The following is a 121,247-nucleotide window of genomic DNA, read 5'->3' on the forward strand; positions in this document are numbered from 1 at the left end:
TACTTTCGTTTCCAGCGTCCTAACTTCGGGTGATATCGGCGTTATTTTGACTCGAACGCGTAGATCAGAGTCAACGTTATACTAGATTTGTCATGACATGACGTTGCTTTCTAGAGCAATTATTATATGGTGGTTTTGGGACGTTAAACCGCATTAACCAGTATAATTAATTGCTTATACCATTCGCTCCAAAAATGTCTCATTTGAATCATGCGCTAATAAACGTGTGCTAATAAACGTGTGCTAATAATACGTGTGGTAATAAACGCGTGAACGTCACATCCGAAGGCTTGATGCCATAAGTTCATACAATTTATTTAGGTTTCATTGGCAGCAACAGAGCATTTAAAATATGTTAAAACATGAGCTAATTCATGATTGTCTGTTTCGACGTACACCAATAACAAGGACGAAACTTGGAAAAAAAGGAGAGCTATGGTCAAGGACTTCCACACTTATTACTTTGTCTCTCTTTTTGTGTGTGTGTGTGTGTGCGTGAGTCTATTACGTCCTTGCTTTTGATGCGCGCTGCCATAAGCACTTAAAAAATTATCGATGAAGAGTTCCAGGTAGCGTGATTCTTTGAAGAGAGAGAGAGAGATAAAGATGCAAGGAAAGGCAGGGAGGTTAACCAGACGCTCATCCGGTTTGCTACCCTGCACTGGGTAAGGGAAGACGCGTAAAAAAATGCGCGTACGAACAAAACCACCGGCGAGTGCCCACGTTGCGGTTGCAACGAGGTGGTTGTTGCTTTGCGAGCATCGAAGCGGCCGTTCATTTTCGAAGAAGACAGCTCGTGGTCACGGAAGCTCCGATTGAGCGCGTGGTATAGAAAAGAAATGCTTTATTTTGCGAGCCTTTCTTGTTCCACTCACATTTGCGTAAGAGATGCATTTTTAATAGATTGCCTATACCGAATGCCTCGGGTGCTACATGATACGTCGATACGTACTGCGTTCTTGTGACCTATCAAAAAACATAGTTGTGATTATGTTTCTATGCAGTGCGGAGATTAAAAATTCTTGAACACGGAGTTGGTCCTACCGATGTTCCTGGTTCAATAATTTTTCATCACCTCATGCTTTCATCTTGCCCTCAGCTTCTGCTTTTTAAGGACATGCAACGTGGAGCTCAACATATTTGCACGTTCTGAAAAAAAAACAACAACAAACATCTATAGTAAACATACGCTTCGTAAGAATCATAGCTACAGAAAGACACGACAGTCCAGGTAGGATTGGGCGGAAACATTGCGCAGGAATGGGTTGCACGGAAAAATTGGGCGGGAGCATTCCGCATAAGCATTCACATGTTTTTTGCCCATAATTTGTTCGAGAGTTGCCTCAGGGATCGGAAGCATTGCAAGCTTTTTGCACTTCACCTGGCTCTAAACAACCCCCGTGAACGGCCCATCTGTGACCAAGCCGCTATGTTATATGAGGTCATTTTTTTGGCGTCACGTTTGAACGACGTCAGAGGGACGCGATGATGAAGTCACTTATGGTTGGGTGATCTGTGACGTCACGATGAAGTAATGTGCTGACGTCGTCAAGCCATCATGATTATTTTGCACCGCTCCTGTTAATAGCAACCGCCTTAATAAGGTAGTTTATGAATAGGGGCCCCAAACGTTTTGGGGCCCCTAAGATGTACTGATGGGGCCACTGCGCATGCACGAGACCTTAACAGCGTACGGGCTTTACGTTGGTGGCACTATTTCTCGAATTTAGCGGGAGCCTCATAGCCTGGCCCAAACGATTCGCGTCCCACAAACATGATGGCACCCACTTAAGCGATGACTCCAGGCCAAGACCAGAATGACCTAGAATAGTGGGAGTGTCGCAAGCGCCACCGGCCCCATTCCAAAACTGTTCAATAGTTCCTGCTTGACCCAAAGCGAGCACACGCAAAGGGCTTCGGGGACCCAAAGGTATTCGAAAACTCCCTAATAGCGTGCTTAACAGCGCGAACGACAGGAGGGGATAGAAGAGACGAGGCATAGCGCTGACATTCTTTCTTTTATCCCTCCCTGTCATTTGCGCTGTTAAACACTTTTTATTATGGTATACTAACACGCCCAATCCTAATGTCCCTAATAGCACTGTAGCATTTTGAGCGTTTTTGTATACCACACTGAAGTGTTATAGCGCACGGATGGAGAAAGACGTGACTCATTCGCGCCAGCTTGCAACAGTGTTTATTGCGGAAACAGGTAACCGCTAATACAGGCAAATTGATCGATAGGTTGGCAGGTTACTGTATTTCCAAACCACTAATCGCCATTCCCTCTTAGGAGTTAACCTACCTCAGCAAGGATAGCTGAGTTAGCAGAGTACTTCTAATGATGATGGCTGAAAAGCGATGTTGGCTATACTGTGCGGTTCCCTGTTTCAGCAATAAACGTCGTTGCAAGTTGGCCTCCGTATGTGTCCCATCCTTCTCGGTCTGCGTGTTTTCGTTTGCTCTAAAACTAGATAAATAGCACCGTTGTCCATAGAGTTTCTCAAAATTAACTAGAGGGCACTCTGGCGCTGCGATCGTTCAGCGACCATGGGAATGATGGGTAGTACTACTAGTACACACATTTGCCTAGTCTTCGTACTTGCGGGCGGCGAATCGTACTTGCGGCTTCATTTATTGCTGTGTTTCAATTTTGTTTTGAAAGAAAGATTCAACCCTTTAAACTTCGTGACCCAATTTGGAAAGGTAATTAAAAATAATAGGGTGGTGAAGCGCAATCGCTGAACATTTGCCGATTTTTGTTTCATGAGAAAACTGCTTCAAGCCACACGAACACACACGGAGCCAAAAGCAGGCCACAAGTACGAATATTAGACAAATGTGTGTACTACCCATCATTCCCATGCTCGCTGAAGCGCCGTGTGTCGCAGCTCCCATAGACACTAGCGCCAGAGTTCCCTCTAGTAAGTACTGTGGGAAACTCTATGCCGTTGTCGGCTTTTTTTCCTTATATGGATACGCCCCAGACGACGCGGCAGCAGGTGCTGACGCCAAGCGGACTAACGTTGTACCGCGGACGGCGCGCTCGCTCTCCGCATTGGCTGGCGTCGACATTGAGTTTCGTGTAGTGTTAGCGTGGCTTTAGTGGGGAAAAAAGCGGCGAGGACAGGGAGGCGGAAACCCGGAGAGTGACTTTCCTCCTCGGCGCAGCATGCGGTCAATGCTCGAGAGAACTCCGAGACCCGGATCCGGTCAATGATCGCGTCTGGACTCGTTAAGCAGTGAGCCCGATTGGCTTCATATGGGCGTGGCTCGCTTACTCCATGGAGCTTACTCGATAGCACTCTCTCGGTTAATCTTTGATAATGGGCCTAATTTCTGAACGAATGCTTTCTGAACAAATAGTCTCTGTTGTATACGTATAACAATACACTTTAGGAGGACAAGCGCTAACTCGCCAAATCTTTCATCATCATCATCATCATCATCATCATCATCATCATCATCATCATCATCATCATCATCACCACCACCACCACCACCACCACCACCACCACCACCACCATCATCATATCTATCTATCTATCTATCTATCTATCTATCTATCTATCTATCTATCTATCTATCTATCTATCTATCTATCTATCTATCTATCTATCTATCTATCTATCTATCTATCTATCTATCTATTTGTCTGTCTGTCTGTCTGTCTGTCTGTCTGTCTGTCTGTCTCTCTATCTATCTATCTATCTATCTATCTATCTATCTATCTATCTATCTATCTATCTATCTATCTATCTATCTATCTATCTATCTATCTATCTATCTATCTATTTGTCTGTCTATTTGTCTGTCTGTCTGTCTGTCTGTCTATCTATCTATCTATCTATCTATCTATCTATCTATCTATCTATCTATCTATCTATCTATCTATCTATCTATCTATCTATCTATCTATCTATCTATCTGTCTGTCTGTCTGTCTGTCTGTCTGTCTGTCTGTCTGTCTGTCTGTCTGTCTGTCTGTCTATCTATCTATCTATCTATCTATCTATCTATCTATCTATCTATCTATCTATCTATCTATCTATCTATCTATCTATCTATCTATCTATCTATCTATCTATCTATCTATCTATCTATCTATCTATCTATCTATCTATCTATCTATCTGACTACGCTTACTGCAGGACAAAGGCCTCTCCCATGATGAGCGAATCAACCCGATCTTGCGCTTTCTGCTGCCACGTTATACCTGCGAACGTTTTAATCACATCGGCCCGCCTAACTCTCTGTCTCCCCTTCGTGCGTATGCCTTCTCTGGGGATCCAGTCGGTTACCCTTAATGACCATGGTTATCCTGTCTACGCGTCCCAGGCCCATCTTCATCGTGAAGGAAAAAAAAAAAGGACATCGCCCCTATACAGATAAGAACATCGAATATAAAGCTTCCTTTTTCTTGTTGCGCAATGTCACAGAAGTATCACTGACACAATGTATTCCTTTCATTCTGATATGATACGTTTACGAAGTTCTGCAATGACCCTATAAGTACATGCGAGTTGCATGCAAGTTCCGTAAGTTCATGTCATAACTCGGTACTGTGCGTTCTATTTCCTGTACCAAATTCGGGATCAGCAAAGCACCCTTAAGGGTGCGAACTGGTTTACAGTGTCGAACTGCAAATTGTCAGCAAAGCGTCATATCTTTCGCGGCAAATTAGTGATGATTCCGTACAGTTAGGAGGGAGAAAATATGAAAAAAAAATTGGGGGAAGGAAAAAGAAACTGAGATTAGACAGGCTTTAACATTATTTCTTTTTAAGTGTAAGGTGCCACGGCGACTGAGGGCACAGGTAACCTCATATAAAGAATGGGCATTTATCCAACGCTGGTCAACGCTAACTAACAATGTCTCGTGTTGGCGAGTGCTGGTGCATTAAGCGAGCACACAAAGCGATCGAAGTGACTATATACCTCTTGGTTTGGTTCATATTTTCCCCCAGGATAGTGTTCACTGATCTCTCCTTCGCGCCGGGGAGGGGGGAGGGGCACCATCTTGATCTGAAGAGAGGGTGAGTCAGATAACTTTATTTTGTTCACAATAGGCCCGAGTTAACTCGACGTCACCTGGCTAGGCCCACTCGGAAACGGTCAGTTCTGACTGCCCTCGCGCGGGCCCCCTGGACGGCCAGGATTTGGGAGGTCAGGCGTTAACTAGTTTGACAAAACTTTATTTATTTGTCCTTGATGGGGTTAAGGGAGGTGGGGGCGAGAAGAATAGCCCCACCTGAGGTGGCAGCCAGACCTCGGGTCTTGGAAGCGTCTTTGGCCAGCCGGGCCGGGAAGGCACTCCATAGTAATTACGTGCTCTATCTGTTCTCTTCAGCACTACTAAGGCTACGGGGTGTAAGAAAGCAACACGCTTGCATAGCAGAAGGTCGACTCAGATACAAGTGCCTTAACATAGACAGGGTCATCATCATCATCACGATAATGTCGTTAGCTCGTGGCCACCGTCGCTCGCGCTCGTCAAGAAGCAGCCAGCAGCTCTCGGCGTTCCACGTCTCCTTTGGAAAGGTAAGGTCATTTCGGTCGGCAGTGCAGCGAGGCGATGTCCGGGTGCATCCCTAAATCCTCGTTGACTCCTTAAGTGCGAATCGTTCACATATAGACAAATTCCACCGGACTTACGTCACGAAAATGCCGTGGCGCTGTCTTGGTAAACCAAAGACGCTCTGCCTACGGCAGTTTCTGCTGGATTTTCCAATGGTGCATGTGGTGTTCTCAGTCAAGCACTGACGAAAAAAAAAAAAAAAACGGCATGCCGATAAACTGCGTCGCGGTTGGATGTGAGCCGCGTCTCCCAACTTAGTTTTGTTTGTTGGCGCACATCGCAGCCCTCAGCGCTTATGGCGGGAGTTACGTGCGGGTCTACGATAATTTTACCCATGATTTTACCTATGATTTTACATCAGCCTACCTGCGTTTACAACCATGGATTGGGTCTATAGTCCGTGTCTAGAGGCGTCGCTATGACGAAAGTGAAACGAACTTGAGCTGGACGTGTAAATAAATAAAAAAAAAACTGACCGCGTACCTGCGCGCTTCGGTGCTAATGTAGGTCACTCTGCTAATGTTGTCGAAATACTGTAAGTCTTCTGCCGGCCTTCTCTCGTGCACAGCGTTGCAATTTCAGCGCAGCTTAAGAAACACTATAGGGTCTTTAGAATTACGTGTCTTTGTATTTTCTAGTAATGGAACACACCGCGTAATTCTTAAGTATTGATATTGTGCCTCAAATACGCTCGTAATATTTGCGTTTTTGATCGACTATGTTCACAACTATGAACGCAGCCACCACTAAAGATGGCTGGGCGTTCAGCAAGTGCTTAAAAGTTTGGCCGGGTAGCTGAATCGTTTTGTCTGACAGACAAGCAGTGGGAATGACAGGTAGACGGACCAAAATTTTCACGTTTGAGTGCCCCAAGAAAGACCATTGTCTTTAAAAGGCGTCACACTGCAGCAGTGCCTCATAGCGTGGCGCTTTGGCGCGTTGATTCTTGAAAACTCGCCCGGGCATCAATCTTGGGCCAGTTGACCCGTGCTTGGTTACATGCAGCCAGAGCGCTGTTATGTAAACTATAAGAGTATAGGCTCTGTGCTGGTGCGCGAACGATGGGACCGTCAAGGGCGTGTCGACAGTCCGTTGTGCGCAGCTTGTGGATCCTGCGAAATGCTTGGACACCTCATGGAGCACTGTCCCTCATTTGCTATACGCAGCGGGCTTTGCTGATTAAGGAATATGAATTCCTGGGACTTAATGTGCACGATCTCGGACGATTGCTTCATTCCGAGAGGTCCCGCTTCCCGACGCGACCAGGCCCTTACTTTTATGAACCGAATAATCCTGGCCACCCGTTTATAGACGTTTTTTATTCCTAGTTTGCTTATGCTTCTCTAAGTCTCCTTCATATTCTTCATTACTTTCCTCTCTTCTTTCCTCTTTCTCGCCTATCTTCCTTTTGCTCTGTCTGTTCCCTCCTCTTGAAAGAGTAAGCTCGCGCCGTGCCCCACCCCCCTCTCAGGTGGCCGTTGCCAGCTTGCTCTCTCCCTCTCTTCGCTGTCTCCTTGTGTAGCTGTGTATGCAAATCGAATAAATAAATGAGGCGAAAAGGGAGGTGCGAGCACCGTGTCTTTTCCTCTAAGTCGTGCTCCATTTGACACGTCCTGCTAGGCGTGATTTCGAGTCGTGATGCGTCCGATACCAGCGAGCGTGATCGAGTCTGTAGGGGCTCCCGATGTTGCGAATCCGTGGGAAATGTTAAACAGTTGCTTGAAACTGTTCTGAATCTGGAACAGTTGATGAAACTGTTCAGTCGACGTGTGCTTGGAAGAAAATGAGACCGACAGGATCGCAGCGGGAGCGTGAATGAGTTGATTGATTGATTGATTGATTGATTGATATGTGCGATTTAACGTCCCAAAGCCAACATACGATTATGAGAGACGCCGTAGTGGAGGCCTCCGGAAATTTCGACCACCTGGGGTTCTTTAACTCAAAGAGCGTGCGCCCAAATCTGAGCCCACGGGCCTACAACATTGCCGCCTCCATCAGAAATGCAGCCGCCGCAGCCGGGATTCGATCCCGCGACCTGCGGGTCATCAGGCGAATACCTTAGCCACTAGACCACCGCGGCGGGGCGCGTGAATAAGTTGGCGTGTCCGTTGGCAATGGTGCACGTTCCGACTGCGCCAATCGCGCCATTTCGCTGCAATCCCATATCGCTGCGCCTTGCTGCGCACAATCGAGGACAGCTTGCGCAACTGCTCCGGAGTTCACTAGTTCACCTGTTCGCACGCCATCGGACCATTTATGGCCTAAAATGTTCTTGGTCTGGCAACAAACTAGCTACTCTATGTATAATGGCGCCGATGCCCTTTTCATAAACGCCTCCCTGGGCGCCGCCATAGCCCTCCTTGGGCTGTGCAAATTGGCGCGTCCCTTCGAAAATGCACTGGCAACGCTGTGCCCTTAGCCTTTGTACTCCCGCGCACAGCCCATCATGGCGGTGTCTTTTTCCTTCCTGTGAAAAGGTGTATACTTCTCCATTCCAGTGATGCGCTTTTGCTTTTTTTTTGTCAATATATCCAGGTGAACTAATGTATCTTCACCACGTGTGTCTGCGTGGTTGAAAGTTTAGCATGCTCTCGACATCCTTTCTTATTTGTTATAGGGAATTGGCCAAAGCACTTAGAAAAGTGTTTTTTTTTTTTACGTTCGCGACTCGGTTCTCGCCCGTAACAGCCACAGTGGCCTATCGGGAACCCATCCGCACTGCGCGCTGTAAACGATGTATTACGCCAATGAAGATTCGGCCGCGGCAAAAGTTTCTTTCATGTTTAGCAAAAAAAAAAAAAAAAACGTAGACGGCTCCTAATCGCACCGCACGACATCTTTCGGTATGCTTGTCGCAAAGCTAAGCTAAATGCTTACACGAATATTTCGTCTGGCATGCATGCTCCTCGTGCGTGTCCGAGCGATCAATGTGTGTCTTGATTGCGGAACTGACGTAACACTGTGACACGCCAATGCGCACAGAAACTGAGCCTCGCAGTCGGTCGCAAATGAATAAGGGCTCACACATCCTAAACTCACGGTTAAAACAAGTGTTGTCGTCAATCGGCTGACATGCTGATTCCCTCCCACTTGCTAAACTACGCTTGCGAGCGTGCTCAGTGGGGACCACCGTTCGCAAATCGCACATTGACGGACATTGACAAGCGCTGCCGCCACAATTTCTCGCTGTTCACGGCCTATACCTGCATGAGTTTCGCGTGCAGTGGATTTGTTGAATTCAGAGTGAAATGCGAAACTGGAAATTGATAATGTGCAAGCAACCGGATGTCATCGCATTGGTCCTCAGCGCTTGCTGAACTATTAAATGCCCTTCCCGTGTCCCTATATATCATAGGGCCCCTGTCAATTTTACGACTCATTCAAAGGGGGGCTGATTGTGAGGGTGTGGGGGAGTTGGCCATGCACCCCTCCCGTCCTTCCTAAAAAAATAACAAGTGTAAGTAGAAACGAGAATGACTTGGTGGTCCATAGTTGGTAACGCATGGGGAAAGGCTACATCACTCATATGGACGGTGACGACGGAACAGATGAACCTAACCTAACCTGCGGGTCAGCAGCCAAGTGCCTTAGCCAATAGACCACCGCGGTGGTGAGCGTCTGCGTAACCTAACCTAACCTAACCTAACCTAACCTAACCTAACCTAACTTGCGGGTCAGCAGCCAAGTGACTTAGCCAATAGACTATTGTGGTGGTGAGCGTCTGGGTAACCTAACCTAACCTGACCTGCGGGTCAGCAGCCAAGTGCCTTAGCCAATATACCACCGTGGTGGCGAGCGTCTGGGTGGGTCCTCCCCGGACTTCTTAAGTTTTATTAGACTGCAGTAACGAGTAAATGACAACACATTAGGTGACCGCAGAAACAAAATACTCATAGTATTGTTTATCCGATCGTCCGACACTCCGAGGAAAATTCCTTCATGCGGTATACTCGGTGAGTGTAAGAGGAGACCAGCTTTGCCCATGTCGTTCTCATTTCCTTTCGCCCCCTTCGCTCGGCACTGTGCGACACAGCGTTCCAATATGTTGGTGAAACGGGGCTCGATTTCACACCATCCCACAATCGATCGTACCCCGCGTCGTCAAGTGCGTCGGAAGAGGTCCAGTCGAATCATACCAAACAAAATATACCGCCTCGCGCAGCACATAGGCAGCCGTCGTCCGGACGCCAGTCGGGAGATCGTTTGCTCGAACCAGTTTTTTTTTTTTTCAGGAACTCAGAATTTCATTAATTCTCCTCCCACCGTCCGGGACAGTTTCCTAGTGAAACTGCTTTCTCGCAGTCCTTTTCCAGTGCTCCAGTTTTGTAGAAGCCCTAGAAAAGTATATTTGTGCGAATGAACGTTGAGTATACTCTTTTTTTATTTGGGAATTATTACAGTACAATTTATTCTGCTAAATTGCACTTTCATTTATTGTATACCCGCCATGGTAACCTACTGGTTATAGTTCTCGACCGCTGACCCAAAGGTCGCAGGATCGAGTCCGGGCCACGGCAGCAGCATTTTCGATAGAGGCGAAAATGCTTTGAGGCACGTGTACTTGAATTTAGACGCACCTTAAATAACCACAGATGGTCGAAATTTTCGTTGCTTTCCACTTCGGCGTCCCTCATAATTAAATGCTGGTTTAACGACGTCAAACCTCGACAATTAACAGTATTTCATTTATCGTAAAGCTCCTCCTACTTGCCCAGAACTGTTGGCCTGCGATTTGCTGAAATAAAGTAAAACACTAAAGGGATTATAACACAGCGTTGTCCCCTTTTTTGTTCATCTGACTGTCAACATGCATATGGCTCGTTTTAGTTATGCAATTGCTCTCACCTTTCAGCCAACATGCAGCACGATCCCCAAGGTAGGTGACAAAGCAGGTCGCATGAACCAAGTTGCATGCTTCCTGCAAAGAGATAACAATGACGCGGCGACCGTTCGGTTGCCATGGACATTAGGGGTACATTACGTGCATATATATCTAAGTGCTTGTCCGGAAGGGTGCGGTAATATTCGAAAAATTTTGGAACCACGAATCGAATAACCTGTCGTTCGATTTTAAGCCCGCACCGAATAGTGCGTATTCAAAATGCTGGATCTTTTTATAATAATCAGCAACGACAAAAACTCGTTGAAAAAAAAACGGAACGCTGGAAGAGCGAGTGCTAATTTATGTTCTCATAGTCAAAATACCCAGATAAATGCATTCAGTCCATGTATCTACACAACTATCGACGTTGTAGTGATCACTTGACGAAGACGTTCTTGCTTGGAACTCCAGTGCCGCCGAAGCTGCCGTGCAATTAGTACGCTATCTCCACAATGAGATTAGTGATGACGTAAGCTCATGAAAATGGCTTACTATTTATGTATCAGTTTTATTTAAAAGCTGTTGACTAAGTACTGTTGTCGTCACTGCTCTACTTCAGCCTGCAGCAACAAAATTTTTCGAAGACTGTATAGTTGTTAATGTGTGCAAGCTTCCTTCAGTTTCATTAATTGTGGTATGCTTTTCTCGTTTTATGGGGTCGGTAAACAGTAGTCGTAATGTGTATTTGCTGAAGCTTGTGAATAAATATTTCAAATAAGATATCGTCCAATTCTTTGGATCTTTAGATATTGTTACTTTACCAGTCTGGGGCTGTTTTTAACATGGCTGCTTTGCTATTAAAAAAAGTAATCGAACAGTGTTATATTTTTATTCTTATTCGATTCGAAGTCATCACTAATCTATTCGTGTTCGATTCGCACTATTACAGGCTTTTTTGCGGCGTCACCCGAACTTTCAGATCAACCAGTGTTTGCTTTGCAGGGCGAGGTGATAAGGTTCAGTGCATGTGCTTAATTAATGATTGTGACACGCGTCGTTCAACAGCGATAAAAATGTTGAAAATCAAGAATTTTAGAAGTCGCAAAGCTATTCGGAGTGATGCGGTTGCACCGAACGGCTTTCATCTTAAAAAAAAAAAAAATGAACGCCAACTGGAGCAACGGGGGCAGTCTGTATACCAATCCACGGCTGTGGTTTTTATTAATGTTTTAGTGGTAGCGGAGATATTCATAGGAGAGGGCAGGGACCTCCAATAAGGTAGGGGGGAAGCTAAATTCAACCCTCTTATCACTTTCTTTTGAGTCCTAACGAAAAGGAGGTCCGCAATGAATGTAAAAATGAAAAATGAAGCGATGGCATGTTTCTTACAAAGACCGGGATCAGTTCTCGGCTTCCCGGAATTAAGGTATAAAGTAAACAGTTCTTTGAATGCAAAATTAGAGGGAAAATGCCCTTTGGTATGGTCGCTGGAAAACTTGCGTAGCCATAACCCCTCGCGCATTAAAAAAAAATGACATGAAAGGATGTCCCCCAACTCCGTAAAAATACGGCTTGGAACTGGCGTCCCCCCTTCTCGATTATTTAGGCGAGAGAGTACCCCTCCCCTCTTCCCCTCGTACGCAAGCCTATGCAGATATTACGAGTTCGGGACCAAGTTTTCAGATTAGCACGTACTCTAGGAGGCAATGAATTGAATCGCTGCGGGGAACTTCATCGCGCGCTGTTCTATAGGAACCGAAGTTAGCACCGAGGCAGAGTACGTTATGATTACGTTATACAATGCGTGCCTCCTCGAATGATCTCGCTGAAAGCACGTCAACTGGGTCACCCTGTAGGCGATCACTGTGGTGCTGTTTGGTATGTCCCTTTGCGAAGCAGCCAAATGACATCGAATGACGAGGTGCTATCTGCTATTATGGCAAAAAACTGATTGTTCTCAAAGTGAGAAAAGAAAAGAAAACCGTATGTCTTATGAGAGTTGTTGCTGCCTTCCTATATCGTACTGTCATTTCTTTACAACACACACACACACACACACACACACACACACACACACACACACACACACACACACACACACACACACACACACACGCACACGCACACGCACACGCGCACACACACACACACACACACACACACACACACACACACACACACACACACGTACGTACGTACACGTACATACATACATACATACATACATACATACATACATACATACATACATACATACATACATATATATATATATATATATATATATATATATATATATATATATATATATATATATATATATGAGATATAACAGACAGTAATGCCAAGGAATGTACAGGGGAAGTTATTAACATTAATGGAATGTAAATAAGAAGAAAGAAAAGTGGATGAAGGTCGTAGGTTCGATTCCTGCTTACAGTTGGTAATTTTTTCATCCACTTTTCTTTCTTCTTATTTACATTCCATTAATGTTAATAACTTCCCCTGTACATTCCTTGGCATTACTGTCTGTTATATCTCATTATTATTGTGTTAAAACACGGAAAAACGAGCCCTTAGGTATACACTTCTTTCCCTTATATATATATATATATATATATATATATATATATATATATATATATATGGGATATGGCACAACGGGAGCGTTGTCAACAAGGATAAATATATTTCATCCCTTCATCAGGGGATGAGTTATATATATATATATATATATATATATATATATATATATATATATATATATATATATATATATATATATATATATAACTCATCCCCTGATGAAGGGATGAAATATATTTATCCTTGTTGACAACGCTCCCGTTGTGCCATATCCCATATATATATATATATATATATATATATATATATATATATATATATATATATAGGCATGGTGGTTGAGTGGCCGTAGCTTTGCATATAGTCAAGTAGATCCTCCGTGAGCGGTCACAATGTGGTTTACTTCGACGTTTCGGTCTAGAGTCTGGCCTTCATCAGGATTGATGAATGCCAGACTCTAGGCCTTCATCAATCCGAAGAAGGCCTAGAATATATAACGACCCCCCCCCCCTTCCACCCTTCCAAGAATATATAACGACCCCCCCCCCTCCCAAGAGTTATGTGCCTCTTTATAGAGACGTTCACCTGCCTAGTCAGGACTCTAAAAAATAGTATTAGGACTGCTTGCTTCTTTCTTGGAGTGCACCATGATTAAACTAATTCATTTACGACGACTTCTCATGCTTTCAGGCTCACCTTACTATCCGGACCAACACCATTACGGGCCTCAGGGTGAGCGAAGCATTTCGTCTTGTTTGTTATTATTATTATATTTATTTTCGTAGTATATATGTGCATGTGTTGTTCGGAAACCACCAGGAGATGACGTCACTAATTACCCCGTTAAAACTAACACGCCAAAGATGACAAGGCACCTTTGACAAAGATAGGTCCTCCTATCGAAACGCCAGCCAGCCTGTCGGAGGCACTTCCGCTGTTCACGCTGATTATCCCATTACGTGTTTCCATCTGTCGGCTCCCATCTTGATTTTGGATTTCTAGAAACTTTGTATACGTGTTCGTTTCTTGTAACCCCTCCCGCAATCTCTCAAACCTGAGACAGCAGTATCTGTAAATAAATATGTCAAGTCTGTGGCTTCATCAGAGCACTGTGCGATTTTCGTTTTTACCGCTTGGTAACTACGTATAGGCCCTAGCAGGTCCCGACGAAATCCATGACGTCATGGCGAGTGGTGCGGGAACTTCAAGATGATGTCACCACCTGCACTTTCTATTCGCGTGTTCCCGCGCGTACGAAGCGTATTCACGTAGCAAGCGTGTTTACTTTTCGTACCGTGAAAAAGCAATTTACTAAAACGAGCAAAATGTTTTTTTTTATGGGCGAAGCTCCTTAGGGCGTGGGCTGTGCGTCCCCTGTAGCCTGTATGTAGCCACCTATAGTTTAGTTCTTGCAGTGTTCACTAGATGGCGGTACCGTCCCCTGTATGTAGTTACCTCTAGTTTAGTTCTTGCAGTGTTCACTAGATGGCGGTACCGTCTCCTGTATGTAGCCACCTCTCGTTTAGTTCTTGTAGTGTTTACTAGATGGTGGTACTTGTAGCTGATGATGAAAAGATGCAAGATGTTATAAACTAGAAAGCGGTACTTGTAGTTGATGAAAGACGCGAGATCTTATAAAATAGGAATCATGTCACATATGGCGCGTGTCATTGGTTGAAGGCAATCGTTCGATTTAGTGCGGTGACGTACGCTAGGGGGAGCGTTGTAATAAAATCCGTTCGCTGTTGGCGCGCGCTTGGAGTCGCCGTTTCTCACGTCTTTACATGATGATCGACTGAGCGAATTACACGGAAGATTCACAGTTTACCGATGAATCCCTCCGGAGCTTCGCCCATTCATCATCATTCACCCCGTGAATATGCCGTAATTTTTTTTTTACTCTTTATTGTCCCTTTAAGGTTGTCCTCTTAAATATGTTTTTTTTTTAAGGCGGTCGTTTTGAAATCGGAGTTTAGTGACCCCCAGCGGTCCACGAGACCCACCTTTGAAAAAAAAAAAAAAAGAAAAATAAGAAAGAGGGAGGCGTCTTTAGTGTCCCGAAACAGCAACCCCGTCTGATTTTCGATACGCTTCACTGTACAAAATTCTTGCGTTTAAAGAGGAGTTGACTTATGTTTCCCGGTCTAGATGCCTTTGTCTTGAAGCTTTTGGCACAGTTTTCTTGCTACCTATACCCACGAGCAAGATTTTTCCAGGCTCGCACATGTGAAGAACAAATATAGCAGCGAAAGGCTGACTGTGGCTGCAGAACCCACAACACTTCGACAAGCCGTTGAGATCGGATAGGCGGTTCCCTTTGTTTGACCACGTTTTTCAGGTAGAAATTACAGGCAAATATTCTACGATTCATGTTGTGTTGGATTATTATGATCCCTCCCCCCTTTTCTACCACTGCAAGGAGTCCCCGATCACTTCCATCGATCTACAAGGGGTACCCTGCACCATGGCTTAGAAGCACTGCTCTAAGGAAGCCTTGACACTTGACAATTCTTTTCTTCGTTTCTTGATCAATTTTGACGAAACTTTGTTAGTTTATGTATATTTGCGGGCTAATCTTGAATATGCAATTATTGTTCTAGTTTCATGTGTAAGCTTTAAAATACAAAATAATCCATGTGCCCTTTGAAAGCAAGTTCTTTTCTAAACTAGGAGAGTTAGAGTGAATGGACATATCACAATAATTTTCATTAGTGCAGCAAAAATAGTTGTTCAGTATTCATTAGAATAAAAAAGTAATGTTATGTTGAAGATTTTGTGATTTGAATTCCCGCTTGAAAATGTCTCACTCGTCAATGTTGAACGTACACTATAAGCTTTGTTCCAATGATTTAGAACACCTATTTTTGTTGTGCTGCACACAGTTCTGATTGCAGATAATGTTGTTATTTTGTAAATCTCACAGTTTAGAAAAGATAATGCTTCCGAATAGGCAAATGAAATATTCTGTATTTTGGAAACTACACATTACACAATAATATTTGTACAATTGAAATCAGCACACAAATAAACAGAAACTTGCCAGCTTTCATCGAACTCAATTAAAAAGTAAAATAGTATTTAAGTGCAGTTTTCTACTCAGCGCATTTCATTTCGATGAAGAGGTGAGGAGGTGCCAAATACTGTCATATCGCGTGTTAGCATTAGAGTGAAATCTGTTCATTGCACGAGCTGCATTGAAGTGGTTATTTAGTAAGCTATTACACGGTGCTATACATACATACTTCTAAATCACGAGCATTGCATTGTTCGCTTGTCTCGTACATTATTAACGCTGTGAATTAAGATGTCGCTGTACCAAATAGCTCGGACCTAGCCTCTGATTCAGTGTCGCTCTGAACTCGACAAGTGAAACTGCGAGAATAACTTCTTTCATTTCCCTAAAGGTTACGGAGCCCATGGCTATGAAGCGATGGCGGGCCAGAGTAAGTGGAAGCATTTAGAATTTTGCCAAGCGTCAAACAGCTTCAACGCTCTCTATCAGTCTACCAATATAGTGGGCAGTGGGCAGTGCTTTTCCCTAGTTAAGCTTTTTACAAGTTAACATTGACGACGCAGTGCATTGCAAAATAGCAAACTACTTATATACGAACCTTTGACTGACTTCTGTGTTGCTGCAAATGAAGGTTCCGCCTCCAAGCAATGCTTCATAGAAAAACTACGCCTGGAACGTCGCTCTCTTTTCAATTGGGAGCCTCCTGCTAGTACGCAATCTTGGAGGTCATGTCTCATGCCTTGTGTTGCGATCAGCCACCATGTGAGACCGCTCGCCTCCGTACCGCTCAGTCACGTGACATAACCATACCGCTTTGTCACGTGACATCACGGCTGCTCGGAGGCAACTGTGAGAGCATTGCTGTGTTCGCAGGGGGCGGCAGTCGGAGACGCTCGCCTTCGTGCCGAACGAGGAGGGTTAAATCAGAGGGTAGAGTAGCGCGTTTGCGGCTCACGTTCCAGGCATAATTCTTTTAGGAGGCATTGCATGGGCAACCTCCTGCCAGCGAGCAATCTCGGAGGCCATCCCTCTTGTCGCGTGTTACGACCGGACGCTGGGGGTAGAGCGCTCGGATTCGTACACGTGACATAATATTGACAGCTGCTCGGTGGCAACTGTCTGATAATTGCACGTTTACAAGGGACGCTCATCAGAGGCGCTCTCCGCCGTACCGAAGGGGGAGGGTAAAATCATAGGTTGGGAGAGTGCGTTTGCAACTCACGCTACATTCATAATTTTATAGGTGCCGTTGCTCCAACACACCTAGTACACTTTTTTGAAACAGGCGTATGACATGGTCGCATAAATGTTTGCGGTTTTCAGCGATTCATAGTCGATTGTCTGTTGAGCCTGCACGTACAGTACTCACAGGTTCAAATGGGACGCCAATTTTTTTTTAGCCTCAAAACTGGCATGCGCGATTGCTCGAGATAACATCTCATGTCGCTTCAAGTCTGGTCACTTAAGGTAATCTTCACTCTGATCTACGCGTTTGAGTTGAAATTACGCCATTATTATTTGTACTAGAGATAATGGAAACGAAAGTGTGAGTGTTACTTAGCCCTAAGCTGTCCCTTTTTTTTTAGATACGTGAGTGTGTTTAAAAAGTTATACCATCTCCCCGAAAGGGACCATGGTGTGATGCGGAGCATCGCAGTTGTGCAGCGCGAGCAGTTGAATTTTAATAATAACAATAATACCTTATTCTGGCATGTGTACACAACAGTTACATGCCACCTAGATGAGGCAAAAGGGAACAGACGGTACTGTTTCCTGACTAGGCCTACATCCCGGCTCGTAAACAAAAAGAAAAAAGGAGTGAGACATATACTCGTGTAAACAGTTTCATGAACAAAAAACAAAAAAAAAAAACAAAAAACAAGGACAGTGGTGAGGAAAGCGAAAAACATCCAGTACAGCATAATTCATCAGCATCACTGTAGAGAAGTCATGGAATTTCAACAATTTCGCTATAGAAGTACGAAAACCTAAAAACACCATTTCATGTTGATATGTCCATCAGAATAAAGTTGTGAACAAATTTAATGAATGAGGAGGTGCAATAGTATCCATCATAATTCAGAATTCAAGTGGAGCTAACAATGTGCGTAGCTTAACAATTGAAATGCAGTGAAGTACAACCTGGTGAACAAAAGTATGCATCGCAAGTGGCAAAACATATTGCAGCAAGCACTTCATCCTGGATCGAAGGGTAATCTTACTTTCTTTTTAAAATGATATACAGATTTGCTTATCTGTGATAATTCTACTACAGAAGGAAAACTGTTACATATATCTACTATTTGATGGTCAAGTGTTTGGGTACCATAATTTGTTCTAGATCGTGCTGAAACAAGTGACGTCCTTCGTAACTTATATTCAATGTGACGAGTGAGGTACATATTGCTGAATGAAGCAAAATCTTGTTTTATACGATTATAAATAAGAACCATCACTTTAAGTTTGTAGCATTCAGTGAAACACAATACACGAAAACAGAAAATAAATTGCTATGTCTATGTCTATCTGGACCTTTAGTTATTAGCTGCAATGCTTTTTGTTGCATGGTAATTAATTTTTGTGCATTGGTCCTATTTCATGTGCCCCAAACTAAGTTGCAGTATGTGAGGTGCGAATGAACGAGAGAAAAGAAACTCAATCAAGAAACCCGCTAGCTGACTCTGCCTGCGTCGGCTTTGCGAGACGCCGCGAGGAGGAATGCCTAGAGAAGAGAGGGGAGCGAGCGTAGGTTAGCCGGCGCTCCCTGCGTCGGCGTGGGGGAGCGTAGGAGAGGAGAAGAGACGCGCATGCGCAATGGGGGAGCGAGCGCGAGCAGGTGGTAGGAGAGGAGTGGTCAGAATAACGCGCATCTTGGGAGAGAGGGAAAGAGGAGAGTCGCACATGCGTAGTGCGAGTGCGGACGCCGGACGCGTGACGTACTCACGAGCAAAAGATCTCCAAGTGTTCAGCGATTTAGAGTACTCGGTACTCAGAAAACCGTCCCAGTCAGAAATTAATTGAATCACAGGAACTGCGAAACGACCATTGCGCGTTTAGAGAACGTGGTGAACGATATTTTTCCGTGGTCAGCTGTGGCTGAAGTCGACATATTTCACCTCTCATCACCTCGGAACTGAAGTTGAACGATTTGCAGGCAGCTGAAACTGAGGCAGAAAGACGACTGCTTCGGTCTTTCCAGCATATGGCGTCACACGCGTTATGGCAAAATAACAGTTGCTGGCAATGGGTGGTGTTTACAGCCAACTGCTTCTATCACTTGTTTTGCCCTAAAATGATTTTTAACGGTCCACTGATCACATAGGTCGTCAGCTACGCCTGTGTAATGTACAGAGTCAGTGTCACACACGGTCCTGTGGGCGCTGTTCTGATCACACCAGATCTTGGGCCCGCTGTTCTAACCTCTCTTCTTCGAGCTCCTCCTCCTTGCTTTAGTTGCCCTCGTGCTAGCCGAGCCAGAGCCCTAGTGCCACTCTTAGTCGTTACACTGTTTAGGCATAATAGACCCTCTACCTCTAGTTTTCGCTGAAAACGACAAATAGTTGGGTATAGCAGTGTCACGGCAATTTTAATTGTACCTTCTTGACATCATTGGCTTTGAGCCTGAAATGTTTGCGCTCTCATCCATGTAACAAGCGTGTCGATAGTGCACTGCGTACAATAATCTCGCTACAAGGTTGTTTGGTTTTTTTTTATTATTGCAGAGCCGCATGGGACCACAGATTACGACCAGTCGTGTGAGTGTCCTGTTTTCGCAAAAATCTTGAACCAGTATGAAAAGTGTGCTTTCTTTTCCGGGCCCAGCAGCCTGATCGCTTCGTGTGGACTTTTCGCGGAAGTGTCAACATTGACCGTCTCTGTTCGTTTCTTCGTTTGCAGCAACGCAGTACGGTACCTACCAGGACCTCTACGGAAGCCCGTGTAAGACTTTGGCGCATGCATGCACTCATTTAAGTATAGACAGTATACCCTCGCGCTTGCAGCTACAAAATGCGAAGCGTATTGGTTACCGAACCAAAGGCCCTTCGAACGTTTTGATCTGCGCATCTGTCTATCTAGCCGCCTACGTATGGGTGCTCTCGTGGTGGCCTCCGTAACTTGGCAAAACGCCCGACTTTTCGTGCATAGCGTTGCATTGTCAGCTTAGCGTAATAAACGCTACGCTCCTTAGAATGACTTATGTACGACTTTTATAGTATAATGAAACTCGCTGCAGTATATTGACGTGCTTATCTTTTGCCTCATATATGCGCCACATTCGTTTTTTTTTAAATTTATCCTAGGCACAAGTATGAACGCAGAAGACCTGAGCGATATTGGTGGGCGCTGTAGATGTGCTTGGATTTTAGGAATTATAAATGCAAACGGAATAATAGGCAAAGAGACAGGTCGTTTCGGGTGGCGAACGGACAAGTTGACAGACACAGACCAAAATTTTTGCGTCGAAGTATCGCAGGAAAGACTGTCGTCTTTAATAAACGAAAAGACTCTAATGAGATAGATCGTGTGTAATAAACGAAAATACTCTACTGAGATAGTCATGTCGCTGAAACGTCAATTGTGGTTGCAGTGCTTGCTATATTTTTTTAAAGTTGGTAACAAAAATTACCTATCGACTATTACACGCAGGTCATGTCGGATTAACATCGATTTTAGTTCCACTGTTTCCTCCGCTTTTTTTAACAGTCTAACAAACATTGCATATGTATTTTCATGACCCAACAAGTTATATTCAAGCGTTGCTTGGCTTCGGAGCAATACACTAACTAACGGTACATACGATGTTTACAACATAGCACGCTCTTCGGTTTGGTGCACGCTACGTGCGATGTTGCAACGCGATATGTGAATGGCACACGTAGCGTGCGACTCGGGTCGACAAAACTGACGTGTGCGCGACAACTTCAGTGCTCACATTACGTCGAAACATACGTTACCCTGTGAACGTCAGTGTATAGTCGGCGGGCCCCGTAAGTGCACGATGTGCACACAAGTCAACTGATAAAAAAAAAGTTAACGCTACAAGCTAACTACGGATAGTAAAGTCTCGGCACATTTTTTTAGAACACTGCATTTAGTAACGACGCTGTTGCTGCACTTACCTTTACTAGCAGCAATTACTGACAGTCACTATACTAGCTGCTTCTAACCATAGTCAGTAAAATAAAGGTTGTTAAAATATTAGGTAGTAATTCTTACTAAAAGGTTAATTTTACCGCATAAATGCTATTAACGGTGAAATTACCAAGGTCAATATCACTTCACTAATTTGGGATTACTGTAGTGCGCGGATTGTTTTAAAAAAAGTGTTTAACTATTTAGAGTACGTGGTACACTATTATGGTGGGAGGGGAAATCTACCAATACTGGTGTCACTGGAAAGCCTCTGCAGTAGCGGCTCAAGCGCTATTACATAGAGGGCAAGTGACAGTGGATCCCCCCTCCCCTGTCGCACTCCATGGCAAACGCCGAACGGCTCTTATACGCGAACCTGTATCACGACAGCAGAGCTAGGCCTAAAACATAGAGCCTTAATCATTTTGATAAACTGGGCACTGAGACCCGGACACGGCAATAGAGAGTCAAGATAGACACATACAGAACAATTACTTCGGTTGGGGACACGCCAGGAATATGAGTAGCACTACCTTCAGGGAACACATCTGGTGGTAGTGAATGCCTTTGTTTCAGGCCGAATAATTGAAGATATTGACCGATAGTTTTATACCCTACCGCCTGATTATGTGTAGTTGGGCACGTATAACAATACCTTTAAATCAACCATTGCGGGAGAAAAGACAATGTCGCGTCTATTTCCCATAAACATGCCCCCGCAGGGCATTATATACAGCGCCCGACGCAAGGTACTAAGTGGGTTTTTTTGTTGTTTTTTGTTGATACATGGACATTTTCTTTGCCTGTTCCCGCTCATAAGTGATACGTTGAGATAATTCTGCCACTCTAATGAGATAATTCTACTCATATCTTCGCACACTATGTATTAACTGCCGTTGTAGAATAAGTACTTGGACTTTCTCGCTGTATTGCGTGCTGAACGGTTGAGCCCCCGCGATCTCCGACTACAGCACAGCTCTGGCCGACTGGGCTCCCCCTACGCAATCTCCTGACGCCGACAAGAACTCTCGTCGAATGGTGCCCCGTCCTCGGACTCCTGCGACCGCGTCCATCTTTCCTGTCTCCTCTTTACTTCCGTCGTTCGCTGTCCCTGCGCCTCGTTCTCTCCTTCCTCTATTTACCTTTTAATCCTATCCTTTAATCCCTCCTTACCCCGATCCCTCGTGGGCTACTATTGAGGTGTCGCACTCTGATGCAGACAGTTACAGGGCTCACTTTTCTCTTCTTTTAAAGACCATATTCTTTCTTGGGGACCTTCGACGAAAAAATTTTGGTCTGTCTGTCTGCACATTTGTCTGTTTGTCCACCCTTAACGATGCCTCAAACGGCACCAAACGGCCAACCCCATCCGCAGCGCCCAGCAATATTGCTCAAGATTTAGCCTTCATAGTTGTGCGATTGTCAATTAAAAAGCAATTATTGCGCATATCTGAGGCGCCATAACAAGACGCCTATGTTTCGTATGGCTGCTTTTATACTAGAGAAGGCACACACGAGTGATTTTAAAGACCGTAGTGTTTATCACGCTGCGCTGACAGTGCAACGCGATGCTCAAAAAAGTAAGTGCTTCCAACGCTTTGCTAAGACGACACGGTGGCGGCACCTGCCCGTCGCTCTGCGTTCTACACCTTATCACCTCCGAGACTGGCGCGCATCTTTCTCCGCGTGCGCGCACGCCTTCGTTTTCGAAGATACCTGCCAGATGGCGCTCGTGTCTAACGTGCCTCGATGTGCTCGTTCGCCTTCGCTACACGCTCGAGGCAATCTAACGCAGCGCCTCCACAATACCATTCACCGATTTTCTTGCGCAGAACATCAAATAAACGTTTCGTTCACTCGTTCCAGATGCAAGACTATCGTCTTTCGAGGACATTTGCAGTGTAACATACAGATTCGGGCCAGTTTCTTCGTTTAAGAATCACATAAGAAAGAAGTACTTAATGGCCAGTAGAAAAAGCTAGTATAACCGCAGTGGGTGCTAGCTCATCTCTTGCATTTACTAAATTTGCATGAACTCTTAACTGGTAAACTAATAGGGGAAGACTACTGTTGATTGCAGTTACTGTAGTCGGTTACATCCTAAGAATATATTCGCGCTCCGCCACCAGTACTATAGAGCGCCGGTCATTCGCCTGTGCAACTGAACAATGATTGGCGATTTCCGTTCGAACCATAGCAATTGTTTCGCTGATAATGCAAATGCAAGCATATTATCAATTAAAAGTTCGTCGTTTCTTGTCGACATGTTACGTTCGGCTGAGCAGTGAAGTCGGAATTTTTAATAAAGTTTGTCAAGAAGTCAAATGTTTTGACCGAAAACTATCAAAGTGAGCACTTGCCTGTACAACCAAGTCATTTATGCTTGAAATACGTGAAAGGTTCTGACGTCACGTAAATAAGCGATTGCATTAGTGGGACATTTGTGAAAATTTTGTGTGGGTGGGACTGTGACTGCTGTGGGCGGTGCTCACGTTTATTCTTACGCTGTAACCGACTATGGGATGCAGCTAGTAAAGAGGTTACGAAAGGTTAGCAAGTTATATAGTAACAGCTTTCGCTTGCATTATTTGCTTGCTGGTACTACCTTTGTAAAAGCTATTCTTTTCAAGTGCACTCTAATTACAGAGACACGTCTATCCAGCAGGTATAGTACGAGTATCGAAGTAAGAAAAAAAAGACCGTAGACGGGTACTCAGTGGCTACTTAGCATGAAGGATATTACCACGACGTGTAGGACTCAGGATGTGACAGATTAGTTGCGCAAAACAAAGTGGCAGAAAAAAGGTTTTAAGATGTGAAAAGGCATATTACAACAAAAGAATTTCTAAGCAAATAACATGTTTATGACACATGTCCATGTATAAGGGCACTAGATATAGTAACTACATATTTTTGAGATTGTTAATGAAAATGTTAATAAAATATCAAGAACGACAAAGAACACGAACCGATCAGACCCTTTTTGTGTACGGGAGCTAGTTGTTTATTTTATAGTTCCAGCGCTGATGTCGTTATGATGTACCAGCGCATGTTTTATTTAAAATTAACGCTTCTGTTTGTTATTTTCAGCTGCCTTTACACACCCCCGCGTTATGGGTGAGTGCAATGGAGGTTTAATTGTGAATTAATGTTAACTGTTAATGTAAAGCAGGCTTCCGCAACACTATAAATAATGCTGCAAGATAAATGCGCATTGCCGTTTATCATACCCACATATACCTACAGCCGCTGATGGCCATTTTGTTGGGGGGTTCAATTTATGCAAACACTTATTCCTGGCACCTGCAATATTCCCTTGTGTCGTGTTTCTACTGCGGATCCCGTATACTATTGCCACGGGACTTGTTTACATTTCAAAGTGGCCCGGCAGTAATTTTTCAAGTAACCGTCGAATGGCCTCATTAAAGGAGTTGATTGCCTCGCGAATCGGCTGCCTCGAAAATTCTCAGGGTCCGTCTAGCACGAGCGGAGTTACATAGGGTGGCGATTTGTTTTTGTAGCATGATATAACTCGGCATTACGCCTTGTCGTGTCGAATGTGCTTTTTTTTTTGTCCTTGACCTTATCCTGCGCTACCATACATCAATTTCTGTAACGTAGTTACAGAAATTAGTGGCACGCTGTGATTGATTTGTCGCGTCCCGACGAGTGCTCTGCAAGGTGAACATGTGTGAATGGCACGGAGCAAATAAATTACGTCACTCAAGCTTAATGGCCTTTCGTACTTTTTCTATTCGAACGCGTGGCTGACACTTGGGTGGGATCTCCAAAAAGCGTGGGCACATGACGGCTGCGCTAACTAAGCGGCGTGCTATGCTTGAAGGGGGCCCTACATCACTTTTTTAATGTGCTCAGGAAACGCTGCCGATCGGTAGTGGAGGCTTTCGAGACCACGCGAGCCAAATGTTATACCACACAGGACGTGGCCTGAAATTCGCAATAAATTCTTAGTCAGCTAAAATTGCTTTCCATTCTTCAAACCAGTGACGGAACAAGCTAAAAGTCACTCGTCGCATCCGTTGTATCCGTCATATGCTGATTTTAGGGTGCCTCGACGTTCGTCTTGCCCCGCCGCTGTGGTCTAGTGGCTAAGGTACTCGGCTGCTGACCCGCAGGTCGCGGGATCGAATCCCGGCTGCGGCGGCTGCATTTCTGATGGAGGCGGAAATGTTGTAAGCCCGTGCGCTCTGATTTGGGCGCACGTTAAAGAATCCCAGGTGGTCGAAATTTCCGTAGACCTCCGCTACGGCGTCTCCCGTAATTATATGGTGGTTTTGGGACGTTAAACCCCACATGTCATCGTCATCAACGTTCGCCTTGCGCGCGCGTCGAGGCACTCTAGCCGATTTGAGCATAGCGCGCCCGGTCGTTACAGGAACCGCCGCGCGAGGCCGCCACTTGTCCACGTGTGCGCGCGCAATTGCAATGAAAATGACGATAGTTAGAGCGCGATGACAAAACGACGACACAGCGACAAGAAGGACACAAAAGACTCTGTGTCGTCGTTTTGTTCTCGCGCTGTAACTATCGTCATGCCATACTAACTAGCCCAAGCTGCCACACTTCTAAAACGCAATGAAAAGCTGTGCATTCGAGGGGTTTGGGGTTGGAGGGGCGGGGGGCGGGAAAAGTGCTCACGGTTACGATGCGCGCATCACGTTCTTTTCTCATCCGCACTATCCCCCCCCCCCCCCCCCCTGCTTAGCTTCCAGTGTTTTCGTTGGGGAGAGAAGAGAAAGAGTGCAGATGTAGCGTGCGTCAACTCCGCTCGTACTGAACAGATTCTAAAAAAAAAAAAAAAAGATTTGCGGTGGTGAATTATTGAGGCAATAAGCTCATGCAGTGAATCCATTCCATGGCTTCTTGAAAAAGGGTTGCAGGGCCCCTTCAAATTGGCTAGTGGCCGTGAATTTTTGTTATAGGTTGGCCATTTATTTCGGTGTATGACATCATTTTTGTAGAAAGAAGAGGAAACGCGTTTTAGCCTCCTTTGAAAATTAATCGTAAATTGCAAGCCACGTGCTATACGCTTTATTGTTCGGCTCTCGTGTTCCAAAGAGTCTCGCGCATTGATTAGCAGCTTTTTTCTGAGCACGCTAATAAAGTGTTGCAGGGTACCTTCAAACCACAAATTATATGGTTGGGTTCACGTTATTTCAAGTTAGTTCGCTCGGGGTCGCCGTCCGCGTCCGCGCGCTTTAAATAAGGCAACCTTGGCGGCTGCTTTCTCTGATGCTTTTTGATGAGGAGCTGAAACGTATATTTAGAAATTTTCGCGCGTTTTACCTCGGTTGGTTATGTTTGTTTTAATCTGCTATGTTTGACCCCGAACAGATGGGATTCCGTCGAACTCCTGACTTTAGAGTCACTGTAGATGATTTATAAGGGAAGCTACTGGAGGAGCTGCGGAAGGAGCTTTTTCAACTGTGATCGAGTTTCGTGTCTCCGCAATTCGGAATTGAGCGTTGTTCGTTTTCCGTTTGCACGAGTTGCGACCGAGAGTTTGTACGTGTGCTACATATCGTGCACTTTTTTTTTTTCTCTTTGCGTCGCAGGGAGCACCTCGATGTCGGGAGGTTAGTACACTGCGCGAACTGTGAGTGACGCCACACTTTGTGTACCGCACTCTCTGTAAGCAGTGCATACCATTTTTGGGAATAGGAGCCTTAACCCTTTGACATGCTATGTACCGAATCGTTTGCACTTTTTGCTATTTGTATCAACTGGGGATTAACAATTGATCAAGAAATATCGAGCGTTGCATGAATTGAATCTACTGCATAATATAAACTCTTCTTCATTTAACGTCATTTTGCAATGTACTGCTCGTATATATGCCTGCAACTTTTTCCTTCTAATTCATGCTTTGCGAGTTTTAATAACAGTCTATGAGTTAAGACAATCAAAGTGTTTCGTAAAAGCTACGTGGATACCCAAAGACAAGTGCAGATTTTCGAAGGTGTTGAAGATTAACTAGAATGCGGTTTGAAACTGGACAAAGTGACCCACATACTTTTGTTTACAGAGTCTTCAGTTTAAGTTGTATCGGTGTAATTTCTGCTCGAATGAGTTGTTCAGAGTGGACATAATCCTTAGAGATCAGATTCATCGTGACATAACGTCTTTACGTCCAGGAATCGCTCAGAACTGTGGTTGTACTTAGAAAATTGATGCCTCGCTCTAATCCCTGAGTATACATTACGTACAACCAACAGGCAGGACTGATAGTTGGGCTAGCTGGTGATACATTATGGGCAGTAACAGCGCACAGACCCACGGGACGAAGAGAGTAGACACAAACTAGCCCAACTTTCACAGCGCTTGTGTCTTTTCTCTTTGTCCCGTGAGTTTGGGCGCTGTTACTAATAACCAACAGGCTTATGGCTCTGCCTGACATTGCACAAGTATCACTAATTCGCCAATATCACTAGTTGGCTCGGGTAGTCATTTTTTTTTTTTTGGAAGGCGAAAATTGGGCGGATTCACTAGACGCGAACAAACGAGGTGCGGCGTCGAGTTGCATATCCCGGCGTGTGGATGACACGGCACGTTTTGCTGTTGCTCTAGAGAGTCCATCCATTCTGTAAGGGCTGGAGTTCGCTTCCGGCAGAATCGTTAACTGTCTAATTTGGTATTTTACTGATAATATTTGTTGCAATATATGAATGGGACTTTTCCGAGTCCCAACAGACTTTCTATTGTATATGAGAGGGATCAGAACTGGTGGCCTTTGGCCTCCGAGATCTCGCGACACGCGCTAGTAGGCAATCTCGGAGACCAGCGTTGCCGCTTTTTTTGAGGGGGGGGGGGGTAGGGACAGATGTCCCCTCGTTTGCCCCTTTTGTCGCGTTTGGGCCAACAAAAATCGTGACGCGTGCTTCATCGACGCCGGTGCGCATGCGCAGGCTACGCACGCCGAAAACGCCCAATACGAACTCTGTGGCCGAACATAGCGCAGACTACAGGGCCAAGAACGTACAGGACACAACACTCTGTCCTGTGTGTTTTTCATACTACTGTCTGCGCTGTTCTGCCACATTCATCGTGAACTATAACGTAGCCCAACCAAGAAACCTCGTTAATTACAGACTTCAGATTGAATCTTTGACTTCGACATTATACCATAGCTGCCCTGCATGACCCTTGGTAATTTTATTTTCAGCAATTTTTTTTTTGTGTAGTGCACCGCCTTCGGGTTTGTGATCAATTTTTATGTGCGAGTGTTGTATTTTCTGGTGAAGGAAAAATAAGCCAATGGCTGTAAATGTAGACAGGGCATTGGACCGTAGTGCCAATTGTCTCACGTCTTACGTCGTTGTCTTACGTCGTTAATACAGTTCTCTTAGACTACTCGGTTGTCTTAAGTTACGCGTTGTTACGTTGGAGGTAGCTATGCTGAATCGGAGTACACTGCTTTGTGAAGAAAAAGCTGTAATCACATATGGTGACAGTTTGTTGTTTAGGCTACATGTACGGCGCAGCCGCATAAAAACATTTCGCATTTCTGTACTCTAAGTGAAGGTTTTCTCAAAAGCGTGCTTCATCATGCCATACGTTATCGCGTTTCTAATACTCGCCGCACTCATCAACTCGCCGCACTCAACTCGCCGCACTCATCAACTCGCCGCACTCATCAGCTCGCTGCACTCAACTCGCCGCACTCATTAATAATATGGCCACCTTTTACGATCTATACACACAGACTGGCAGTATAGACAACGCGCCTAGCAATTGTCTGCTGGGCTTTCTTGCGAAGTGTGTCGCTTGAAATATTCTAAGGTTGGTTTGTACCGAAAATTTCAGCTACCCAACCGTCAACGTATTCAACACCTGGTGGAGAGACGACTATAGGTACAGTATGCTGCTAACATTCGCAAGTGCTTGACCTAACACTGACTCTAGGGTAGGTTGTACGTGGCTGTGCTAATGTGATCTGTAGCTTGGGCATTTCCTAACCATGCCTTAGATGTGCGCCTTTATGACCGCACTGCAGTCGTGAATACACAAGATATTAACGTCGCTACTTGGGATGCTACTAACAAAAGTTAATGGAATAAAACAAAAACGCCTACCAAGGTAAACTGCTATTTTTTTTAAAAGCCGTTTCGGCTCTTAATACGAAAGCTTTGTTCACAATGAGTCTTGTGAACGAGGCTCCCATGCAAGGAGCCGAAACGTATTTATTTATTTTATTTATTTACAGTATACTGCGGTCACAAAGGACCTTGCAGGTGGATAATATACAGTTTCAAATTTACAATCACAAATGGAGCCGTAAGGCACACAAGCTCACAGAAAAGGGAAACAAAGCAAGCTTACGGCATATGTAGAAGTATTACGAGCACAGCCTGTCAGGATAAAAAAATAATACAGTTATAAGGAGAGTGACGCACACTATAAGAAGTGTAAAAGTAAACAAGAAAGAACTCTTCCCGGAATACGTCGGGTGCGTAAATTATGAAGTGACACTGCATCATCTTCAGAAATTTTTACGCATTTTACCTCGGTCGTTGTACTTGTTTTATTCTGCTATGTTTGACCCCGAACAGATGGGGTTTCGTCGAACTCCTGACTAAGGGAGTCACTGTAGATTATTTATAAGTGAGCTACTAAAGGATCTGCTGAAGGAGCTTTGCAAAAGAGTTATCATAGATGGCTCATAAATGAGCTATACCTAAACGAGTTATTGTAGCTGGTTCATAATGAAACTACTGAATGATTTACGTGGAGTAGTTACCGTAGATCATAAAGGAGATACCTAAAGAAGTTATCGTTAATGGTTCACAAAGGAACCGAAAAAGAAGCTACCTAAAGGAGCTACTGAAGATGCTTCAAAAGGCCCCGCCGTGGTGGTCTAGTGGCTAAGATTCTCGGCTGCTGACCCGCAGGTCGCGGGATCGAATCCCGGCTGCGGCGGCTGCATTCCCGACGGAGGCGGAAACGCTGTAGGCCCGTGTGCTCAGATTTGGGTGCACGTTAAAGAACCCCAGGTGGTCGAAATTTCCGGAGTCTTCCACTACGGCGTCTCTCATAATCATATGGTGGTTTTGGGACGTTAAACCCCACATATCATCAATCAGATGCTTCAAAAGAAAGCGACCAAACGGTGTCTGTAGATGGTTCGTAAAGGAGCCGCCTAGAAAAGTTACCGCTAGATGGCTCAACAAACGCCAGGCCTGCGCGGAACGCACAACTTAGTCACGGCGAAAGCTGGAAGAGCGTCCATTTTAGCGTGGCCTCCGAGATGGCGGGCGCACGGCGCCCACAATCTCGGATGCCATGCTTCTAGTGACCGTTCGAAACTCTCTTGGTACAACTAATACTAGTACACGTGTACGGTATCCACTTCGACGTAAATCATGATTTTCGTGAAGTAGGGAAGCATCCACTGGTTCATCTTTCTGAGGATACGAAAGGCGCGCTCTACACATCATCCATAATGCATTTTGTGCACTTTATGGATGCTGCATCGAAACGAAGAATTGTAGTGTACCGAACTCTGTGGTGGGTACGGAGCTTTTAGCCACACGCGCTGCGCAATTAGCATTGTGTGATGACAGGCTGTTATTAAATAGACTTGATGACTTCAGGTAGTTCGAGAAGGATTGTTGGTCAACTGCCAGCTCGTAATAAGAACACGTGCTGCGAAATACTATAACAAGCAAAGAAAAAAAGTTTTTGCATCGTGGTCACGCACGGCGCTGATTAACACTTCCAGGTTTGAATGCACAAATATGCCCGATCAAGTAGACGGTAGGACGACCGTCGCCGTAGCATGGTAATATAGCATAAGAGGCGTAATTTAAAGGTCGCGGTTTCGGTCTCCGCTGGCGACAAGTTGTCCTTGTGTTTAGTTTACATTTATTTTACATTTGTATCATAGTTAACTACATATAACACCACTTTCTTCTGACGACCGTCAGTTTTTATTAGTGTTGTGTGCGAGAAGGGTTGTAGTAGCGCTATCGTGGTCGGCTGTTTTTTTTTTTTTGCGTGATGCGTCGTACCGTTGTCGATGTAATTGCGTATACCCTGATCGATTTATAAGGACACTTGAAATAGTGCGGGGCTATCATTATTCAGCCGTATCGTTTTTCGTGCATGTGTAGATAATTCTTCTGTAAAAACAAACGAAAAAAAGCAATTGTTTACTGATTCTTTGTCTATTGTTTATCTCAGGGAAAGGAGCTGTCGGTAAGAAACTTGTTACTCTAAATTTCTATCACAATTTATGTTTGTGTTGGTGCTGCCTCTGCACTTTTAATTTACTGTTTCTTATATTTTCCTAGTGTTTTCGCCTCTAGAAAGTATGTCATAATTCAGAGGTAATACAAGACTGCTATCATCTACTCGGGTCAGATGAATGTCCTTCCGGTATTGCCATGGAACGACGTGGGATAGTTGTGTTCAGCAAGAATAACGTTGGTGCTTTTGCATCGACTGTGTCGTGGATATAATAGAAGGTTGGACTGAAAGTGATCGTAATCATATTACTGAATATGAAGCGGATTTACTTTAATGGGCTTCAATGTTTTTATTGCTGCCATCAGTGATTTACTAAGGGAAAGCGACAGTGAAAGTAAAACGGATCTAATTACGTTTGCAATAATAATAATAATAATAATAATAATAATAATAATAATAATAATAATAATAATAATAATAATAATAATAATAATAATAATAATAATAATAATAATAATAATAATAATAATAATAATAATAATAATAATAATAATGATAATAATGATAATATATTTAACATGCCCAGGAACAACGTTAAGGTTTTTGTGCAGGTGCACGCAAAAATAAAACAATAAAAATAAATAATACAATGCAGACAGTCTTCAGAAAAAAAAAGTACATAAAAAAGCGAAAACACACACTCAAAAAGAAATCAGCGCAAGATGAGTAGAATAAAAAGACAGGTTTAAACGATATCAACGTTTTCAAACTTGCATCTTTTTTTAGACAAGAGCTAGAAAGTTCTGTGAGCTCCGATATATGCAACTAAATTACGAATATAACAACCTTCACGAGCGCTGTAACCGTTTCACTTAAACTTGCTTTAAATAAAGTTTTCTAAGTAGTGCAGGTATTTTGGTCCATGTTCACGATATACTGTGCTTCACAATTGCTTCAACCTTACGACTTGACCGTTACTGGTGCATCATACGAAGTTCGAAAGAAAATTATGCTCTTAATAAATATATTTAGCTTTGTATTATTTGGCAATACAATGACATTTATTTTGCACAAAATTTGTGTGGTGAGAAAATGCAGCCCTTTTGCATCTGCTAAGTGGGGCGGGATTTATCGTTGATATTTCCCCGTGAAGACATTTGTAACTGGCACAATGCCGTGTTTTTTTTTTTCGCGAGCAATTGTCGATGATTTTGCGATAAGAGAAAGATGGAGAATAAATATCTTTTCGTTTTAATTTCAGGCCCTCAGGTACCGCACGTAGTTGTCGGTAAGCTGCACATTCGCACTTCGTGAATTGTTCCGGAAGCCTTCCTTATTAGCTCGGCATTCTTAGCTGTTTTAGCTGCGGCATGCATTTGCGTTAGTGAATTCTGTTGACCTTCTGGCGGAATCAATACATCCTTTCTTATCCGTTATTGTGAGAAACAATGTACATACAATAACTTGCGATATCAAAATTGTGCGACCGACAGTTGACGCAAGCTGAAGAGTCCTTGGCCGGAGACATTCAAGTCTACAAATCATTTCTGAGGCCAGAGAGAACAAGCGATCGTGATATTGCTTTTGACAGGTTCGTTGGGTGTAAGTTCAAGGTTTTTTTCAGCAAGCAAGGCCAATGAAATTTCACTCACACACTCACTCACTCACAACACACGCACACAAACTCGCTCACACACTCACTTACACGCTCATTCACTCATAACACACACTCTCTCACTCACTCGCTCACTCACTCAAAACCCACACACACACACACACACACACACGCACTACACACACGCACGCACTACACACACACTCACTCACTCACTCACAACAAACGCACACACACTCGCTCACACACTCACACGCTCATTCACTCATAACACACACTCTCTCACTCACTCGCTCACTCACTCAAAACACACACACACGCACACACACACGCACTACACACACACACGCACGCACGCACGCACTACACACACACTCACTCACAACAAACGCACACACACTCGCTCACACACTCACACGCTCATTCACTCATAACACTCACTCACTCACTCAAAACATACACACACACGCGCGCACGCACACACACACACTCACAACACACGCACTCACACACTTACTCACTCACAACACACACACATATACACACTTGCTCACACATTCACTCACACGCTCATTCACTCACAACACACACTCACTCACTCTGAACACACACTCACACTCACTCACACATTCACTTGCAACACACACACACACACTCACTCACTCACAACAAACGCACACACACTCGCTCACACACTCACACGCTCATTCACTCATAACACTCACTCACTCACTCACTCACTCAAAACATACACACACACGCGCGCACGCACACACACACTCACAACACACGCACTCACACACTTACTCACTCCCAACACACACACATATACACACTTGCTCACACATTCACTCACACGCTCATTCACTCACAACACACACTCACTCACTCTGAACACACACTCACACTCACTCACACATTCACTTGCAACACACACACACACTCACTCACTCACAACAAACGCACACACACTCGCTCACACACTCACACGCTCATTCACTCATAACACTCACTCACTCACTCACTCAAAACATACACACACACGCGCGCACGCACACACACACTCACAACACACGCACTCACACACTTACTCACTCCCAACACACACACATATACACACTTGCTCACACATTCACTCACACGCTCATTCACTCACAACACACACTCACTCACTCTGAACACACACTCACACTCACTCACACATTCACTTACAACACACACACAAACACGCACTCACTCACTCACAACACACACACACGCAAACACACTCACTCACAACACACACACTCACTCACAACACACGCACACACACACGGAGAAGAGAGAGTGCGAAGAAGGAAGACAATCGGGCACATTTGGTGTTGCTGGTTCGCATTACTTCGTACGAGTGAGGCTCGATTTCCGGGTGCCGAGATGCAGTTATATGCACGTTATTTCGACTTGAAGCGTAATTTGAAGGTGGCAGTCCTTAGACAGCGAGCATCAAAAAAGAGCGAAAGCTGTCGTATAACTTACCAGCGCTGCGCGACTGTGAGGATGGGCGCCGGTCTTTGATGCGCGATCTTGTTATAGTGTCTGTATATAGGTTTCATAGCGCGTTTGACCACCCTTCTTGCCGCTTAGCAGTCGAGAGTAATACAGCTAAAACATCAAAACCTGGACACCATCGATGAGTGATGAATGCTCTTTTCAGCGCCACCAGCTTGTGGCGGGTAAGCACGCACTATTTCATATATACATATATATATAGTTGGTGTTTTTTCTTTTCTTCGAAATGTATTACGCACCACAGCAAAGCATGACTGACGAGAGTCCTTTGATGCTACTACAGGATTGTAAAGAGGGCTAGTAGTGGTACAACTGAGTTACACCGATTCGAAGGATTGATGTATTGAAACGTTCTTGTGGGTGTATACAGCCAATACTTTTGCGCGAATAGCCTGATGTTCCCATTCTCCGATCCAGATGATTGAGCGTCGATGTTTGTTCCGATGCCATCCATGTATAAGTTTGTGACGAAAGTATAATCCAATAATAATTGTGGTTTAGCGTCCCAAAACCACCGTATGACTATGAGGGACGCCGTAGTGAAGTGCTCTCAAAATTTAGTCCACCTGTAGTTCTTTTACGTGTGCCTAAATCTAAGCACACTGCAGGCCTAAAAAAAATGTTTGCCTCCATCAAAAATGCGAACTTCGGGTCGGCCGGCAGCCGACTGCTTTAGCCACTAGGCCACCGTGGCGGGTCACGTGACGAAGCGCGGGCGATGGTTTATGCTCGCAGTGCGAAGCTGTGCTGCACCGTCCTGCTGGTCGGCTCCGCGGTCCTGCTCGTCGCCATCATTAGTCTCATCGCGGCTAAGATATTCAGTGAGTATTTCCCGACTTTCATCGATTGTCACGAGCTGTGTGCGCCTATATACTCGAAGTCGGTGGATTGAATGACGACTGTCTAGATTGACAGGATGTAAGAATGGTCTTGTTGGTAGTGACACATCGTGAAAACGTGTGGCGCACGAAAAAGCCCCTTCGTCCGTTTTTTTTTTTTATACCACCACTTTTTCGTATGCCACACGTTCGCGGATGTCTAATTGAAATTAAGATTGTTTTATACAGCTCGACACATTTGTTGTGATAATGTTGTGAAGACATTTACACGATGTTGCTGCTCAATGCTGGTCTTTTATAACTGGGTTTCTTAAGTACTTTGGTCTCGGTGAACACTGCCGAGCCCCATTTACTACCAAAAAACTTCTCCCGCCCCCCCCCCCCCCCCCCCTCATCTCCCGTACGCTTTCTTGCAAGGATATTTCATTCGGTTCAAACTACATTCACATGCAGTAAGTTCTAAAGCAAGTGCACATATATAAAAATATTCACTTACGAGCAACTAAATTCACTTCTCTTGTACCGACAAATCGGCGTAAGTTATGGAGGCTCGTTAGATCACTCGCAGCTTACCTGTAAGCCATCTAAGTGACTTGGCGAGTTCGGAACCAAGAAAAATTTATCACTGGCTCGAGAAACCCCGAGGAGACGCCTGCGGAGCCCCTGGGTTCCGTGGTGCCCACTTAAAAAAAACAGCAATAATGACCACTAACACACAATGATGCCAAGAGAAGTATACGGGATCTTCTTAGGAGTAATTGTAATGTAAATGTGAAGAAAGAAAAATGCACGAAAAGATTCGAAGGTCGCAGGGTTCGGATACTTTCGGTGACATGTTATCTTTTCGTCCATTTTTTTTCTTCACATTTACATTACAATTACTCCTAAGAACATCCCCTATACTTCTCTTGGCATCATTGTTAGTTATCGTTAATAATGTGTCTAATAAAGAAATTGAACCCTTCAATTTACACTTGCAAAACATAATATAACAATAAGCAATATTACCAGTTACTTAGTCAAAAGTAACTAGCACTATGCCACCTTAATTAGTGCATGCTAACGAGTACTGCTAGCATTGCATATGGAGTGACGTGGCGCAGTGATGCGCTGTGAAGGCTCATTCGGACGGGTGCATGCAACTGGTCGCAATGTCAAGCTCACAAATGGCCACACGGCGACTGCAGTAGCTAAAGTGTACCAATGAGATGCTTGGAGAGAAGACGTCTGCTTATATTATGATGCTGGTGGCTTGAGATTGCTGGAAATTTACGACGTTATACCAGCGCGAGGACGTCAAGACAGGCAAAAGTGTGACACACCACGCTGCTTTACATGTTGTGGCGCCTGTTTCACGCATTTATGTAAATGGGGACGCACATGTAGAAGAAACGAGAGAAAAAAGAAGAAGGCGTTGATACAGCACATAAGTCATACGCGACTGCTATCGCCACAAAAATTACCCATCCATAAAGATCCTGTCACGCGCTGTCCAAAAAGTTGATTCCTCACTTTTCACAAGTGAGGAAACAAATAAATGTAAGAGCTCGTTGAACTTATTGTATTTGTTCACGCTATTGAGCTTATATTAGTCATTCAATATTGAGTCTATAGTATTCATTCACGCTATCGCTAAGTGAAAACTAACTGTTAGCGCGTACGCAGTTATGAGGAATGACAAAATATGACGTTTCATGAATATATAAACTTCTAGCGCCACGTGCTTTCATTGAGATTGGTGGTTGAATTTTAATAATAATTTCTTTTGTGCTCTCTCTATAGTTCTCAAGAAGGCAGAGGCTGGTAAGTTCAGGAGGTACTAGATATCTCGACGGGTTGTTCTCAAATCGTTCATAATAGCTCACTTACTTTCGCCACGTTGCCGCGTTGCGCGCTGGGCGTAAAGAGATGACCCAATTGAGCAGTCTGACAAGCCCCACTGTCTCACAGAACGAAGTACTACCCTTAAAAAAGTACAGTACCGTCCGCTGTTGAAGGGAACAATCGAATGCACGCCATCAATATCGATGGCCCTCTCACTGCACGCAAGTGGATGTGGAAATGATCTCCACGCAGGTCACTAGTCTGTCAAAAGAAACAAGAACTATCACCCACCAGTCGTCTGATGAATATCTAAACCACTTATGCTATCGTAAGACAGTCAAATCCAAACTTGCTGCGCACATGCGTGTTCCCTTTAGCAGTGTAGATGCCTGTACACAAAGACAGTCAATGCAGTCATACGCGTGCGCAAGGTTTTCTTTCAGGGGGGCGAAGGTTCGTCGCAGTGCACCCCCTCCCTATTAGGTCTACGAATGGCGCTGACTTTCCGCCCCCCCCCCCCCTCAAGTCGCGCCAACCTCCCCTTAATGTAAACGTATGGTGCTTACTTGCCTCCTTTCTTAAGTGACAAGGGGGGCTGCTTTCACCCCTGCCCCCCTTCCTTGCGCTTGCCTAAGTACGCAGTGTTTAAACCTACCTTTAAACTATATATGGCTGTCTCAATCCGCTTTTGTCGGGGCAGCATGCTCGGAAATGGAACTTCAAGATTTAAAAAGATAAACAAATAGTAGGGAGCTTCAATAGTATAGATAACGATGACGTAGTCGGGCCCAGTGCGCTTTTTTTTTTCAACTGCTATCCTCGCTTCGGTTCTCGGCGCATACCTCAACCGGGCCCCAAGGAAAAGAAAGACTGTTCAAACTATCCTAGAACGCCTATTGCATGTACAGTTGTTAAAATGCTCACAATTGTTCCTTTTTGCGAGTGAGCGAAATGTCTTATACTAACACGTGAACTTACGTAGCTGCTCACTTTATTTATGCTGTAGTTGCTGCTGGTGTTTACGATAATTAGGTATGTCCGAGTGCTTTTAATGGGGTGGGCCTTGAAACCGCCTCAACCGTTGTCCAATTCACTTGTGTAGATGACTGGCGCAATTCTACGCTTCTGTCACGCAACATTATACCTTGGGGAGGCTCTTCGATTTACGTGTAATTCGCGGAATGCTTTAGCTGCTATTCTAGTACGGCGCAGTGTTCGCGTCTGCCAGCGACAACGGGAAGTTGGCGATGCAGGTTCGCTTTGTATACCACGGTGTAAGAATAAGTTCGTTATACGTTAACTGACGTGAAAACCGAGCATTCCATACTCCCACTGGCGCCGTGTCTCCTTGACGCATGCGCAGAACATGTGTAAAACCAAAGCGCTGAAACAGCTGCGCTCATAATTGGCGTTATGTAGTATCGTAGACGTCGGTGATGTTCTTTTATTTGTGTTTTATTTGTGATGTGTTTTATTTGTCGCGAATTCTCGCTCCCAGACACCGCCAATTCGTTCAACGACGCGTGGCACGAGCATTTCCGATGAACGAGCTCTTTAAAAAGACCGCCAGTTTGTCTTACAGTCCTGACTTGACCTAAAACTATATCTAGTTCACTATACTAACACCAGGAGCAAACGTAAGCGAATAGCGCGCATAGGCGGCAGACGAAAATGAGGTGCAAGACGTTTGAATGTCTGCATTGTACAGTGCGACCGATGCGTTGCGTATACACGCTTCTGGCCCATTTTCCTGGTAAAATGCCCGTTTGACGCTTCGCAAGTGCGGGATGCTTCCTGCGTGCTTGCGTGTCCGCGCGTGCGTATCTACACAGGGTTGCCAACCGTAGGGCACGTTCGAAAATTTTTCGGCCAGATTAGAGCAGTATATAGGGCGGTGACGTAAAATAATTTGAAAGTTTACCTTGTCACTAGTCAGTGAAAAAGGTACTGCCCTACGTTGGCCGAAAAATGTCTGGCAGCCCTTGTGTAGTCACACACACATGACATTAACACTGAAACGCACTTTCATGAACCGAGATTGTTTTCGAGTGTTTCATTGAGAGTGCGTGCGCTGCCGCAGCGAAGGGCGCAGCAGCTAGTACTACGCCTGCGACTACGACGGTGGAATTACCTTTGCGAAAGCCGCTGCTGTTTTGTACGGTCGGCTACAACTTCGAGGAGGCCGAGGACTTGAAGAAGAAGATGCCCTGCGACTACCTGATCTACTCGGACATAATCGCCAGCAACAGGACGTTCGTGCCCCTCTACGGTGACCGTAGCTGGAACGCCTTCAAGATCGTGAGTGAATTATAATGGCTTGCCTCGTCTTGGAGAATGCGTGACTTTTTGCGACCGGAGAAGCGAGGACCGGCGCGTCACTCGTTTGCCTTAACTTGACGCATTGGCGGTTCTAGAAACGAAGCGACCACGCTTTTAATCGGTGACCGCATTGGTTTCTTGATGCAGCCTGTTCGGTCTTGAAGAACCTGTGACGCCAAATTTGGATACACGAGATGCTTGCGTTGTTTGAGAGCATTCGGCACGAGGGGCGATTCTGACCGATTATTAGTGACGAGCGTTGCCTATATTTTGATGTGCTTTTAAATTAAGCGTGAGGGCTCATTCGAGCAGTCAGGTCCAATCGAGATTTTCTGGCGGTTTGACGTAGACAGGGGCGTGTCGTGCAACCTCACGCGGGAGCCCCTGTCGAGCAAGTACTCTCGTCGTCAGAGAACCCCGATTGACTCCCGGCGAGGACTGTCATTCGTCACCCCTCGCTCTGTTTTCGCACTGCTCTCAAGGCGGTTTGGGCTGCTTATGCCAGGCATTGTTTTCTATTTTTTTCTGAAGGAGACATGCTCAAAGCACTTGCATATCGTTTCATTCTCCACCATCCACGGGTGCCCCTATTAGTAACAAGACGCAAAGCTACAAATTACTGTAAAACAGTCGCAAAGGACACCTTCACTTTCAAGGGTCATTTAAAGATGTATCAATGAAATTTCAAGACATCGTAAACGGGGCATTTGTCGTTTTCTTGGTATTTCCTGTGTGGTCCTGCGTGTGTGATGTATAGCTGTGCGTGTATATCATCATCATTGTCATCACCAGCCTGACACCGCTTAACGCAAGGCAAAGGCCTCTGCCACGTTCTGCCAGTCAACCCGGACCTGTGCTTGCTATCTTCATGTTTTAGCCGCAAAGTTTCTTAATCTCATGTGCCCAGCAAACATTTGCCGCCGCTCATGCTTTTAGACGAGAAGCAGCTTAGGGTAGAGCTCAATTTGATGTGCAGAGGGCTCCCGGTCTATTTCATCTCCTACGCTCGCCCTCTCTCCACTCGCAACGCGGAAGCAGGGAGCGTCTGCTAACCTACGCTCACTCCCCCTCTCTTTCTCCCAGGCAATCCTCCGCGCCGTGTTCACACTTCCATTTTGCGCATGCGCGTCATCATGGGAAACTCTATGGCCACCCCATGTATATAGGCACTAGATGGTAGTGGCGGCGGTGGCAGACGCCATGGGTGGGGCCATGGGTTGGGCAAAGGGCAGGCGTGAGAGAGAGATTGTGCAGGTGGAACAGATTTATATAGTCAATGGATGGTGGTGGCAGCGGCGGCAGACGTCATGGGTAGGGCCATGGGTAGGGCAAAGGGCAGGCGTGAGAGAGAGATTGTGCAGGTGGAACAGATTTATATAGTCAATGGATGGTGGTGGCAGCGGCGGCAGACGTCATGGGTAGGGCAAAAAGCAGGCGTGAGAGAGAGATTGAGGAGGCGGGACAGCTTAAGATATATAGGCTTTATATGGTGCTGGTGCCGGCGGCGGCAGACGTCATGGGTAGGGCCATGGGTAGGGCGAAGGCCAGGCGTGAGAGAGAGAGATTGTGGAGGCGGAACAGATTGATTGCCACAGAAGCTGACTTTGAAGGAAATAAACTACCTTTAATGCCGTCAAGCCTACAAACTGATTAAACATACAAACGTAATGTTATCATAGATTGTCAACGCGTTTTTCGCCCAAATATTTTTTTTTTGGTTGAGTGACAATGTGGTGTGACTGCGCCTGCGCAGATGTTTCCATGGTGAGACGCTTTCCGAAATAAATTCAGTTGCATGTTGAGCGCGTTTCTTTAAGTAATCTTCTTTTCCCTCCAAGGCTTCGCTCTTTTATTATTATTCTTATACTGTTATTCTCGACTTCTAATTTTTCTCATTTTGTGTTGCTCTCTTTCAGTCTGTGCGTGTTCTCTCTATTCGATTCTCTATTCGATCTTAAGACTGTCTGTATTGTATTGTTTGTTTATATTGTTTTATTCTTGCATGCACCTACAGAAATACCTTTTGGTTGTTCGTAGTTAAATGAATCAATGATTGACTGACTGATTGATTGATAGGTTCTCGGAGGAGCGTCGTCAAGCCTGACCGGTGGCGTCAGCTTTAGTCTGTCGGAGGGCATCGGGGCCGACAGCACCATCGACATAATCAACACGCAGCAGTCGGAGCTGCAAGCGTTCATCAGGCTGCGCATGATTGCCATGGGAACGTTCGACTTCGAACCCACCGCCGGCGTCCCCATTTCTTCGCTGAAAATGTTTTTCAGGGTGAGCCCTCTCTGTACTTTTTTTTTCTCAGCACTTTTCGGTGTTGTATGCGATCGGTCTCCTGGTACTCGATGCCATTCTAACCATCACCTGCACGATTCTCAACTTTCAAACGGGCTTAGTATGAGTAGAGGATAAGCAAATTATTTGCCCACCGGAAACGGTCTACATGACGAGAACACATCTTTCTGCTCACTGAAAATTCTTAAATGAAGTTCAAAAGCGAGCAGAAGGTGTTTGAAATCAAGGGGCGTTGCAACATTTTTTAAAGTATGTAATCGTGGAATGACGTCATTAAAAAAGCTAATACCCTCACGAATCGGCTGCCACAAAAAACAAAAACAAAAAAAAAACAAAGACATAACCGAAGAGTATCCGTGACACTATTTGGAGAGTTTTGATTTGCCACGTACAAGGCTCTTTTTATGGAGACACAGTCACCCTCTTGGTAGGTCAAAGTTGGTGTGCTCTAAGAGAGTCCCCTGACACTCTTAGGAAGTTTGAAAGGACTCCTGTGTGAAGGGTCAGGCGACCCTCTTACGTGGGTCAAGCGGCATCCACCGAAGCGTCAAGTGACTTCACAGCTATTTTAAGCTGTACTCAGTGGACTTAGGCTCTACTTTCGTGCGACAACTGTTGGAAATAGTGAAGCATTCATTTTAATAAATACGAATAATACTTGCGGTTGTGCCGAGCCACTGCGAAAAAAAATGGTAGTTCAATTTTGGTATTACTTTATTAAAACTCCTCAAAACGACACACCATTCCAGCAGAGTATACAAAAAAAAGCGCGGTCTGTGATTGCCAATAAAACGGGTGAGGTATTCCCGATTTACATGCTTGTATGAGTTTATTCAAAATGTGTGATTGCGATGTACACACAGTCTCATATCGGCTAAAACGAACTGCAGGTAGCTTCTTCGTGTTTTCGTATTCATTTCTTATGATTATGAATCAAAAAGTGGTGAAGGCTGGATGAGTCAGACTTGTGACTTGCTATGTTGTCGCCTCTGTTGAGCGTGAACAGCCTTCAAAACTATAATCTGAAAACAAGAACAAGATATCATGATTGGAAAACAGACGATAGTTATAGCGCGAGAACAAAACGACGACGCAGAGACAAGAAGGACACGAAAGACACGATAGTTATAGCGCGAGTACAAAACAACGACACAGAGACAAGAAGGACACGAAAGACACTTCTTGTGTCTGTGTCGTCGTTTTGTCCTTGCGCTATAACTATCGTCATGCCATACCAACTAGCCCAAGCTGTCACACTTCTATGGAAAACAGAGTCGTAGAAAAAGTCTGCAAAACCTACACAATAACTGATCCACTCAAACGTCATGAAAGCTCACAACAAAACGACGAATGTAAACAAACATGGTATTAAAAGCATGTTTTCTCTTTTTTTTTTTTGCCGCTATCGTGTAAAACAATTTTCAAACAGCACATCGCATGTCGCACGCCACGTTCCCACTCCTTCACATTTCAGAGTAGTGGAGCTACCATAAGTTGCTCTTTTTTTTTTTCTATCGGCAGTTCCTCAACAAGATGCTGCCAAGAAGTCCCAATTCGATGGTCTTTCTTGGCGTCTTTCTCGCCACCAACATCATGGCCGACGCTTTCATCGCTGACGTCTCAAATATCCCGTGAGCTCTTCAAACTATTCCTTTTCACTCGCCGTCCTCTCGAGCAAGCGTCGAATGATTTTGCCAAGAGATTTTGACGATTATATTTCTAGCATAACGTGAGTTATGTTAGTGCCCTGTAACGTCCATAAAGGAGGCTTCCTTCTCTACCACAGTTTTTCGTAAAGGCACAGGCATCTTCGCTGCACCTCGATTAATCGCATACCTCCACTTCCTGTTACGATCTCGTTTAAGAACCCTTTACTGATGTCACCTGCAGGGCATAAGCGATCCCTAGTCAAGACGTTCCTTTCTTTTCTTTTTGTATTAACTCCATTCTGAGCCCGCATTTGTTAGTATCGCAATCACTCTAATGAGTGCTTTGTTCATATCTTTGGGCACTCTATACTCGCAGTAGACTCGAGATGCTTTTTTTTCAAGTTTTGTATGAAGTTGATTATGAGGACGTGTTTGCTGTATCGACACCACTCTAACTGCAGCTGTGTTTACATTTTTGTGCACTCCACACATAATTCTGCCTAATCCTGGAACCCGTGTAGAACAATACATACCATTGCGTTTTGTGCTAATTATGCTTGCTGGTGTGTTTCTTCTGCCTTGCTGCCAGGGTGGCTTGACCAAGTCAAGTAATCAGCCAGCCTTTAGTGGGGTTCCCTAAGGCAATCTTGTATCGATTTCTCCTTAAACAAGTTAAATATACTAAACTGAACCAAGACCCGCACTCGCCTCTAAATCAACTCTGCGTTCCACTTTCCCGATGGCTTTTCGCGCTTAATTATATATTATAGAGTGCCCAAAAAATTCATGAATCTCAGGGGCACTCGTGCTTTCAAACGTAATTTATGGCTCTTTTTATTCGTCATGTTGTCAGGAAATGTGGGTGTGGCTGTATGTTGCATCTTCGTTTTTTTTTTCGAAAATTTTTTTGGTTGGTTTGTGTATTTATTTTTCGAGAGCTGAAGGGCATACGAAAATTTTCGCATGTATAAAATAGTGACGTTTACGTAACTGGAACTATATCGAATCAGTAGCTTAGGCGCGTGTAGTTTTGAGGGAAGAAAAGCACTTTCATAAGCGCCAATTTTCATAGAACGAGAAACCGAAAAATACATAATAAAATTACTTTCGGTTGGCTGTACGCTCACAATATTACTTTCACTTCTGCAGTACGTTATTTGGCACATCTGTACAAAATTTCAATGCTCTCTCTTAAGAATGTCTCGACCAAAAAATACATACGTAAAAAACAGGCAAGCAAAAAGAGCAAGCGAAGACAAAAATACAGTTTAAAGCTAATTTCGAGGGTCAGTGCAATCAGCGCCTACCTTTAAAATGTCTCGCGATTCTCACAGCGGTAGCTTTCACTGCTGCAGACAAATTTCGAAACTCATTTTCAAAGTTTCGCGCCACCTTGATCTAAAGAGGCGCTGTTGTCTTTGTGGGAATGCGGATTAGCGGCCATCCGACTATACTGCGTAATTGCAGCGAGATATCCACCCTCATCGTGGAGACGCACATCACGCTCAGGCAGGCGCATCTCGGCGACCACACGGATTGCCACGCCTACCCTATCAGCGCCGTCGGCACCAAGAACCTCGCCAACAACTCTGTGCCACGGCTGGTGAGTACACCGCTGCGTCAGTTTAGCGTGCGATGTCGGGCCGGTTGGTACACAGCTGAACGTTTAAGGCGCAAGAAAGGTCAAAGCCATGCAAGGACACCTGAGGAAGAGCCTCGGTGTAGTGGTTGCACGTTGCAATAACGGGTTGCGTGTCAATACGTCATATTGGTGGGAAACAACGCCTTCAGGTGCCTTTAATTGTAAGAAAAGTAGGTTGTTTTTTTTTTCTCGATGAAAATGACAGTGTGCGCAATGTGCATGCTTTTTTGGTGATCATGATAATATTTCATTCAGCCTCCACTTGTAGTTTTTGTTTCTTCTTTTCGTTCTAACTGCGCGGGTGTATAATGCAAGGTTTGGCGAATAAACTTTTGTTGGAAGTCAGCGCTGTTGTATGTATCCTTCTCTGCCCGGTCTTTCGCCTTTCACGCTGTTTCCCTCCAACATGCGCAAACCTATATAAAAAAAGTATCATACACGAAAAATATTTACCAGAGATATGAGAGGCAGAGGTTATAGCAACCATACCGTTAGCAACAGTAATTTACAAGTTAAAAGTGCAGTGTTATCGAGGTAAACGCAAACGGCCTTTTTTTTTTCAAATTTGTAGTCCGCCTAAGCAGTTCATATTCTGCATTTGTGCTTCTATACTGTCGATTGACGCCCATGCCGTTCAACTTGAGTGTGGAACCTGGGTCACATACTCAAAACAAACCTTGGCCCTTTTCGTGGCGAATAGTTGCCGGAATGCGGATGCAAAGAGACGCTGATGGTGTCTCTGTGAGCGTCGGCTGTTTGAGAGAAAGAGAGGTATAAGAAAGAAAGCCAACTTCCGCGGATAGCGCGCAAAAGAACAGGGAACAGTACTCATGTCCCTGCTTGTTACGGGACACTTCAATGAAATTGAAACCAGCTTGACACATTGCAAATCGGTTCTGCGGAATCCCACTAGGTGGTGGAAGGGTCAAGAAAGGGATAGAGTTACTGTGCTACCTAAATTTAGCTTAGGCAGTAACTTTGATTTGATTGATTGATATGTGAGGTTTAACGTCCCAAAACCACCATATGATTATGAGAGACGCCGTAGTGTAGGGCTCCGGAAATTTCGACCACCTGGGGTTCTTTGACGTGCACCCAAATCTGGGCACACGGGTCTACAACATTTCCGCCTCCATCGGAAATGCAGCCGCCGCAGCCGGGATTTGATCCCGCGACCTGCGGGTCAGCAGCCGAGTACCTTAGCCACTAGACCACCGCGGCGGGGCAGGCAGTGACTCTGGAAAAGGAGACTGAGAACCACTCGTTTGTGGCACGAAGCCGCAAATCTGAACGAATTTTGTCCTGGTACGGCGATTGAATCTGAGACCAGCGCCTTTCCGAGAAAGTCGCTATAGACAGATTCCACCGGACTTACGTCACGAAAATGTGGTGGCGCTGTCTTGGTAGACAAAAAAAAAAAAACGCTCTGCCTACCGCAGTCTCTGCTGGGTTTTCAATGGTGCATGTGGTGTACTCAGTCAAGCAACGAGAGAGAAAAAAAAAAAGGTGGTATGCCGACAAGCTGCGTCGCGGTTGGATGTGAGTCGCCTCTCCCAACTTATTTTTGTTTGTTGGTGCGCATCGCAGCCTTCAGCGCTTATGGCTTTCGCAACGCTTATGGCGTCTCACAACGTCGTTAAGTTGGCGCACATCGCAGCCCCCAGCGCTTATGGCGGAAGGTACATGCGGACGTCGCTATAATTTTACACATAATGTCGACGTCGGCCCACCTGTGTTTACCAACAGGCAATCAGCCTGGAGCAGCCACCCGCTACCTTCTTACGTTTGGAAGCGCCGTGTTTGAAGGAAGCGGTTCATAGGCTGCCTGCAGCAGAGTATGCGTTTGCGGCATCACTCGGCTCCGGAAGTATGCATGGTGGTCTATGGTGTGCTCGACTGCTCACCCTGACCCGAAAGTGGCGGGGTCGAATCATCTCGGCTGCGACAGCTGCGTTTTCGAGATCCGTGTGCTCAGATTTAGGAGCACGTTTAAGAACACCATGACGGACTACAATTTCCGGAGCTTTCCACTACGGCGTCCCTCACAATCATATCGTGGTTTTGGGGAAGTTTAACTCCGACAAAATCTTGCAGGTCCCTGATAAATTCACATAAAGGCCGACTCTGTCGATTTTTTTTAACATGTCAAGGTTATGGTGTTTCTATGTTCCTGAGACACTCTTGTCACGAGCCCAATTGCTGAAATGCTCAGGAAACTTGAAAATAATTCCTAATAACCAAAAATGTGCAAAACCGAAACCCAACCGAGCGCCCTGCCTACGTATGACGTACTATTTGGTAGAGCCGCAGGCCGTATACTGGTTCCGCCGGCGCGGAGTAGGAAAACTGTGAAAGCCAGTCCAGCGAAGCACCGACCAAACACCACAGAGGAAGGAAGAAAGCATTCGCGTGCTACACCCGTGCCAAACACCGCCGCCTTGTGGAAAGCACAATAAACGCTGTAGTGGCCAAAGTAGCGATGCCATCGGCTGCGTCACTTCCGTTGACATCAAACATGACGTCACACACAGTGTTGCCAATAATTTTGGCAAGTGAGGTGAGCTTTTCGAGGCAATCTTTAAAATTTCATTTGCAAACGATCAGTGCATCGCTCAAACCTGGGATTTGGCATAAAGGACGCAAATGTGCAAAGGAACATACCCAGCGAATTTCATTGAGATTCGTTGGCATCGAAAAATTGCCGGAGTTGGCCTTTAAGGCCACTCGAAGGCGAAAGTGGCGTTCTCTTTCATACCGGTCTGCATTCATCCTCCCCATTCTTCCCCCGAAAACTTTTTGCGCCGAAAGCCTGTTTCATGTGTGGGGGACTGAGCGACACAGTAGGATGCCGGCGGCAGGATGCTTGCCGCTCAGTGTTGGCCGCTCTACCGAGTCGGAGCGAGTTTCATGCTAGCGTGCGCTCCCGCTTTTCGACTCCGCCCCTTTCGTCACGTTCCCTTTCCCGCCACTGCTCCCCCATTGGCCAGGCGCCCTTCCACGAGCGGATTTTATCAACTCCGGTCATCGCAGCGACATTAGTTATATAGTCGCTGCGATGATCGAGTTATATTAGCGATATCTTCCCCATGATATCGCTTATATAACTGATAAAAATATGTTTCGTACAACTAATAATCTTCTCTAAATGTTTATGAGTATATATATATATGTTTGTATATATGTAGTACATATGTGTGTATATATAAGATTATTATTGTTAGTATACGTTTTTCCTTATCGAATTGTTGTCATTTATGCCTACTTTATTTCACTTACGTATCTGCTGTGAGTTTTTTTTTCCTTGCTGTCTTACATTGCTTCCGTTATGTATATCTCCACTCCCCTGTGTAATGCCCTCGGGCCCGGAGGGTACAATAAATAAATAAATAAATAAATAAATAAATAAATAAATAAATAAATAGTAGACGTTCTACAAACGGTTTTGGGCTCGTGCGACAGCTGCGCCACTCTGCTCTTGGGGCAAAATCGATCGCGTGTGAAACAGGCGGTTTTCCTCTGCGTCCAGGACCGGTGGTATTGGGAGATTTGTGCTCTTCACCTGCATTGGCATTGCCTCCGTGATCAGCCCACTTAAGGCCAAGGGTGATGTAGTCATGTGACGTCATAATGATTTTCGTAGTTACGTCACAAAATGTGGTATCTCACTTCGTCAAGTGATGATTTTTTTTGCGTTACTCGTGTTGACGTCACCAACCCGCGACATTGACAGTTAATATTCGCGTGGAGGCTTTCCGGTGAATAAATATTGTTAATATTGTCGCGCGGTCGTGACGTTACGAAGGCAACAGTGGGTGTGTCAAAGAAGGAACTATTTGGGCCTTTAGGCGTTAAAAAATATTTGTCAACAATTTCACAATCAACTAAAAAAAGACGAATAAATTTGTATAGTCGCATTTAGCTTGATTATTTTGATAGCTGATACATTTCGTTAATTGGTCGAAATTGTGGCAGGTAAACGGAAGGTCAGGATACAGAAATACACAATGGCAATGACAGCAGAGAATAAGACACCAGCCGTTGATCAAGCGGTGATGCGCGTCGGCATTTATACATGTGCCGTCGAACATTGCAGCGTTGGCGGCCACGGTGTTCTGAAAGAACCTAACTCCCGTAGTCTAAAACGTCCCTTCATGGATGGATTGGATGGATTGATGTGGCTGTATCCTTTAGATCGGGCGGCGGCTAACGCCGCCTAGCCGTAAAACTTAGTGAACCAACAACTAGATTTTTCTTTTTTTTTTCGACTGGTACTTTGCAGTCAATGGTTTAATTTTTCACTCGTGCCTTGACTTTAGCCACCAATCAGATGACCTCCTTGTAGTTAATTCTACCTGCTTAAAGGGTAGAAAGCCGACGAGAGCGCCATCTCTCGGCACGGCAGGCCACTGCATATCGGCGATAATATGCTGCCATGCAGTCAATGGTTTAATTTTTCACTCGTGCCTTGACTTTAGTCACCAATCAGATAACCTCCTTGTAGTTAATTCTACCTGCCTAAAGGGTAGAACGCCGACGAGAGCGCCATCTCTCGGCACGGCAGGCCACTGCATATCGGCGATAATATGCTGCCATGCAGTCAATGGTTTCATTTTTCACTCGTGCCTTGACTTTAGTCACCAATCAGATAACCTCCTTAATGGTGTAGGCCCGTGTGCTCAGATTTGGGTGCACGTTAAAGAACCCCAGGTGGTCGAAATTTCCGGAGCCCTCCACTACGGCGTCTCTCATAATCATATGGTGGTTTTGGGACGTTAAACCCCACATATCAATCAATCAGATAACCTCCTTGTAGTTAATTCTACCTGCTTAAAGGGTAGAACGCCGACGAGAGCGCCATCTTTCGGCACGGCAGGCCACTGCATATCGGCGATAATATGCTGCCATGCAGTCAATGGTTTAATTTTTCACTCGTGCCTTGACTTTAGTCACCAATCAGATAACCTCCTTGTAGTTAATTCTACCTGCTCAAAGGGTAGAACACCGATGAGAGCGCCATCTCTCGGCACGGCAGGCCACTGCATATCGGCGATAATATGCTGCCATGCAGTCAATGGTTTCATTTTTCACTCGTGCCTTGACTTTAGTCACCAATCAGATAACCTCCTTGTAGTTAATTCTACCTGCTCAAAGGGTAGAACACCGATGAGAGCGCCATCTCTCGGCACGGCAGGCCACTGCATATCGGCGATAATATGCTGCCATGCAGTCAATGGTTTAATTTTTCACTCGTGCCTTGACTTTAGTCACTAATCAGATAACCTCCTTGTAGTTAATTCTACCTGCTTAAAGGGTAGAACGCCGACGAGAGCGCCATCTTTCGGCACGGCAGGCCACTGCATATCGGCGATAATATGCTGCCATGCAGTTATTGGTTTAATTTTTCACTCGTGCCTTGACTTTAGTCAGCAATCAGATAACCTCCTTGTAGTTAATTCTACCTGCTTAAAGGGTAGAACGCCGACGAGAGCGCCATCTCTCGGCACGGCAGGCCACTGCATATCGGCGATAATCTGCTGCCATTCTTGGGTAGCGCAGCGTAATTTTCAGCCGAGTAGCGGTGCAGTGCTCAACTCTGTCGAGTGAAGGTGTGAATACGGGGGTTAGTTTATCGCGACGGTTCTCAGTCAGTCGGCGCTGTTTACGCAAGGCAGCACTGGGACGTGTAATGGGGCGATACCGAAACGCAGGAGGTCGCCGAGCACGCGGTCAACTTGAGCCGCAGCCGAGGCGACCTGTTTCGCATGGTGTTCTCCTCGACCATGGGCGTGATGGTATACAAGCAGATGCCGACGAAGCCCATCTCGCGCTTCCGCGAACAGTGCGCGACGTGGAACATGGGCGACTACGACGTCACCTGCGACCCCGACGTGACTAAGCAGCTCGACGAGAGCGACATGGCCTCGTACGCCATCGTCAACAACGGCCAATACTTGTTCTCATTCGAAGACGAGAAGTCGCTCAAAAGGAAGGTGGGTGTTAACTTTGCTGGAAGGTGCAACCTATACTTGTTTACAAGCTAAAATTAAACGAGGCTCCGCTCACAGTGGTCGACGAACCTTTTATTTTTAATATGTGTAGCCAAAGAGAGAGAGAGAGTGAGAGAGAGAGAGAGGGGGAAAGCATTTACTGAGTGAAGCTTGTGAGTGAAGGTGGGAGGGTCCCTTATTCCAGGAACCCTCTGGCTTAGACAGCCCGCCGAGCTCGAGTTACGAGCTGACGCTGCTCGATCAGGTCCGGCTGGGAGATCGCAGCCTCCCACGCTTCACTGAGGAGGACTTGGTCCGCATCTGGTGCTGCTGCTTGTTGTAGTCTTGGGACGCTTACTTTGCACTGCAGTAGGAGGTGCGCCTAAGTGTCTGCCACATTGCAGTGAGGGCAGATGTAGCTGTGCAACGTTGGCCTCATATGGTGCAATAGTGCGCCGTGGGTGAACTTGTTTGCTTTGAAGACGCGTGTAGTCAGTGACTTCGTCTCTTGTGAGTTTTGGATGTGGCGGAGGGTATGACCTGCGTTCGAGCCGCTAATGTTGCAGCAATGCATGATACGTTAGTGGTACGAGTTCTCTTGCCTCTGATTCTGTTGTTGAATGGGAGGTACTTCGGATTTCGTAGCCGAAAAAAAGGAAAAAAAAACAACAGTTCTTCCGCGGACATGGTGGAACGACCTTTTTTCAGAGCTGAAGGACAGGCAGTCCGCCTACACCCACAGCTTGCATTCTTACGTTGTAACCTACTGCAGGTTGTTTTGATAAGTAAATAAATGCAAAATTTGGTGTACATATCATTACCGGCTATGCACATGTAGTACGAAAGAAAGTGTTTCCCTGGACTGCGCGTGACCTCTCTGTGCTTGTTCCAGCTGGAGCGGTACCTGCCTGCCACCTCGGACGGTTGGTGCCTGTTCGACGTCCACCGGGACGTCTACTGGACGTGTGGCGTATACATTCCGCCGAATCTCCTGCCCGATCAACCCATTGATATTTCGGCTTCGCCCCAGCCCATGCAGCGCGCCGAGACAGTGAAGAAGCTCATGGGCACCATAAAGCGAGGACATTGATGATGGAGATAATAAGAAATGTTGTTACGTTAAGCGAGAAAAAAATAATCTGTTTTACAGCGAGGCTTTTAGCGAAGGAGTCTATTTGAAAAGAAATGAAGTAGCGCAGCTTTGGGGAGACGTACATGCGAAAAACAAAAGAGGAACACACGCTGGTAGGTGACACGTTTAATGACACAACCAGTCTCAATATTCCCATGAATATATAAGAACAGCGCAACTTGAAAGTAGTTACAGTGTAACTACACAAGCGAAGAAACATGGTTAGAAAAGACTCTTTTCTATCCTTCTTTATTTGTTTAGTTACTAACTACTTTTAAGTTGCGCTGTTATATTCAGTTAGAGCCAAGCGCGGATGCGTCAGACAAAAAGACACGCACGTCTAATCAAAAGGCGGAGAATGACATCTAGTAACCACATTTTTAGAAATTGTGGATACCGTGACGACTCCTCACGTGACGAAGGCCATGGCAGGCCAGAAGACGACTGGTCGTATAAGAAATCGCTTTTTTTGTAGTGAAAATGAAGGTACACTAATGCATTAGTTCGGACCATATTTTATAATTGGATATATTCAATCACTTCTCGCTCGTATAGCGTGCTTCCCTTGCAAATAATAGGCGTACCTTTCGGGTCAGGTGAACAACTGCACGCCCAGCATTCAGCAGCCAGATTTGCCCCTGCACATAAGCATGCACATCAAGGGTGCAGGGAAGGTGGGGGGGGGGGGGGGGAAGAGGGGCATAGTCTGCCCCATACATTGACACAATAGGGAGGGGGGTACTGCGAAGAACCTTCGTCCCTCCTGACGTAACAGGCGCTTCACGTTTTTTTTTTCAGGCGGAAATGAAGAGTTTGTTCACCTGATCGCTTGATCACGTAAAATTGGTCCGCATGATGTCGCGCCACCTCGCGTCGACAGGAAACTTTATATGTTTTCAGACCTCGGTGAAACTAAACGTAGCTTGTATTAAGCGTAGAAGAAACCACGTCTGCGCCTTACAGCGAGCTAATGACCATACCGGAGAGTCTTCAAGCCTTTTGCTTATCGGCCATCTTGTTTGGCCATAAAGATAGCTGTATCGGTTTTCTATTCTTTAATTGGTCTATCTTAGCGGCTACGTCACAATTGAAATCACTCTTAGCATGCCCGTTGGTCAGTTAGCTGCCTATTTAGCTATTTTCCGTCAGTATTGAAACACAGACTAAGAAGAGCATACGTCCATATTCTTAAAATATTTTGTAGTAGTTACCGGTACTTGCTTGTGGAGCGTAAATCTGGAAGACCATCATTCATAGCATCCTAAGAGGCGGCGCCAATTAATATAACACCGCGGGGTGCAGAAAAATGATCAGTCACAAAATAGATAGAAGACAACCGCGCGAGGCGGAGGCAGAAAGATAGATGGGCGGATGAGAGTGAGAAGTTTGCATGTATAGTATAACGTGGCAGCAACAACTGCAGGACTAGTTTGATTGTTGAAACACGGGAGAGGCTTTTGCCATGATGATGACGATGATGAATACACCACAGCGGGGTGCATTCGGGCTGATAAATATGATCATAGCACAGTATCGAACAAAAAAAATCAAAGACCGCTTGTGCCCGTCTGATAATTCTTGCCCGAAGACGCGATGGCAAGCCCCGTATGGAAACCTGCATACTTTTCTTGAAAAGTTGTCCGTTCTATTTATATTTGATCGTAACATCGAGCTGATATAGCCGATGTTACGCCGATGATATAGCCGATATAACCTTCTGCGACTGTCCTTGAGTTGCAGCTTTAGTATCGGCGCCGGGGTCTCTGATTGGTCTGCATCAAGTTTTGAGAAGCACACAAGTGGCACAACTCAGTCTGAATGCAGATAACGTTGCATTTTTTTGTAGACTTCCTAAAGTATTTATTTATATATTTATTTAAAATACCTTACAGGCCCACTGAAGGGCATTGAGTAAGGGGGCATCAGTATACAAACAAAATAACAAAAAGGGAGAAAAGCAGACGAACAAAAATATATAAAAAGATTACAAAAATCAAGGTGCAACAGCGTTATACAATATATGAGTGCAACGAAATCAGGTTATCACGAAAAGTTTTACGGTTAGAAATGGATGCAACATGATCCGGAAGATCGTTCCAATATGCAATGCTCGCTGCATTGTTACTTAAAATAAATATGATTCGCCTTTAGGTGTGGAGCACTTTGGTGGCCCGGGCTTTCGCATGCTGTCGTCATCGCTTGGCGCAGTGCATGCATGAACCACATTGTATTATTCGTGTCAAAGAGAAGTAATTTCCGAACACTTTGATGACGATATTAAAGCAAGTCTCCCTCATCCTTTTATTCTTCGAGTGCCTTGTTCATGAGATTAACGCAAACAAATAGCATAGCCAAATGTAGCACATGGAGTGCTCGCTCATGAGATAGAGAAGTCTTTTCGTATGGGCGTAGACAAGGGAGAGGGGTGGGAGGTTGTGATATGACAACCCTCCCCCTCTCCGCAAGTTTTCAATTTTTTCTCGCGTATATATACACGCACACATACAGAAACGCGGTTTGGTTGATTCCTCTGCCTTTCGAGAAAAATTCCTGGCTACGCTCCTGTCGGGGGATGCCGCCAGGGGGCCAGAGGGTGCGGACGCGTTTCACGTCGGTTCCGCGGATGTTTTATGTTTGTGGCAGAAATTCAGATCTTCGATCAACGGCATTCTACTCAGCAGTTTCTGGAAGGTCAGCGAATCCTGCCTATATCAAGTTTTTCGGAGGTGAGCCGCTTTTCTGGACACTGTAGCTCATTTATTGCGGTGCCACACTGGCACACGAACTAAGCCTAACGCAGCACCGGTAGACGCCGTCGCTCGCGCTGCAGACGCGGCCGGCGTCTATGCCGAACCCAGCGAGCAGTGCGACGCCCCTTTGCTACTCGCTTAACGGCTTTATCCTCGACTGCAATGGAAGTTGTTCACGTAGACGGTGAAGAAATATCGCCGACAGATGTCCGCAAGGAGAATGGCTGGCTCGAGGTTCGGGCCAAATACAAGGAACGCAAGGCGCGCGTCGCGGGCACTGACCCTGCTGCGCAGACCGCTGACGCGCTCAACGATGATGAAGCGTTTGTCAAAAGAGCAGCCAGAAACGTGCGACGACTCAGCATGGCGACCAAAAAACCGAATCTGCCGGTGGACGACATCAAGGTCATCGTACGCCCTAGAGATGGCTTCAGCACCAGGACACATCGTGCTGCTCGGATCGGCGACAGCATACGTGCCGCTGCCGGACTGAACCAAGAGGAAACCAGAGGCGATATCTTTCGCGTAAACGAAAGACAGAATATTGTAGTAGTGAGCACTCCATCGGAAGAGAGAGCCAGAAGATATTGTGAAATCTCCAAGCTAACCATGGGAGACAAAGATTACGCAGCGAGGGCATATGCAGCCGCGCCGGAAAATACAACCAAGGGCATCATCCGTGGGATTCCCGACGAAGATTCTCCTGAGGATATTGAGAGACACCTCGTCAACGAGCACAACCCTTCGTTATTGCACGCGAAGAGGATGGGAAGCACGGCACACGCTATCGTCGTATTCGAAGGAAGTGTAGTGCCGCGCTACATATACTACAACGGAACGGAGCACCGTTGCGTGCTCTACAAGAAACAGTACGAGACGTGCTACGCTTGCGGCCAACTTGGACATCGATCCGACGTTTGCCCCAACCCAGAGAGTAGAAGATGCAGAGGCTGTGGCTGTGATGATCCACCGCAAGACCACTGCTGTGAGCCCAGATGTCGACTTTGCGGCAAGGACCACCCTACCGGAGACAGGAAATGCCAAGCCAAGTACAGAACTCCTTACATAGTGAAGAAACGCCAGTGGGAAAGAAGGCAACGTGAGGAGGACGCAGACAAGAGCTATAGGGTGTACGGCGAAAGTGGACACGCCTGTTCGGCGCTGCGTGGGGAGAGACGAGGCCGATCCGCCTCGCGTTCTCGCTCCCGCTCCCGGTCCCGGTCTCACTCCCGCTCTCGGTCGAGGAACGCCGAGCGCCAACGAGCCAAGGACAGACCTAAGTCCCAGGGCACGTCTCCCGCCAGTACCGACACTACAGCGACGCGAGCTGCCGGACCCGGTGGTAACGACAGTCTACCCAAAGCCTCCAAGGTGAGCTGGGCGGCAGCCGCCTCCGGCGAGCGTGCGCGGTCTGGCACTGCCTTTTCTAACAGTGAAGGTCAACACGACATGATCATGCAAATTCAAAAACGACTCGAGCAATTGGAGAGAGATAACATTAGATACAAAAACGTAATTGAGGAACTCAGGGAGGAAAATGCTAGTCTAAAAAATGAGGTAGCTAAAAAGGGCGGAACGATCCGATTGCAGGACAATCCAGGGGAGGTACTATCTAAGGATGAAACGGTGCCGACCCCCTCGAAACGCAGGGCAGTTGAAGTGGACCCGGCGCAAGCCGAAATTCAAACACATAAAACAGAGGAAAGGGATAGGAAACGGCACGATGTCGAAGACGACATAAGCATAGTCAGGAAAGAAATAGAGGATGAAAAGAACACGCGTAAAGCAGAAATGGAACGAATGCTTAGCCAGCTTACAGGCGCGATGCAGCAGATAACAACTACAATGCAGCAAATACAGCAACAACTCGCCACCCTGCAGATGAGGGTTGAAAACAACGAGCGAAGGTTACCAGCTAGCAGCTGCGGGCCCCTCAAACAGACTGGGAAACCGTACCACAGACCAGTGGACACAGAGACTAGGGAGAACACTGGCAAATATTAAATTTTACTATCATCATGGCTACTCACAATACTAAAAATTACGTAATTTGGCAATGGAATTGTAGAGGATACGCTAGAAAGCGGGGACATCTTCAACAGTACCTGATTAACAAGGAGAAGCCAGATGTGATACTTCTACAGGAAACTAACGTTAAAGCTAAGTTATCCGGTTACAGGTCATTTCAGGATAGCGCTCCTCGGGACAAACCGGCCGTCGCGACGCTAGTCAAACGTAACCTAACCGTAACGCAGCATGAGATAAAGGTAAACGCGATACCGCACCTGTTGGTGGAGATAGTACCTCCAAAGAATCGAGACAATAGTCTTTTCATTCTTAATGTGTATAGTAGCCCTCGACTTAAGCACCGCTTCCGCGCGCTACTCAAGAAGGCGGCCGGCATCGCGGGGACCCGAGCGCTCCTCGTAGCGGGAGACTTTAACGCTCATCATTCCGCATGGGGCTACAAATACGAAAACCTGAAAGGCAAAAACCTATGGGAGGATGCTCTACTGGAGGGTCTCACTCTCATTACCGACCCCTCCGCGCCTACGCGACAAGGAAATAGTGTTTGTGCTGATACGTCACCAGATCTCGCGTTCGTTAAAAACATAACAAACGTATGCTGGACGAATACACAGGAGGATTTGGGCAGTGATCACACTATTGTAGAAATTCGTGCCAATGCGGGGCCGTGCAAAAAGAAAAGCAAGCTACTAAAACTTGTAGAGTGGGACAAGTTTAGGCAAAACAGGGAAAATAGGATTGACTCCTCGGAAAATATCGAAGATATAGAAAAGTGGACATCAATGCTGAGGCAAGATGTCGCGGCAGCAACGCATGAGGTCCCTCCTGAAGCAAACCTCCAGGTCCTAGATAGTAAGCTTCTGCATATGTGGGAGGCTAAACGTAGCCTACAAGCCCGGTGGAAAGTACAACGACACAATAGGACTTTACGTAGGCGAATAGCTAAACTGAATAGAGACATCGAGGAATACGCTTTACAGCTTTGCAAGTCACAGTGGGAAGAGACGTGTAATAGCATGGATAGTCGGGTAGGGTTCACCAAGGCGTGGAATCTCCTCAGGTTCCTGCTGGATCCAGAGGAGACTAAAACAGCATATAGGCAAAATGTCAACAAGATAATCAACGTCTACAAAGGCACCCACGCAGAACTCTTGCATGAACTCAGGATGAGATACACTAATCCGACTAGACCCGTGCTCCACTCTGAATACAAAGGCACTGCGAACGAGTGCTTGGACAGACCCTTCAGCATTGCTGAAGTACGCGCGGTGCTGCACAGGCTCAACACGAAATCATCGCCCGGACCAGACGGGGTTACGAACAAAACGCTTCGGAATCTAGATGACACATCGATAGAGCACCTCACGGTTTTCCTTAACGAATGCTGGGAAAAGGGACGTATTCCCCGACAGTGGAAAACCGCCCGCATCGTTATGATACCCAAACCAGGAAAGCGCATACAGCTGGAAAATCTAAGGCCGATATCGCTGACGTCCTGCGTTGGTAAGGTCATGGAGCACGTGGTCCTCGCGAGACTAACAAACTTTCTCGAGGACCACGATCTGATTCCTCACACCATGCTGGGCTTCAGGAAGAGCCTCTCCACGCAGGACGCCATGCTACAACTCAAGCACCAGGTAATAGACAGCATGACCACTTCTACCAAAGCAATCTTAGGCCTAGATTTAAAGAAGGCGTTTGATAATGTCAAGCACTCGACTATACTTACCCGAATAATAGAACTAGGACTCGGTAAAAGGACGTACGACTACGTCCGTGATCTTCTAACGGACAGGACAGCGAGGATCACATTGGGAGAATTAGAGTCAGGAGAGATAGAGATGGGCAGCGCCGGCACTCCTCAGGGTTCGGTGATTTCGCCCTTGCTCTTTAACCTCGCACTCATAGGGTTACCAGCTAAATTAGAAGAGATTGACGGGCTCTCCCACAGTCTGTACGCAGACGACATTACTCTGTGGGTAACTCGGGGATGTGACGGCCAAATAGAACAGACGCTACAGCGAGCCATCGATACGGTTCAAAGATTCCTAGAGGACACGGGCCTCACCTGCTCGGCTGAGAAATCGGAGCTACTGGTTTACAGACCTACGCGCAGAGGTCGAAAGCCCAAATACAGCGAACAAAGCGCAAATCACGCAGAGGAAGCGATACAGCTAACGACCTCGGAAGGCCACGTCATTCCCAAAGTAGACGTTATACGCGTGTTAGGCTTGTATATTGCAGCCAATGGCCACAATGGCGAAACTGTTCGCAGGTTGGAACACGCGGTAAATCAGACAATCCGACTTCTAAAACGAATTACGAACCGACATAGTGGTATGAAAGAAGGGAACACTATTAGACTTGTGCAAGCCTTTGTCCTCAGTAGAATCACGTACGTTGCCTCTTACTTGAATTGGCACGTCGCCGAGAAGATAAAATTAGATTGCTTAATCAGGAAAGTGTATAAGCAAGCTTTATGCTTACCCATGAACACAAGCACAGTGAAATTATTAGAACTAGGCTTGCACAACACGCTTGACGAATTAATAGAAGCGCACAACGTAGCACAGTATGAACGACTTTCTAAGACTAAAACGGGCAGGTACATCCTCGAAAAACTGGGAATCCACTATCACACGCAGCAAGGCGAAAAAGCCGACATCACCGTGATGGTGAGGGAAAAGATAGTGATTCCGCCGTTGCCCAAAAATATGCACCCGGAACATCACACCGGCCGAAGAAACCAGAGAGCGCAGGACTTGCAGAGAAAATTCGGAAATTGCAAGGAAGCGGTATTCGTGGACGCGGCCAGATACGCGCGAAGGTGTGGTTACGTGGCCGCGGTGGTCGACGGTAAAGGGACATGCATGACGAGCGTTACGGTGCAAACGCCACTGACCGAGACGGCCGAGGAGGTGGCCATAGCACTCGCGGTGGCGACCACTGAGGCCGAAGTAGTAATTAGTGACTCGCAAGCAGCGATACGCAACTATGCGAACGGTCGTGTCTCCCGAGAGGCGCTGCGAATCCTAATGACTAACGAAGACAAAATTCGGGAAAAAAATGACACTTTCGTCATATGGACCCCCGCACACACACAAACCCCGCTGGCCGGCAACGAGGCGGCGCACGCGGCGGCTCGAGCACTAACGAACCGAGCCGTTGCGAACGCCGACGCCGCCTCGGACGAAGTTCCACGCGGGGGGGAGTGGGAGTGGGGGGACCGCATGACTAGTTACCACGAAATAACGCAGCACTATAAGCTAGAAAGGCGAAAGTACCCTCCGCCACACAACAGGTTAAATAAAAAACAGGCAGTTGCGTGGCGACAACTGCAAACATATACTTATCCGAATCCAGTTCTCTTTAGTCTCTGTTACCCTGATCTGTATTTAACAGAAAAATGCAAGGTTTGCGATGAAAGGGCGACACTTTCACATATACTATGGGAATGCTCGAGTTTAGATGAAAGCAACGATGAAAACCACGAAGAGGCAGTTTCGGACCGCAGGACACGCTGGGAGGGGGCTCTGCTCAGCTCCTCATTCGAACAACAACTGTGGGCCGTCCAGCGAGCCGAGGAAGCCGCCCGAGCCCAAGGGCTCGTGGCCGACGCCTAGGCCCGCCCCAAATCAACTTCGCTGGACTTCATAAATAAAGTTATTCTTCTTCTTCTACGCTCCTGTCTTCTTCTCGTTCCTCGAGCGTCCTAATGATGATAGTAAGTGCGGACATTACTACTAAGGCTGGAGATACGCGAGAACACAAACCACGTGTCAAAGCTGAAAGCAGAAGCAAGCGACAAATAGAAAGAGAAAAAAAGAAAAAATCGAAAAAAAGAAAAAGAAACTTAGAAAAAGCTGGAAAAGCGAACAACTAATGAAGAGAGGAGGAAAGAAAGAGAAAAACAAAGTGAAAAAAGGCTGCCCAGCGCTTAGCACTTCAAATGATGATGAACCAACTAGCGCTCACGGGAATAAACGAGAGAAGTATCGGGAAAGTTCACCTTCTACTCGGCCAATCACCTCCATTGGGTATGTCCAGAGGAAAATAACCACAGCTCCACACTTCATTCAGGCCTGACACAACTAGGGCGAAGCTACCTTATTTCCCTCGATAAATTTTCATTTTTCGCATATCTTGATTTAAGTTACATATACTTGTTGTATAGTCTTTCGTTAAGGTAAGCCACTTTTCGGCAAATTTTATTTTTCGAGTCATGTAGCTGTTTGTGAAACGTTTTTCGGTGCTAGGTGGTTCGTGACTATTACAAAAAAAAAAAAGGTTGTATAGTGGGAAATAAAAAAAAACACAGAGGTACACTGTACTGGCGCTAATTTCCAACCGTTGTTTAGTGAATTGATGCATTGAAGAAATGTCTCTGCTTGCATTGTAGTCTGTTGCACATGCGCACCTCAACCAACTACGTGGCGGGGCTACGCTGTGGTTGGTCTGTTTGTCGGAATTATATTCTGATTACTCCTACTCTTCATTCCGATTACTGTGACAGTCTTCTTTGTTCTCCGATCTCTGCTGTACTTGTGCTGCGTGTACAGTTTTGTACATTTTTTTCTTGCGTAAACAATAATTAGGAAGTAGCGCCGGTCTCGTGTACCTGTCTGTCTTTGTGTTATTCTGTGCGCTACATCTTTTTGGCTTCAAAGCTCTCTGCTTCGTTCTTTTACACTGTTCTATCACTTGATGTGACTGCCTACTCTTTCGTATCGCTTTCTGGCAGCGTCACTTTTTGTTGTATTTGCTTATCTAATCCTAATCGTAGCCGAGTAACTTCTTTCCATTTCGCGGCAGTGGGTACGCACCACGAGTATGGTTTATCGCCATCAACGCAACGTTCCGACTGTCCCGATCGGCTCCCTGCCCAAGTACAGATAAGAACCGCTGCTCGTCCTTGCTTGCGTCCGGGAATTCGCTAGATGCGAATTAGCTAGCGCGTCTCTCACGAGCTTCCACAAACGCTCATGAGCTTGACCAGGAGCGCCCGCCACCCTGTCTTAAGGACGCCTTACGTCGGCACCCTTGCAGGTGCGATGACAGAGCACAGCCTCCCAGCCGCCACCTTCCTTCTGTCATGGCTCGCTGCAGTGTCTGCGCGCCGCAACGATCTTCCGCCATATCCTGCGGATGTCGTGCACAAGCCGGATCCCACGTGTGAGTCGTCGAACGAGTTAGGCCTAGTGCACAATAGTTCTTTGGCGGGCTACGAGTTAGGCCTAGTGCACAATAGTTCTTAGGCGGGCTACTTGGTTCGTGAACTTTATGGGGAACACAGCGTGGATTGAGCACATACAGGACACAGCGCTGTGGTCGGCGGTCGCACAACTGCACGTGCATGCAAGCAAAGGCATCGCGTTATTTTTCCCCTCCACGCATTCATTGGCATGTGCAGGGTTCCCATTCAGGGGGGTGGGCCGTAGGTTCTTCACAGCGCCTCTCTCCATCTTTTGCCAATGTATGGGGTTGACTTAGGGCTTGGGCTCCCCCCCCCCCCCCCTGTGGCCAAGTGTGTGTGTGCTCACCCCCCCCCCCTCCTCGTGTGCACGCCTATAAGCAGATCTACGAAACCTTAGGGTACGAATGATGCGCGAAAGAATTACTAAAGAGGAGAGGGTTCCTCAACGTTTTTTTTTCCCCTGAAGAGCTGCTGCATGTGGACCAGCACCTCAAACACGTCATTCTCACACCAAGAATGAGGCTTTTTTAACGCCTCATGCTCAATTGATTGAAATGTGGGCGCGACGAAGCAGCGTTGGGAGTTTGAACGCCGCTATTCATGTAGCTTGCCCATGCACTTTGATACATGGTACGTATAACGCGCACTCATAAGCTAAGTGCATAGAAAGGTAGTGATTGGCTGCGACAACAGTTGATCGGTTGCGCGCTTATCCGTTTCGAAGCTTTCTGTTTTTTATTGAGCCTTTGTAGTGGCTCAATGAGCTGTGGTGCTGCGCAAATATTCTTGAGCACAAGAACACGGGGTAATGCAGCTAAGTATGAACATCTCTAAAGCAATCCAATCCGCACGCACGAAGTGAGGGTAAATAGGCTTATAATGCTCAGCGAACCATCATAGTCGCCAAATGTGTTCGGATATTCGCGAAAGGCTGTCACATCTGTAAATGATATGTTGACGAAAAAAATTATTGTCCCGCCGTGGTGGTCTAGTGGCTAATGTACTCGGCTGCTGATCGGCAAATCGTGGGATCGAATCCCGGCTGCGGCGGCTGCATTTCCGATGGAGGCGGAAATGTTGTAGGCCCCTTGTGCTCAGAATTGGGTGCACGTGAAGGAATCCCAGGTGGTCGAAACTACCGGAGCCCTCCACTACGGCGTCTCTCATAATCATATAGTGGTTTTGGGATGTTAAACCCCACATATCATTCAATCAATCAATCAAGCATTCTTTATAGTTCTTGAAGTTTACTGTTCGTGTTGTCGGCGGCTGCTTCAGACTGCCTGACGCCAGTGAACCTGCCGTTCTACAAGAGCCTTCGTATGTACGAGTTCGAGACGTCCGAGGACAAAAGTGAACCTCGAGTGATGAGCCTCATCTACGGGTACAGCCGCTTCGTCGCCTCCATTTTCGTGCCCGCCAGGATTCCCAGGGGTGAGCAACGCGTTTTGCGAACTGGGATGTGTGAACGAGAGGCTTAGAGGTTCCACGTCACAAAATTTTGAATCATAGTTCGTGTTATCTGGTTGAAAAAAAACATTGCGAAAAAAGCATGAATGTACTAAAGAGGGTTGACATGGACACGACAGCAGTGCTTGTCCTTGCCAGCTCTCTTTTCGTGAATTCGGGTTTTTTCTCGCGTTTTTGAAATTTTTTTTTATCCATGAACTACCATCTCACCCCATCACTCACGTTTATCGGTTATTTCGGGGTTGTCTTTGTGCATTCACCAATAATCAGGTGAAATTTTAGCGTGGTATGTTGAGCAATTAATTCATAATTCAATGCTTTTATAAGCACGTGAGCCACCTGAAATCCGGGTTGTTCTGGCGCGCTCGCGAGCCGTGACATAACAAGCAGCTAGCTGTGCGAGCTTCTGAATTCCGGTGAACCATATTGTTCCGCGGCCAGGGGCCAGTGAGTAAGTGAGATATTATTGCGATAGCAATTATATGTGCAATCTCGGCTGGATTTCCGCCGTCGTCGGCGTCCGCCGTCATTCACGGTATGTGTGTACGTATATATATATATATATATATATATATATATATATATATATATATATATATATATATATATATATATATATATATATATATATATATATTGTCACGTACCAAGAGCCGTAGAGAAGGGACAGGAACAGCGGGGCAGAAAGACACGAGCGTGTATCTTCTAAACGAGGCGCTAACCACACTTCTTCTTCGTTCTCCTTGCTCTTTTCGGCTCGCTAGGGCTTGCCGGCTCACAACTCTAGGTGGCATTATTCCCCCTCCCATTAGAGCATCGACCCGATGCTCATACACAAGGGGACAGCAGGGTCGGTAAGGGGAAAAAAAAAGAGAAACGGTAGCTATAGTGCACAGGGCATATGCAGGTGCAAAAAAAAAAAAAATGTCTGAGGTTGGTCATAGGAAAAAAAAAAACATTAACAGAGTTCACAGTTCGTTCGAGACCGAACGGGCAATGTAAAAAAAAACGAAAATGTTTGCTGCCCGGGCATAATAAGACGAGTATCACCGCGTAATATAAGGTTTTAGGCGGACGACATGCACAATCTCTGTTCGTGGTGAGTGGCGCTGTGTCGTTGTCGAGCCTCCGTCTGGAATAACTTCATAGTTGACCTCGTTCAACCGCCGTAATACTTTGTAGGGTCCGAAGTACTTGCTCAGCAGTTTTTCGCTCAGACCTCGCCGTCTAACAGGAGTCCAAACCCACACTTGGTCGCCAGGTTGGTAGGAGACTTGTCGGTGGTGGATATTGTACCTTCGGGCGTCTTCACATTGCTGCGATCTTATGTGCACGCGAGCTAATTGACGTGCTTCCTCTGCACGCTGAATGTAATCGTCGACATCGGGAGTTAGTAGCTCGTGCTGGTCGATGTCACAAGGAATCATAGCGTCTAGCATGGTTTGCACGTCTCTACCGTAAACGAGGCGGAAGGGTGCGAACCTTGTCGTTTCCTGGGTTGCGGTGTTGTACGCAAACGTTACGTATGGCAGGATTTCGTCCCACGTTTTATGCTGCACATCCACGTACATAGAAATCATGTCCGCCAGCGTTTTGTTCAGCCTTTCTGTTAAGCCGTTACTCTGGGGGTGGTATGCGGTTGTCTTGCGGTGGTTCGTGTAACTGAGCTTGAAGATGTCGTCCAACAGTTTTGCCGTAAACGCTGTCCCTCGGTCAGTGATGATGAATGACGGGGCACCGTGACGAAGCACAATGTGTTGCATGAAAAACTGGGCGACTTCAGATGCTGTACCGCGTGGCAATGGCTTCGTTTCAGCGTAACGCGTCAAGTAATCAGTTGCGACGATGATCCACTTGTTTCCGGAGTGAGACAAAGGAAACGGTCCAAGAAGGTCCATCCCAACTTGGTCAAACGGCGTACGCGGTGGATCGATGGGTTGTAAGAGGCCTGCAGGCTTCACAGGTGGTGACTTGCGACGCTGACATTCGCGGCATCCTTTCACGTAGCGTTTGACACAAGCTGCGAGTTTTGGCCAGAAATATAGCTTTCGAACCCGGTCGAGTGTCCGTGAGTATCCCAGGTGGCCGGATGTCGGCTCATCGTGGCAGGCTAATAGGATGTCATCACGAAGGTCATGAGGGACGACTAGAAGATAAGATCTGCTGCCAACACCAGTGTTTTTCTTGTATAATATGTCGTGTCGTAAGCAAAATGACGGCAACGTACGGGAAAGGGGACGAGGAACAGACGCGGTGCTGCCTTCTAAATGATCGATGATGGGTCTCAACTCGGGGTCCGCTCGTTGCTTACTGAGGAGGTCCGCCCCACTGAGAGTCCCCAGGAAGGTGCTGTCGTCTTCTACAGCTGTATGGTCGGACTCCAGAGGTGCTCGTGATAGCGTGTCGGCGTCTTCATGCTTTCTACCCGACTTGTATACAATGGTGATATCGAACTCCTGAAGTCGCAGACTCCATCGTGCTAATCGCCCAGAGGGGTCTCGGAGGTTAGCCAACCAACATAAAGCGTGGTGATCACTCACAACTTTGAATGGGCGCCCATATAGATAAGGCCTGAACTTTGTAATCGCCCATATTACCGCGAGACATTCCTTCTCTGACGTTGAATAGTTGGTTTCGGCACGTGATAGAGTGCGGCTCGCGTAGGCAATCACACGTTCAATCCCATCTTGTGTTTGCAGCAGGATAGCTCCGAGACCAATGTTGCTTGCGTCAGTGCGCACCTCTGTGTCAGCGTCCTCATCGAAATGACCGAGTACAGGAGGGGAAGACAATCGATGTTGCAGTTCCGCAAAGGCAGTCGCTTGTTCGTCAGTCCACTGAAATGTGGTGTCGTCACGCGTAAGTCTGATGAGCGGCTCCGCAACCTTAGAGAAGTTTTCAATAAAGCGGCGATAGTAGGCGCAGAGCCCCAGAAATCGCCGAAGACTTTTTTTGTCTGTCGGAGCTGGAAAAGAGGCTACAGCGGCAGTCTTCTCGGGATCGGGCCGAACGCCTGCAGCGCTCACAACGTGACCCAGGAACTTCAGTTCATTGTAGCCGAAATGGCACTTCTCTGGCTTGAGGGTAAGGTCAGCGGATCGTATTGCTTCAAAAACACTCCGAAGGCGATGAAGGTGCTCGTCAAACGTTTTTGAAAAGACAACGACATCATCTAGGTAGACGAGGCAACTTGTCCACTTGAGGTCAGTCAGAACGGTATCCATCATTCGTTGGAATGTGGCCGGAGCGGAACAGAGGCCGAATGGGAGCACTCGGAACTCATACAGGCCGTCAGGAGTTACAAAAGCCGTTTTTTCGCGGTCACGTTCATCGACTTCAATTTGCCAATAACCACTTTTGAGGTCGATTGAGGAAAAGTACTTTGCTCGCCTCAGCCTGTCAAGAGAATCGTCCACTCGAGGCAACGGGTACACGTCTTTCTTTGTGACGTTATTCAGCTTCCTATAATCGACACAAAAGCGAAGTGTACCATCCTTCTTCTTTACAAGGACCACTGGCGATGACCAAGGGCTACTTGATGGCTGTATTACACCGTCTTGAAGCATTTCCTTCACTTGCTTTTGAATTGCGCGTCGTTCGGTTGGTGAAACGCGGTAAGGCTGTTGCCGTATAGGGTGCGCGTCGCCATAAGTGATAATACGGTGTTTGGTAATCGATGTTTGGCGGATTCTCGATGAACGTGCAAAACAGGCGTGGAATTCTATCAACAGGTCGTTAAGCCTTCGTTTGTTTTCGTCAGAAAGCGCTGGATTTATGTCGACGCCCCGGAGAGGTGCTTCGGTATTATCGGTTGCCTCGGAAGCAAAACACTCAGTCACATTAGTTACTGGGTAGGCATATGCGATGACAGTACCAGGAAAAAGGTGTCGGTGCTCGTAGCTGAAGTTCGTAACAAGTACCTCGCAATGGCCATCCTGAAGGTCTACTAGGCTTCGTGCTACGCAGACACTTTGGGAAAAGAGCAGGGATCGATTGCTCTCCGCCACCATTTCACCGTGTGCTGATTTGTTACCAGCAACTTGAACCATAACACTTGAGCGCGGTGGTATTGTCACAGCATCGTCAATTACCCGCAGACATACTCGATCATGGTCGGGATTATGCTCTGGTGTGGCGCTTTTTGTTGAGAACGTGACGAGGCGTTGTCGAATGTCGATGATAGCACCATGCTCCCTCAGGAAGTCCATGCCAATGATCAGGTCTCGAGAACACTGACGGAGAACGCTCAAGCTGATAACAAAGGTTGAACCACGAATCTGTATTCGTGCTGCGCAAACGCCGAGTGGCATGACGATGTGCCCGCCAGCAGTACGAATTGGCTTGAGGTTCCAAGGCATCGTCACTTTCTTTAGAAGAGCAGCCTGTTTTTCACTTATTATAGAAAAATCCGCACCCGTGTCAACTAAAGCAGTGACTTTGCGACCGTCGAGCAGCACTGGAATATCTAATGAAACCTTTTCGGAACCAGCTGGTGTCGTCGTCGTCGGGGAATCGTCAGTTCGCGGAAGCGTCGGTAGGAGGCCTTGAGCTTGTCCAGTATGAGCGGCCTCGCCCCCGAAGGTCGCTGTGGTTAGTTTTCCCGGCGCGGACTGGGGGACCGACCCTGCGCCACGCTCGAATAGGTGCGGCGATTAGGAGAAAATCGCCGCGGCGACGGGGAGCGTGACTGGTGCAAGGATGACGAAGTTCCGCGCTGTTGAGCCACATAGTCTTCAATATCAGGGGGCCGCTGACCGAACCTGGGGGGTGGTGAGTTCGTCGAAAATCCGCGTAGTCCAAGTTGCCGGTAAGAACAGTGCCGGTAAAGATGCCCAGCTTCGCCACAGTGGAAGCAGAGAGGACGTCGATCAGGCGCACGCCAGACGTCTGATTTCCGCGGGATCTGGCGAGGTGCGCTGTAATATGGCGCCGCTTGGACCGTCTGCAGCATGGCTGGGGCCACGGTGGGATGTGGGATTGCGGGTGTTACAGGTTGCCGCAAAGCTTGAGCATACGACATGCGGGGGAAGTCACCGGGTGGTTGATAATCCCGCATGCAAGATGGTTCTCTTAAAGCATGCTGGACTTCATCTCGGACAACGCTGGAGAACGAAGAGGTAGGGGGCTGCGAGGGCACTGACAGCTTCTGGATTTCTTCGCGGATGACTGAACGTATGAGCTCTCGGAAAAAATCCATTTGGCCACCGAAAGCTCCAAAGTAGTCCGTAGTTGAAGCATTGACGTGCCGCTCGTATGACGGGGCCCGGTGCCTAAGGGTGCTTTCGATGGTGACAGCTTCCGTGAGAAATTCTGACACAGTCTTGGGTGGACTGCGTACAAGCCCACCGAAAAGTTGCTCTTTCACCCCGCGCATGAGGTACCGTACCTTCTTTTCTTCTGGCATGCCGGGGTCAGCTCGGTGGAAGAGGCGCGTCATTTCCTCGACATACATCGCAACCCCTTCATTTGGTAGTTGTATGCGGGACTGCAGATCACGCTCAGCTCTCTCCCGACGGTCAGGGCTTGCATATGTCGCAAGAAGTCGGCGTTTGAAGTCTTCCCATGATGTAAGAATACCTGCCCGGTTCTCGTACCAGACACGTGCGCCGTCCAAAAGACTGAAATAGACGTGCCGCAGTTTGTCTGCGTCGTCCCACTGGTTGTGCACGGCAACGAACTCGTAATGAACAAGCCAATCTTCCACATCCTCAAGTGCAGTGCCATGAAAAGGATTTGGCGTTCGCGGTGTCAGTAAGGTGCAATGGAGCGGCGTTGTGCCGTTCGTACCGGTTGGGTTGGTGTCGGCATGGCTGGTCGGAGCTGCCATGTTGTTTGCGAGCAGTCCAAACTCAGGGGATAGCCCTCGGATCCTTCTGCTGGCGCGGTGCACAGGAGTGACCACCGGTACGACGCTTGTGTTCTTGCTATGTGGAGGGGTACGGTGCATAGATTACCCCGCACCTCCACCAGTTTGTCACGTACCAAGAGCCGTAGAGAAGGGACAGGAACAGCGGGGCAGAAAGACACGAGCGTGTATCTTCTAAACGAGGCGCTAACCACACTTCTTCTTCGTTCTCCTTGCTCTTTTCGGCTCGCTAGGGCTTGCCGGCTCACAACTCTAGGTGGCAATATATATATATATATATATATATATATATATATATATATATATATATATATATGAAATCGCAAGTAAAAAAATTAATCCAGAAAAAGACTCCGGCGCGCCTAATCGAACGTCCGACCGCTTTCTTGTGAGTGCGAGGTGTTAGCCACTGAGCCACGAAGGAGAACCTCCTTCAACGTGAAAGGCAAGCTGTTTATAACCACCACTTACCGCCGGCAATGGCCAACTCGTGTGAACTATCGTGTTTTCAGCATTACCAGCGAGATGGCGCAATGAGCGCGCGTCGCCACATCGTCACGACGTGGTGGCGCGCGCTCTAATCTTCCACGCGTACTTTGCCTCGTAGCGAGGGGGAGGGGGAGGGAGTGGATGCTCACGCGTGCGCGTGCTTATCTCGCTGTGGGGAGAATCGTACGCCTTGGGTTTACATCGGAACGATTCTGTTGTAGTTACCGGGCGCACAAAGGTCACTGCAATCGTTGCACAGCCTCCGTTTTCGAAAAGAGCGCGCTTTTAGAGACTCAGCGAAGTAACAACTGAGACGCTTAATCGCGTTCATGTGTACCTGTGAGTTCGTTCCGTGCGTCATTTGTGCGTGAGAAACGCGGGGCACGTTTCGATCTGCTTGCCATTCCTCGCGTGACCTTCCAATTTGTTGCTATCGCATTCATTGCTTCGCCTTTGCGGCTAAGCTGTGACTTTTTTTTAGCTTTCTATGGCTTGACACTGAAATCGAACGATTCGCAGCGGCTTACACTGTGGTAGAATACGGCGTCTCCGTTTCTTGCTTCCACAGGCGTGTGCAGGGCTCCCATTTAGGGGGGTGGGGGCGAAGAAGTGCGCGTCCCTGTCTCTATTATGTAAATGTATGGGGCTGACCCCTCCCCCTCCACGAGTTGCAGTGCCCCCTCACTATTGTGTCAACATGTGGCACTGACTTTGAGCCCGCAGGGTTCGATTTTATAATGTCAGTTGCCATGATAAAGTTACTTGCAAGGTGAGCGCTGTTAATTTCAGTTCTATGCACTGTCCTTTCATTGGTGTGCTTATTCGACGAAGTTTTTCCACCCGTCATGCTAGAAATGTAACGCCAATCAGCCCACTGGTTCACGCTTTACAGGCATTGCAAAGTTTTAACTTCACAGTCGTCTAACGTTGACAAGTGGCATTGACACTTGCAGCCGAAATTGACCGAGTCCCGACGAAGCCCGTTTGATATAGTTTTAGACTGCACTGCGACCATTTGTTGAGCAACATCCTAGGCGCTATTGAACAGCGCTTCATCTTATCTAGTGCAACCTCTAAGGATTAACTTTCTAATCAAATTGTTACTCTCTTTCAGTTTTACTTTCGGAAAAGTTCATCGAAAACCCGAAGCCTTATCTCGTCGAGAACGTTCTTTCGGTAAGCTTTTATCGGTAAAGTTGAGAACTTGTGTGATCAAGTGTGTTTAGTGATCTTTAACGGTATTTGGAAGCTGAAAGAATGAAAGAACGTACCTTTTGGCAACGCTAAGGAGAGCTCACACTTTTAATAAGGTCCCGTCTAAAGTTTCAAGTACAGCCAGGAAATCGTCCATTTTTCGCCTAGTTTCCTGCATACATAGCCAGCATTTAACCAAGAACTGTTAAAGAGCGTAGTCGAAAGGTCTCGCGAGGCACGCAGTCAAATGCATGGACATCGTTAGTGGATTCCTCTTCCTGTGCCCTTTACGTGGTTATCTCCAGAATCCACCCACCTTTGACCGTCGGTCGGCAAAAAATTTTGCAGTCAGTCAGACTCACGGAATATATTTGGCGCTTTGGACTCACTCAAACTCAGACTAATCAAAAGTTTCCCAAAGCGGGCTAACTCAGACTTGCACTCATGGCTCCATCCGATTCCGACTGAGTCGACCCGTCAGTCCATAAGCATATACTGCAGCTTTATCGGCAACGGTGTCAATGCTCTTTTATCACTAATATCTCACATAACCGGTGCTCTACTTGGCGACATTTGATGTCGTACCTTCAAACACGAGTTATAAGTAGCTGCAATCCAGTGAGGACTTCCTTATCAAAAGATGTTCTTTTTTTTTTTAATGAAGAACTTTCCGTGAAATAGTTTGCTGGAAGGATGTCACCCCCCCCCCACCCCCTCGTTCATCCCGCTATTCAATAAATATTGAGCGGGCTCACGAAAGATTGTTTGTTTAAATAAGCAGATGTGAGCTTAAATGTCAGCCGACATGAAGCTGAAGTTGAGTAGATGAGACCACAGGTCGGCAAAATATGGTATTACTTAGGCTCATTCTACAAAGATATTTCGCGCTTAGAGATTATTCGGACGAACATTTCCTGAAATTTTCTATATCTCACTCGGACTGAGACTCACGAAAATTCGGACTTGGAATCGGGGCTCTGAGTCGGAGTGAGTCGACTAATTAGTTTCAGTTTTATTGAGCATTTTCTTCACAGAGTTTCGAAAAAGAAAACGCAAGGATATTAGAGCAAAAAGCTGCTATGTTAGCAGCTTGACGAGGCTCCTACCCCTTTCCACTTGGCTTGACTAAAATTAGTAAGCTTGCCGTTCTTCGCAAGGCGAGCGTTAATTATGGATGACGCCGAGTGATTTAGTTTTGGTACTATTCTGCGTCGTCTGCGCCGGATATATACGGCACGTTTTTACTTATTAGACATTAGAGCTTTCCCCGTAATAATATACTTGTAACTAACATTTCTTGCAACATGGCTGTCATGATTAGTCTGTGATTACACACACCATATTTGAGTGTGACAGGACGACCAAAATTGAAAGATTTTCGCAAGCATGGTATAGTGGCAGTGCGTGTAAGGCGAAAGTTTCCGATATCAGTGTCTTCGACAAAATCAAAGAAGCATCAGTGCGTGAAATGGTGGATGCGCATTGCTTGAGGAACAAAAAAAAAAATCTTTGTCGGTGATACGCAAGTGTTTTTGTTTGGCAGTGAATGTCTAGTTATTCGATGCTGTTGAATCCAGCTTCAGTTTATACGAAACTCCCCCCCCCCCCCTACCTATCTGTTCTGACGTGATGCTCAATAGTTTTCTCCTCGTGATTGCCAAAGTTGTGATTTAAACAGCACGCAGTGTTTTTCTGTGAACAATGCTAGTTGCTTGTCAACGGATAGTCACCTTGTCGTGCAATCATGCATGTTATCTCTTTACTGGTTATCTCTTTACCCGAAACGAATGTGCTGTCTTTCTTACTCGTTACGGTGCGAAGCCGATTGAGGAGTAATCCAAGGAGTGCATGCAAGACGTTATTTGCCGTTTGCACTGAGCTACAATAATAAAGAGCAGAAATTTTGACACAAAATGGACGGAAAGACAACTGGTGTGCGTACCACAGCCTTGGCTTAAGCCATGCGGTGTTTAGCCAGTTGCATAAATGTAAGCATTTCAAATGATATCTGTCAGGTCGGGATGAATATAATAAAGGGACACTGAAGAGCAACACGATATTTTGCGTATTAGTAAAGTATGCAATTCCACAATTCTGAAAACGACACTCTTACACGGCGCTTATATAGTAAGCAAGAAAACGTGCGAAAAGAAATGCAGGTGGTGATGCCACCTCCCGCATCAAACACCGTTAGGTAGGAAATTTCGAAGGCGTCTATTGGGGCCTACGTTACTTTCAATCGATAAAGTTAAAGTACCTAGTAATCTGTGGGTGCCACATACTTAGCATAGAGTTTCAGGAAATTTCATCAATGCCACGAAAATTCCGACGATACATTTTGAAATTTCCTACGCCACGCGTGGAGATTTTGACGCGAAATTTAAAAATGAAACTTCAACCTTTATGTTCTCAGCTAATAGTAAACATGATAGTTAAACATACGACAATAAAGTTCTTAGAGTGCACTTTGTCAATTCAAATGAAGTCATTGTTCCTCTTAAGCGTCCCTCTAAGAAGCTGAAATGTCTGCAGCTATAGGGTTTCCTATAAATACGCTACGGGGAACTCTGGTGTTACTGTCAATAGGAGCTGCAACGCACGGCGTCTCAACAAGCATGGAAGTTATAAGTGGTAGTAGTACACCAATTTATCTAATCTTTGTACTTTCGGCTCCGTCTGTCTTCGTGTGGCTTGGAGCTGCTTTGTCTCGAGACGACAACTAGCGAATGTTCAGCAATTGCACTTCACCTGCTTGACCATTCAGGCTCACCTATTCAAACCGCGTCTCGAAGTTCAGAATGGTCCGTACGTTTATTCGCAAAAAAAAACAACAACAACAATGAACAAATCCGCAAGTGTGGTTGAAGCGTGCAAGCACGAAGAGTGGGCAAATGGCGTACTATGCCCATAATTCCCATGGTCACTTAACGAACGCTGCGCCGGAGTCCTGTCTGGATAATTTTAGGAAAATCCATGGCTCCAGTCGCAGTTTGAAAAGAGTCCAACGTTTTGGGACCTATTAGCAACCTTCCTATTGCGGTGGTCGTTCGCAGTGATGCAAGTGCTGCTCCAATTGCCCCGAACTGCTCCAAAAGAGAAATGCTGCTCCATATGCTGCTCCAAAGTGCAATAATTGCCAGTAACTGCTCCGAACTTGCTCCGAAAGGATGTTGGAAAACTAAAAAGAATGAAGTTAAACCATGGGACCATACCGTGAGTCTAAGCGAAACCAAAAGAAAGCTGTATACACTATCATCCTAGTATGCTACTCAGTGGCGTTGGTACAGAGAAATCGCAAAGGGTGGCACATATTAGGCCATGGTGTGCAATTTTTTTTTAATATGGGCTGTATTTTTATTCGTATAGCAATTAAAATATGCTTTCAAATAAAGTTAAAAAAACGAGCATGGGGTCCGAGCTCGAGCGATTGCATTGTTTTATTCAGTTTCTTTTTTTCACCTTCTTTTATTTTCATAATTCACACAGCTGAGGGGAATTTACACAGGTACGCAGTAAAAGATAAAAAAGCCTTTTAAAAAGTTGATTGCGCTATATTGATCTGTTAACTCAATTGTATCACGTGGTGAATCTAAATCTCAAGAGGGGGCACTTGCAAGGGTCGTCCTCCCCAACTTGAGCAGAAGGGAAGTCCGGACTTTCTTGACTCCCTCCCCCCTCTCATGATTTACGCCAACTAGACTGTTTATATACTAGCATACAGCATGTTTAATAATAAATATACATATTTATTAGACGCTTAAGTGATGTTTTAGACTTCGGAAGTCATTAGGAACATGCAACTGCTCCGAAAACACCAACAGCAACTCTAAGCTATAGAATTCTTTTTCTGCTCCGAAGTCACTTAAGGGTGCTCCAAAGCATCATTTTTATGCTCCAGAATCTCCTCCCAAAATCGAAATGTCGCTTCCATCACTTCGCTCGTTACTGTGTATGTTTTGGGGACAACGTGAATAAGTGTTGGCCAATGCCCTTTGTATACCGTGGCTTGAAGCGATTCTTTTGGGCGTTCATTGCGAGTATATTCGCTATAGCCCAGTATGCTTTGCTCGTACCAGCTGTTCGTCGATTTTCCCGCTCTCACGTTGCTGGTCGTGGCGTGCGTCGTGCTGGCGGTGGTCGTGCCCGTGCGCGGGTTCTGGACGGTCTGCTGCCGTCACCCGGACGTCGCCCAATGCGAGGGGCACGACGAGGAATGGGAGCGAGTCGCCTGCACTGCCGGACTCGTCTGCTGCTGCATCCTCATGCTGTTGGTGGCCTCGACATCTCTAGTCGCGATAAGTTCATAAGTTGTCCGTACACTGAGTAATGTGCACGCCTATACACGATGAGGAATAGGTGTGGACGAGTGTGCCCGTGCATGAGGAGGACTGACAGCGGATGGTATCGTCAATTAGAGCGGCGGAAGGAGTGGCAAGTGGCCGAGGGCGGCAAGAGGTCAGGTGGAGCGACAAAACTAAGACTTGAAGGCATAAAAAGAAATCCCGCAATATCCTCGAAGTGAATGATGATGAGTAGGCGAAGCTCCGGAGGTAGATCTGGTAAACCGTGATTCTTCCTCACATTTTCTCCACTGGATCATCACGTAAAGACGTGACAGACGCGGGGGTTGGTATATAATAATAATAATAATAATAATAATAATAATAATAATAATAATAATAATAATAATAATAATAATAATAATAATAATAATAATAACGATGATGATGATGATGATGATAACATATTAATAATGATAGTAATGTTTATTTTTCATCAATAGTTTGATGAAGGACAGCTGCAGGCAAAAGCTGCTCTCCAAAAGAGGCAGCTTGACAAAGGCCCATAGCCACGTTTTAGCACGACAGCAGTGGCAAACAATCGGCAATGTGAAGTCAACAACAATAACAACAACACCAAATAGACCAAATACACCAAATATACACCTTAAATTCGTCAAAGTATATGGTAGTTAGACGCGGCTTTTGTTGATCCATAATTTATTCACGCGACAGCAACTGGAGAGTGGCGGTAACGGACGCAAATTCACGCACACAGCCCACACGTGCCACGAGTGGGGACGAAAAAAATGCAGGTTCGATGATCCCTTCACCGTAACCAAGCTAGTCGTGACCTTCGCTCGCAACGAAGCAGAGAAAGCGCAGCGAGCGAAACTGCGAAACTAGAGAGAGCACGCGGGGTGTGCAGCGAGTGCCGCACAGCCACGTAGTGTAGCGGCTGGCCACAACGGACAAGCCTCGATCTCAAGGAGCTGCGCCCGTAAAAGCGATTAGGTCATCACAGGATAGAGTTTTTTCGAGATCATTGGGAGATATTGTGAAGTGAAACTTGTCTGGTCTAAGAATAATGCACTTTCTTTCTCTATACATGCGGGCAACTGCTTACCGGTAGTGCTGTCCCGCCAACCCTGATCGCAGGATCTTCGCGTCGTTCACGATCGTAGCGCTCGTGCACGTGCCCATGGGCGTCAATAACATCGTGCCCCAGTCGCACCGCATCATCAGGGACATCATGCTCTTCTTCGACAAGACAAAACACGTAAGCACTGGTCCAATATTATCGAGAAATAGATTGCGTCAGAAATGAATTATCATAGCGTACCCCGCTGATGCATCATTTTCTTAATTTTCTGTTGCATGCATTCGGGTGCGTCTCACAAAGAAACGAGCCCCTAGAACAAGGGTCCGAAGCTCTTCTTAGGCAGCGGGCCGCAGTCGCAGAATTTTAGTCCCACAAAAGTCGGGGCAGGGAAAAATGTAAGAGTGGGGGCAGGAGGGAGTGGATATTCGAATACATTGTCACCAAACGCTACCATTGAAAAGAACTATTTTCTTCAATCGCACATACGTTATTACTGAAGATTGGGGCGGCCAGGATTCCATCCAACGACTGTCAATATCGATCTCTAAAATGTATTTGTATACTTATTTATGTGCCCTAATGACCCAAGGGGATTGCATAGGGGGGGGGGGGGGGAGGTAGTAGCATACATACATGAAACCAACAAGAACAGTAAAGTAATAAAGCGTTCGAAAAATAACACCTTATCAGTGAGAAAAATTATAGAAAAACGATTATAAAGAAAAAAACTGGGCTGAAAAAGTAAAAAAAAAGTAACACAAAAGCAAATGAGGCAGAACGTTACTTTTCTAAACAGTAGTCAAGTTAGCAAGCTATACAGCGAGCTAGATAACTATAAGCACATGAACATCTGAGGCAGTTGTACGAAGTCACTCCAACACTAAAATGCAGCTTTAATTTGGGACGGTGGTCACATATATTGTCTTTGTGTCTCCTCGCAGGAAATCGATGCTCTGCTAGTGAGGGATTACGACACTTTCGAAGCCGACTTCGACAGAAGGATAGACAGTGAGTGAACGGCGAAAGCTTTAAAACATTTCCAACTATAGCTTTGTTCAGCCTGACAACAGAAATATTTAGCGAGTGAAACAACTCTATTGTTGAAACAACTTTATTGCGTCAAACCCGTGGGAACGCCGCTTTCAGCCGCTAGCATTCCAGGATACCCAAGCACGAGCTGGACTATGTCTCTTTGGTTGCCTGGCTCTTGGCTCATAATTTTGCTGCTGATTTTTGTTGGCATTTCATCTTGGTTACTCTGCGGTGGCGCACAGTCCCAGAGGAGAGGTCTGTGTGTGGCTCGCGCCTTCTTGCAAAGTTGGCATAGATTGAAATATCCGGTCTAAATACCACGACGGACGCGCAGCTGTCACTTCTAAATTGTATCTTATTTACAATGGTGGCGAGGAACGCGCGAGATTGTTTTCGAATTCACTCCTTCTGAAGGAGCTAACATTTCTGTCCGATTGAGCACTTCTGTTGCTTCTGCGCAGACTGTCTTCATTTCTAAAGACGGTAGTCTTTCTAGGGATACTTGAACGCACAAATTTCGGTCTGTCTGTCTGTCTGTCTGTCTGTCTGTCTGTCTATCTATCCGTGCGTCCGTCCGTCCGTCCGTCCGTCCGTCCGTCCGTCCGTCTGTCTGTCTGTCTGTCTGTCTGTCTGTCTGTCTGTCTGTCTGTCTGTCTGTCTGTCTGTCTGTCTGTCTGTCTGTCTGTCTGTCTGTCTGTCTATCTATCTATCTATCTATCTATCTATCTATCTATCTATCTATCTATCTATCTATCTATCTATCTATCTATCTATCTATCTATCTATCTATCTATCTATCTATCTATCTATCTATCTATCTATCTGTCTATCTGTCTGTCTGTCTGTCTGTCTGTCTGTCTGTCTGTCTGTCTGTCTGTCTGTCTGTCTGTCTGTCTATCTATCTATCTATCTATCTATCTATCTATCTATCTATCTATCTATCTATCTATCTATCTATCTATCTATCTATCTATCTATCTATCTATCTATCTATCTATCTATCTATCTATCTGTCTGTCTGTCTGTCTGTCTGTCTGTCTGTCTGTCTGTCTGTCTGTCTGTCTGTCTGTCTTTCTGTCTGTCTGTCTGTCTGTCTGTCTGTCTGTCTGTCTGTCTGTCTGTCTATCTATCTATCTATCTATCTATCTATCTATCTATCTATCTATCTATCTATCTATCTATCTATCTATCTATCTATCTATCTATCTATCTATCTATCTATCTATCTATCTATCTATCTATCTATCTATCTATCTATCTATCTATCTGTCTATCTGTCTGTCTGTCTGTCTGTCTGTCTGTCTGTCTGTCTGTCTGTCTGTCTGTCTGTCTGTCTGTCTGTCTGTCACATAAAATGATTCGGCTACTTTGCCAAAGTTTTCGAACTACATCGCTGAACGCCCAGCCATCTTGAACTGTTGACTGCGTTGATGTTTGTAAAGAGAGTCGATCGAAAAGCAGGTACTATGCATATCTGAGGCGCGACATGAATACTTTAGTATTAGTGGGTGTGTTTCTTTACTAGAAAATAAATCGATACTCAATTCAAACGACCCTGCGTGCAGAAAATGTGACACTATGCACGAAAGAAGGATGGCAGAAGACTATCATTTTTGGACAACATTTGCAGAGAAGCACGCACGTACGCGGCCATTTTTTTTCCATTGATTGCGATGGAGTGGATATATATGCTGACTGGAAGAATAATACACATTTGGTTGCTAGTCAGCGCCGTGGTTTGTGTCCTGTCTTTGTCCCGTCTTTCTCGCGCAATTTTTTTTTGTACTGTAAATTATGAACCAACCAGCCCGATTGCGTACCCTGCTGCAATATCGTGCCTCTCAAATGATAATTTACAACGATATTTGTCTGCTTTACAGGTTGCGTCGTTAAAATTGGCGAAGATTTCAAAGGAATAGTCGGCGAGTCGCCCATCGAAGAAGTTCAGAAGTCTGTTCGCCGTGAGTGTCCAAGAAACGTTGCTCCTATAGATATTACGCTTAAGGGTCAATTGTACAAAAAAAAAGTTCTCGTGTTAGTAAACCACCGTCTTACAATGCGACAGCGGAACTCTTGCCACGGGAAGATTATTGGTAAACAAAAAACGACAACAACACGGGAATGGAAAATATAAATAGCTGCGTCACTTTTCAGCCTGTCAGTATTGTGCTGCCGATTCATCACATCATGCTATTTAGATGGACTGGTGTGGGACTTATTATTATTATTAGATTTGTGGAATACCGTGCATAACGAAATGTTGGATATAACGAAGCAGATGAAGGGTATTCTCGCCATTCTATAGAGTATTGCGAATTCAAGCTTGTCGCGAGTTTTTCGGATATAACGAACTCGCTTCGCTAGTCAGAGATGCTATACGGTGCGGCTGTCGCTTGTTTGAAATGTCTGTTCCGATTCGTCATCGTATAGCTGTGCATGGAGTGACGGAAAGTGTTCGCGCAGACGTGGCGCTCATCGACGAGTGCCTGAAGAACGCGACCGCGCTGGGTGTCGAGCTGGACGCCCTCGTGGAGCAGCTCAAGCAGCAGCGGGTGGGCATCCACGCGCGCATTGCGGCTGCCGTGGCCGAGTGCGCGTCCAAGGCGCCGGCCGCCGCCCGCTGCATGGAGCTGAACAAGACGTTCGACCTCGTCCCCTCGCAGGCAGCCTCACCCCATCAGGTAGAGGGTGCAGTAGTAGTCGTAGTAGTAGTAGTATCAGTAGTAGTAGTAGTAATAGTAGTAGTAGTAGTAGTAGTAGTAGTAGTAGTAGTAGTAGTAGTAGTAGTAGTAGTAGTTGGTTGGTCAGTCAGTCAGATAGTCAGTCAGTGAGATGGTCAGTCGGTCAGTCAGTTAGATGGTCAGTTGGTCAGTCGGTTAGATGGTCAGTTGGTCAGTCAGTCAGATCGTCAGTCAGTGAGATGGTCAGTCGGTTAGATGGTCAGTCGGTTAGATGGTCAGTCGGTTAGATGGTCAGTCGGTTAGATGGTCAGTTGGTTAGTTAGTCAGTCGGCTAGATAGTCAGTCGGTCAGTCAGTTAGATGGCCAGTCAGTCAGTCAGATGATCAGTCGGTCAGTCAGTTAGATGGTCAGTTGGTCAGTCAGTTAGATGGTCACTCAGTTAGATGGTCAGTCGGTTAGATGGTCAGTCGGTCAGTCAGTTAGATGATCAGTCGGTCAGTCAGTTAGATGGTCAGTTGGTTAGTCAGTTAGATGGTCACTCAGTTAGATGGTCAGTCAGTTAGATGGTCAGTTAGTTAGATGGTCAGTTATGTAGTCAGTTAGTTAGTTAAATAGTTACATAGTCCGTTATACAGTTAGTTTGATAGTTAGTCAGATAGTTAGATAGTTGGTCAGTTAGATAGTTAGTCAGACAGGTTGACAATTAATTTATTAATTAGTTCATTAATTTATTGAATAATGCATTGATTAAACGAGTAGTTACCAAGGCAATTAATTGATTAATTAGCTAACTAATTTGGTATTCACCCTATTGGTTACTTAATTAGTTGAATTTAAATAGTAATGAGTCGATTCTTCATTTAGTTGATTAATAATTAGTTCATTTGTTAGTTAATTTGTTAGTTAATTAGTAGTACAATCGCCACCACCATTAATACTATCACAGAAAATACTTTTTTTCTGTTGTCTTTTCGTCAACTTTCCTAGCATTTTCGTTACAATTACTATTAACATCCCCTATATACTCTCACTGACCTCATTGTCTTAGTTGTTATTAATATTTTACAGCAGTTACATGACTGTACGCAGGCACTGCAGCCGAGCTATTTGCTAGCGCACTTGTACATACCGTCAACGTCTTCAGGCCTTTTCAGCGTCGTTTCACTGGTGGTATATGAGCTTCCATATCCTGCTAGCAAAGTATAAATGCATACACGTCCGCATCTGCTCTCGTCCCCCTTTTTGATATGTTAAGTGTGCAGACGTGTTCATATCTCCTGGCCAAGGACTATATAATTGAAAAGCGCTCCCGTGCGGGCTTTAATGGATGCCTCACTGGGTTTCAGTATCGAATGAGATTCACAAAAAAAATGCTGGTTTATACATCAGCATGGTTTAATCTCTTTGTGCGTAGTTCATGTAAATGAAGTCGATTTAGTATGTGCAGTACTCGGCGATTGAAACAGCACTATTTAGGCCTAAGTATAACTCGCACGCTTTGGTCTCCACCCTTTTCATTTCGGGCCGCGGTGGCGTAATTTCGACTGAAATGCATAGATCAGAACCTACATTATCTTCAAGCGCCAGACCCGTCGCAACACGACGTGGTTATCTCGAGCTATTAGAGGTCGTTATGCCGAAAGTTTTGATGTCGCGTTCAAACACGTGAACACTTCACCACTGCACTCACCATGGCAGAATATCTTCTTTATGTCGTTGCTTTCATATATCATATTGCGCGTTGGTGTGCTACAATCTGAACGGTGCCTGAAATTCCAACATATTTAAGCAACATATTTAAATATTGCTTTTTCCCTCGAACAGTAGCAGACTGGAACCGCCTTTACCTTTCAGTGCACTCAGCAACACCGACTCTATCGCAGCCATTACATCTTAAACCTAGCCTTGCACAGATACCCTTGTCCATTGATTAGATAGTTATGTATTCATGATCCTTTCATTCTGTATATTCTATTTCATTGTTTCACATTTTCTAGTGCTTGTTTCTTTGTGGTAGATTCATTTTGTTGTCAGTATATTATCTTTGATATCTACACACTTTTTTACCGTTTGCATATTCCTTTCCCCTACTGCCTGGGCCTTTTCAAAGCCTGCAATATTCCTATATTCCTTTCCCCTCCTGCCTGGGCGTTTTCAAAGCCTGCAATATTCCTAAATAAATAAATAAACAAAAATTATTACGATATCACCGTGGCAGTTCGCTCAGCTATATGAGAAAATGAAATCGCAGAATAAATACTTCGTTTTAAAAATGACAACCCGTATTTAGGAATCGATTGTGAATCGACGCAGCTCCACCTGGGCGACTTGAACCGGTTCGTGGCGAAGCTGGATGGCCTGAGACCGTCCGACCTCGAGAAACAAGTCGATTTGGTGCGTCGACTTTTTTTTTTTTCTCGCCGTGACTTTCCGCGAATCGAGCGACTTAAGTTTAAATGGCAACTCCGGCGATGTTTCCACCTCTATCGATCTAAACAGATTTTCCCTCACGTCTTCATTAATACTCCCATGATATGGGTCGTAAATTTATGGCTGTGTGGCAGTTAGTTTTTTTTAAAATTGATCTAGAGGATTTTTCGCACCAGTTCCCAAATGTTGCCTTTGAATTCGGGCCGCCATGTGTTTGTGACGTCATATCCTATGTGGCCACCTTACCAAGCTGGCGGTAAGACGCAGAAAAAATATACGGCGCTTTAAAACAATTGTAGGCATTTCACGTCCCAAAAATACGATATGATTAGGAAGAATGCCATAATGAAGGAACAAGAATAAAATATTGACTACCATAAATACTCGTGCCCTCAAGCATATCGCCTCCACCAAATTCGACGGCCATGACCGGGACTCGATCCCACGTCTTCCGACCAAGATCGTTCAGCGCTTAAATCGTTGCCACCATAACGGCGCTGTCAAGTTCCAAAAAGCTAACACGCCTCATTTCATCGTCCGATGGCCCCGCCGCGGTGGTCTAGTGGCTAAGGTATACTCGGCTGCTGACCCGCAAGTCGCGGGATCGAATCCCGGCTGTGGCGGCTGCATTTCCGATGGAGGCGGAAATGTTGTAGGCCCGTGTGCTCAGATTTGGGTGCACGTTAAACAACCCCAGGCGGTTGAAATTTCCGGAGCCCTTCACTACGGCGTCTCTCATAATCATATGGTGGTTTTGGGACGCTAAACCCCACAAATCAAATCAAATCATCGTCCGATGATATCGCCCATTCACTTGTCTAGCGCATGGCACCACGTGCGTAGTAATTATGATTGTGTTGATTGTGACCTCATCGCCGACACTTGCAGGTATGAGGTCCGTGTTGAGTACTTAGGAAAATGAACTTCACTATCTATTGCGGGGCTGTCAATAGCAATAGACAGTGATGCCAAGGAAATACATTATTCTTTCCTTGGCATCATTGTCTGTGAGTAGTCATTAATATTGTGTCTAACGAGCAAGACGAGCCCCTATAACTTGCACTTTTCCCCCTCTGCTGGAACGTAACATATAAGGTAATTGATTGATTTGATTGATATGTGTAGTTTAACGTTACAAAACCAGGTAATGATTATGAGAGACGCCGTAGTGGAGGGCTTCGGAAATTTCGACCACCTGGGGTTCTTTAACGTGCCCCCAAATCTGAACGCACGGGCCTACAGCATTTTCGCTTCCATCGAAAATGCAGCCGGGATTCGATCCCGTGACTTGCGGGTCAGCGGCCGAGTACTTTAGCCACTAGATCACCGCGGCGGGGCAACATATAACTTATAACATTTAAAACAATTACTAATACGAGGAGATGTTACTAACTTACGTACATTGGAAATTTTCTGTTTGCGTCCGCCCAGGTGGCTGGGATGCTCGGCAGCTGGTCGTGGGATGCGGCCGCGTTAACGGAAGTCACATGACGGAATAAATCGCGGTTTGACCCCAGGGGTCACGTTCTACGTCACCGTACGTCACCATACGTCACCCTTTTCCGCGTCTCTGTTTCGTGCCACGCGGAGCGATTCGTGAAACGACGAAAGCCCAGATCACAGTTCAGATCTTCGGGGAGCAGTGCCGAAATCCTCGCTGTATATAGCCCGAATTCTCCCGTCATGTAAATGCTGGCTGCGGAGGAATCTGAATCATGTCACGTGACTGATCTACTGGCGAAATGGTCCAAATTTCCGGAGCCCTCCACTACGGCGTGTGTCATAATCGTATCGCGGTTTTGGGACGTAAGAGCTCAATTATTGTTGTGTTTCTATTTGTTTGCAAGAACGAGCCTGTATCGCATTCGCGCTTCTCAGTGCAACTTACCTGGCATAAGAGGAAGTGACAGCTTCTGAGCTACTTCCCACTTTAGCTTTTGAATGACAGCAGTGCTAGAAAATTGGCGCAGTCATTTCATATACGCGGAGAAAAGCGCTTGACCGCGTTAGCCAGACATCCGTGGCGTTATCATCATTAACATCGTTCAAGAGCAGAGGTCATTAAACACCAACAAAAACACCCTCATTTCAATACGTACAACTACGAACCCATGCTTTGGTATTGGCTACTTGACAAGTTAGTCTTACTGTCAATCCTCGTGCAATCCCCTGTAGCTTAGGAGGCGCTACGTACACCTTTGTGGCAAAACGATAAAGCTTTAAGGGAGAAGCACGTTTATACTGCACAACGTCCCTCCGTCCGTAAACCGCCACCCAGCGTCCGCAGCACGTGTAGAAACCGAAACATTTGTGAACATCGAAAAGCTTATCAAAAGGCTGCTAACCAGAACAAACAAAAGAAAGGCCCCACACCGAAAAAAAAAGTGTTGACATTTAACAACCCATCAATCAAAGCATATTGCTACATGCATGTATAAAAGAACAAAAAGGTTAACAAAAAGAAAAACAACAACAAAAGGCTGTTAAGCAAAATAAAACAGATGGCCGCGATATATGATTCGATGCACACGGCTTCGCCCCATCATCAGCATTGAATTCGTGGATATGCGTAGATTTTTTTCTTTTTGCTTTTTCTGAAGACTAGAGGCCATGAAAGCAAGGGACATTGAGCTTTGGATGAATTGAAGCTCCCGCGTAATGAATATGTTTTAATTTAACTTCATTTTGTGGTGCACTGTTGCATACAACCAATTTGTTGAAGTCGCTATATACCTCTTTTTACGAGTCGTTTTAATTGCCGCTTTTCATTGCTCAACATGGACATAACGGCAAACAAATTCGCACGGGATTTAGAGCCTGAAGTTTCATTATATTTATGCAAGAAGGGAGCACAAACAACTTCAGAATGAATATTTAAGCAAAAAAGTCATTGGGAATGATTACTATAACACGCGCAAATTAACGTATTGCGACTTGACATGTGTTGCGACTCAATGCTGAGTGCCGAGAAATAATTGTCAATATGCGCTTTTCGTACGCTTGTTTTTCTTCTCGTCTGGTCTGTTGTTGTTTCCTGCGCAGTTTTACTGCGCGAAATAGCACTGGAGCGACCTGGCTCAGTTGGTTAACAGGAGTAAAGGAGAGTGAAGTAAATAGGAGATCGCGAGTTCGAATCTCACCGGTGCCTTCAGATACAATTTTTTTCAAGCTCCAGCAATGGACATAAAAACTCGTTGGGTGTGCGAGGAAAACGCTCCTTCCCACACACACACGGGACGGCTTTATGCTTTCCCTTAGTAGAGTACCTCGTACTCTAAATCTTTAAAACTTTTTTTCTGAACACACCAACAAGTTACCTTCGAAATCGAGTAACAGTGACGAAGACGTGGGTTACAATCTCATGTCTTTTGTAAAGGTTAGCAGGAAGCATATTTCCTCGATAAAATTTACTATTAAATCAGTGACGTGCTGGTCCGTTCTTGTCGTCTCTATTGAAGTGTGGAATATTCCAAAAGGGAAAAAAAAAACACCAGCGAAACGGCCTTGGTGCATCATGTAGCGTCGTATCTCTCTCGCAGGTTGCCCAGCTCCCCCTGACCACGGAAGGCGTACAGCACACATTCAGCACAGATGCTAAAGGTATAGGCATGTATGTCTTCTTGCATACAAGACAGAAAGTGTTATCAATCAATCAATCAATCAATCAATCAATCAATCAATCAATCAATCAATCAATCAATCAATCAATCAATCAATCAATCAATCAATGTTGCCCTCGCCGTGGCGTCAATGAACGCACGATTGTAGGTTCGTCGGATCCCGTCATGGTATGCGGGAATGAGCCATACGTAGAACGAAAAGAACATAATAAAGACAAAAAATAACATAGCTTTATTTATTTATTTATTTATTTATTTATCAATACTGCAGACCACCGTGTGGTCCATGCAGGAAGGGCTATACAATGATTACAAAATAATTAAAAAAAACATCGCAAACACAGCGAACAAGCAAAAATAAGAGCAATAAGAAAAAGGAAACGCAAAAGAAACATTGATTGCAATGGCGGCACACAACATAAGTTTTCCACTTCGCGTATACAAAGTCATTGGCATCAACAACAGTGGAGCGTAAGGCATTCCATTCGGACACAGTTCTAAGGAAAAAGCTGTATTGATGCAATTTCGTTCTTGCGAAAATTGGGGCAAGTGACCTACTGTGGGTGTGTCTAGTTTTCCTAGTTGAGTGGGAACGTACACAATCGGGAATAATTGCATTTGTATTTCCGGTGAGACACTTGTGAATAAAAATCAACGTACTGACATTTCTACGCGATTCTAACGATGAGATGTTATGTTGCTTTATTAGTAAGGAAGGCGAGTCAGTCATCCTATGATTAATAAATATAAAGCGCACTGCTTTTCTTTGGACACGTTCTAATTCTTTCACATCACTTTAGTTGTAGGGGCCCCATACAATTGAAGGCATATTCTAATTTAGTTCTGATGAAGGTATTGTATGATAGAAGCTTAACTCTAGGAGGTGCGGTTTTCAGTTTCCTTTTGAGAAACCACAACTTCTGCAGTGCAGAGGTACAAGTAGCCGATATATGTGCTGACCAGGTGAGTTTGTTATTGATAGTTACTCCCAGATACCTACATTTGTCTACTTCCTGTATATCACGCTGGTTTATAGAGTAAGTGAACGTGCTAGGAAATTTCTTTCTTGTAATACGCAGAAGTACACTTTTTTCTGTGTTTAACTCCATGTCCCATCTAATGCACCAGTCCCCAATAGCCTGTAGGTTTTGTTGTAGCAGTACATGATCGTTTGGAGTACTAATTTCTTTAAAAACAACGCAGTCATCCGCGAACAGTCGAATGCAAACGCCATTATTAATTAAGTCTGCCAATTCAATAATGTAAACTAGAAACATCAACGGTCCCAAAACACTTCCCTGAGGCACTCTAGAAGTCACATACAACAGTTCTGAGGAGTGATCCGAAACTTGTACGAACTGCCGCCTGTCTGGAAGGTAGGTGCCAATCCATTTAACAACATTTGACGGAACACTCAAATATTCCAGATTCCGTAATAACTTCCCATCAGGCACTTTATCAAATGCCTTCGAAAAATCTAAAAACAAGGCATCCACCTGTCCAGTCATATCAAGGATATGCGAAAAATCGTGTACTGTTGTTACAAGCTGTGTAACTGTAGACATGTTCTTTCTAAAACCATGTTGATAGGGTGATAGGGCATTGCGTTTTTCAAGAAAAATCGATAAGGTACTTTGAAATGACGTGCTCCAACAACTTACAACATGTGCTTGTAATAGATTTGGGCCGATAGTTATTCACTAACTATCGATCAATAAATACAAATAACGAGATTGAGCTGATAAATAATAGAGAACATATGACTCATAAACGCATTCCGTGCTCACTCAAATCATACATGCATACATGCATGCATACATACATACATACATACATACATACATACATACATACATACATACATACATACATACATACATACATACATACATACATACATACATACATACATACATACATACATACATACATACATACATACATGCATGCATGCATGCATACATACATGCATGCATGCATACATACATACATACATACATACATACATACATACATACATACATAAATACATACATACATAAATACATACATGCATGCATACATACATACATACATACATACATACATACATACATACATACGTTAAACCCACATATTAATCAACTTATATATGCAATATGGCCACCACATCTATTTTCACAGCGGGATTAACGCCATCACGGCGTGTCTCGGACGATGTTCCGTTGGCCATGTGTCACTTTTCGGTAAAGATTGCGACTGATAACGGTTGCGGTCATAAACTGCTCTCGAGCCAAAAACACGTAGACGCAGCGCGTCCGAAAAGCGCGTCGCGTCAGAAAGCGAGAAGTATTTCTACCCAGTCAGAAAACATACAGGCCACAGATTAAGGGACGAATGGATATTTGCCGCGGTGGTGCTCTCTATTGCCGCTTACGTAGCGGAGGTGTCGCGAAGATGCTTTTGGCTGTGGTCTGTAAACTTTTTTTTGTCGTCGACTGTACTTGAGCAATGCTCTGTATAGTCACGTCAGTGCAAGTAGTTCTTCAAAGCCTGCCGCCGTGGGGGGAGCTTACGGCGACACTTTGCTGCAGACATCAAGCTCGAGGTGGAGTATTTCGGCAGTGACCTCGAAGACCTGGTGGACCAATTCACGGCTTCGTGGGTCCGCCATCCGGACCGCCTGAACTCGATGGTGCGCGAAAGTTACGGTCGCTACGTCAGCATCCTCCAGCCCTTGGTGCGCGTCAACAGCCTGATCGTCGCACCGCTGGGCGCTGTTCTCTTCCTCATCGTCACCTTCTACTCGACCGGTGTGGCCTTGTTCCACTGGTCCAGCGATCCGGTACGAGCCGCTTTTACGTGTCTTGTTTTCTTTCGCGACCCGCCGCGGTGGTCCAGTGGCTGAGACACTTGGCTGCTGACGCGCAGGTTAGCCTATAGTTGTGTTTTGTTAGCGCTTCTTATATTTTGCGAAACGGTGGTCACAGTTCGGTTTTCCTGAAGCTGCGTACAGCTATGTCGCGTTTCTATAAGCGTCTGAAGTAAAAACAAATGAGTGCAAGTCGAGTAAAGAGTCTATTTGCACCTCACATCCTCCGAGTCACGCGAATTGAGCGAAAATGTCCTGTATGACGTCATGCCATACCGTACAAAAGACGCACAGAGGTATATGATACAAAATCTGACGCCCACGTGTCTCGAGGTCTTAAGTCTTCGCTGCTTTGAACGAACACCCTTTTCATTTGTTGATAAAACTGTTGACACGTCCTCGGAGATGGCGCGCTATGTCGGAGGCCATGCTGTTGATAGCGGACTTGTTCAAACATATCGGTAGCAAAACGGCGTTCCCGAACCCAAACGTGTCCTTGACTGACTCTGCAGGGGCCTTCTCAGGTCATTGCGCTATCTGGAAGTAGCAATACTAAACACAACACAGCCGCTCCTGCTTGTACGCTTCGTGTCCCATCCTTCAATCCCAACAAAGGAGGACGAAAGGGCAACTGCGTAAGCGGGGGAGAAGGACGACGGGTGGCCACCGTGGCAAATTTCATGAGTTTGAGGACAGGACAGGACAAACAACTTTATTTGGTCCTGAGAGGCAAGGCAGCGGGCCAACTATGTAGGTCCCCACCCAGCCGTTGGCTAGTCCCATGTCGGAACAGAGAGGCCATGCCTCTCCGCTCGTTCACGGGCCCTCTGGACAGCCTGAGTTTGAGGGAAAGAGGTATTTCGTGAGAAAAATCGGTTGCAGCCGTGAAAAAGACAAGTCTACTTGTGGACACTTTGGATCCACCAGCACAAGCACCCGGTTCACGGATTTCTCATCTACCAATGACGTCTTACCAGGCATCTCTGCACAAATCAGCCGACCCGGAGCTGCTGGGGTGCCAATGAAAACATCGCAGTGAAATGCTTCATTTTTCTTTACACAAACAATTATCTGGACCGATAGCCAGGGAAAACTGGCTTCCAGTACAGTGTTCCAAATCGAACACAGCTCAGTTGAATAGTTTACAGATCTGAATTCAATAACATCACAATCAAACAAGACATTATACTCGTCGTAAACAGTTTTTCATATCTACACCTAGTACTTCGTGAGCGTGACGAGGGGATGATAAGCGCACGCCCTTTGTTGACAGGGAAACGTTCACCGGAGAAGCCGGTGGTGCCTCTTTCTGGGCGTGTTCGTGTTCCTGCTGCTCTTTGGCGTCGCCATGTTGGCGACCGCAGCTGGCCTGACCGTCGGGTTCACGTTGCAGCGCAGCGTTTGCGACGTGGCAGCCGATCCGACGACGCCTGCCTTCGCCGACATGCTCAGGTGCGCCTGTGTTCGTGGCTCACGTGAGTCACGAACACACACGTGGCTCACGTGAGTCACAAAGTCGCGGAGCACGTGACAGCCTCGAGTTCCTGTCGTTGGCCTTTTTCATAGCCGCTTAAATATTGTTCTTGGTTATAACCTAAGAAAAAAAAAATTCACTAGCCGAGCACTCCGTCCAAATCGTTAACCAGCGAGAAACGTGCGGTCCCGCTGTTTAGCAGTGCGTTCAACTGCACTGGAGCTATTCACAATTATTGGTTACACGTTCGTGCTTCTTAATGTGGTTTAGACACACGTTTGGCTTGGGCTGCCACAGTGTTTGTTTCACATGCCAGACGTCGCGCTCGAAGCCCAAGTGCCGCTGGGGAAACTCCCGCCGAAAGAGGGCGTTCGTCCTGGCGACCGCGCTCCCGAAATAACGTTGACGTTGTTGTGCCCGCGTCACCACTTGTTCGGCGCGGCTTTGTTGGTGAAAACGTTTGGCAGCGCTTTGACAAGCGTTCGACCGCCCGGCGCTTGCATTCCTATTCGCGATTTAGCGCGGCTTGGAAGGCTGCCAGGTCATCGGTACGCAGTTGCTGCTGGAACTCGCCTGTTTTTGTGCCCGGATATCAGCATCGGCCCGGCGAATGCGAGCTCTCTCAAGTTTCCACTGTCGTCGCTTTTCTAGGGTTGTCCGTGGCTTACCCCCGTATTCACAAACGCTCCTCGACTCGACTTTCACTCTTCACTTGACAGAGTTTAGCAGTGCGTTACTGCTCGGCTGAAAATGACGCTGCGCTAATCGCAGCAGATTATCCTTGATATGCAGTGACTTGCCGTTCTTAGAGACGGCGCTCCCGTCGTCTTTCTCGAGTGAAGGTGAAGCGTTGAGTGAAGCGTTGAGTGAAGTTCTAGAATGCAGGGATTACACGCGTGAAAGCTTTCAGTAGAAACTGATGCGCGCGTGCTTGATGCCACGCGTGCCACGTGACGGACGACGTCATTCACGACGCAACCAATGGCGCGCGTGCTTGAGTACGACGCTGAGAATGACGTAACGGACACCACAGCCAATGGAGACCGCTTGTGACACCGATGCCGAATGTTTTTTTCGTTTCATCTAGTCATATACGGCTTTTGCTATAAAAACAATTACACCATCTCGCACTAAGGGGAACCACAAGTAGCATGCGAAGCAGCGCATGAGTCGATTTATAGTTCCGCTGATCATGGGCACGTTGCCTGATGTTAACGCGTCCTTGGAAGTGGAGCGGGGTAGTTTCTGTTGCTGTTAGTCGTCTCGCACGCTTTTTGGAGCATGCCCCGCGGGGCCTGTTCATCGCCACCACTAGGGAGCGCGTGTGTCTTACAATGATGGTTCCCGACGCTGTCACGTGATCTCTTAGAGAGAGAGAGTAAAGGGAGTGGTCACAACGTCTTACTGGTCTCACTCAGCCTCTTACACAAGCCGGAACACGCTAGCGCGTTCTGGCAGTTCTCGGGCCAGTCGTGGCCCATGCGTAGTAAGGGTAGTCACGCCGCACGCCGGATTGAACTTCGCGACAAGCTGCTTCGCATCTAAAACTTGACGTATAGCTCGAGTACAGTGAAACCAGAGACTTGCGTATCTTGGTTGCCGTTATATAGTGATTTCCGTTCGCAGAATTCTCGCTGCTCCGTTTACTAAAGCATCAATGACGACAACGATCGAGGTATAAGCGTAAACTCCCTATATACTCCCTAGTATAAGCGTAAACTTCCTATAAACTCCCCAGCAAGTTCGTACGATCTTGCTACGGAGTTTCGAAAACTCGGTGTGGGACATCTCCGCTACTTTTACAACGAAGAGAAACGAAAATTCTCGCGCAGTCTTGCCACCCTTCTCCCTCACACGAAGAAAAAAGCGTAGCCCGTTGTCGTGACAAGGTTTAGACCAATCGAAGAGCTGTGTGCTACGTGCGTCACCGCGCGTGAAAGGACGATTGGTCAGGCGTAGTGCGGGAGTTGTTTTTCGAAATGGAGGCACCGCGCAGTGCTGTAATATTCGACAAACGTGATCGTCGTGGTCTACTCTACGAATGGCCGAGCTTCTTTGGGGGGGGGGGTGGGGGTGTAAAAAAAATCTGTAGCCTCTTAACTGTCCCTCTAAACTTGGCAGCATTAATGCGAATCTGCAAAAAATTTTTTTTATCTTTGTACTCGTTGCAGTTGACATCACACGCGCGGTCAGGAATTTTTTTTCAAGCGGGGAGGACCTGTTGCCTATTTTTTTATCAATGTCATCGGTGAAACACACACACCGCCATGCAAATTTCGGGAGGGGGCAAGCCCCGAGGGCCTCTACCCTGGCTACGAGCCTTATTGGATATACAGGTGCAGTTTATCGGTGTACCGGGTAGTTAGCAACAAGGACACATGTAAAAGTAGTCTAGTTTAGACTATCTTTATACGACATCTTATACGATGTCAAGAAGAATGGGAAATTTGCATGGCATACAGCGGGAATGCAAGATAATCGCTTCACAGTAAAAAGTGACAGACTGCATGCATTCGTAACGAAGGCAAACATGCGAAGGAAGGTGGGCAGATGTTCACGTCGAAGCGTATATAGCGCGTTGAAAAAAATGGGAAACAGTAAAGAACACACTGATGGGACAGACTAGATAACGAATTTCGTGGGTATACTGTAACCGCAGCACGCGCATGACCGGGCAGATCGGTGGAACGCGGGATAAGCCCTTGCTCTGCAGTGGGCATATCGGGCTGATGGTGGCGACGATGATGTTGTTGATGACATATTGTGGCGTATAGTGGGCAGTTAGCAAACGTACTACATCCAGTGAACATTCTAGGATCGCTTGAAACGTCCGATGTTATGTGGAGAAACATTCCTTCTTTGCGGCTCTGGTTAAAGGCTGCGAGTATGTGACCCGATACCGCTATCGCGTTCTACTACTGAAGGCGAAGCTCAGGTATTCTTAAAGGACCCAGAAACAGCCTCTGAAAATACAAAAAAACAGCGTTTTACCCCCGTGTTCTAGAACTTTCCTTCACTCAACGCTTGGCCTTCACTCGAGAAAGCCGACGGGAGCGCCTACTCTAGGCACAGAAAGTCACTGCATATCGGCGACAGTCTGCTGCGATTCTTGAGAAGCGCAGCGTCATTTTCAGCCGAGTGGTGGCGCAGGGCTCAACTCCGTCAAGTGAAGGGTGAAAGTTGAGTGGAGGGAGCTAACGTGGTTGCTTGGGCGAGTTGGTACGACATGATTCACTTAAAAAACAGCGCCAATAACGAGGGACAAGAGAAAGAAGGAGACAGACAGCGGCACTGACTTACAACAAGAATTTATTTGCTAGAGGCGCACAATATATACTTGGGCAGCATTTGACAAAAAAGAGAAATACAAAACAAACAGAACAGAATCCACCTAACAACCACGTAGTCATCTCCACAACGCACCATGAACAACACGTGTGCTAACGTTCCGAGGGAAATCTATTTTTTTTTTTTTAGTGATAGCGCAATCGAAGGCCTGCTGACACATGCACTGCCCAGCCTTTCTATTTCTGAAGCCTCGTAAATAAAAAGAGTGGAAGGAGCAGCTTTTGTGATTACGGGGGTTAGTCTCTTCCGGCGTTTTCCATTCTCGCGGCGCTATTCGTTACGTCAGCACTTTTTTCACGTGGCGTTGGGATGAAATAAGCTCTCAATTGGTCAATATACGAGAGATATCTGTCGAGAATCGTTGCGTATTTTCCGTGACCACACAGTCGCCGGCACGTTCCACCTTGCATTGCACGACTATATCATGCGCGATAAACTGATTTCTTTTCACTGTCTGCGTTTGCGACTGTGCAAGCAGAGACGGAATCTTTGCATGTAGTCGAAAAGCGCAAAACTTCAGGAGGAATAAATGAGGAAGGACAGGGAGGTTAAACTTCAACTGGCTCAACGCTTTTAGTGCTGACACGCCGCGCGCTTTATGAAGAAATAAGTGGCGAGGAGGATGTACCGCTTGTAGAAAAGGTAGTGAAGGCGGGAAAGAAACTAGTCTCGCCTTCGATCTCCGAGTGGTTCAGGGACCCTTTAGAGTTGTGACTGGTGGGTTCTTTCCTGCGAAACCGAGTTCTGCGAGACTGTCAGGGATACATAGAGAGACAGAGTTTCTAGGATTCTTAAATGTTCGATAGAGGCGAAAGACGCCCGACGCCCGTGTCTATATGTATGGGTCAATTGACGCCCGTCCTTAAAACTTCCTCCCAGGTTCGGCATGAAGGTCGCGCGTGATTGGGAAATCGTCAACGGCTCCCGGGAGGCCCTGTCCCACGTGAGTGTAGACGTGGTGCAGGACATCTTCAAGCGCTTCGTCAAGTGCCACGACCATCCGCTCAGTCTGTACAAGCTGCTCGGAGACCAGCTGATGCGCAACATCACCAGGTAGTCTCTACAGCCAGTAGTCTCGCTGTAGCCAGTAGTCTCGCTGTAGCCAGTAGTCTCGCTGTAGCCAGTGGAGACTACTTCGTGTGCCTGGGAAGTTAGACGGTATTGGCTTACTTCACGCGGCTATAGCGGAACAGCGGAATATCGGTTTGTATGAGGTGGCGGTGACGAGAAACTCGCGATGCTGCTCAATTTGTACGCACAATGAAAAACAGCAGTGAATTAACGACAGGGAAGCACACACATACACAGACAAACACGCATGCACACGCGTTTTAGCTCGTCATGATATACAGTACGAATTGTGGTGACTTCACGCAGCAGTCTGGCTAGTTGCGATGACGTTAGAGACGCTAAAACTTCAGAAACGGCTGCTCGCGCGTCAGCAAAACATTCAAAATGGCCGCTCTTGCGTCACCGATGAAGCCATAGATATAGTGTAAAGCTGCCGCTGATACGTCGCGCTTTCTAGCGCGAGCACGTGCCACGAAGCTGATACCGTGTTGTGACGTCAGGGTGCAGTAGGGAACCAAAACTCTCTTTTAGAAATGTACTGTAATAACGTTTTCGGTGTGCACTCACGCTTGGCAGTAGATTTTCTAGATCCTTTATGTCATGGCATTTTATTAAGTGCAAAAAAAAGAAACAACTAAAAACTTTCACGCTAGTACCTCTTTAAAAAATAAAACACACCGACAAATATTTTTATCACTGTTAAACAGTGCCGGGGGTACCGACTGGGCCTTCTCGTGGCTATGGTCGGGTGTGGACGACCCTCTGCTCTCCGAGAAGCTGGCACACTTCATCGACCCCAAGGTGCCACTCATTCCCAAGCACATCAACATGCTCACCGACATCGAGACCAAGATGAATGACGTCAGAGCGGTCAAGTTCGGTGACTTGAACATGCTGGCCTACCTGCGAGACGTGAGTGATTCGCGAGGAATAAATCTTCGCTGCTTATAGTTTCACGTAGCAGCGATGAAATGGATTGCTGCTTATATACGATTCCACAGTCGTCAGAGAGGAAACGAATTCAAGGAGAGACAGAAGATGCGGTTTCGGAATTCGGTACATTTCCGTGCTGAACAAGGAGAAACATTATTGTCGACAATATTACAATTATTTCAGAGGTGCACTTTGCTGGGCTAGTTGGTGCATGTACTATAGCCACCAAAGTACGGCTGTTTTTGTAACTCTTGTATCGACCCTTATGTTCGCCACGGTTCGGCCTTTCAGTTGATAGCCGGCGTTGGTGTTACATTAGGTCGTGCCCTTGTTTGCGACATTTGATTTCTTCCGCGATCAAATCGCCACGAACGAGCTCGACTATGTGTTGTTAGTAGTATACTACGTAAATTTTGCTTAGTTGTTTAGTAATAATAAAAACTACCAGTCTGAAAGTAGGTCATGTACACTAGAGAAGAAGCGCGTTTTGTCTTTTGCGTCTAAGTTTTGCCGTCGTAGAGTTTGGAGGAAGTGGGACACTAAAATGGGGCGGCAATGTGGTAGTAGTAAAAATGAGCTAACTAGTCCACTTATTGCTTATTGAGGTGGCGTATGACGGATTGTTAGTGTGGCACCAGGAAAATAAATTAGCTCTTGCTATTCGCACAGCTCCTTTTCGCGTACACTGACAAAACGGCGAAGCTTAAGCTTGAATATAATGAAAGCCGACAGTCTCGACATAAAGCGTTGCCCACCATTAAATCACGGATCTACTGACTTCACGACATTGTCGTTCAATCTAGTTAACCGCAGATGTAAAATGTGACCTATTAGGAAAGCAACTGGCGGGTCTTTCTTCAATGCAATTTTGCATCTTTCAGCAAACAAAACAGCGAAGCTTTTGTCCCCCTTTCCACCGAGCCTCTACGCTTTCCTTCTTAGCGCGGCGCTTCGTGGTTCACCCTTTCCACCGTACTCCTCCTTTCCCTCCCACCATGTCACACTCTCGCCAGTCAGTGCTACCCCAACGAGCGGCGAAGCCTCGACTGAGAAGTGCTTCGCTGTCAAAACAGCGTTACGTCAGGTCGAGTTAGTGTGAAGTGCTTGATAATTGGTTGGTTAACGCGCGATGGTGGTGAGTTTTATGTGATCCAAAACGCATCGGTTGATCGTTCGGACACGTGCTTCTTTATTGGCGTGCTGTCGTAAGAATAACTGCTATACGAGCTTGAAACTGCTCAAACAACATCCTAGAGATAGTTCTAGAAATACTGCGCTTCGACGGGTCCACTTCTCACTTGTGTCGTGCCGTCTCTCCTTGCCTATACTACTGCAGGTGAGTAGCCTCGACTTTAGCACGGATGCTTTCGTGCCGCTGTCGACCAAGTTGAGTGATATCCAGGAGACTGTGCCAGACGTGAGTTTACTTTCGGTGTCTTACGTCCGTTATGTGAAGTCCTTGGTAATTGGACCGGGTATACTAGTGGCTTTGCGGATCCGATGTTTTTAGGAGCGATGAAACACGTTCACTGACCAAGTCTGATGAAGTTATCTGATGTTTAGGAACCGCATACGCATTCCTTGTTCACTGAGATGGACTGGAAGTCGTCAATTGTGTAGCCAGTAGCTGACAAAACGAGCATTCGTAAATGGCAGACATAGTCCATGTTCTCCTATTCATTGTAGCTTGCGTTGTAGCCAGCTACAATGGTTTAGCACCGCATGGAAGCATGCGCAATTCGTGACGCTCGTCACGGTATATTTATCAGTACAGCGCACGTAGGTTCTTTCGTTATGCGCGTGGGGACCAGTGACGTTTTTGCCGCGTTGATATCATACTAAAACAGGTTAAGCAAACCGTGATTACGCTGTCCTTACGTCATCAAGGCCGCCATGTCGCAGTACCATGCAGTGCGCCATGGAAACTGCTTCCATGACGTCACTTTTAGACTTCCTTAATCACGCGACTCATTTGTTGCATGACTTCAGTTATGCGAGTTGCGAAACTTCCCATACGCTCCATGTATTCGTACACGCCATTCACCATACTTTTGCGTCATCTGTCGGTCAAGAAGTAGATTAAGAAACGCTCGCGACGACGCCAGCGCTGCGTCAGGCAATAACCGCTCGCGTGTGGCACCACCGCTGAACTTAATTGTGTTTAATATAGCTGTCCCTAAGTGTCGCGACAATCTGTAGATCCCCGCCATTTCCCCCAGACGTAGCCACGGCTATGTCCGAGTCTTGTGACGCAGTTTCGCAAGTAGTATGGTTGAAGAAGTCTGATCTGTTCTTGTGATGGATGCCAAGAAGAGAAGATACCTGCGTCGCGTGAACTACTCTTTATTTTATGTGGTTGATCTTCGCAGTATGTGACATACGTGAGTAGCTTGGGAAATGGAACAGTTTTGCTGTGCTGCGCATGTTTTGAAATTGTGACGACGCTGGTAAACAGAAGTGTTCACACGCATGTAAAGGACACTTTGAAGCAGAAGGTGTCTGACATCCTGGAGCAAGTTAAAGTAACCGTGGACGCTTACGCCAAGGGGGAACCGTTAAAGGTGAGTATATTTCAAGGATCAGCTTGCTCCGCGTCGTATGCAAGATATTTACAAAGGTGATTGCTTACAGAATTAAGAGAACATTAGAATTCAATCAACCAAAGGAACAAGCAGTATTTCGAACAGGCTACTCAACAATCGACCACATTCATACTATCAATCAGGTAATAGAGAAATGCTCAGAATATAACCAACCGCTATACATAGCCTTCATATTACGAGAAGGGATTTGATTCAGTAGAGACATCAGCAGCCATACAGACACTGCGCGCAGAATCAGGGCGTGGACGAAACATATATAAACATCCCGGAAGAAATCTACAAGAGATCAACTGCTGCCATAGTGCTTCACAAAGAAAGCGACAGAATACCTATCAAGAAGGGTGTAAGGCAGGGGGATACAAGCTCCCCAATGCTACTTACCGCGTGCCTGTAGGAGGTTCGGAAGAGTTAGGGATAAGAGTCAATGAAGAGTACCTTAGTAACCTGCGCTCGCCGATGACATTGCATTGCTGAGTAACTCAAGGGACGAATTGCAACTCATGATTACGGAGTTAGACAAGGAGAGCAGAAAGGTGGGTCTTCAAATTAATCTGCAGAAAACGAAAGTAATGTACGACTGCGGAAGAGAACAGCGCTTCGAGATAGGTAGCTGTGCACTTGAAGTTGTAAGATAGAGAGTACTTAGCACAGGTAGTAACCGCGGATCTGAATCACGAGATTGAAATAACTAGAAGATTAAGAGTGGGGCAGAGCACATTCGGCGAGCATTCTCAAATTATGAATGTTAATATGCCACTAGTCGTCAAGAGAAAGGTATATAACAGCTGCATATTGCCGGTACGTATACCTACGGAGCAGAAAGTTCGAGCCTTTCAGCTTTCAGAGGTTTCAGCTTAAATTGAGGATGACGCATCGAGGGGTGGAAAGAAAAATGATAGTTGTAACCTTAAGAGACGAAAAGAGAGCAGAGTGGATCAGTGAACAAGCCGGGGTTAAGGATATCACAGTTGAAACCAAGGAGTAGAATAGAACATGGGTCGGGTATCTAGTGTGCGTAGGAAGGATTACCGTTGGTCATTAAAAGGCAAGCGGGAGAAGGGGATACAGAAAGTTTGGTGGGCAGATGAGATTAGGATGTTTGCTGGTGTAAAGTGGCAGCAGCAAGCACAGGACGAAGTTGACTAGCGGAACATGGGAAAGGCCTCTGTCCTCAGTGGGGTTTGTCAGGCTGATGATGATGATTTATGTGAACGTTTTCTTTTAAGCTGGGGTTTCAACAGTCTCGCCGAGAAGTAGCACGACGAACGTGTAAAAGTACCGCAGACATTTCGAATTCATGACCGCTGTCACCGAAAAAGAACTGCTTACAACTATTGTTTACCTGACGACTGGAAAAGTGCCAACGTTGCCCCTATCTTCAAAGCTGGAGACAAAACGCGAACAAAAAATTACAGACCGATCTCGCTAACTTGTGTAATATGTAAATTGATGAAACACATTATCTATACCAATTTAATCTCCCATCTTCAAGATAACTTTTTATGCACTACGCAACACGGTTTCAGAAAAGGGTTGTCCTGCGATACTCAACTAATTGAATTTAGTCATGATATAGCTGCCTCGATCGACAATGGATGCCAAGTGGACTGTGTATTTTTAGATTTTCAAGAAGCCTCTGATTCTGTATCACACAATTTATTATTACTTAAACTGTCTGCTCTAAATATCCCTCCCTCTTTGTTGAAGTGGCTTGAAGCGTATCTTGTTGGTAGAAAACAGCGGGTTGTTCTCGAGGAAGTGAATTCATCTGAAGTCGATGTCTTATCAGGGGTCCCCCAGGGATCTGTTCTGGGACCCCTTCTTTTTTTGATATTTATAAATGATATAACCCAACAAGTATCCAGCCGCATGCGCATGTATGCAGATGACTGTTGCATATATCGTGACGTCACGTCTGCTCAAGATTCTGCTCAACTACAAAGTGATCTAAATGCTGTGTTATCATGGTGCACCACATGGAACATGACACTTAACTTTTCAAAATGTAATACCGTTCGCTTCACAAACAAAAAGAACATTCTAAATACGAATTACTTTCTTGGAGACAATCGTTTGGAAGTTGTGTCTAAATATAAGTACCTAGGCGTTTTCTTTACGAGCAACCTATCCTGGAACGACCACATTGCATACATCGGTGCTAAAGCGAGCCGTGTATTGAACTTCCTGAAGCGTAACTTTAAACAGGCCCCACCTAAACTAAAGGAAACGCTCTATCTTTCTAACGTTCGCTCAATTTTAGAGTACGGTTGTGTGGCTTGGGATCCAGACACTAAAATATGTACAAATGCGCTAGAAAGGGTTCAGAAACGAGCAGCGCGTTTTGTGTCTGGTAACTATGATTTCACTAACCGCTCTTCGTACATTCGTAAACATTTGGGTTGGCCTCTCCTGCAGGACAGGCGCAAATTCTTAAGATTAAATCTATTTCATAATATTTATATTGGTAGCACTGGTTTAAATAAAGACGTGTACATTAAAGATCCCACTTATGTATCCTCTCGCCTAGATCACTCCCGCAAAGTTCGCGAATACCAATGTCGCATAAATACTTACAAAAACTCCTTCCCGAAAACCACACACGAATGGAACAACCTACCAGAATATATTGTACCCACCCCGCCACCCTCATTTCAAAATGCTCTGTCACAATTTTTGTTGAAATGAAAGATGCCAATTTCTGTCTGCATTTCTGCTTGTGTTTTACTTTTCCTTGATTGCCTCATGTTCCCGAGAATGTGTACACACTGTATAAGCTGAGCATGCTTACTTGTTTTGTTATCGGTATTCATACCCTGTATCAATTTCAAGTTTTATGTCTCCTCCCCCTACTGTAATGCCCAAACTGGGCGCTGTAGGTACTCGAATAAATAAATAAAAAATAAATATTGTATTCTGCCAGCTCTAACGGATGGGGTGAAAACGTGGAGAATGACAGCCAAGCCAGGAAAGAAGCTAAGAAACACACAGGGTGGGATTGAGCGAAAAAAAAAATTGCCGCGTATATCCGCGCTTCGCTCCGAATGTCATCGAAAGGCGATAGTCTTCTGCCGGCCTTGTTTCGTGTTTAGTGTCGCGTTTTCAGCCCAGCCTAAGAAATACTAGGGCCTTTAGAATTCCGTATCTAAGTATGTTTTGGCAAAGGAACACGCCGCCTAGTATACTTACGCATTGATGTTGCGCCTCAGGTATGCGTAATGTTCGCTTTTTAATCGACAACATGCACAAGTATGAACGTAGCCACCGGTTCCAGATGGCTGGACGTTCAGCAAGTATTTGAACTTGCGGAACGCGCGGCCATCTTGTATGTTTCATTTGTGCTAAGAGTTGTGTATATGTAGTGCACTGCTTTTGTTACCCCCTCCTCCCCCCTCCCTTCCATTTGTGTGTATTACCGTGTGCTCGCCCCGCCGCGGTGGTCTAGTGGCTAAGGTACTCGGCTGCTGACCCGCACGTCGCGGGTTCGTATCCCGGCTGCGGCGGCTGCATTTCCGATGGAGGCAGAAATGTTGTAGGCCCGTGTACTCAGATTTGGGTGCACGTTAAAGAACCCCAGGTGGTCGAAATTTCCGGAGCCCTCCACTACGGCGTCTCTCATAATCATATGGTGGTTTTGGGACGTTAAACCCCACAAATCAATCATGTGTATTACCCTGTGTGTACGGCAAAACCAACACACAGTGCTGCTAGGAGAGTGTTGCGAAGGGAGCGCACCGCGGTGATATAAATGGGAGAGGAGAAACGAAGCGGGGGGGGGGGAAGTGGTTCTTAAGATTGGAAAAGAAAAGAAAAGTGAACCCCGCAACTGTCTGCAGCTAAGTGCGACACCTCAGCAGTGGTTCACATGGGAAGGGGAATGGGGGATAAAAGACTTGAGCGAAGAGAGGAAAGAGAAAGGAGAGAGCGAGCAAAGGAAGGGGGGGACGAGGAAAAAGGCACCCAATTTCTGTCAGCCTTCAGGCGAAGACAGCCAACGAGAGGAAAAAGAAGGAGATAGAAAGATTGAGCACGGTCACTGGAGTCCGAGGACGGGGCGCACCTGCGAGAGCTCCTTTCGGCGTCGGTGGATGGCGTAGAACAAGTCCAGTAAATCAGAGCTGCACTGTCGTCGGAGGTGGAAGGTCGTCGGCGGCAGGAGATGACGTAGGGCGAGTCCAGTCGGCCAGAGCCACGCTGACGCGGGAGATCGCAAGCGCGCGGAGCGCGCGAGCGCACGACCGGTCAGCTCGAAATCCAGCAAGCGAATCCGCAACGAAGCGGAGACAGCGCTCTGCCTATAGCTCTTCTCTGCTGTTCGCGCTCCCTCGAGGAGAGGGGGAGAGTTGGCGCATGCGTGGTGTAAGACTGGACGGTTGCCGAGCGACCAACACAGTCTCGAGCCAAAGCTGCTTCGCATCTAAAAAACTTAGAATTTGCTGGGTGCTTATACTGAACATTCTCTGTTGATGCAGTCAAACGCGTCATCGCACACGTAGAACTCACAAGTGTTTGAGCGACACTGGAAGATGACGTAAGGGGTAGTTAGAATGTTTGACCAGTAGACGTGACATAAGTTTCGCTTGTGTTTGTCTTTGCAGAACGATATCATGAAGATCCTGGAGGAAGTTTTGACCCTGCAGGTTGTCGACGGCAAGAGCATCGACGTGAGCATGCGCGATTTTGCGCAATCTAAAAAAAAAAAAAGAAAAGAGATCTGATGGATCGACCGGTTGAATTTTTCTACCTAATCTAGCAAGATTGCATGACTGACAGAAAAAAAAACGCTGCAACTTGGAGTATACATGAGCTTCGCCATTTACTATAATGTAAATGTGAAGAAAGAAGAGTGTACGGGAAAAATAACTTGCCTCCGGCAGGGTGCATCTGACGCGTTATTCGAAGGTCGCTGGTTTGGTCCTTGCCAACGGCAAGTTGTCCTTTCTTATACTTTTCTTTCTTCACATTTACGTTAAAAGCATTACTAATTAACATCCCCTATGCTTTCTTTGGCGTCCTTGTCTGTTAGTTCTCGTTAATATTGCCTCTCTGAAGGTGCACGTTAACACCGTTGTGGCTGAAACGACTCTCGGAAGAGACTAGAATGGCACCCCAAATACAGTTGAGGTGCCTCCTTAAAGGGAATCCTGTACACTGTCAATATTTATGCAAGAGAACATGGCAGTGCGTGGCCTACGGTTTGCGGCGGCTGCTTGCTGCACAAGCGGGAGGAGGAGGAACCAACTATATTGACGGAGAAGGCGCGGTCCTCAAAGTGGCTGCACGCGGGCAGCGACCCTTTCGGCCCAGGCAGCGAAAGCAACGATGGATGGATGAATAGATGGATATGGCTGTACCCTTTAGATCGGGCGGTTGCTAGCGCCACCAAGCCGTAATACTTAATGAACCAAAAAGTAGATTTATTTTTTTTTCTTTAAAAAGTGAGTTTGAGGATTCGTACTTTGCAGTGAAGAGCTTAATTTTCACTCGTGCCTTGACTTTAGCCACCAATCAGATAACCTCTTTCTACTTAAGTCTACCCGCTTAAAGTCTATTTTGCCCTCCCGGTCCCTAAACCCCAGTGCTTTGAAAAACTCTGCGCCATCATCCTGAACTATAGGGTGAAGCACTTTACAGAACATTATCAAGTGTTCGACAGTTTCTTCTTCCTCTCCACACGCACTGCATACTGTGTCTACTTCTTCGTATTTGACCCGATATGTCTTGGTTCGCAGTACTCCCGTCCTGGCCTCAAACAGTAGAGAACTACCCCGAGTATTATCGTAGATCCTTTCCTTGGCAATTTCCTGTTTAAAAGTTCGATAGATCTCTAGTGCAGACTTCTTAATCATGCCCATTCTCCACATGTCCAGTAGAACGCAACCACGTCCTCTTTTCGCGTCACCTAGTGGCGAGCGAAAGAACCAGCCATTGGGGGTATGGAACCGGCGGTAAGATTGCGACCTCCTCCCTCCTTCACAGCGACCGCCACTTCTCGCTCCCGGCGCTGCAAGCAGCCGCAAAAAGTACTGACACTCTCCTCCATATGCTCTCCAAAGTGCCCTTCTCTTTCAAGTGTTCAAACCTTATCTATATCCTCTCCCGAACGGCCACCGTGCGGGCTGGCGTCACTTTCTTATCGAGAATGCTATGTCACGCTGATAACACGCACGATGATCGTGGTGGCCCGGGAGGTGAGAGGCGGGAGAGGAGGATGCGCGGCGGCTTGGTTAAAAGAACGGCCTTACTTTCCTGAAGATATCCAGGGGCTTTACCGCCGCCGCGCTCGCGTGTTCCCTTTCATGAAACCTGAGAGTACGTCTCAAGTTGAGACTGTCAAAAAAAAAAGAGTAAAGGCTTCTTCTTTTTTTCTTACAATGTTGATCGCGCTTTGTTCACTTTCTGTTCGGGTACCGTGCGGTGCGAATCGTGAGGTACGGCAACTCGGTCTACGCAGGACTTCAACCGCGACATAGGCACCGATCTGGCGTCCCGCACCACGGGTCTCAAGCCTGTGCTGATACGCGTGCTCGGAGGATCGGGCCGCTACAAGCAGCAGATAATCCAAGTGGTCGGCACCTACGTGACTCACATCTCCAAGGCGGCAAGTTTCCTTTTGGCCGCTTCCGCAATGATGCGATTCTGGACCGCAATAAAGCGCGAACAAACTCAAGAATAAGCTGAGGATAGCACCCATCTTGAAATTTATGCGCAAGCACACAGGGACATAGAAAGGAAGACGAACGAACCTGTGTGCTTGCGCAAAAGTTTCAAGATGGATATGTTCCAACTAGGCCGAACCGCAGTTTTGCTTGAGGATAATGCATAGCGTGTGATGGAACAAAAAAAAAAACTTGATAAACTTCAACTTCACTTGGGGCAGGATATGAGACGAGCGCAGACTAATAGTGTGCTTGTTGAATTGAAATAGGATTAACTTACTCTCTGAAGCAATGCGCGTGCGCAATGACAGTCATGACAACGTGATCAAAGTGTCCCCCCCCCCCCCCCCGTGCATCATTTCGGATGCGAAGTGAAGGTGACTAAGATGAGCCGGCTGTTGGTCTGCTTCATCCTGCTTGCATACTGTTGTGACATATTGGTGGGGAGTATTGACTGTTTGAAAAAAAAGAAAAATGGCAGCATATCCACAGAGTGAATGATGGAGAGTGGGGCGAAGAATTCGTCCGTCCATTCGTTCTTGCTTCCGTCCGTCCATGCGTCCGTCAGTGTGACCGTCCATGCGTCCATCAGCCCGTCCGTGCGTGCGTCTGTTCGTGCGTCCTTCCCTGCGTTCGTCCATGCAGCCGCCCCTGCGTCCGTTCGTGCGTCCATCCATGCATCTGTCTGTGTGTCCGTTCGTCCACCTATTCAACACTCCAAGTACCACCATCTCGCACCTTTTCATCATATATTCCGCATATAGAAGCACCGCCATCCAGCGGACATTCCAAGGACTAAACGAAAGGTGGCACACGCGCACTTTCTTACGGCTTGTGATTCGTGTCTACTTCCCACCTTTAACCACCTCGAGTTCATGGTATATACTAGTTCACTGTATTCATGGCACTGCGGCCCAACGCTCGCTAAAGCTTTCTAAAATCAAGGAGATTACGCCCAGCGAGTATAACGTAGCAACCCTTTCTTGTCAGATAGTGCTCAATGCACATGCCAATGGCTGCTAATAGGGAACGAGAGACAGGAGAATTCGGCTTTTAGTTAACGCGCACGCTGCGAATTTTTTATTGTTCAACAACGCACAGGAGAAATCTCCCACCGGCACTACCTTGCAGGTCAAAACGTAAGACTTGTTACGCACTACGACGACGATGAGGAACGAACAGGTGCCGCTTTAAGGAGCTTCACCCCTAAAACCTATTTTTTTTTCATTTATTTTGCCCTTAAAGGCCCGAAGGCATTACATAAGGGGGGACAAGTAACAATATAGGGTACAATGTTCAACAGGATGAGTAAATAAATAAATAAATAAATAAATAAATAAATAAATAAATAAATAAATAAATAAAAGCAAATAAGTTTACAATTTTACGCTAAAGGACTCATGAATCACTCATTCGGATTCACCGAATCTTACGTCGAGCCATGAGTCTGAGTTAGAGTAAGTCCGGCAGACTAGTATGTTGGTGAGGTTCAGTTCGAGTGAGTCCCGTTTAGAAAACGTTTGAGGGAGTTCCGGTCGAGGAAAGTTGCGGTGAGTCTGAGCGAAGCATATTTATTGTGGGAGTCTTGAGTTTGTTTCAATTTCTTGGCAGACCTGTGCGTGTGGTATTTTAACAGGAAATCTTGCTGATTGAGCTGAACTTCCTTATTTTTTTTTTCAACACAGGTTGACTTATTCAGCTGCACAAACTGAGCTGTTATCGTTATGTTGGTCACCAATTTTATTCCAACGTCGTGATGCAGATTGTGGAAGAAGTTGGGCGCTGTGGTCCGGCGTACGCCATTTTCGAATCAGCCTTCAAGACCGCCTGCCTGGACGTCGTGGCGCCATATGTGAGTGCGACGCCAGAGTAGAAAAGTTGTCAGTGTAGATCAGAGTTATTCAACTATACGAGTTGCGAAACTTTCTATAGGCTCCATGTATCGAAATCCGGACACGCAATTGATCCAGATGTTGGCAGTCGGCAGATTATCGCACCACGTTTGATCAGCACACCAACTAAATACATTGTGTTTTGCGTTACTGACCTCAGATGGCGCGACAATCTGCTGACTCCCGAAAACTCGGCCAATTGCGTGCCCGGGTGCTGGAACGCATTTTCGCAACTGGTACAGTTGAATGGCGATGTTTTACGAGTTGCAGAACCAGAGTTTACGACATTTTGCTATAAGGCATGGAGATGACTGAGCGGCAGATGCCCTGACAAAAGTTAATTTGTCATCACCATAATTGATCGTGTTTCTCTGCCGCAGTGGATGCGCCGACTTCCAGCGGGTAATTTTACTGGCGTGAATGCATTATATAGGGTGTCCCAAATACCACGCAGCACGATAATAGAGGGGCGGTAACGCCGGTAGGCGCAGCACATCGAGAGCGTATTGTTCCCAATTTACTGTAGTATCCAGCACTATTTTTTTATGAGGTGTGGTCGATTAGTCTTAACTACGTTTTGTAACTCGACAAGCACTCACCTAATCATTAAACGTTAATGTAGACATGCTCATATGTAGGTATGCTCAACTGACATCTCACAGCGCTACATGTAACGCACACATATATTCAAGAACCTCCGCGACACCTTGAACACAGTACCTGAACTGCGTTGTGTGTATAAGCGGGCGTTGGTTTCAGCGCTCGACCAAGCGATTCCGGGAAATCTGCTTCATCGTTACGGACCTTAATGGCATGTTCACGTGACACGCTCCGCACGACAAGAGGAATCATGTGCGCGGCACTTTGAAAACACAGTTCTTGGTGTTCTGTGTTAGGCACTACATACATCAGAGGCACGTGGTAGAGTACGTTCCGGAACATGCTCCAACAGAAGCGATCTCGCGGCGATGTCGGACGAAGTATGTACACAAACTCACACGGTCCCCTTTGCACTCCCCCAAGATGGCGAAAACGATTATCTATTTAGGAGCGGAGCTTTTGGGCTCGCACCCCGCCGTCAGTGCCGTTGGAGCTTCCCTCCGCATCACCACAAGCACCCCTCTCCCAGCTGTCTTCCTCTCTACCCAAATACCGGCGGACAGTCGAAACCACGGCTGTGTTCCAATTCTTAGACAGCACGTAGACAGTCTACGCAGACTGCTTAGAAGACTGCACCGAGCCCATGGTGTCCGACAACTGGAACACTTCTGGACGACTTTTACGCGACGATGCGCCACCTCGCGTCGAGAAGAAAAAGCTAAAATAAACATACGTGACAGTTGTATTTGCTGGCTTATTTCGTGTTGAAATCAAAAACACATAAACGTTACTGACATTGAGCGTCTGGGAAAGCGTCTTCTTGTGTGCAGACGACCTTTCCGGCTAGATTTGATCTATCTGAGCGATTTGCTGAGCCGCCATCTTGTTTAGACAGCAAAGTAGCCTGCATCGTATTTGTCTACGATGCGGTCTTCTCGAAGCTGTCTATTTTGCCGGCTGCGTGAGAATTGGAATGGGACTTGAGATGGCCGCCGTCCATTTAACTGTCTATTTAGCCGTCTACGGTGAGTATTGGAACACAGCCCATACTGTCGTCTGCCCCTGCACTGGTCGGTCCGGGATGTCTTGCGCGCCGCACACACACTCGCTCAGTCATTTCCGCCGTGAAGATTCCCAAGGAGGTTTAAAATGAAACTTTAACCTCCTTGGAGAGCAATAATCGCTTTCCTGCGTTCATGAATGGCTTTAGGAGAGGCCGATCAGCCATTGACGGGGTCATCAACTTGGTCTCCGATGTTGAACAGGAAAGATGTCGAGGCAGATTAGAGGCTGCTGTTTTTCTTGACATTAAATGCGCCTACGACAATGTCTTGCATTATGCCATCCTTGATGCGCTTGAGGATCTAGAAATCGGCGGACGACTGTATACATGGATCGTGAGCTACCTTAGCGACCGTACCGTGTATATGTCAACAAGCGATGGAGATACAGACCATTATAACATTTACCGTGGTGTTCCCCAAGGGAGTGTTCTTAGTTCGACACTTTTTAACATCACCTTGATTGGACTTGCTACTGAACTTCCTGACACGGTGAAGGTGAGCACATATGCGGACGACATCTGCATCTGGGCTTCTGGAGCTACGCGCCCCCAACTGCGTGCTCGACTGCAACGTGCAGTGACCATCACAGCAAGGTACCTACGTCGTCAGAGTCTCGCACTGTCAACTGAAAAATGCGCAGTGCTAGCATTTACACGAAAACAAATTACAAGATACCCACTAACTGTGAATGGAACAGAAATTCGTGCTGTTGCGCAACACAAATTCCTGGGTGTCATCCTCGACCGGAATCTATCGTGGTCAAAACACGTCACAGTCTTGAAGTCAAAGCTCAAGAGTTTTGTCCACGTTCTTCAGGTCATGGCCGGAGTAAGATGGGGCCCTTCGGAGGCAGCTCTCCTGCAACTGTACCATTTTTTATTCGTAGGGTACTTACGATACAGCATGCCCGTGCTTTCAAGCATAAGGCCCAGTTGTGCGAGCACGTTAAAAAGCATCCAAGCTCAAGGGTTGCGCACATGTTTGGGCTTACCTCAATGCACATCAATCAAGGGAACTCTCGCCGAAGCTCGGGCTTGTCCAATCAAAGTATATGTGCTCTGCGAGCCTCTTCGAGTACACCTTCGCCTGTTGACTCGACACAGGCAGCATCCCTTATCAGCGCTCCCTGTCAGCCACCGAGACTGCAGTTGTTCAAGAGCTATATCACGGCTCGAGAGCACCATACCGCCAAGATTCTCTCCCCCACGTGCTCCTGAGACACCTCCGTGGCTCCTGCCTAGACCACTTGTCATACTTCATATTCCTGGGATTATGAAGAAGTCCCTTGTATCATCGATCGGCCTGAAGCAACTTACACTGCTGCACATTTATACTACGTACGACGGTGTGGCGCACGTATATACTGATGGATCTACGACGTCGCGTACCTCCGCCGCAGCCTTTGTCATCCCGCAGACGAAGATAGCTCGACGTTTCAAGATAGATCACAAGACCACATCAACAGCAGCGGAACTTGTTGCTATTCGGTAGGCAATACGTTTCATGTCGACAGAACCCGCTCGTAAATGGACGATACTGCGCGATGCCAAAGCTTCTCTTCAAACCATCGATGGCTTCATGAGACAAGGTCCATATCATACTTTATCGATTGAAATAGCAGAGCTTCTTGGCATTGCTACAAAAAATGGACATCATGTAACATTTCAATGGATACCTGCTCATTGTGGCATAAGGAGCAATGAAGAGGCAAACGCTGAAGTTAAGAGAGCTTTAAATAGTGCCCCGGAAGTGTGCATCACATTTTCTTGACAAGATACCAACATCCTACTTCGACGCGTAATGCGCGACTCCATCTTAGAGCACTGGCAGAAACCAGAACACCAGCACAAGCGGCTGCACAAATGGGACCCGGAAATGAAGTTCCGTATGCCTCACAAGTTAAAGCGAAGCATCTCGTGCATTATCCACCGCATTCACCTTGGTGTGGCGTACACGAGACGTTACTCCTACTTGATTGTCTGTTATGACACAGGTCCCAATTGTGGTCACTGTCGGTTGCCAGAAACGCTCGAACATATATTTTGCGACTGTCCAGCATATGCAAGCGAACGTCAGCAACTGATATCTTCGATTGGCCGATATATTAGTCGACCATTAACCGATGAGGTTGTGTTAGGTCCTTGGCCTGACGCCAGCAGCACACATGTGGTTATACGAGCCGTCATCGCTTTCTTAGGAGCCACTGGACTGGATGCACGTCTGTAGAGTTACCCAGGCTAATAAGAACATATCATCTCTCTACCTTACCATCGTCATTCATCACTCTTTCACTCCCCAGTCACCCTTCCCCAGCGTAGAGTAGCAGGCCAGAGCAAACTATAGCTCAGGCCGACCTCTCTCTACCTTTCTGCAAATGAATTCTCTCTCTTAACCTCCTTGGAGTTTCCTATAAGTACACATAGATGAACTCTGGCGCTAGTGTCTATGGGAGCCGCAATGCATGACGCATCAACAAGCATCGGAATGATGGGTAGTACCTGGATTTGCCCAATTTTTATACTTTTATGCTCCTTTTGGCTTCGCGTCGCTTCAAGCCAGCCACTTCGTCATGAAAAAAAAAATCGCAGCATGTCCACGGAGTGAATGATGATGAGTGGGGCGAAGCGTCCGTCAGGCCGTCCGCGCTTCCGTCCATCCCTGCTTGCGTCCGCGCATTAAACAGACAGGCAGACGACGGACGGATGGACACGGCCAGCGGATGATTCGCGGTTTGCCGATAAAACCCCTGTGAAGCTTCACCTCACTAATTCACTCCATGTATATGCTGTGAGGTGGTTACTACATACATACATACATACATACATACAGCTGACGACCGATCCACGTCTTAAGGAGCTTCGTCTCTAAAACAAATGATTGATTGATATGTGGGGTTTAACGTCCCAAAGCCACCATATGATTATGAGAGACGCCGTAGTGGAGGGCTCCGGAAATTTAGACCACCTGGGGTTTTTTAACGTGTACCCAAATCTGAGCACACGGGCCTACAACATTTCCGCCTCCATCGGAAATGCAGCCGCCGCAGCCGGGATTCGAACCCGCGCCCTGCGGCTCAGTAGCCGAGTACCTTAGCCACTAGACCACCGCGGCGGGGCGTAAAACAATTGGCAAATGTTCGGCTGTTAGGTTTCACCACATTAACCCGTTTAGGCTCACAGATTCGAATCAGGTCACGAAGTTCAAAAGGATTTGTTCTTTCATTTGAAATAAAACCGAAACAGCAATAAACGAAGTGACAAGTGCCTTCGCTGGTCGCAATCACGAAGACTAGACAAATCCATGTACTACCCGTCATTCACATTGTTGCTCAATGATCGCAGCGCCGGAGTCCCCTCTAGATAATTTTAGCTAAACTATTGCTTCCGCCGCCGAATGCAGCAGACGCTCTCCCCACCTGCTCTCCAAGCCAGCAGCGAGATCAGACATAATCGCTTGCGTCCCATTTCTAAGGAGCTTCGCTCACCTATTGTATTCGTATATGGAACAACTGTTACTTTTTCTTCGTGGTCGATGTGCTGGTCCTCCTCGCCTTCTTACGAAAGCGGTTTTTGCCCTGCCTCCGGGATCGGAGGTATAACAATCTTTTTGTGCCTTACCTGATTTTGCATTGCCTCAGTGATTGGTCCACATTTGACCATGTGACGGTGTGGTGACGTCCTCGTGTGTATAACGGAATGCTGTGTCATGATGAGGTCACAAATTCTTGTCACGTGTCACCGCATGACGATATTTTGCATAAGCTATGTTGACGCCGATGGTGCATTTTCGTGTTTGCTAAGGCTACTGAAGCTTTTGCTTCGAAATAGCTGCCTTGTTTCACCGACCATCAGATTATTAACGATCGACGACCATTCTCGCCACTGTCGATGTACTGTGAATGACCCGCCACGATGGTCCATAGTGTCGCGGGATCGATTCCCGGCCGCGGTGGCTGCATTTTCTATGGAGACGAAAGCTCGTGTGTGTGCTTAAATTTAAGCGCACGTTCAAGAGCCGATGGTCGAAATTCCCGCAGTTCTTTACTACGGCGTCTCTTATCATATGGTAGCTTTGGGACGTCATAACCCCCGCCGCGGTGGTCTAGTGGCTAAGGTACTCGGCTGCTGACCCGCAAATCGCGGGATCGAATCCCGGCGGCGGCGGCTATAACATTTCCGATGGAGGCGGAAATGTAGGCCCGTGTGCTCAGATTTGGGTGCACGTTAAAGAACCCCAGGTCGTCGAAATTTCCGGAGCCCTCCACTACGGCGCCTCTCATAATCATATCGTGGTTTTGGGACGTTAAACCCCACAAATCAATAAATCAATCAATCATCGGGACGTTATAACCCCCCCCCCCCCAAAAAAAAAGGAAGAAAAGGAAGTACTGTGAGTTTTAAATGTGCTGGCGTTCTGGCTAGCCCAATGAATAGCGTGACCTTTACCGATTAGGTTGCTGCATTTGGAACCAGTGCGAGCATGCGAGAATTGTTAGATCCGAATACTTCGCGAATGAGGCCAATTGCCGGGGAGGGGGTGGGGAGGCAAGCTGGATTCTATTTTTTGATAAGATCGGTCAGGCCGCTACGCATGATGACTGCCTGCGTGCCTTTCCACGTTTCCATGATGTAACGCCTCTGCGCTGGCTATAAAAAGCCGTTGGCTATCTGTCGTTTAGTCTTACGTTTTGTGTCTTGTACTGAGTTTCCGCAGATCCGTCAGATAAAACAGTAATCCAGCTGTCAGTTTCACATATACTTGCCGTAATTTTCAAGTTACAACCTATTCTTTTTTTTTGTGACGGTTTCTCGCCGCAGAATAGCGTGTGGGCGTCGCTTCTCACCTACCTGCTGGTGGGAGTTGTGGCAGCTGCGCTGGCGATCGGCTTGACCACTCTGTACATGCGGACGTCCCCTGAGCCTGCTGCAACAGATCGCCAGTGAGTAACTCATTTTGGCATTTATACCCATTCAGCGTTGCGGGTGTTGACACTCAGTTCACCACAGATGACCTGTTTGGAAGTTGTGCCAGACGTGGCGAAGACGTTTAAGTTGGCACAGTGCTTGGTTAAAGGCGGCTTTTGTTGCACGCACGCAGCTCGAAACAAGGACATACTATGAGAAATCCTGAAACGCGGGTTGGAAGTGGTGATGCAAGGGCTCTCTTTTCTTTGTTATACACAACATCAACCATAACTAGCAGACAATAACGTCAAAGAAAGTATAGGGGATGTTATCGGAAGGAAATTGTGTCGTAATTATAAAAAAAAAGAATGTAAAATAGCTTGCCGTTGGCAAGGGCTGAACCTGCGACCTTATAGCATCGGAAGCGTTATTCGAAGGTCGCAGGTTCGTCTCCTGCTATTGGCTAGTTTTCTTTGTCCACATATGTTTCTTCACATTTACATTGCAAAAAAAATGCTAATAACATCGCCTATACTTTCTTCGGCCTTATTGTCGTCACTGTATCCGACATTTTGACCAGTGGTCTATTCTTCCTGAAGCCTGCAGCAGCTGGTCCAACGTCATCCAAGTCAACGAAACTTTTTCTTGCGGCTCTTCGTCATCTGATCATGTAAATTTAACAGATGTCACATCCGTGATGCAAATGGTGTCGTTGATGTATTTGTGTGCACCTTCGCAAAACAAGACCTTGCCGTAAATTATGATGTCTTGAAAACAACGCCACACAACTTGTTCGTCCACTCGAGGTTGCGTCATCTGTTCTCAGAGAACAAGTTGTTCCTTTCATGTGCCAGAGGTTCTGGCAGCAAATAGCAGTAACTAACACACACACACACACACACACACACACACACACACACACACACACACACACACACACACACACACACACACACACACACACACACACACACACACACACGCGCGCGCGCACACACACACGCGCACACGCACGCACGCACACGCACGCACCTTGTCTGCATGTTTCATTGCAAATGTCGTCCAAAAACGATAGTCTTGCGCCTGGAGAGAGTGAACAAAACGTTTATTTGATGTTTTGCGCGAGGAAATAGGTTAATATTATTTGGAGGCGTGCGTTAGGGTGCCTCGATCCGAGCAGCGGAGGCGAACGAGCGCATCGAGGCACGTGAGACATGAGCGCTATCTGGCAGTTATCTACGAAAACGAAAGAAGGCGTGTGCGCCTGTCTCGGAGGTGATAACGGGTAGAAAGCAAAGCGGCGGGCAGGTGCCACCACGATGTTGTTTTAGCCAAGCCTTGGAAACAGTTGCCTTTTAGATGCGAAGCATCTTATACTCGCGCCTTGTAGTGCGCCGTCCGCACCGCTTCTCGAACATTCGACAGCTGACGCGCGCGCATGCGCCGTCGCGCCGTCGCCCACCATCTGTGCCGCGCGCTCGCTGAAACGCGCAACGCACGACGACTGCAAACACCACCAGCCGACCACCATTCGCGGAACCTGCATCGACCACGTCTTTGCAAATTTCGACCTACGATCGTTGCAACCCGATCCACTCACTCTTTACTTTACCGACCACAAAGCCATCGTCCTCAAAGTTCGTCGCAATAAATAAAACACCGCCCTTTCGCATACGTGCCGTACGTGTTCACTCATTTAACACCCCATTTCACAACCACGTTAACCAATTTAGCCATCGACCCAAGTAAGTCGCAATTTAACACCCGTTAACCAATTACATGCTTCCGCATCCTCCTCAGTGTTCCCCCGAGGGAAGCTGCGGGCAATTTTTTTGAGCATAGCTTTGTATTGTCAGCGCACCGTGATAAACGCTACGGTCCTTAGAAATACTTATGTATGCCTTCTCCAGTATAAGGACACACACACAGAATATTGATGTGTTGTTGTGGCGCCTCATATATGCTTAGTAATCGCTTTTTATTAGACAACCGCACAAGTATGAACGCTGAAACTTGAGCAATATTGGTGTGCACTGCGGATGGGGTTGGCCGTTTTTGATATCTTTCGGGGACGTTGGGGGTATCGTTACGGCAGACAAACAGACCAGAATTTTTGCGTTGAAGAACACCAAGAAAGACTATCGTCTTTAAAAAAGAACAATGGAAGCTTCGTGCCACCAGGGAGCATGCCACGAAGCCACTTTCATTGCTGCGAGTCCTGTATGTTGAATGCTCATTGCAACACTATTTTCAGCCTGGTCATAAAGCGATGCTGACGGGTAGTCGAGGCTCCCGACGACGGTGTGTAAGCCATACATTAGAGCCGCATCACGTGGCCTAGACTTTATGTTCAATTCTAAGTCAGGCAAAAATCGCAGCACTCATCTCCATAAGGGACGTCATAAATCAGAATGACCGCTCTGCATGCACAAAGTCCGCGGCCATTGTCTGATTTGACAATCGGGAGGTGCGTGAACACCGCGGCGACTGCCCATGCGTCCACACGTGATCGCAAACGAAGAAAAAAAGAACAAAGTGCTGAGAAATGCACTGACGAATGGAAGTAGCTTCATGCCCCCCCCCCCCCCCCACTCACTCCTCCCTGCGGAACTTTCAGTGGACTCGTTCGTGCGAAAGAAGAGGACATGCGCTTGATGCTTGCGTCGAATCTCCTGAGCTCTGCTTGCACTTGACGGTTACTAAAAAAAAAAAACAGCCAATGAAGCCATTCAATGATCACTTGAATGCTAAATAATGGTATTCCGTGCTTACGGCACTCTCATTACTCGTGATGATATTTTTTTGGCCTAATTAATTTTGCTTTTCTGTTCTTTTCACAGCAGCACTAGCAAACACGCAGTGACGAAACCTGCGGCTGACGACGCTATTCAAGCTGAAGGCGATGCGTGAGTCAGAGTTTTCTATCTTCTTACACGGAGGCGGTTGCAAAAGCTTTTTGTCGCAGCTTCGTAGAAATCGCTGGTTAATCTTAGCTTCCGATCTGGTGCAAAATGTACTGATTATTTCGGAAGTGTGTTTGCATATAATATTGCAAAAAATATCAGCCAAGGAGGTTTAAAATTCAGGGAGGTTAAAAAAAAAATTGCTGGAGTGGAAGTACCCGCAATGCTTTGTATGCTGTAGTGAAGCGAGCTTTTGCCCTCCAAAGTTCTCATAAACATCCTCTTTTCTGGTAGAGCGCACTTAGGCATCAAGTGGCTTTGATGTGTTAGTCTAAAGGCTACGTTAATTACAAGTTAAAAGATAGTTGTTATCCGCAGAGACTAGTATCGGAGACAAAATCTCCAATAAAATTTGTCCTGTATTTGAGGCTTACTAAAGAAAACTTGTAACATAAATACGCACTTTGAGCACTATCTGGCCCGAAAAGGTTGCCACGTTAAACTCGTTGGGCGTGCGCGGAAAACGCTCCTTCTCAATCGACGAACGCCAACAGCTCGTCGTGCCCCTAGTAAGATGGCTGCCGCATCCGCCATCCTACGGTCGGCACGGCTTCATTCGTGGGCGAAAATTTCCACTTCAGCAATTTTCTTAAAGCTCCTTGGCGGTAGCCGGTGGTGAATGGCGTTCGCGATCACCCGAAACGGCCACGGGCCTTCGGAAAGGCGCGGTCGCCATCCGTAGTCTGACTGCATCCCCGTTGCTGGTGAGCAAAACTTCGGCAAACTAGTTGCATCTTCGATTTTGCTCGAATATGAAAATAATGCTACCTTTGATTGAGCTCTTATCGACTGGGGTTAAATCTGTGACAAGCAATGGTCAAGTTTGCACCGCATGTCTTAGAACTGCATGCCTTAAGACACGGGGTTTATGATTATTATTCCTAATGTTAAATGAAACTGCTAGTCGCTCCTAAATAAGTAATACAATGTACACACAGAAAAATAAATAAAAAAAGTATAAAAATGAGAAGTGCGACGCCGCATCCTAAATACGATTAAAGAAATGCTATCCCTTGAATTTCATTGTAATATCTATAGGGAGTCGCCAGTCAGTGCTTCTGGGTGGTTACGTGTGTGCTTTATTCATTTGGTGTTTCGTGTTGTTTCGCGAAAATGTGTTGAAAGATCAACTTGTCGACAAGTTGACCTTTCAAGACTTCATCGTAATAATCGGGCTTATTTCGACGTCACTGGCTCGCGCGATGACATTTTTTTACGTCCAGGCCACCTGATCGCGAACGCACGTCGTCACTTGGGCCGCTCAGTGTCGAAAACAACGAGGAGGTCGAGGAGGACGACGTGCTAGTGCGTCCTTTCACGTGCAGCATCGAGAAGACGCGACCTCCGCCGTCAACGGGAACCGTCTAGCGCTCGCCCCTGTCCTATACTTCAGCGGAAGCGTAATTCTTATCGCTAGCGCGCGTAGCGCGAAGTGGAGCCGCGCCTACGTAACTTCACTTATTTTGTTTCATAGTACGCGAACGTCGTCGATTGTTGACAGGTCAACTATGGGCCTGTAATATAGTGTAGGATTTTAATGTGCGTCTTGAAAAAAAAAAAAAGCTTTTCTTGTTCGATGCTTGTAGCAATATATCGTATACTTTCGAAAGTGGTACACAGCTTTTAAACCGTAACGAATTGCTAATTACCCGAGTAGTAACTGATGTGTACTCGCCCTGTTGTTATACATTAAAAAGGCATGCTGTGTACTATTGCGTATCTTGATCATAATGAATTTAGAAAGCAAGCACGTGACATTCCCGTCTATATTTAACGAGTGGTTAAAAAGCACGTTGTAGTCGAAGACGATAAATCTTCTCCGAAAACAGTCTTAACGGCACTGGTTACAATACTATTCTTTCTTTATGGTGCATTCAGACGACGGATCGAATCCCGATGTGGCGGGACGGACGGCGCGTCACGTGACCTCCCATCAGCGATTCTCCTCGTCCGCGCGGCTCGCGGACGGATGAACCCAACCTGTTTCTCACATCGGGATTCTGGCGGGGGAGAGCCGGTACTTCAGCGGAATAGCTTGCGGTCGGTGGCAACCAGTACACTTTTCGTCTGCTCGCGGCATGTCCTCCATGGCTCGCGGACAGCTGCATGACTGGTCGGCATCATCTACGCTTGAGCATTGTTTACTTAGTTTCCGGAGACTTTGTTCTCAGGTGATTAAATATGCAGAAATCACTTTTGGTGGTTCGGGAAATGTCGCCGCCGTCGCTCAACACGCGAGATTAATCTTAGCCGTCATGGTGGTGAAATATTCTAACTTTTGCAACCGGCGACGTGCCGCTTCTAAAAAAAAAAGGCGGGAGACACGTTTAGATGTTCTACAAGTGGGGAATAATGTAGTTGAAAGAATATCCTGCTAGCAACTCCCTTTTCTCCTGAAAGAATAACACTACTCGTTCATTTGTCACAACACGACAGACATCGCAGCCAAGCTTCGCTTCATGCGGGCATCCATGTTGAATACTCTCAAACCGGTCTGCTGCCAGCGGGCGCAGGTGAGCGCCGAATCTGCTGTCGAGGGTAATCCGGCTGTTTTCCCCTAGGACACCGTCCGTCGTGTGGATGCGCCTGCAGGCGGACCATCCGCGGATTAGCTGTCCGCGTCCACGACAAATCCGGATTCGGTCTGTCGTCTGAATGCACCATTACTAACCAATTCCCCGATTCACTGAGGTTTTTTTATCCTTCTTCATAAGCGATTAGGAAAAAATGGCTTTAAGGAATTTCGAAATTACTTAGAGCACCAGAAATAAAAAAAAAGTCACATTCTCCACAAAACACACAGGTTCTTGTATTCGCTCACAAATTTCACCAGAGGCTACAAAAATATTGTCCGTGGTAAACATACTTCAAGGTCTACGTATACAACCTTATTAAGATTTTAATTACCAACTTCATGAACGTTGTTCTGACGGCACTGAGGTTGTTGGACATCACAAACTGTGGTGTGCCTATACTTCATGAATATTAAAAAAAAACCCAAAGAAAACATGTGGTATAAAGTATTTATGATAAATATTTAAGTCATCAATAAAGGTGACATCAAAACCAAGTTGCACCGGGCTCGCAGACAAGTGTTCGCTCGTTTTACGTCCTGCCGTAATTAACCGTTTCGAAGTCACTAAACTTAGATGAAAGCTCTTCGCAGCAGGAAAAATAGCAGGTTGTGGGAAATGCTTACGTGTGTGAATTTTTTTGGGGGAGGGGGGGTGAGGGGGGGCTTATCTTTTTCCACCTTTAGGACCTGACCACAAGTACCCGTTGCAGCGCGTCCGCGCGTGCCTTTCTTGACGCGCCGCTGTGCCTCTCTCTCTCTCTCGAAGGGGAGAGTGAGTGCGACTACGCGATGCTGCGCGCCTTTCTCTCTCTCTCTCTCGGTCGGCCAGCTCGAATGACTCTAAAAATCTGATAAATTCATTTCACGAACAGAACCTGGTAAATCTTTCCAGTTTGAAGACGAGAAATATGATACGCTCGGGCGTCAGTTGCTGTGCGCCAGATCTTCGTTCCTGTCGGACTGGTGCTATCCTGACTGCGAAGTCTTCAGTGCTACCTGAATTGATCGTCATACGATACAGTAAACAATTTTTTTTTGTGTACACCAGTCACGCACGTGACAGCACAACACATTATCACCTGTGCCGTTCATCTGTCCATCCGTCCGTCCGTGAATCCGTCCTTTATACTAGTCTGCGACTTCAGCGTGGACGTTATGGAATTTAGGACGTAGCTCTTCGCCCACGTGTCATTATTCACTTCATAGAAATGCGTGATTTTTTGTGTGTGTGTGTGTGGACTTTGAAATAGGCGCCGTAGCCCTCATTATTCACTTCATGGAGATGCCTGAACTTTGTGTGTGTGTGTGGGGGGGGGGGTGTGTGGGGTGTGGGGGGGAGACTTTGAAATAGGTGCCGTAGCTCTCAAAATGCCCTAACAGCTAGCCTCTAACCGCCCTTTGCGGCCCTGATACAAGATATTTTGTAAAAGAGTACCAGTGCCTCCTCTAGAGGAGGTACTCGTGGTACCAACACCATTTTTCAGAGGTGTGTTTACACTTGCCATACTGATCTTCCGTATACAGAGGCGGCTCTGAGCAAGCGTGAGGTTCAGCTAATGCCGGTAAGATGTTTTATTTTAATATTGAAATTGATTTTCCCGTGGCATACTTACCGGCATCGGTACTAGCTTGACGTCAGTGTACAGTACAAATTCTGGTGACATCAGGCAGTAGTCTGTCTATAAGTGAACTAAGGCACCAAAACTTTTCAGTGGCCGCTTGTGCGGCACCGACATGGTTCCATGTGGCATTGGAAACGTGACGATATCTTGCTCGAGCGCTTGCTGAGAAGCTTAAACCGTGTTGTGACGTCAGCATAGACGCGCGCACGGAGAGGCAGGGTTGCCCTCCCTGGTCTCGTAATTAAGAAGGGGGTGGGGCGCAAAGTCAGCTTGATACATAATACGCAATTGATAGGGGATTGCTGCGACGAACCTTCGCCCCCCCCTCCCCTTGAAGGGGAACCTCTTGCACGCTGA

At 46.3% G+C, this 121,247-nt stretch overlaps 3 protein-coding genes across 3 annotated transcripts; all 3 read left to right on the forward strand.

The window, feature by feature from the left end:
- The first annotated feature begins 13,594 nt into the window (after positions 1 to 13,594).
- LOC142767168 (uncharacterized) lies at positions 13,595 to 29,022 on the forward strand. Its single transcript, XM_075868385.1, has 7 exons — positions 13,595 to 13,719; positions 16,392 to 16,430; positions 19,723 to 19,755; positions 19,898 to 19,939; positions 24,224 to 24,250; positions 26,710 to 26,730; positions 28,958 to 29,022. The coding sequence occupies exons 1-7, from the start codon at positions 13,635 to 13,637 to the stop codon at positions 29,020 to 29,022; spliced, it is 312 nt and encodes a 103-aa protein (XP_075724500.1). The 5' UTR covers positions 13,595 to 13,634.
- A 10,177-nt stretch (positions 29,023 to 39,199) lies between these two features.
- LOC142766807 (uncharacterized) lies at positions 39,200 to 52,829 on the forward strand. The gene is made up of 6 exons (XM_075868027.1): positions 39,200 to 39,463; positions 41,561 to 41,767; positions 43,310 to 43,419; positions 44,905 to 45,040; positions 50,788 to 51,069; positions 51,959 to 52,829. The coding sequence occupies exons 1-6, from the start codon at positions 39,368 to 39,370 to the stop codon at positions 52,154 to 52,156; spliced, it is 1,029 nt and encodes a 342-aa protein (XP_075724142.1). The 5' UTR covers positions 39,200 to 39,367; the 3' UTR covers positions 52,157 to 52,829.
- A 9,110-nt stretch (positions 52,830 to 61,939) lies between these two features.
- On the forward strand, positions 61,940 to 118,745 carry LOC142767169 (uncharacterized). The gene is made up of 22 exons (XM_075868386.1): positions 61,940 to 62,148; positions 63,449 to 63,604; positions 71,110 to 71,171; positions 75,266 to 75,456; positions 76,628 to 76,748; positions 77,513 to 77,579; positions 79,484 to 79,564; positions 80,067 to 80,284; positions 82,598 to 82,678; positions 86,254 to 86,314; positions 88,908 to 89,158; positions 90,459 to 90,637; positions 94,887 to 95,060; positions 95,786 to 95,990; positions 97,348 to 97,428; positions 98,381 to 98,572; positions 103,210 to 103,275; positions 105,066 to 105,212; positions 107,033 to 107,122; positions 113,644 to 113,765; positions 116,571 to 116,636; positions 117,917 to 118,745. Exons 1-22 carry the CDS (start codon positions 61,959 to 61,961, stop codon positions 118,059 to 118,061), a joined length of 2,946 nt encoding a protein of 981 aa, XP_075724501.1. The 5' UTR covers positions 61,940 to 61,958; the 3' UTR covers positions 118,062 to 118,745.
- Positions 118,746 to 121,247: the final 2,502 nt, after the last annotated feature.

Source organism: Rhipicephalus microplus, chromosome 7 (assembly GCF_043290135.1).
Source record: "Rhipicephalus microplus isolate Deutch F79 chromosome 7, USDA_Rmic, whole genome shotgun sequence".
NCBI lineage: Eukaryota > Metazoa > Arthropoda > Arachnida > Ixodida > Ixodidae > Rhipicephalus > Rhipicephalus microplus.

Excerpts from the sequence above, each read along its gene's own strand:
- LOC142767168 (XM_075868385.1), top strand. The coding sequence starts at position 13,635 with ATGATTAAACTAATTCATTTACGACGACTTCTCATGCTTTCAGGCTCA. Across the intron at positions 13,720-16,391 it reads ACACCATTACGGGCCTCAGG|GTTACGGAGCCCATGGCTAT; the intron begins GTGAGCGAAGCA and ends ATTTCCCTAAAG. Across the intron at positions 19,940-24,223 it reads GGACCTCTACGGAAGCCCGT|CTGCCTTTACACACCCCCGC; the intron begins GTAAGACTTTGG and ends TGTTATTTTCAG.
- LOC142766807 (XM_075868027.1), top strand. The coding sequence starts at position 39,368 with ATGCCCTGCGACTACCTGATCTACTCGGACATAATCGCCAGCAACAGG. Across the intron at positions 41,768-43,309 it reads CGCTGAAAATGTTTTTCAGG|TTCCTCAACAAGATGCTGCC; the intron begins GTGAGCCCTCTC and ends TTCTATCGGCAG. Across the intron at positions 45,041-50,787 it reads ACAACTCTGTGCCACGGCTG|GAGGTCGCCGAGCACGCGGT; the intron begins GTGAGTACACCG and ends ACCGAAACGCAG.
- LOC142767169 (XM_075868386.1), top strand. The coding sequence starts at position 61,959 with ATGAGCTTGACCAGGAGCGCCCGCCACCCTGTCTTAAGGACGCCTTAC. Across the intron at positions 89,159-90,458 it reads TCCACTGGTCCAGCGATCCG|GGAAACGTTCACCGGAGAAG; the intron begins GTACGAGCCGCT and ends CTTTGTTGACAG. Across the intron at positions 107,123-113,643 it reads TGGACGTCGTGGCGCCATAT|AATAGCGTGTGGGCGTCGCT; the intron begins GTGAGTGCGACG and ends TTCTCGCCGCAG.